Source organism: Rhamphochromis longiceps, linkage group LG14 (assembly GCF_057381845.1).
Source record: "Rhamphochromis longiceps isolate RC_006_pf linkage group LG14, R_longiceps_female_GT1.1, whole genome shotgun sequence".
NCBI lineage: Eukaryota > Metazoa > Chordata > Actinopteri > Cichliformes > Cichlidae > Rhamphochromis > Rhamphochromis longiceps.
This window is the reverse complement of record NC_140570.1, coordinates 26,476,490-26,620,668: the sequence shown is the minus strand read 5'-3', so window position 1 is coordinate 26,620,668 and position 144,179 is coordinate 26,476,490. Positions and strand designations below refer to the sequence as shown.

Here is a 144,179-nt window from a genome sequence, read left to right as displayed (position 1 = left end):
TTTAAAAATAGGCAAGATGTGAAGACAACGCGACAACTCAGGTATTCAGAACGTGACGACAACAGCAACAAAGTGAAACTGGATATCTGAACGGCTGAAGCCAATTCAACCCTGAATGCGGAGATAGCACCAGTGCTGAGTTTTGAACAAAATGAAGGAAGTGAAACTTTCATCTTCTTGCTCCCTAGAAAAAGACAGATAAAAAGAAGCTGGAACTCGACGGGCCCTTTTCTCTACAAAGGGCAAATTCTTCTACTATCAGATGTTTATACCACAGCAAGAGATTGAAACTGTGCAGCAATAGCAGCAACAGAGGAGAGTGGTGTACATTTACAGTAACTGGGGCACTGCTGTACAAACTCCTGCCATCTCATCCACTACCGATTCAACAATATCATTTCAAGGCAGAGTTCAGTTTCAGCTCTGTTCTTACCTAATTGCACAATCTGTATCAGGGCCTCAGAGGAAACATGCTATTATCCTTGACTTCACATAGATAACACAGCTGGAAAGTAGCCACGGCTTGTGGTCGATCGGAGGGGAGAGTCAAGAACTGCTATCAAGAGCTGCGCAAAAACAAAGCTCTTCTGCACACGCTCAAACCGAACATTAACGTGTGAAGATGTCGTTTCAGCTTCAGGGGTAAAAATTTAGAGTACGTGTGTGTACACGCTCAAGCTGCTTTCACTCACACGGGCAAACTTGAAAAGGAATACGAAGAATATTTATACATACATACATATATATATACATACATACATATATATACATATATATATATATATATATATATATATATATATATATATATATATATATATATATATGTATATATGTAAAAGATAGCCAATAACTTACTATTACTTATTCAATACAAGTTAAAAAGCAACAAAACTGAGGATAGATTTTTGTGTGACATATTTACCTAATATAATGGAAAGCAGAAGAGCAGACTAAGCAACCTGATTACTCGTCTGTTTTCTCATACACCAACTACAATGTCATATCAATATAAAATTTTCAGAGCGAGGTAAAAAAACAAAAACATTTTAATACCACAGTATTGATCTCAGCCTCATCTGCTGTGCAGCAGTGTTCAATTGTAGGTGTTAGAAGTAATATTTGCACTCCACTGCACCCCTGGCTCGCCATGCCCCACAGTCACATGGTATTGGCAAAGCCAAAGAATGCATATGATACCAGCGCTTACAGTGGCTACCAGGCATAAACACACGAGCAACGGTGATGAGCAGGAGCGTGCGCTCAGATTGACAAGACACATATAAGAAATGCTGCAACACTACAAACATACTGTGCAGGCTGAAAAATCAGAGCTCATCCACTCTCAAAGACCGGACTTTATGCGAAGCTCGTCTTGTGTGTGTTTACCCTCTCCCCCACCTCAAGTCATGCTGTGGTCTACCAGCCAGCCGGGGCTAGGTAATCCCCGTAGGTAAACAGAGGCAGAACGGTGGCCTGCTCACTCATACCCGCCTCTCCACATCACACCACAGCACCCACACACACTGCAGCCAGGCTGAACCTCCGGACTGGAACATTGCTACACCCACACAGTTAAAAAGAGATAATTCCCGGGTGTAGCATTGCCCGGCCTCTTCTATTAACGTCTGTGAAGATGCTGAGTGGATAGAGAATCCGAGTCCATTTTGTTGGTGAATCCAACCAAATTCACCTACGATGATTGTGCAGCTACTTTACTAGTTTAAAAACAAAACAAAACCCCTAAATCCCAAAGCTTACTTTGTAAGCTTCATGTAAACACAAAGGAGCTACTCATCTCTTTCAAACTAGTCATGTATGTACGTTCTATTATCTTTCAGTTTTTTTCATTTTACGTAACAGTGGTCCCTGTCTTAACCACATGACAAGTTTTGTTTTTAATGATGAGAATCAACAGCGGTAGAAAGCCAAAGCTTGATTTCTGAAGCAATGAAAAGCAGCTTTCATGTTTCCACAAACGCTGCAAGTAGCTGAGCTTGTATAGCTGCCCATCGAGTTTGTGACACAAAGAGCAATAAACACCAGCAATTTTGCGGCGTTTTCATATTGTAGTTCTATTTCCTGTTAGGAGTAGGTCCACCACACATGCTGAACTGTGAAGCAGCTCGTGTAAATTTGGGTTGTTTTTAGGGGGGGGGGGGGGGGGTCATGTTACTGTAACATAAGCACACTGAACATTTACTTTGTCAGCAACAGCTTAATGCAGGGTTTTCTAGTAGCCAAATTATTTGTGTGCTTTTAAGCAAACCTCAGCTGCTGTTTAAGCTAAATTCTTCACCGAACTTCTCGTGACATGTGGTGAAATGAGTAGATGTCCCCAAAGAAAAAGAAAAGAAAAAAGAAAACACAGCCTGGGTTCTTTTTTAAAAAAGCCATTTGTATTAAGTCTTTTTTTTTTTTTTCAAAACAGCCAACTGTTAAATGGCTGGTCTGAAATTAAACTTACAATCAGGTTAGATTTGTCAATGGTACATTATCACATTTCCTGTTAAAAACAACAAAAGGAACAGAACAAAACAGAACTCCTTTGAATTGATTGGCCTGGAAATTAAGTGTCGGGTGTTGTGATCATGTCTAAGGGGTTCCAGTACCTGTGCATTTCAAGACATGGGTTCATCCAGACCAAGCAGACATTGCAAAAATTAACACCTTAGACTTCAAAAAGGCCAAAGTAAAACAAACAGAAAACTGCCATTCCATTCAAGAGAAGCCTGCTGTAGTTTTTTTATCGTCAGCTTCCATCCTTACGACACTATCCAGTAGAAGAGTTCACTAGTTTGTGGATTGTGATGTTGAAGGGTTGTTTTGGTTGTGGGTTGGCACTAAATCTGAACAGCTGATTTGTTTCGGAAAGGCACTTGACACAAGGGCGATCGGGTCAGTGTCCTTGTGTCACTTCAGTTAGGGTCCTCTCACACACTTAAAGAGAAAGTGAAGTAAAAAAAAAAAAAAAAAAAAAAAAAAAAAAAAAACATGAAGTGGCACTCGTCACATTTTCTCCACCACCAGAGACGTGGCGTCAATTTCTTCTGACTTTGGAAAAGAAAGCAGGATTTGGAGTGTTGTGGAGCGTTGCTCCAAATTTGATCAGGCGGCCCAACTCTTTATCTGTCCCAGACTGTGCAGTTACTTAACAAAATATATACTCTATCTCCCTGTGTTCTTCTCATACAGAAATATCCATTTATGAGTTTTCTTTAAGTGTTTCTTTCCATCTTTTCCATTGGGATGTAGTTCCAGTTGGAAGTACAGTTGGAACTGGTGAGGAGGGGGGGGATGAGGCTGAAACTCTGGATCTGACACTGTGTTGACATCAATGGCGGACACCGATCGTGCAGTACAGATACTCCAACCCAGCAGAATTCCTGAAGAGTGGACCCCTCCCTGTCTCAGTTGCTCCCCCTCCTCCTCGTCCCCCTGCAGCATTCCTCCCTTCATTTTCCTCCAAGGCCAGTGTGAGACACGAAGAAGAGCTCAACAGTACAGACTTGCTGCAACACACTGCCACAAACAAGAAAGGTGGAGAAAAAGAAAGTGTCATGAATGAACTAGAACAACTTCTAGGGAAAACAGATTTCCTCCAAAGCTAAATCTAATCTCGAACTTGCTGACTCTTGAAATGTAGGCCACACAAAAACACTGGAATCTCCCTGTAAACCCCATTCTGGAATATGGCATTTGGCAGTTCTTTTAATAGCTCCGAACTGTAGCTGCACCGATTGAGCCACAAAAGTTTGTAAACCTAATTAAGTGTGCCACTGGCATGCCCCATCCAGTTCTGCAAATGAATCAGAGACTTCCCCTATCTGCTTAGCAAAACAATGGACTGCAAGTGTCCCACTGTACGTTACCGGTAAAAAGTACTGCTGAGTTTTTATAGCTAAGTACTGACAAAAAACAAACTTCAGGCTACGCATTAAAATGAAGACACGTTTAGCTTACATCCGGTGCTTTGCTGCTCGCTAAACAGTACTTAATGTGGACAAGTTGGTAATAAGTACGCTGTTTATATATAGTTCTTGTCACTGCATTGAACAATCAACCGTGTCAGGTTTACACTTTCGGTGTATGGTGTTCCAACTTACCATTGCAAACTTAAAACCGAGCAAAGAAAACTTTGTGATTGTCCATTTTCCTTAAAGAATAACACAAGACGAGCAGCACTGGTCGTCGCCATTTGGTGTTGAGGCATAGTTCATCTGTCGGACTATTTCTGCAAACAGTTCGTCCACAGAGCTTTTATTTTTGGCTGAAGTTTCCATGAACGGGCAGTTCCATTCGTCCGCCAGAGCCTTCCCTTCACCGGACGAAACCTCCCTTTCCCCCTCCAGGTCCACTTTGTTTCCAACCAGAATCATCGGCACTCTTTCGTACCGTTTCACCCGAATAATCTGATCCCTCATCGGTTTGATGTCCTGGAAGCTCTGCTGGTTCACCAGGCTGTAGACCAGAATAAAACCCTGGCCGTTTTTGATGTACAGGTCTCGCATGGAGGCGAACTGCTCGGTCCCAGCCGTGTCCAAGATCTCCAAGACGGACGGAGAGGAGTCCACCTCGATCTCCTTCCTGTAAAAATCCTCTATCGTGGGGTCGTATTTTTCTATGAAAGATCCCGTCACGAACTGGACGGTTAGTGCCGATTTACCGACGCCCCCGGACCCGAGAACCACTACTTTGTACTCTCTCATGGTGCCTAAAACAGCCGCCGCCGCTGCTGCTGCTGGTTCCTCTCCGCTGTGAGCCCGCTAGCCGCCCTGCTGGGTTTCAAACCGCTCACCGTTGCACCTCCGCCAGCACTTTTGTACGGGCTCCGGTCGCTGAAAACCGGGCGTGGCTGTCAACTATCGCCGTTCAGGAGGTGAATACAGTTGTTTTGCGCCCACGCTCACCATTTGTATTGTGGCATGCTGAGGTCCCGAATACAGCCCTACCGGTTCTTGAGCAAGCTTCCCCCGTTTTCGTTCAAGTAGCCACCGTGCGTCCGTAGCTTTCTTTTTCACAATCAAGTCGAATGTAGCGGAAAACAACTGCTTCCTGTTTGCACCTTCAAAATAAAAGCGCTATATCGATCCATGCAGTAAATCTCACCGTATTATGTTTTTACCACTCATCGAATACATTATCTTTTTTTATTTAAATCATATTCAATTTAATTCTAGATGTTTTTATTGCTAATTAATCGTTTTAAGGAATTTATCACAGACTCCCAATCTTAATGCTTTGATTTCCGGTGTGAGCATACTAACTTCTGGATACCTGACAAAGAGCCTGCCCTGCCTGCCCACACTCGTCACGCAGTCTGCGTCTTACGTCACTCAGTAAATACTCTGGCCAGTGTTTAGTTAAAGGTGCAGTACGGCTGTTATCGCATAGTCAGCGTGGTTGATAGCCTCAATACTCATACAGACTTGCCACACCTTAGTTTCGACATCACTGATCTTTGGGCTTACTACCGCTTGACTCATTCTAAATAACTTACGGGAAAAGCCAGCCTTTTGTGATTTCTACACACAGCTTGTTGCGTATCCATTAGCAATGATGTTTTTCCCCCTTCCTCTCATCACAAACATTTCACTAGTTTCAATATTTCCAACTAGGATTTAACAAGTCAAGCTGAATTACAATATAAGATGTTAATTATGATAATGATTAGGAAATATGTGGCCGACGTGCTGGTTGTGCTTAACGAGGGAAGGGCATAGAGAACAATGAAATGCCTCATGTGAGACGTGAACCCCCCACCCCCCTATATGTGACACATTGGAGGGCTTTCGTCTCCAATGTGTTTATTTTTTATTTGTTTGTATAGAAACCTCGAATCAGATAAATCTTAATTTCCTTGTTCAGCAACTTGGTTCTTTGGGCCACTTTTGTGAGTCAGCCAAAACATTACCAGAAACACATGCAAACCCAACAGGAAGGGAAGTTGTTTTTCTGTCATGCACAACTAATGGCTTGTGTTGCAAACTTTAATCCCAGTGAAACGCCATGTGATAAGCTTTTAATAAAAGTAGTTATTTAAGTCATCCCATGTCTTTGTACGTGCATGTGAGTGTGTTCACAGTCATCATTATGTCTGCTTGTAAGCTTGTAAAGTAACCGCTGATTTCAATCAGCGCCTGGAAGCAGTGACGATTAAACCACAGCTGTGACATAATCACCTCCAAGGATGCCTTGGAAAATTCTTCTGGATCAATAGAAGTTTAATCTTTCCACAACTCCCCATCAGTGATACACCACACACTCGTGAAGTTTGATTATAATGCAATAATGAACTAAACCCATGAGTCAGTCTTAAGCCAAAAGAATACACTATATTTTAAAACATTTACACACAGATGGAAACAGACTTTTCCTTAGAAAGTCTGAGGATTTTCCCATAGGTTTAGTTTGAGGCGACGGTATGGGAAATGTGTGGATTTCACCATCGTGTGGGCTTCCCAAAGGCCCTGCAGGCAGCCCCTACCCAAATCCCATTAAGAAACAACAAGCCAAAGCCTATATGAAGACAAATAGCACTCAAGCCTCGGGGGAGTGAAGGGTAATGTGACTTAAAGCCTTGTGATGTGGATTGTCACATCTGTGAGAGTGGTCACTGTGAATGTAAGGAGCAGACCGTCCTGTTGGAGTTTATTTTCACACACTGCTGATAATTAGATAGACATGGCCACATTAACACTAAATGGTATGCAAAACCCCAAGGTGAATTGTTAGCAAGAAGCTATCAAAGAGCTGAATAATGGTGATCTTTGGCCTTTGTCTGGCTCCGTGAACAAAGAACAAGAGTTGCTGGGGGGAAATCTGAAAAACATGGAACATGGAAATGTTCTAATCTTTTAAGTTGTGTTCATTTCACCAATACAGCTCAAGGGAGAATATAAACAGTAGTAAAGAGTAATATTTTGATGTCCAGAGTTCATATTTCTTTTAACGCTGTTTTTTAAATACACCAACACTTGAGGGAAGTAGCTGGCTTATCAGCAGTGGAATGCTGCCCCACAAATATTCAGCATCGTCTGACTGGTATTCGGTGCTGGGCAGGTGAGTTTCTAAAGAGTTAAAAAAAAGAAAGAAGCATGTTTATCTAGAGGCTGATCAGAACAGTGACACCGAAATCCAGGTTACAAACCAGAAAATCAAAATCTGATAGTTAAAAACAGACACACATATTACTGAAGTAATATTTATTACGATACAGAAGACTTACGTAAAGTGGACGTTTAAAGCAAAAAAAGTTCTTGACTTCGAATCTAAAGAATATTGTCACACTGAAACTAACAGGTTGCTGACGCCACCTTTTTGAGATTGAAAAAAACATGACGTCAAAGCAGGCTGAAGGGAAACTGAAACTTCTATTCCAATAGTGCGAAAACATGTTGGAAAATCCCTGATAGTCAAAATAACTGAGGGACAGAAGTGTTCGAACAGCGTGACGTAAATGTGGTTTCATTCATTTACATAACTGTGGAGTTGTTTTAAGAGAAACATTAAATATTATTTGGTCAGTATTTAGGTAACTAGTGAGCCCTGAAGAGTGGCTCTGGGCCATAGTTCATGCATGACTGTAATAACAGCTGGCCAGACACAAGCTGTCAGAAGAGATCACTGGTGAGTTAAGGATATGGATGATAGCCAGATCATGATCATTTAAGTATCTGCACTGTAACACTTGTAGGTGTTTCTTGTGTGGGCTGATTATATTTTTTAAGCACAATGTATTCTTATTAAGTGCTTTATGGCTGCCAGTTTGTCTTAGATTATGTAAAAATATTCCGTTTTGTGAAGTAAATGACAAAATTACATCTGAGAGGAGTGTCGAAAGCAATTTGTAAAAGCTTGATTCACTAAAAACTAGAGGCACAGAATTCAATTTGCTTGTTATGTCATGACTTCAGCTCTATATAGGTTTTCTATGCAAGCAGCTTATTCCAGTACCTATGTTCTAATTTAGCTTAGCAGTCTCCAGCAGATGTTCCAGGTGTGTCATATGAAAGAGCGACATAACCCAGTGGCCCACAACGAATTTCCATTGAGAAAACCCTCTAGTAGCTGTAGTAATTATTTAGCACTTATTATACATTGCATTGATTGTACTTTTAATCCAGAGATCTTACATTTTACCGTCATTTTTAAAAAGGACCCAGGATCATATTGCTGATTATCTTGTGCTTTGCAATACTCCAAACTGATATAGTATTGATCTGTTACCAAGATCAATACTTGGTAACAGTATTGATCTTGGTAATACTTTAAAGGTACCTTATTTAGGTACCTTTAAAAGTACCTACATAAGGTACTTTTAAAGGTACCTTATGTAGGGGAAGAGCAGTATCATTTATGAGATCATCATCAATTTGCCAATGTATGTATATATGTATATATATATATACTGTATATATATATATGTGTGCATATATATATACTGTATATATATATATATATACTGTATATATATATATATATACAGTATATATATATATATACAGTATATATATATATATATACAGTATATATATATGCACACATATATATATATACAGTATATATATATATACATATATACATACATTGGCAAATTGATGATGATCTCATAAATGATACTGCTCTTCCCCTACATAAGGTACCTTTAAAAGTACCTACATAAGGTACTTTTAAAGGTACCTTATGTAGGGGAAGAGCAGTATCATTTATGAGATCATCATCAATTTGCCAATGTATGTATATATGTATATATATATATACTGTATATATATATATATGTGTATATATATATATATATATATATACTGTATATATATATATATATATATATATATATATATATATATATATATATATATATATATATATATATATATATATATATACTGTATATATATATATATATATATATATATATATATATATATAGAGAGAGAGAGAGAGAGAGAGAGAGAGAGAGAGAGAGAGAGAGAGAGAGATGGATAGATATATAACACAATTCAGTAGGCAATATACTTAATTGAGATGACAGAAACAAGGTATCGCTCCTATTGCGCTAGTATCAATCTGATATCATTACCAGCATTGATATACTACTATATATTATCGATATTTGGATCAATCCACCCACCTCTTCTAGTTACACCTTTATAATATCCATAATATCTGGAGGACTGTTCTCTCAGCTGAACATCAACAACAATACAATAAGATGTACAGTGACGGGTCTTTAATCTTCACTCCTGCTCCTGTGAGAGTTACAGTAGACTAATTAATATGTATGTAATCATCAAGCTAATTAATGACAGTGAAGTCTCCTCTAACATTTTCACCCAACAGAGACATTTCACAAAACAAGTTTTAGGCTCTAATTTCAAAAGATGGAAAGTGTTACAGCAAAATGTTATTACTTGGTTCTGATGTGGTGTCTATAGCCTCATGACCTTAGTTTAATCATAATTTACTCTTAGTCTCTGTGGCAATGAGTGTGTTTTAATTTAAAAATCCAAATGGTGAAAGATGCCCGTTCACCAACGTCACAGCACTGTGTAATGATTTTCAAAGACTTTATGTGAATAGACTTCAAAGTTAGTCATGTAGCCACAATTGTGACATAAAAACCATCATCCACTGTATTTATATCTTCTTATTATCCACAAAAGAAAAAAAATGGCAGCAACTCGTAAGGACTACACAGACACTGATTAGAGATTAAATTTCTCACACCTTTGCTGCCACTATTTCTTGCATCTGCTAGTATGCAGGGCTCTCAAGTGAAGTCTAAGACATAATAACATCACCAGTGTTGGGGCTGTTACTCAAAAAAAAAGCAAAAAAAAAAAAGCAGAACCTCAATGTAGCTTTTCATCTGGCCACAATTCACAGGTTAGTGTAATGTGTGAAGTGCAGGAAGAAAGTGATAACGTTTCTTGTCACTTGTTGGCTATATTAGTCAAATGAATGGGATTTAAAATCCAATGAGACTCGCAAACTAATTTGCCAGACAAGTTAATCTCATTCAACACCAAATGAAGGTGTCTGACGTCAAGGGTTGTCAAGGATGACTACAGTTCAGTAGTAACTAAACTAAAAAGCATATATCAGCGAGTCATAGCAGTGTCCGTATTACTGATGTTAGTATAACAGTGATAGGAAGGCACCAACCATACCTTCTGTCATCATGACCACGGTCATCATGATTAACATCACGTCACAGGATACAGGTGGTATGTAACATGTGCGGCAAATGACTATTTCCCGCTGTCACATCATATGGTGTTCCAAGAAGTTCTTCATCATTTTCTAAATGCAAAATGTAACAACAGCAAGAATCTTATGTTACCGATGCAACAGCCGTAGTTCTTGACTGCTCTAATGTAGTTCAGAACGTATGGCAGAGGGGCACATACAGACTCTCGTTTAATAAACATTACAATACTCTTGGGTGTAGTAGTTCTTATAAAAAAGGACAATTGCCAGTGAAATGACAAATATGACCTCAACCATGAGCGTAAATTGTGTGAAGCACAAAAGCAGTTTCCTCTTTTACATCACATTCCTGTAAAGAGGCAGGAACACTCCTAACATGAATCGTTCCTAAAAGACTGTTAATGGCTCTACCACTTTTGTCCTATTCCTGAAATGAGGTCAGTGCAATTGTTGAACAAAAATGCATAAAAGGCAAATGGGATCTGTTTTTTTTCCTATTCTCCCCGCATGAGATAATTGAAGAACGTATGCAGTTCAAGTAGTGACTTAATGGTTTGATTAGTAAGTGCAATATGATCACTGAATATCATACGACAATGCATTATAGTACTGCCTTACACATGAGAGATGTGATTATAGTAATGGGTTACTTTAGAACATGTTGAAGCCAATGCTGGTTACCACAATACATATTTTTATGCGTGGGTTGTTAACTAATGACATCATGGCCCCAGCCCTTACCCCAACACTAACAATCTTTTTTCATGATTTTGCAGCAACAAAACAGCTAAAAATGTTTGTCCCTGGACACAAACCTTGAACAATGCTTGAGTAAATGAATAATTCCACAAAGTTAAAAAATAAAAGTCAGATTTATTCATTCATTCAGTATGACTTGAAGCAACTGAGCCTATAAACTCATACTGAAACATTTTTACAGAGAACATAGTGGAGCCAATGGCTGTTTTTTTTACAAACAAAGCTTTTCTGCAACCACAGAAGTCACCTCCTGCTGGTAATTGCAGAGAATAGCAGTATAAAGCACTTGGGCTTGGTTTAGGTTCTTAGGATAAATTTTCACACCCAGAGGCTATGTACATCTTTACATTCAGTCTGGATGTGGATGTGTGCTTATCCTCCACATCCTCCTCCTGTTTCTGACCTGGAAACCGAACTACAAAGGCAACGGCTCTACATACATCCACCACGTGATTCCAAGCAGAAAAAAAAACAAGTATTTCTGACAGCTGCAGAAATTATGGGTTCACATTTATGTTTATTTTGCAACAGCCTTGTTTATCTGAATCTACTGATGATGACATTTACATCATATGCACACCAGTGCATGACTTGCAGATGCAGAAAGTATGACACTGATGCAAGATAGGCCGCTTACTGCACAAAGTCATTAATAGATTCCTATTTCAGTTTTAACTGAAACTAACACTGAAACTCAGTAATTGAGGTTTCAGCTGATGCACTATGGAGGTTATAAATCTCTACTTTTCAAAGATTCATCAATATCTGAGTTGTTCAATTGTGATTACAGGTCCAGATCAATCTGTCTCCTGCTTCATAAAACAGAAGAGTGAAAGTGTGTTCTTGATCTAATAGTTTGACAAAAAATAATAAAACATTAACCTCGGCTTTTCTCTAAATATATCAAACATGTACTTAGCAAAGTTTAGCAGCTTGACACTGACTTTTCCCAAAGTTTATAAACAGGTGTTCACACTGATTGCATGTTCCTACAGAATACTGGGTCCAGGCTTTTGGAGACAGCTTTTGCATTTTTTTTGACAACATGTCTTTTCATCTGATCAATATCACTGATTGATGCTAGAAGTGCTGTGGTCAGTGTAGAACCTGTATTTTACAGTATTTTAACAGAATTTTTTGAAGTTGTCTTGGTTTTTGATTTATTTTTGTTGAAATTATAAATGTCTGTTCTGCACTTTCCATCAACAGTTTTGTTTTAATATAAATCTGGGAAAACAGCGTAAACGACACTTGAAGCTACTCAGTTGAAACAAGACTGGGCTGTAATTCTTAACCCTTACAATTTTGCAAATTTGTTCCATATCTATTCAGATGGATTTTAGACCCACAAATGTGGGAAAATGATAGTTTTAGAGAATCTTGAAACTGTAAAAGTGTGTGCAAAGTTCAAAGGGGACCTTGACACTGTCACAATAATTGTCTGTGTTCCCACCACCTTTCCCAGGTTCTCACATACAGGCTGTTGCTGGACTTTGACGGATCAGTGTAACAGGGTAAGAGTCGTATATGGTGCACAGAGGTCAGAGGAAGCCGTGGCACAGACACAAGATGTGTAATAGAGCAGCATGGTGCTTAGCACTGTCACCTAACAGACACAAGGTTTCTGCTTCAAATCTGGGTGCTCCAGCTTCCTCATTCAGTACAAAGACATTCCTGTTGGGTTCATTTTTTACCCTTAACCAGTGAGAGAGATAAAATAATTGAAGTGTACAGAATAAAATGTTGTATGAATGTGTATAGGACTTGTGTGTATGACTTGTAATTAAACACATGTTGAGTAGTCAGTAAGACTTGAAAAACACTATATAAATGTGAATACATTATGTTTGTATCCACAGCGTTAGAAAATAATCTTGTGTTATAAGTTTTAATTAAAGGTGAATTAATATTGGTAATCAAAGATGATTTTAGATTGTAGTTTACATAATAAATACCAGCAATTCCAGAAAGTTGTTTCCATTTTAATTTTCATTTAAATTATTACATTATTAAATCAATAAAAAATCTTTAAATAAAAACATTGAAATTATCATGGTTGTTATGTTTTTGTTACTTAACTAATATGCACTTATTATGGGTGTATTATGGTATTATTATGGGTCAAAACTGACCTGCACCACACTGTGAAGGCATTAAAAGTGAGTAGTACGTAAAGGTTAAATGAAAACCAAAAATACTTTTCCTTAAAGAGTCGTTAGCTCAAAAGCTATGAATAGATGGACCAGAGGATCAGTCTGTCTTACTATTCTGCATTGGCATGCATTATCCAGTGGAGGGCAGCAGACCTACATCCATCCATGTTGATGTGGTGACATTTTGTACATTGAATTAAATGCAGACAAGGAGGAAACCCTCAGATGAGTTATTTGTGAAATTTTAAGTTATTTTACACAAAAAGGAAAAAAAATGCCCAGGAAAATGTGTGGGAGTTGACATGTTACTGTTATATGATTTGTTGTGATCTGCTATATGATTTTTCTTTTCTTTTTTTTTCTTTTTAATGCAAAGATTCTGAAACAGGGGCATATAAAATTCACAAATATACCACAAAAGAAGATTTAAATTTAATATTACTGGATAAGAATTCAGTATTGTCCAGAGGAAATGGAGACAAACGGCTGTTGTGTTCTGTGAAATGCCACTATTGTCACCAGCAATGCCAGAATAGTCTGGAGAAACTGATGGGGCCATTCAATCTGTGACATACAACTTTATAGCTGATCAAAAAAATTAATCAGAAGAGCGCATGAGGATATGTAATCCAGGACAAGGCAGAGGGCAAAAAACAGAGAGGACTGGTAAGCAGAAAGAAGCAGGGTGACAAAGAGAGGGGAGACACAGGGTCTTTCATGCAGACCACAAAGCCGCCCTTTCATGTGTGGAATTTGGCCATCATTAATAATACATACAACTCTATCCAGTTCAGTACAGCTGAGTGCTGGGGGTTAAAGTTTAGGGATGAGAGTCACAGAAGCCATCATCATCACAGTGAAGAGTCTGACATTCCCACTTCCTCAGTGAAGCTGATGGGGGAAGTTCGTTAATAATGAGAAATGCTGTAAGCGAGTGTGTTCGCTTCATGGTTTGGAGTTTGAAGGTTGCCTCGAGAGACTGCAGCAGCATTGCAAGTATTCTTGTCATAAACAGATGTCATTCGGGAGAATGTGAAGTCTAAGGTTCAGTGTTGTGGTCAAAAGGAAGCTACTGAATCGCAACAGCGATGCCATTACTGCTGCTGCAAACACAAAGGGAGTAATTCATCTGTTAAAATAAGAGGCACTGTTCCTCTAACCTACTCCAAGCACACAGACACACACACACACACACACAGTGGAAACGGCTTCGAATAAGCACCAATAAAGTACTTCATATATCTTTGCCTTCCGCCAGTGCAGGATGTGCTCGAACAACATTCAAGTTCATACTATGAGAAAATATTTGTGTGTCAAAGGATGCCTGCACTTCAGGATCTTCTTTTTCCTTTTTTTTTTTTTTTTTTAACAATTTCATCTCTAATAGCCAAATAATAGCCTATTTTGGAGCATGGCACAATTTTTGGAATTACATCTTCGAGCAGTACGTTTGCTTTCTTGAGAATCAAAGAAAAGTCAGGACCCCCACCGAACAATGGATATGAAACATACAGTATTTATAAAAACATCACAGCTGAGTGAGCATGGGACATGTTTAACTGTATTTGTCTAGAGATGGACTGAACAATAATAAAAAACCAATGTGGTGTCTAAAAAAAGCAGCTGGTTAAACTTTGGAAATTTAGTTAACCAAGTGATTTCTCACAGATGTTAATCTGGAAATGTTGTTGGACCTTAAATCTGTGGTTCACATTTAGGGTCTGTGGTTCAAGGTGGTTTAAAGGAAAAAAAAAACATCTGTTATGATGACAAATGAGAATGCTCGTTTGTTTGCTAATGGTAGCTCTATTTCCACACAGATGGTAACTGATTTCAGAGAAGTGAAAGCAGAGCCAGCAGCAGCTTGTCTAGTACATTATTCTCCAATCAGTCTCCTGTCAAAGACCAGAGGTTTATCCACAGTGTGCATTAGCAAACAACCTGCTGCAAGCTGCTGGCCTCTCAGCTTGACAAGCTCTAGCCAACAAGGGCATAGACCTACCCCATACAGATTTTAGCATCTCTGTTTGTCAAGCTGCATTAATTCAGGTTCCAGAGGCAAGAGCCAACTGCAGCCACAGGATGGGAGATATATAACGGATGGATGCAAACAGATAAGAGACTTTATGACAGAACGCTGTCTGAAATGAAAGAAGAGAGACGATTTTACTTTGATATGTTACAATGGATATTCATTTTTAGATTTCACTTCACAAGCCCTGCCTGATTCCTTGCCCTCAAGGAACACCACTGCTTTGGATGGACTGTTTCTTGACCTGACATTATGACTCCATGCAGTCTTTTCTAATCTTTACTCAAGCCAGAGTTTAAACTTTTCCACTAGACAGACTGTGTGAAATGAATATATTAGAACTGTGATCTTTTTTTTTTTTTTTTTTTTTGCCTGTCCCGTTTGGCTCTTTTGCCATCAGAATTATTGTCTAAAGGCAAAGAAAGATGCCCAACGGATTTACTTTACCAAACTGACCATCCCAGCCTTGCCGTAATGGTCCATTTGATTCACCTCTTATTGTTTATTTTATTTTCACTTACTGAATACGGGACAGACTTGACTGGGGGAAAGAAGGAGAGAAAGAAAGAGGGAAAGAGAAACAGCTGAGAAGAGGGACGGGGAGAAGGGCAAAAAACAAAAACCAACAGAATGGGCAGAAGAAAAAAAAAGAAAAAGAAAAAGCATATATCGATCACCTGGATCACCTGCTGAGAAAGAAAAAAGAAAACAAGCAGAAGAGAACAAGAGTAATAGAATAAACAACATCACAATGATATATGGGAATATGACAGTAAATACTAAATGTTAAACATTATTGTGCAGCACATAAGATCAACAGAACACAGTGTGCTTTGAGGTAGGAGCCAAAAAGGGTGTAGTTTGTGGGTGTGATCACCCGTGTGTACACCTGTGAGCATGGACGCGCTTGTTTTTTTAAAAGGTTCCTTCATGTAATGATCTGCTAGAGGGTGTGGGGGGGCCACAGCCCCGTCCTCCAGGGCATGAAGCAGGTATGGAGGAGATCAAAACTCCAGACATCCAGAGGCCCCCAGAACACAAGAGACCAAGGAAGACCAACAGAGGGGCAGCTGCGCCACTATCCCAGAGAGAGCTGAGGAGAGTCCCAGATGAGGGCTCACTCAGCAGCCGCGGAGCAGAAGCCAGGGGGAGTTGCAGTGACGCGCCCGTGAGCTCCGCTGGCAGCCAGCTGTGCCTGAGTGACCGAGCCCCAGGCCGAGAGGCCGGGGGCACCCCACCTCCGAAGTGGCCCGAGCGAGCCCCAGGCTCCAGGCCCCGATAAGCGGCCGCCAAGGAGTGAGCCGGTGTGTACCTGGACGCCCATCCCCAAACACAAAGAACCACCAACGCACTGATGTCTGAGGGAGTCCGCCACTGGCAGGGGAAGTGGTGGTGGGGGGGAGATAGGCCTCCAAACCTCTGCACCCTGGTGACATACCCCTACTCCAAGGCCCTGCATGTGTGGGTGGTTGTGGTGAAGCGGGAAGAGGGAGGCAGCTGGAGATGGGGAGGGAAGGAAGGGAGGGGCAAGTGACCCCTCCCTGGGGCCAGCTCCCCCGCTGACCCCAGTAGGCACCCCCATACTCCGCGACCCGCCAGGGAAAGGGGGCCCAGGCCCATCCAGACCGGGGCCCAGTGCAGCAGTGCCCCCCGGGCCCACAGAGCCCGGGACAGTCCACCCAACCCCACCACAGAGAAAACTGCACCCACCCCACCATCCACTCATCTTCCAGACTACATGAGACAATAGACGCCCAGGCTGAGATCTTCCTCCACCTCTCCTGTATCTCCCCCTCCTGCAGAGAGAGTTCCTGAAGAGCGGAAAGCTCCTGCAAGATGTGATAATCTCGCCCACCAGTTGAAGAGCCCCCCAGGTGGCTCGACGCACCGGCGGCACCCTGCGCCAGGGCTGGGCCCCCATGCACCCACCCGCCCACAACCCCGGCAACACACCAACCAGGACCCAAGCCCCCGAGGCCCGGCCAGGGCCCCAGCCCAGAGACGGAGCGCCCCCAGAACCTCACGCCCATCCCGGACCCACCCAGGGGCAGCCAGGCTACCAGGTCAGTAACCCACGTCCGTCAGCACAACCCTGACGGACGTAGCCCCGCTGCACGCAGACATGAGGAAACCGTCACCTGAGAGCCAACAGAGCCCCTAACCGGACATGACCGCTACCCCGGAATGAGCCCCCCAAGGAAGATGCCTCCGGGGAACCCCCCGACGCCCTAAGCCTGTCCCTACCCCCACACCAATCACAACAGTGAAGGCGGGACCAACTATGACCCCCCACCCCCACTAGGTGATGGAGCTGATCAAAGGAGCCCAGAGCAATTGATCTAATGTGGTGGCAGAGGCTGTATCAAGACTGATGTAATCTAATAGATAATTTATATATTTGTTAGAATTAAGATTATTTTTATTTTTCCAGTTCATGAGGACTGTTTTCTTGGCTATGCATAGGGCAGTGAAAACCATATGGGCGATATTCTTTTCTGAAGCGACATTATCTAAGCTGCCCAACAAACACACTAAGGGGGAAGTTGGAATGTTACATTTCAGACACTTTGATAAGTCTTCACATATCTCGCGCCAAAACTTCTGAACTGGTGGACAGAACCAAAGAGCGTGGATATAATTGTCCGGTGAATTGGTTTGGCAATGTGAGCAGTTGTTGGTAGACGTAAAGCCCATCTTGAACATCCGATGACCTGTATAGTGCACTCTATGTAATATTTTGTATTGAATTAATTGAAGACTGGGATTTCTAATTAGATGAAAGGTTTTTAAGCAAATCTGAGACCAGAAGTTTAGGTCTAAGTTAACTGATAAATCCGCTTCCCATTTTGCAATAGGAAGTGATATTGATTCATCTGTTTTAGAAAGCATTCTGTATATTTTGGATAGTAATTTGGGGGTTTTAAGAGTAAGAAATTGAACCACACTTGGTGGTGTTTGTAGTTCAACTTGACCCGGTTTAAATTTCTTTTTTACAATGGATTTAATTTGTTGATATTCTAAAAATCTTTTCTTGTTGATCCCATATTGTGTAACTAGTCCGTCAAATGAAATAAATTCTGTTCCTTCTAGTATATGTTCTAAATATTTGATTCCTTTACCACTCCAATCTGAAAAGTTTATCATATTATTGTTTTGTAATATGTCAGGGTTGTTCCAGATAGGTGTACGTTTGCATGGGATTAATGAAGACGCCGTCAATTTTAGAAACTCCCACCATGCTGTCAGAGAAGAGCTGATGATGATGCTTTTAAAGCATTCATGTCGTTGGATGTTTGAGCTGATAAATGGTAGGTCTGAGATCTCTAGATTATTGCAGAGTGCTTGTTCTACATCTAGCCAAGGTTCATCTAAGAGGGTGTGTTTTAGCCATCCTGAGATAAACTGAAGCCTGTTGGCTAAGAAGTAGTGCTGAAAGTTAGGCAGTTCTAATCCTCCTTTATCCTTGGTCTTTTGTAGTGTTTTTAAGCTGATACGTGGGGGTTTATTTTTCCAAAGGAATTTGGACATACATGAATCTAGAGATCTGAACCAATCTTGTGGCGGTTTAGTTGGGATCATTGAGAATAAATAATTTATTTTTGGTAAGACCATCATTTTTATAGCGGCAACCCTTCCCATGAGTGATATGGGTAGACATTTCCACCTAGCCAGATCATCTTCTACCTTCTTTAAAAGTGGGATATGGTTTAATTTAGTTAGATCTGCAAGTTTGGGAGAAACATTAATACCTAAATATTTTATATTTCCCGATTGCAGTGGTGTAGAAGAGGAATTATGGAGGGAGCAATTAATCGGTAGGACTGTAGATTTTGACCAGTTAATTGAGTAATCTGATATTCTTGCAAAAGAGTTTATCAATTCAATCACCCCAGAGATATTGGTTTGTGAATTTTGGAGAAAGAGTAACACATCATCCGCATAAAGGCTGATTTTATGTTCCACGTTCTTGCATTTTATGCCCTTAATTACTGAATTCTGTCTAATTGCTGCTCCTAGTGGTTCAATAAAAATTGCAAACAGTGAAGGGGAGAGTGGGCATCCCTGCCTGGTGCCCCTCAAGAGACAGAAGCTGGAGGATGTCTGGTCATTTGTTCTGACACAAGCTGTTGGGGAATTATATAATATTTTTAACCAGTTGATGAAAGAGGATCCAAAACCAAATTTGTGTAAAGTTGCAAATAGAAATTTCCAGTTAACTCTTTCAAATGCTTTTTCTGCATCTAAAGAGAATATTGTAGTTTCTAGGTTTTTACTGTATGAGTAGTCTATCAAATTAAGTAATCTGCATGTATTTGTTGATGAGTGCCTACATTTTATGAAACCAGTTTGGTCAGGATGAATTAAGAGGGGGGTTATTTTCTCCAGCCTCTTTGAGAGAGCTTTGCAGATTATTTTAAGGTCTACATTTATAAGGGATATTGGACGATAGCTTGAGGGATATACAGGGTCTTTGCCTGGTTTTAGCAGGAGATTAATGTTTGCAGAATTCATATTTGATGGAAGTCTGCCCTTTTCTTTGATTTCCAACAACGTTCTGTAGAAAACTGGTGCTAGAATCGACCAGAATTCTTTGTAGAATTCTGCAGGAAAGCCGTCTGGACCTGGAGCCTTATCATTGTGCATACTTATCAGGGCTTCCTGGAGTTCACCTGGTGTCAGTGGTGAATCCAGTGCCATTGCTTGAGCATCCAATAATTTTGGAAGAGTTATGTTGTCCAAAAACTGATCAATTTCTTTTTTAGATGGGTTTATTTGTGGTGAACACAATGTTTTATAGAAATCCCTGAAAATGTTGTTTATTTGTATCGGTTCATATACTGTGTTCCCAGATGGATCTTGAACAGCACATATAGTTGTTTTTTCTTTATTTATTTTTAGCTGGTTTGCTAGAAATTGACCGGATTTATTACCATGTTCATAATTTTGTAAGTGTAGTCTTTGTACTAAGAATTTTGTTTTTTTATCAATTATCTCATTTAATTCTAGTTTTGTTTTGCGTATTTTGTTCAATGTTTCCTGATCTTTTCAATGTTTCCTGATCTTTCCTGATCTAGAACTGTGATCTAAATGAAAGACTAAAATCAGTGGTCCCCAGCAATGACTTGATTATCTTACCCCACTCATTTATTTTATAAACCATTCATTTTATAAGCCATCAACCTGCCAGGGACTGCTGATAAAGAAAATAGCCCATGAGGCTAAATCTGGCACATTTCCATAATGGATCCAAGTTCTCATGATAATTAATGGGTATTTACCCCTTAACCAATCAACGTAAAGACTTCATCTATGGGCTTATGGAGTTAAAACCAGTGCTTTTCATTAGCAATCATAACTGTGTAATCACCAAGCCTAACTGCAAAAATCATGGATATCGTGGATTCAGTAGCAACATAGAAGATTAAATTACTTTGTTAAAGGCTTGGACTCATTCAGCCTTTGAGTAAAACTAAAACCTATTTTAGTCTTTTCAGTAAAAAGATAAGTGACCATGAGCCATCATTCACAATGCCAGTACTCTGAAAGTGAAGGCACTAACTGAAAGTCAGCCTTCACTGATTTTATTATCTTCTTCTGTGTTCTTCCTGCTTTCTCATGTTGAAATTTCCTTCTGTAGAAAGGGCAACAGAAATACAAATATCCACAATAAAGCCAGAAAAAAAAAGGATATATACAATCAGAAACATAGATATCATGCTGTAATCAATGTTCTAATAAGACCAGTGTCTCAAAAAGGAATAAACCAATTTTGAAGAGACAATCCCAGCTTTATTCGTTTATTCGTCTGCCTACATATGGATATGAGGGAAAATGTCTATATTTAATATGTATCAGTACGTATATGACCTTAAACCCACTGCCTGCCTGCAAACCTCAGAGTCCAGCAGAAGTGACTCACACAGCAGCCACCCACTGCTATCCTCAGCTAGATCAATATTCATTTGATCAGCTAGTTTGTGTGTCCCGAGGCTAAAACTACATGCAGGTGCACGGCAATTTTTAGTGAGACAAAGGTTTCTGTTCAAACTAGCCTCTGAATAAATCATATCGATGATCATTCAGTCATTGCTGCAGTACCTTAGCTAAGTTTAGCAGGGAATCCAGGACAAGTAGATCACCTTACACACACACACACACATTAGTACAGAGAGAATCACAGACATAGGAAACAAAAGTTTGTACAGGAAACTGTGGTATGGTGCACTTTTGTCTTGACGGTCATTTTAAGCAATCGTAGTTTCACTGAAAAATGCACAACTCCTTTTTTTAATGCTTATCACTTCCACTTCATTTTCACTACATCCCCCTTTCACTTCCCTCTGTGAACCAGTGCACTGAGACACTATTTTGTTTTTGAATCTGTTTTTGTCCAGAGAGGCAACTACCCCAGACAAGACATTAACAGGACACCTGTAAAGTGTGTGTGTGTGTGTGTGTGTGTGTGTGTGTGTGTGTGTGTGTGTGTGTGTGTGTGTGTGTGAAGTATGTGCATGTCCGTGTACGTGCATGTGTGTGTGTGTGTGTTAGTTGCCATTCTTCACCTCGCCTAAACCCAGACCATTAATCATTTGAAGACATTCGATGGCCACTACACTCTCATACTGGCACCACATGAAGCCTACACAGACATCTGTGAACACAAACAAACACACACACTGAACTGCTAGGATTAATAGGGTGAGGCAGCCAAGCAGCACAGGATAATAGAATCTCAACAACAAGGCTGGAGGGAAAGAAAAAAGAGGAAAGGAGAAATAGGGGGAGGCATCTGGAGACAGAGTGACTAATCACTGTACGACATTGAGAATGGAAAGGGGAGAATATAGGCAAGTTAGAGAGTTCATGGGTGAAACGGGGAATATGAAAGCAGGTGTTGTATATAAAAACTGTACGTTTTATTGCAATTTTGTGCCTTTCTTCGATTAACGTTTGCCCCTTTAAGATGTGGGCAGGTGCTGATGCTTCAGTTTTAGAGGGCAGAATGTTTCATCAGCTGTTTTCTTGAGAGGAGAATGCACTTGAAGCTGATTGTTTCTTTCAGCTAATGGAGAATGGGTACAGAGTGCAGATGCAGAGAGTGGATGCATCTGTGCATGGGCTTGTTCATATTTGAGTGTGTGTGTGTGTGTGTGTGTGTGTGTGTGTGTGTGTGTGTGTACCTAGAGCTGAAAGAAAGTATGTTACAAATCAAAAGTAAAATAGGTGGTGCGAGAAGACCAAAAAAAACCATTACACACTATTTTCTGGCTGACTTATTTTCTTAATTTCTAGCTAGCTGCTGAAGCCTTATCTTCATGTGGGTTTAATGGGGAATGACAGGACCTTCCCTTAGTACATTTTACACTATAAACACACCTAAACCAATAGTGCTGTAGTAATAAAAGCACAACGCACCCAAGAGTCACCTGCTAAGCACGCAAGGAAAGACACTCCTCCCTTGGGAGACTTCATATCTGTGGTTGATCAGTAATAGGCCAAGATATGCTACACATGGTGACTGGGTACAAAAGTACTGTCAGTGTGCACGTTTCTGAGAAACAGCTACACATACCATAAGTATGTGTTAAATGAATGAGGCGCTAAATTAAAAGAACTCTGAACTCATTAAGTTGGAAGAAGCTAAATCAAAAATACAAAGGCAAAGTAAAATACCAATTAACACTATGTGTCAGGCTCAGAAGGGATCTGCAGTCGCTGCTTTTTCATGAGTGTTTTCAAAGCTGCCGTTGCTAATTAGATTCTAAAGAACTTTGCAATGTTTAAAACTATATTTATTCAAAATTTGATGAATTGTCATTGGACTTTTTTTTTGTTTTGCTTTGCTGAAGCTGAAATTTGCAGGATATAGTATTGTCCCACCTACCCTTTTGCATTTGCATCACATGGGAAATGAGAAATAATTCGTTTGGCGTAGGTGTGGAAGCTGCCTGGATTAAGGGTGCTGTTTACTCTGAATTCACCCGACTTTTTCCTTTTTCAATTCCCATCCTGTACAGCAGGAATGGAAGAAATCAAATGGACTATAACATGGAGCTGGCAGGCAAAAGACATCTGTATTTTCAGTTGAACCATCCATACATTTTTGCCGTAAGGCAACTGTGCTAACCACTGTGCTGCCCACTTGAACCTTGGTCAGGTAAAAGAAAAGTTAAGGGCTCCAGCACAAGTGGGACAAGACTTCTGTTCATTGCTCACCGCGGCAAGATGAGGGCCTGCTATTAAATCATTCAGAGTTAGGAGCAAGCACAAACAGAAAAAGTGTGTTAAAGATGTAGTTCCTCGGGCACCTGGAGAGAACATATATTAATTACACATATTAATTATTAATTAAAGGAAAAGACTGAATATAAGGATTTATTAATCCTATTATTCTCATTTCAACACACGCTCCAACTGTATACAGCTTGCAAAAAGAACAGTGTAATGGTTAACAGATTTTCTTGTCAATTTGTTTGATTCAGGCCAGAGACACAAATCCTCTTTGGGTTTGTGTCAGGAAGGGCATCTGTTGTGAAATGAAACATGCGCACAAGCCACTTGCTGTGGTGACCCTTTGTGACAAGGGAGCTGCTGAAAGTAGCCTTTTTAGGTGATGTAAGGCTTTATTTATTTATTTATTTATTTATTTATTTTAGGTAAAATACTGTACAGAAAAAAATAAATTAAAGTCATGACCTTAGGATATGAACTCGTGGCAAAAGCCCTGAACGTCAATGCCCTGACCCAAGCTTTAGGGTGAAATTTTAAGAGACTCCTAAGTCTTCCGCCAACTTAACAAACAAATAACCATTTGTGGTCATCTTGCAAGAGTCACCATAATATGATGGATGCTCTTAGAAGCCATGTGATGGCCAAGACATGACTCGTCAGCTTCTGAATATTTTCTACTTCTAAATAAAAACAATTCTGAATAAATTCAGGAAGCTCCTAATTTCCATTATTCACCTGCTCTGTATAGTACTGTGAATTGAGTTCACAGGAGTGTACATATGCAAAACACATGAAGCAGATAAACAGGTTGTAAAACCAAAAGCCAGAGTTATTTTTAGGCTAATTTAGACTCAGAGAATTCCACATCAAGCATTTTCGACACTGTCCAAAGAAAGAAAATCCAATAAACAGGTACAACTAACAAAACTGTGGTGACAAATACAAAGGAAGTAAGACACATGGACAACTAAAAAAGGAAAAGACTGAGTATAATTACAAAGATAACTAAGTGTGGGAAAGACTCGGGTAAAATTAAGGTCAGAGAAAGGAAGGGAGGAAAGGGATATAAAATAAAACAGGAAGTACAGTGCTGGCATGTACACGAATTCAAACACACAGTCTTCATGTGATTCACACATCAGGAAACACAGAAGATAAAGAGATAGGGAAACATCAGAAAAGAACCAGAAACAAATTATGGAGCACAGCAAAGTAAAGGGTGTAAATTAGAGCATATCAATGACTTGCTCTAAAATCCAGTTTTTCCATACACAGAAGCTTTTTTCCATTTCTGCTAATACACACACTAGCCCACTGTAAATATGGAAGTGTAAATGTAATCTGCTGGAACATAAACTTTGATTTTGAGAGATTTATCATCCATCCTTCAGCAGGGCAATGAGCAGACTGATAGGCTGCCAGCTAATAAAAGCATTAGACTCTCAGTAGAGTGCATAGCTCAACATCCTTTAGAGGAGTTTCACAACTTACGGACAAGCTGCAGGCAAAAGGAAGCCAGTTTTATATTCTTCCTTTATTACAGCAGGCCGTAGCTGTAGCTAAGTTAGCTGTAACTCTTAATTTTATTCCTTTTTTTTTCTTTTACATGTGAATGTTCAGTGATTCCATTAAAAGTAGCTATTGCTGAAGGCTTTGCTATCTTTTTCACGTTATAAAAAGCTCTTGGCTTTCTATAATTCATAGTAATTTCAGGGTGTATTTGGGAAAACACATCCTATCTTTCAAGAAAAGGGCACCAGACATTAAACAACAGACAAATGCTGTGAATGGAAGACCAGAGCAGCAGAACATGCACGAGCCTCTTCGGTTATTAATCTAATATGTTATTAAGCAAGCCTTTGTTTCTTCTGTTTGTAGCCCTCCCCTGCCTCATCCTTAAGTAATATCCTGTATGTATACTGTTATATGGAGTTAATAAAGTGCCTTCAGGTACCCTTTTCTATCTTGTGTTTCTTGCCTGTTTTTCTCCTTATGTTTTTATGTCTCCACAACACATTTTGTATCTCCTCAGTTCTCACCTTCTTGTTCTAACACCTTACCTTATCTTTTCTCGTCCCTATATTCCCAAGCAGTAGAAGCCCTTTAATTTAACCTCAGTTCATTTTGCAAGGATACTTCCTATCTCATAACTCTTATCAGACAGTCCAGCCTTTCTCTGCACTGTCTGACAGCGCTATCATCACCCAGCGCTACTAGGCCCTCAGCAAAACTGCATCTTTTGATATCGGTTAAAAGGGAGCTGACTTTCCTTCTTAGGGTTTCTCTTATTTGGGGATAAACTGCTTGATGGGCAAATTTTTACCCCACTGTACAGAATCAAAGGCGCGGGTTTGTGGATGTTAGCCAGTGAGACAATCGTTCAAGCTGAATGATGACGATGCCAAGAAGCGGCAGAAAATCAACAAGAAGCGAGACAAGAGTGGCTGCAGAGATATTGATCATAAACCTTATGACAGCAAAAATATGACAGCCCTTCCTCTGCCTCACACACCCCCTCACACACTTGCTGCTCCAGCCTGATCTAATTTTTCCACATCTTATATGCAATAACACACTTCTATGAATGGTACTGGCTGCAGTCCAAGCCATACGCATTTGTGGTAAGTGTTTAGAAAAACACTGAGCTACCACAGAGTATAAAATTCTGAAAGTCCCCATTCATTGCTGTGCATATTCCATATGCTTATTCCAATATGCTCACTTCAGCTGCATTTCTCCACCTATTCCAGGAGGAGATAGGCTGAGATCTGACAGGGAGAGAGAAAGAGAGAAGGACAGCACCCAGCAGCTGGAAACACAACACTATGTCACGTAACAATCATATTATGCGATAATTACTGGTGCATTCTTATCTAAGCGGCAGTTTAATCTTTCAGCCATGTATGGAGGAGCAAATTTTTCCAATATTTTATGCACTGTTGGCTGGTTTAATTTGCTGGATAATTTTACATACTCCATATCAGTCTGTAATTTTAGCATCCAAAAGATAGCTGTGGACTTTTGGTACTTAATGTAGTTGGTTTATTTCACTGTTTACAAATGCTTATAATATGTGGACTGTAACACAGCTTATTTCTCTAGCTGACTTTCCCAGGTAAAAAAAACAACAAAAAACAACAACAAAAAAACATGGATCCATGATGCAAACCTCCTGTTCTGCCGCATCCCAAACGCGCTCTATTGGACCAAGAATTTTCAGATGATTTGAGCTTCGTGACATAGTGTGTTATCATTCTGGAAGCAGCCATTAGAAGATGGGTACATTGTGATGAGAAAGGAATAGTCATAGTCAGCCACAACACTCAAGTAAGCTTTGGGGCGAGGTGAATGATGATAAACTCGTACTGAGGGGTCCAAAGAGAGCTAACAAAATATCCCTCACACTATTACACCCACTCCAGCAGCTGAACCACTGATACAAAGCAGGATGGATCCATGCTTTCATATTGTTTGTGCCACATTGTCACTTTACCATTTAACGGTGCAGTACCAGGCAATGTTTTTCCCAACCTTCTGTTGACTAATTTTAGTGATCTTGTGTAAATTGTAGCTTCAATTTCATGTTGTTTCGAGGGACTCTTCTTCATTGTACCAAGTGCTTACTTGCCTTCCTTATCAGCACAAAACAGTCAGGCCATTGTCTTCTGACCTCTGACATCAACAAGGCCTTTTCACCCAGAGAACGGGATATTTTCGGATCATTCTGTGGAAATCATGGCACTATCACTCTGCCTGACGTACAAGTAAACACTTATACCTGTAATACTTCTAATCTTTTTTCAACAGTAGCAAAGCAAGTTCAGGTTGATACCCGACCTCCAAAGTGTCATCTTAGTTGGGATATCATAAATACACACACGCATTGGCAAAAGGCATGCTGGTTTGCATTTGGGCATGCAACAACAGCTTCAGTCCTTTCACAGGTATGCTGATTGCCAATGAGGTGTGAACTTTCCCTACCTGTCCAGCAGTGTTTTGTCTGGTGTTAGAGTGAGGGTTCTTCTTTCTCAAGCACGCTGCTGGCTCATATGGGTGTGGTTAATGGGAAATTTTCCATGAATTGTTTTCTTTTCTTTTTGTTTGTTTGAAGTCTAGGATAATATCCAAAATGTGTCAACGCAGTCTGACTTTACCAAATAAGTGCAATAAATTTTACCACTGTTCTGCTGTGTGGTAGGTCGATGACTGATAGGAGCAAGTAAACACATGTTAATATCAAAGCACATCAGTATCAGCACTGCAGCGCTGTAACCAAGAGTCACATAACGAAATGTTTTTATAACATATTTACTTGGCTGCAGGAGCAGGAAAACGCATAACTGGTTGCATGACTTTTCTTGCAACTGCTCCATGTTCTGCACAAACAAACAGTTTCATGCTTGTAAAAAGCACTTGAAGCTTTCCAGAGCACTTAAATCGTCCCAGAAGTGCAGTGTTTTCTATAAGGTTTTGTGCACGTGTCTTGTAATATGTTACTATTCAATATCATGAGGCTTTTTTAGAGTTCACTGATAACACAGAAAAAATTGGAAACTTATGTAAACAGAAGTTCATATTGCCTTGTGGTTATTACAGCACTGTCACATGACGTGAATGCAGCCACTACAATTTGTAACCTAACCACAGCCTTCTCCTGATTGTTTGTATCACAGGACCACACACTGACATTTTGATTGCATTTGTTGTTTTGCGGTTAGGGATAGTTTTTGGCTAAAGCGGACAGTGCCCCCTGTGATGGATATGGATCCTGTGCCAGGTCCCACTGTAAATCTGTGGAACAAAGTTGTGTGTTTTTGTTTGGCTGTCTTGACTGTGATTACTCTGTGGGCCCTGTACCACCAACAGGGTTCTCTAGAAAAACAAACACAAATTTTCTTTCTCCGCAACTCCCATTACTCTTTACACTTGATTCTTCCTTCTGTTGTCCTCCGTCTTCCCAACAATTATTCAACTAACATTCTGCCTCAGGGTAGTAAAGTAAAGAAAAGGTTATTTTTTTTCTGATTCTAAATTCAGAAACAAGAGAGGAAGATGTTGGAGAAAAAAGGTGAAAGGTGGCTAAGATGGGAGGGAAGAAGCACTGGCAAGCATCCCAACTGTTTGCAAGTCAAGATTTGACGCCCATGCGCAAAAGCACTGATGTTGGCAAGATATCCTGCTTTGGCTGAATTTAACCTTCTTTCCATGTGCATGCAAACAGTAGCTGCTTTTGAAAATTAAAACACCACTACCTAACAAACCAAAATAAAGGCAACAACAGCCACTCACTGGAATAAGGTCTTCATTGCCTTCAGGCTGTCTCATACAGACACACGCACAAACAGCGAATACATACACACACACATTTGCAAAGGCCAGATATGCAGTTTGCACCTCAAAGCCAGGAAATCAAAAGCCGTTTGTATTCACGGGCGCTGTGTGGAGGAAGAGGGTTGGTTGCTTTCCTGTGCCCGCAACACTGCACCGCCGCCGGGTCCTGGCGACAGCTTCACACCCCTGTCTGCTTCAATGGGTCTGTGGCATTGTGACGGACACAAAGGAAGTCTTAGGATAAGCCAGGAGGAAAAGGTGCCACTCTTTATTCCTGACTCGTCCCCTCATTTCCTCCTAGCTGTGCTAAAAGAGAAAGTCAAGAGCAGTGATGAAAACAAGGGGGAGCAGCGAGAACAGAGCTCTGCACGAATGTCTCCAAAACAAGTGGCGTTTGTTCTCTCACACCTCTGCGAACATTTAAGCGAGGGTGCATGCAGCTGGTACAAACATGGTGAAATTATACAAGTGCTTATAAATTGTCGACTGTAAATACAAAGATGTACTGACACAGATATGTGTGGCCCCGTATCTCCTGTATAACTAATTTACTTCCTTCCTTGACACTTATAAATGACCACATTACAGATTTACAAAGGAAGTACAGACAGCAAACATTTACACAGAACAGGGTAAAATATATACCGATAATTTCTCCAGAATGTTTACAACAGGTACACAACAGAAGTGATTATCTGCCAAAACTCGGACACAGTGCACCAGTTACTTTGAGGTATCTCATACAAAAAAATCTTCAATATGCGGATTGAGTCACGAAGCAGGTTATAAAGTATGTGCGTTTATGCGTTTAGATCATTTAAAAGCTGATAGTCTTTATTTTGTAATATACACTCGAGTACTCAGAACCTGTTCTGGTGATTCAGTCTGATGATACTGATAATGGATTTTGATAGTAGGCTCATGTATGAAGATCTGCACTAAAGATAGCGACAGTTAAAAACACAAAACTAATCTGGAACATCACAATATTCTGCATAGTCCACCTAAGAGAAACAAAGATATTATTTTTAGTATCATATACACAAAATACTGTCATTATTTTAGTAGGTAAAAGGAGTGAAAGCTTGCGGTAACAGAGCCGTTGGAGACCTTCACCTCAGAGCTGTCAGAATGAAAAAGTAGTTGACCACATTTCACACCCCTTCAGTAATGGATGTAGAAAGAAAGGAGGAGGGATAGATAGCCCTCTAAAGGGAGAGGTCTCAATTGTAGTGCATTACAATGTCTGTATGGCACATCCATGCAGCAATCTCAGGTTCAGTGCATTTAGTTTTTTCCTCTAAAGGAAAAAAAACATCATCCCATGTCCACTTCCGTAGGCACAAGCTCTTAGGTGTTCAATAGCTATTGATTATTAAACATCAGCTTGTGAATAGAAAATGTGCTTCTAAGTCCTATTTTTACTGAACAAATAAATGAACAGGTTTTTAGTGCCTGTAGGAAAACCTATTTCCCAGAGCCTGGTTCATCACAATGATTACTAATGATAAGAAAGAAGAGTGATTGCTCTACCATTTAAAGTACAATACAAGTACAGGACGATACAGTACAGTAGCTTATCAATATCAACAGGCTGCAAGCAAGCGATATTTATCACAGGGTTAAAATGACTATTTATCCTAGTTTTATAAACTGTTGTCCAATGAATTCTACATACAGTGTTCAGGCCACACACACTGCATTTATTTCTGCCAAGTCCAAAATGTTTTCTAAAGCTAAAAGAGATCCACAACCTGGTACACACAGGTATCTCGTTACAGCCTCCGGCCCCCATTCTCCACATACTCAGTTAGGCTGTTAAGCGCTGCTTCATCACTCTTTGATTGAAGGACATTCTCTCCTTTCCTCGAAGTCTTTTTAGTGGCCCGTGACAGCTTCCTCCTGAAGGTGTCTCCAGCCAGGAAGTACAGAATAGGATCCACACAGCTATTGAGGCTGGCCAGACCCCGCGTCACCTGATAGGTGGCATAGACGCGGTTATTAAACTCACACATGTCAGGGGTTTGGAAGTACAGCCTGGCCCTCATGTTGAGGTTCTTCATCACATGGAAAGGCAGGTAGGAGACGGCAAAGACTGCAAGCACTATGATAACTAGGTGAATGGATTTCTGCCGCAGAGGCGCATTGTTCATCTCATTGCAGATTAATGCTTTGACAATCATGCCATAGCAGCAAAAAATGACAATAAATGGGATGCAGAACCCAAACACCGTCAAAGTCATACTGTAGATGAAATACCCCGGCAACTCGTCCACTGTGGTGGTGTCGTAACAAGTGGTTGCGTTACGCTTTAAGCCAGTCCGGGAATAGTAAAGGATGGGGGACATGCTGATAACAACCAAAACCCACACCAGTGCACTGGTAATAACTGCATTTTTCTTCTTCAGTCGACCCAGAGACTTGAGCGGGTGCACCACCCCAGTGTACCTGTGAACACTGATGCAGGTCAGAAACAGAATACTCCCATAAAGATTCACATGGAATATAAAGCGCTGCAGTCGGCACAGAACGTCCCCGAATATCCAGTCTGTTTTGTTGAAGTAGTAGAAGATGAGGAAAGGCAGTGAGAGGACGTAGCAAAAGTCAGCTAATGCCAGGTTGAACATGTAGACAGAGATGCTGCTCCAGGGTCTCATATGGCAAACAAACATCCAAATGGCCAAGCTGTTGCCCACCAGTCCAGTAATGAAAACTAGGATGTAAACAGTGGGCAGGTAATAGAACTGGAAACCTGTCTTGGTGAGGGAACATCCTCTTGTGTGGTTATGAAGCTCTGTCACATTCATTAGAGAGGTCAAGTTCAAGTCTGTGGTCATGGTGTCAGGGGCAGTGGAACGTCCTTTCACTGCATGAAAGCAAAAGACACATGAGTAAATATTTAGTATCAGTTGAACTAATCTGTTTTTCACACGCTATAGGCTGGCTGCTTTGTTTAAAGATGACCTACGCCTGAATTCAAAAAGCAGTTGTGCGCACACTTGGCATTCAATCGCTTAATTTAGCAGAATTCCTACAGTCCGACAACCACTTGTGACTGAACACACACGGAGCGAGCGGGGGAGTGACAGGCACATTACGGCACTCACCGTTGAGGCTGAGTTGTATTCCACATTCCTGAAGCCTTCACAGTTGGACAGATTTCAGTCAACACGCTGACGGGGCGTCACGAGCTGTCAGGTATTCCTTCCGTCTCCTTCCAGTAATGGAAATTGATTAAAAGTTGCGATTTCCTTCGGGCTGGCGCTGATACACTTTAAGGGAGTGGAAAATCTGCTGTCTGTTCGTCACGCGGGACGACGATTTCCCACAACAGCGGCAGTGGGACGCAACTGAGACAGCTGCAGGCTCTGGCATGAAGAGCAGAAAACAGGATCCGTAAAGAGAAAGGAGGCTCTTTACGCGCGAGAGGGGAGGTGCGCACACACAAAACCACCGCACGGTTCCCAAACGCATTTTCTGCTGCTCCCGCCTCCTCCTTAATCCGAAAGGCGTGCGACAATTCATTCTAAAGAAACATGCCTATAAATAATCGCCTTTGTTCACCTTTGTTAACAATTGATTGTTATGCTAGTTAAACTCACTTGCTTACAGTTGGAGTCCGTTTCAGTTGACGTCCCTGCTGTTAAAATATAACCTACGCAGATCTTAGATTTTATTTAGCTGTAGATTCGTCTAAGTCTAGACTCACAAAGCAAAAAGTTCCCTAAATAACAACACTGTTTTTCAATTTGACATCTAGTGGGAAATGTTAACTATAAGAAGATAAATCAAGGTGATTATCTATTCAAAATATTCCGAAAGTTATTATTGCTCGGCGGTAATAGAAGAAAAACAAATACTATTTAAGTGGGAAGTGGGCAGATTCCTCATTTACTATAGTGATTTGTCATATTTATGGGTTTGTCTTTGCAGCTCTTATTTTGCACGTTCCTGCACCATTACTGTCAAAGCTTAGACAAAATAAAGGCACAAAAAAATCTAATGTGTTTCGTATACATGGAGATCGATGATCAGTTCGTGTCTCCTGAAAAGCTGAGACAGACAGCTGGATGTGTGCAACATTGCCAAGGACAAACCAGACACTGGCAGAGACATGGAGAGGCTGGTGGAGAATAGTGAAGGCTGTGCAATGACGGAGCCAAAGGTTAAGTTAATTTAGCTGCGATGCCAAACATCTTAAAAATGGTGGAAAATGCAGCGAGCCAAGATTCAAACAATAATCTAATGGATGGTATTAATAAGACAGACAATAAATGGCCACCATTAACTTGGACGAAGATCTATCAGTGGATAAAAGATAAGGTAAAGTTCACCCCCCCCCCCCAAAAAAAAACCCCAAATAAATAAAGAAATAAATTAATAAAATAAATAATAATAATAATACATTAATACACAATTACATATATTGAACTTAACAAAAATGCAAAAATGGACAAAAACAAATGGCAAAACTCCATCAAGGCAGCTCACTCCATGGGCAGTATTTACTTTCAGTATTGCATTTTGTATATATTCATTTTGTTTACTTTGTTGTTTTTAAAAATACTTTAATAAGTTTGTAGTTCTGTGAAATTACAGATTACCTTAACAGGAATAGGTAATGGAGGCTTGACAAGACTTTCTTTAAAGATATTTTGGGGTCAGGTTTAAAAAAGGCAAATGTGAATTGTAAAAGTGAGATCAGAGGTCAAAAGGAACATTACATTTTAATAAAATCTATAATATGGATAAATATATAGAGAGAGGGAGGGGCTCAGAGTAGAGCCGCCGCTGCTCCACATCGAAAGGAGCCAGCTGAGGTGGTTCGGGCATCTGACAAGGATGCCTCCTGGACGCCTCCTGGGTGAGGTGTTCCGGGCATCTCCCACTGGGAGGAGGCCCCGGGGCAGACCCAGGACACGCTGGAGAGATTATATCTCTCGGCTGGCCTGGGAACGCCTTGGTGTTCCCCCGGATAAGCTGGAGGAGGTGGCTGGGGAGAGGGAGGTCTGGGCTTCTCTGCTTAGGCTGCTGCCCCCGCGACCCGGCCCCGGATAAAGTGGATGAAGATGGATGGATGTACAGGGAGTGCAGAATTATTAGGCAAATGAGTATTTTGTCCACATCATCCTCTTCATGCATGTTGTCTTACTCCAAGCTGTATAGTCTTGAAAGCCTACTACCAATTAACTCATTCACTGCAATTGACGTCTATAGCCGTCAATTGCAGTGAATGAGTCAATGGGTTTAACTCATTCACTGCCAATGGCTGGCAGTGAATGAGTTAAGCATATTAGGTGATGTGCATCTCTGTAATGAGAAGGGGTGTGGTCTAATGACATCAACACCCTATATCAGGTGTGCATAATTATTAGGCAACGTCCTTTCCTTTGGCAAAATGGGTCAAAAGAAGGACTTGACAGGCTCAGAAAAGTCAAAAATAGTGAGATATCTTGCAGAGGGATGCAGCAGTCTCAAAATTGCAAAGCTTCTGAAGCGTGATCATCGAACAATCAAGCGTTTCATTTAAAATAGTCAACAGGGTCGCAAGAAGCGTGTGGAAAAACCAAGGCGCAAAATAACTGCCCATGAACTGAGAAAAGTCAAGCGTGCAGCTGCCAAGATGCCACTTGCCACCAGTTTGGCCATATTTCAGAGCTGCAACATCACTGGAGTGCCCAAAAGCACAAGGTGTGCAATACTCAGAGACATGGCCAAGGTAAGAAAGGCTGAAAGACGACCACCACTGAACAAGACACACAAGCTGAAACGTCAAGACTGGGCCAAGAAATATCTCAAGACTGGTTTTTCTAAGGTTTTATGAAGAACATAAAACAATATGAAACATACACTCCCACCTCATAATTATAGGAGTATCAGTGGGTGTACAAAAAGAAAAAAGAAAGGGTCCAATCTAATAATACGAGTAGCAAACCCTGGAGTACAAGATAACAGTTCCTGAGTGTACAAGAGATATGTGGAGAGTTTCAAAGCCCACACCCCCACACAGACACAGAAAAAACAAAACACACAAACCAAGAAAAACCAAAACAAAAAAAAAACACAAATAAAACACAAACATAATGAGTGGTCAGCTTAGTTGTAGAGATAAGTCAATTCTGTAAGAGAAAAGAAATATGTATAAAGTAGGTAAGTAAGCCATCATAAGGCGCAGGCACAATAGAGTCCATATACTTAAACTTAAACATCTTACTTAAACATAAGATAAAATAAAATCTAATAAAGTCTAAGCTGGCTAATTGGGAGCGTTGCGAGACCGCAAAGTCTGAACATGGTCAAAAAAGGGTTGCCAGGTCTTAAAAAATTTGGCCATAGACCCACGCAGGGTGAATTTAATCTTTTCGAGTTTGCTAAAATGCAAAGCGTCTCTGATCCAGATTTCCCAGGATGGGGGAGAAGGGGACTTCCAACATAACAATATTCTGCGTCTTGCCAATAAGGTGAGAAATGCTACCAGATCCGCTTGGGGCGTCGGCAAGGCAACTGTATCAGGAAGAACCCCAAACAAAACAGTTAAGGGCACAGGTTGGAGAGTTAGCTGGATGATCTTTGATAAAGTCAGAAAAATATTAATCCAGTATTGTTTGAGGGATGGACATGACCAAAACATATGTAATAGAGAGGCAGGTGTTTGATGACAACGGTCGCAATCAGGGCTAAGGTTGGGGTATATTTGAGCTAGTCTGGCTTTAGTCCATTGTACACGGTGCAAAATCTTACATTGAATCAGCCCGTGTTTGGCACATAATGAGGAACCATGGACCCGGTAAAGAATTTTATCCCAAGAGTCATCCTGAATCACACACCCCAAATCCTTTGACAATAGAGTTATTATAAGAACCTGCACTCGGAGGCTGCTTTTGGGCATAAATCAGGGCTGGTAAAGAGGATGAGGCACAAGAAGAAGTCTCCAAACTCAGCCAGGCCGGGGCATTATTCATGCCTTCCCCCTGTAGCCAGTACCTGAGAATACGAATATTACATGCCCAATAATAGAACATAAGGTTTAGTAAAGCCATCCCCCCCATCTTTTTCGGTCTTTGAAGATATATCTTGCGTATTCTAGGGTTTTTTTTGTTCCAAATGAACCCAGACAGAATCTTGTCTAATTTAACAAAAAAGGAAATTGGGATAAATACAGGGACACACTGAAAAAGAAAAGAAAATCTGGGGAGGATATTCATTTTAATTGTATTTATGCGCCTGCTACAGACAGATGGAGTAGAGACCATCTGTCCAAATCCTGCCTAACTTTCTCCACAAGTGGGTCGAAATTAAGCTTGATAAGAGCATGAAATTGACTTGTAATTTTAACCCCTAAATATGTGAAGTTGTCCGATACAACTCGAAAAGGCAGTGCTGTGCACTGATATTTCTGTGCAGCAGCATTCAGGGGGAACAGTTCACTCTTAGCGAGATTCAGCTTATAGCCAGAAATAAGGCTAAACTGTTCAAGTATTGAGAGCACCAAAGGAAATGAGGATGCTGGTTCTGAGATATAAAGAAGCAAATCATCTGCGTATAAGGAGACCCTTTGTTCTATACCATTTCTAGTAACCCCGGTGATACCTGGGTTTGATCTCAGCGATATGGCCAGGGGCTCAATTGCAATTGCAAAGAGCAACGGCAACAGCCCTGCCTAGTCCCCCTAAACAGAGGAAAAAAGTCAGAACATGTGCCATTTGTTTTGACAGCAGCAAGCGGGGAAGTATAAAGAAGTTTCAACCAGGAGATGATTATTTTACCAAAGCCGAATTTATCCAAAACATAAAAAAGGTATCCCCACTCAACCCTGTCAAAAGTCTTCTCAGCATCTAAACTGATCCCAAACTCAGGGCTGTTGGAGTCTGAGGGATTGTAAAGAACATTAAACAAACGTCTAAGGTTAGAGAAGGCATATCTCCCTTTAATAAAGCCTGTTTGATCCGGGTTAATTACAGATGGCAAGACTGCTTCCACACGCATCGCTAAAAGTTTAGCAAGGATTTTATAGTCCACATTTAACAAAGAAATGGGACGGTATGAGCCACATTGTAATGGATCCTTATCCTTTTTTAAGATCAAGGATATAGATGCCTGCAGTAGAGAGGGTGGGAGGGATCCAACTTCCAGTGAATGCTTATACATATTTATCATGAGCGGGGCCAGTTTAGGCATAAATTTACGATAGAACTCAACAGGAAACCCGTCCTGTCCGGGACACTTAGAACACTGCAATTTGCTGGTAGCTTGCAGGATCTCTTCTACAGTTACTGGTCCCTCCAGCTGAAGGCTGTGTGTCTGATCAATTGATGGGAGCTTAAGATGATTGAAAAATGAGTCCAAAGCCTCAGTGCTAAATGCACACTCAGACGCATAGAGAGATGAATAAAAGTCTCGAAATTGGTCATTAATTATTTTAGGATCCGTAGAAACACCGCTTGATGTCTGAATCCGAGGAATGGAATGTGCAGCTGCTGCACTACGAAGCTGATGGGAGAGCAGTTTACTGGCCTTATCCCCATACTCATACTGGGAGTACTGACACTTCAACAACATCTCTTCAGCCCGAGCAGAGGACAGGTGATCAAACTCAGTCTGCAAAGACAGCCTGTCATTATAGACCTCTGGTGCCGGGCAGACAGCATACAACTCATCTAATTGCGATATGCGTATTATGAGCTCGGACAACTTTGCTTTCCTTTGATTTGCCTCAAAACCAGCATAAGATATAATATGTCCCCTGATAAAAGCCTTAAACGTTTCCCACAAAATGGAGGGTGATATTCCGGGTGTAATGTTTGTCTCTATAAATAAGTCTATCTTGGAATTCACAAATGTGGTGAACTTATCGTCTGACAGCAAGCGTGTATTCAAACGCCATGGAGCTGGTGGAGAACTTTGGCCCACTGCCAAATCTAGAGTCAACGGAGCATGATCTGAAATGACAATAGCACTATGAGAGCAAGAGCGAATCTGTGAAGTAAGTCGACTGTCCAGTAGAAAGTAATCAATACGAGTGTATGTATGATGAACAGGGGAGAAAAAGGTGTACTCTCTACGTGTGGGGTTGAGAAAACGCCAGGTATCAATAACAGAAAATTCTTTAAGGAACATATTAATAATTTTGGAAGAGTTGGATTGCCTACCAGGCTTATTTGAGGATCGATCCAGCGGCCCGAGCCAACAATTAAAATCGCCACCAAGAACCAAATAGTGGGAAGACAAGTCAGGAATTTTAGTGAAAAAAGTACTAAAAAAATTTGGATCGTTCCAATTGGGAGCATAGACATTGGCAAAAATGAATTTAGTGTTCAAAATACTACCACTCACAATAATGAATCTACCATTCTGGTCCGCTATAACATTAGAAGAAACAAATGGCACTGATTTCTGTATTAAAATAGCAACACCACGAACTTTGGATTTAAATGTAGAGAGTTGGCCCACCCACCCCTTACGAAGTCTAAAATGATCTGAAATTTTTAGGTATGTTTCTTGTAAAAATACAACCTGGGCGCCCAAAAATTGCAAATGATGGAGGACCTTGCTCCTTTTAATAGGTTGGTTCAGACCTTTACAATTCCAGCTACAGAACTTAAATGAGTGACCTGCTTGTTGATTATTAATATTTAATTGCGATACCATGTTAGAACATAGGTTGAAAAAACCAAAGCTGACCGATGAAAAACACAGAAAAAACAAAGTCAGTGTACAGAACAGTACAACATAAAAAACAAAGAGCACCCAAACTTCCCCCTAAATGCTGAAGCATCTTCCCTCACAAGCTGCGCGCACCCCCACCAAACACACCCCTGAGCACTTCCTCCCAACCATTCGAAGTCCCAGTTGAGTTTGAGCTCCTTGCATTACAAGGCAGAGACAAATCAAGGATTGTATGAAAATGTATTAGAACAAGACACATCCTATAAATCAAGCTCACCTCTAATAAACATAGATATGTTATTTTAAAAAAATTTTCACAGAAATTAACCAAGATGGACATATTAGCCCATGGGCTAAGACACTTATGTGCCCTGAGAGGCAGGGCCCCCCAGGATCTTATTGGCAAAGTCCGTGGCAGATGCAGGATCAGTAAACTTACGTACAACTCCATCTGGAAGTGTCACCCTCAGATAGAACAGGCCGAACTTGATCCCAGGACAAGAGTGCAGAAGGCGCTTGACACCAGTAAACTGTGAACGTTTTTTAGCCACTGCAGGTGTGAAGTCTGGAAAGATGGAGATCCTTCTGCCCTGGTAAAGTAGAGGAGAGTTTGCCCCTGCAAGACGTAGCAGCTGTTCCTTGACATGGAAGTAGTGGACTCTAATGAGGAGTGGGCGAGGAGGCGCTCCCTCTCTGGGCTTTGGTCCAAGGGACCTGTGAACCCGATCTAACAAAGGTGCTTCATTCAGTTTCAGAAGATCTTGCAGGAGATGGGAAATAAACTCCCTAGGGTTAGAAGTCTCCAAACCCTCGGGGATGCCAATAAGGCAAATATTATTACGCCTTGATCTTCCTTCTAGATCCTCACATTTATCTTGCAGTTGTCTGACCTCCTCCGTTAGGACACTTACAGCAGATTGAAGAGAAGTCAGGTCGTCACTGCAGGTTGTAGCTGAAAGCTCCAAATCTTTAATGGTAGTCCCTTGTGCATTAACGGTGGCCTGTAGGGTGGTTATAGCAGCTTTAAACTCAGCCTTCACAGATGATATTTCTGACCGCAGTGTATGGGTAACCGTATCAATCTTGCATTCAAGCTTGTCGCAGATGTCCCGTTTCAGAACCTCCAATGCTCTGGTAAATGTGACTTCGCCGAGCGGTGCGCCCGCACCCTGCTCGTAGCTGCTCTCTGTGATAGCCGCGTCACGTTGAGATTCGCGACCCAGCTCCGGGCTCTGTGAACCACCTGCGCCGGCCTGACCCCGTTTTCGACGTTGCTCCCTCTTATCTGCCATTGTGCAGAAAAAGAATAAAGAGCAAATGGTGAGACTTTTAGTGAGAGAACTTGATTGTCCGGACGCAGCCGCTACGGTCACCACAGCCAACCAGGAAAGAAACTCCTGCGGCCTTTCCCAGAAGTTGTCAAAAGTAGGTTTCCCGACCTCAGAGAGTGAAAAAGTGAAAATAAATAAACAAGCGGGTGCTCAACGGCAAAAAGGGTTATTTAGAGCCCACAGGGCTGATATAGAAAGTGCGGATGCGTCTTAAAACAATATTTTTGTCACTGCTTTGCAGAGCCCCGGGAGACACGTCTTCACACCGTAGTGTCTAACAGCGCCCCCAATATGTTTCATATTGTTTTATGTTCTTCAAAAAGAAAACGGCATATAGTTCAATTTGTCTTTTGTAAAAATGGATGCAGAAACTTTAATAAAAATATCTGAGGAAAGGTTTTATGGACTGATGAAATGAGAGTGAGTCTTGATGGGCCAGATGGATGGGCCTGTGGCTGGATTGGTAAAGGGCAGAGAGCTCCAGTCCGACTCAGATGCCAGCAAGGTGGAGGTGGAGTACTGGTTTGGGCTGGTATCATCAAAGATGAGCTTGTGGGGCCTTTTCGGGTTGAGGATGGAGTCAAGCTCAACTCCCAGTCCTACTGCCAGTTTCTGGAAGACACCTTCTTCAAGCAGTGGTACAGGAAGAAGTCTGCATCCTTCAAGAAAAACATGATTTTCATGCAGGACAATGCTCCATCACACGCGTCCAAGTACTCCACAGCGTGGCTGGCAAGAAAGGGTATAAAAGAAGAACAACTAATGACATGGCCTCCTTGTTCACCTGATCTGAACCCCATTGAGAACCTGTGGTCCATCATCAAATGTGAGATTTACAAGGAGGGAAAACAGTACACCTCTCTGAACAGTGTCTGGGAGGCTGTGGTTGCTGCTGCACGCAATGTTGATGGTGAACAGATCAAAACACTGACAGAATCCATGGATGGCAGGCTTTTGAGTGTCCTTGCAAAGAAAGGTGGCTATATTGGTCGCTGATTTGTTTTTGTTTTGTTTTTGAATGTCAGAAATGTATATTTGTGAATGTGGAGATGTTATATTGGTTTCACTGGTAAAAATAAATAATTGAAATGGGTATATATTTGTTTTTTGTTAAGTTACCTAATAATTATGCACAGTAATAGTCACCTGCACACACAGATATCCCCCTAAAATAGCTAAAACTAAAAACAAACTAAAAACTACTTCCAAAAACATTCGGCTTTGATATTAATGAGTTTTTTGGGTTCATTGAGAACATGGTTGTTATTCAATAATAAAATTATTCCTCAAAAATACAACTTGCCTAATAATTCTGCACTCCCTATATATATATAGAGAGAATAGATGTTTAGAATCCACATTTACCAGCATAATTTCCTAAATGCTGCCAATACAAACAAAAGCAGTAGAATTTAAAGCATAGTTTCAAAGATAAGACTTTTTGTGAAAGTTTGACCTTATTTGACCTTGAAGAGGTGATATCAGTATAATTCCATATATGCCTATATGTTGTCAATATAAATAATTACAGTAAGAAACCATTTTAAATGGTTCTATATAGCATAATTGTCACTTTGACCTTGAATTCAATCTGTTGGCTTTGGAGGAGAGGTCAGAGGTCAACTGTGACATGATATTTTAAATCTTTACATGGTACTTTTTATCCTGACAATACACACAACACTTCAGATCAGGATCATAGCTTCTACGTTGTGCGGCTTTTTGTCAATTTTGACCAATAAATCATTTAGTTGACATTGAAGATTTTGGTGGATGTAAGACACATTTTAATGGATCGTTAACGTGACCCTGCTCTACACTCTACAAAGTTTTATCAGAAATGACACCAGTCTTTTTGAGCTATCGTGTTCACAGGCAGAGAGAAACACACGCACGCAAACACTAAAAAAAAGATAACTACTTCATTGGAGGTAATAACATTGTGCAAAGGTTACTGACAAGAAAAACTGGTATGACCCCCTAGTCTTGTAATTAATGATTACAACTAATTAGCATACTTTTTCCAAGCAACTGCTTCAAGGTTAAACTAGAAAAGTGCTTTCCTGGTTCGTTCTTCAAAGCACCAAAGATATATGCTTAACAAGCACAGTAGGTTTAGTTTCTTCCAGTTAAAACCAGCCTGAGGTTTTGTGTAATGCTGTGAGTATGCTATAGTTAGGAAAAAGTGCATGATTATGATGTGTAATAAAATAATTAAACTGAAACTACTGAACTCAAGTCACAGCTTGGCAGTCAACATGAAGATCAGCTATTAGCTACTGTACAGAGATGCTTAACAGTCACATATCAAAGTAACTCTCCCGTGAAACTGTATCATTCACATGAATGAAGCCATCACATGAATAGACGGGAGAATGCGATAGAAAACCATTAATGGAAAAAACGGTCAAAAGGTTTAACTGTGTGTAAACATTAAGATTAGGAAATGACAAAATGAAGTACTAAGCAGAGAACATATAGGGCAAATTTGGTCACAACTATGCTTCTTCCACACTATTTGAACATTTGTGGCCCCATACACAGTAATAAAGAGTCGTTTAAGCATCTGTTTTGGAAACCTGCAGCATGGTAACTCTCTTTAGGTATATAATCAGTTTAAGATATGAGATATGAGATATGATAGGTTTTGCATCGGCCAAAAGTGAAGCATGCTGGTTGTAGTTTATCCTGTCGGTGCACTACAAACACAGCAAGTATGCGCTGTTGGGAAAGAGTCAGTCAAAACAGATTTCTTCAGGCTTTCAGCAGAGCAAAGATTGGCATGTGACATTTAGACTTAGAGTGTATCTGGTTCTTCTGTTCTGTCTAACGTATGTCCACGCCAAGCACTTGTCTTATAAGACCGAAGTTAATGAAAATATGTAAATCCAAGGTTTTAGGGAGGATTAGCAAAGTCAAAAAAATGCTGTCTGCACTTGCCATTACGTTTCCTGCCAAGGACTCTATACTATTTGGCTCTGGCCTCCATTTTCTTCCCCAGAGGCTGACAGGGACAGAGACATAATGGGCATGGCTGGATGCTCACAGTAAGAGGAATTTAAATCTAGAAACCACCGACACCGGCAAGGTCAGTGGACCACAGCCTGTCACAAGAGCGACTATGCTTGGTTAAGATTTTCACCACCTTTGTAAAGTTTGTAAAAAAAAAATAAATTGTTGCGATTCACCCATTTAGCAAAGACCACAAATAATAAAGAGTATGTCTAAGGGGCTTGGACTTCTTTTTTTTTTTTTTTTTGATTTTATTGATTAGCATTCAAATTCAAATCTCAGTGAAAACAGTGAAAAAACAAACAAACAGTGAAAACAGAACAAAAATCTACCATAAAGAAAGAAAGCATGAGACAAGGCTAATCAAAAGGTATTGGCTGAAGCATTTGCTTATTACGCCAACCCTTTTCACAAAATATCTTTTTGTATGCAGCTCCTGTACACAGGGCTTGAAGAAAATAATAAAACAAAGCAAAAACCAAACAAACAAACAAAAAAAAAAAAAAAACAAAGAAAAAAAAACTTTCCACCTTAGATAAGTAACTACATCAAAGCAAAAGAATCAAGAGGTTGTTTTTTTTTCTCCTTTTTGCTCTTTTCATTCTTGATTTATATATTTTTCTAATACTCTATTTTTAAACATGTTTTTAAACAAGGAAAATGAACTACACCTTTTTAAATCACTGTCATAACTATTCCACGGGTTAACTCCTCTAACAGAAACACATCTCTGCTTTATATTTGTCCTTTTCTTGTTTTTTTTTTAAAGAAATCTGTTCCCCTTAAGTCATATTGACTCTCTCTGACTTTGAACAGCTTCTGAGTACTGGGGCAAAGCAAGTTATTTTGTGCTTTATACATTATCTGTGCCATTTTATATTCAACTAAATCATAAAATTTCAGGGTATTCAGATTAATAAACAAAATGTTAGTTGGTTCTATATAGTTTGATTGGTTTATAATTCTTATAGCTCTTTTTTGTAACTTGAAAATAGGAAGAGTGTTCGTTTTATATGCATTACCCCATATCTCCAGACAGTAAGTCATATATGGAAGCAACAGAGTACAATAAAGTGTGTATAATGATTTTTTGTTCAGGACATGCTTTGTTTTATAGAGAATAGCAATGGTTTTTGACATTTTTGTTTTCACGTGGTTTATATGAGACTTCCAACTCAGCTTATCATCAATTATCACTCCAAGAAATTTATTTTCGTACACTCTTTCAATTTCAATTCCATTAACCCTTATTTTAGATACATTTTTCATTTGTCTAGTGCCAAAAATAATCAATTTTGTTTTCTTTATATTTAATGATAACTTATTTACATCAAACCAGTTTTTTAATATATTTAACTCCTTTTCCGCTGTAGTCAGAAGCTGTTCTAAGTTTTTACCTGAGCAGTACAGAGTGGTATCATCAGTAAACAATACACATTTTAACAGTTTGGAAACACTACATATGTCATCTTTAAGTTACCTGAAGACGTTTCACCTCTCATTCGAGAAGCTTTTTCAGCTCTAAGTGCAATTGGTGGAGAGTCCCATTTTAAGCCCCATGGGAGTGTCCCCAAGAGGCTCATGGACCGCCTGTTGATCCTCTACCTAATCACATGAGCCAAGGAGTGAAAACGCGTGTAGGTCACAATCAGCCAAGGTTTCAGGTGAACCTGCTGTGAAACCTAGCCCAACACTATCATGTGATGTCCTGAGGTCAAAAGACCCAGGATGTGAGTGGGTGTTAAAGCGTCTAGGAAGGGATCTCAAAACTGGATTATACATGGCAGACAGTTAATGTTGTAAATAGAGATGGCACGATACCACTTTTTTATGTCCGATACCGATACCGATATCATAAATTTGGATATCTGCCGATACCGATATGAATCCGATATAGTGTGTTTTAATCAACAAAACTGTTTTTTAAATATCTTGCTGCATTTTGTATAAGTTCATACTCAAGTTTAAAACAACAACTACACTAAAGCTATTCTGTTATACCTGTATGCAAAAAAATATATTTCATAGTTCAGCAATACTGATCAATCTAATAAACTTAAACCTACACCATCCTCCCTATTCTGGTATTTTAAAGAGTACTTAGCGTAAATATTAAGCAACCTAACTAATAGGGTTCCAACTCCCAGCAACAACAAAAATAAATAAATAAAAAATAGGGAACCACCCCTCACGCTCCACCTCATGATGCTTAATCGACGTAATCAACCTTAATTTGATGCAGTGTGAAAAAAAATGAACAGAAATCAATTATTTTTCAAGAAATATTAAATAGATTCAACATCTTTCTTCAACAAAATTGCAGACTGCACAGATGGTACCTTCCCAAAGGAAAAAGTACTATAGCTTACTAGGGTATATACAGTGGGGCAAAAAAGTATTTAGTCAGCCACCGATTGTGCAAGTTCCCCCACCTAAAATGATGACAGAGGTCAGTAATTTGCACCAGAGGTACACTTCAACTGTGAGAGACAGAATGTGAAAAAAAAAATCCATGAATCCACATGGTAGGATTTGTAAAGAATTTGTTCGTAAATCAGGGTGGAAAATAAGTATTTGGTCAATAACAAAAATACAACTCAATACTTTGTAACATAACCTTTGTTGGCAATAACAGAGGTCAAACGTTTACTACAGGTCTTTACCAGGTTTGCACACACAGTAGCTGGTATTTTGGCCCATTCCTCCATGCAGATCTTCTCGAGAGCAGTGATGTTTTGGGGCTGTCGCCGAGCAACACGGACTTTCAACTCCCGCCACAGATTTTCTATGGGGTTGAGGTCTGGAGACTGGCTAGGCCACTCCAGGACTTCCAAATGCTTCTTACGGAGCCACTCCTTTGTTGCCCGGGCGGTGTGTTTTGGATCATTGTCATGTTGGAAGACCCAGCCTCGTTTCATCTTCAAAGTTCTCACTGATGGAAGGAGGTTTTGGCTCAAAATCTCACGATACATGGCCCCATTCATTCTGTCCTTAACACGGATCAGTCGTCCTGTCCCCTTGGCAGAAAAACAGCCCCATAGCATGATGTTTCCACCCCCATGCTTCACAGTAGGTATGGTGTTCTTGGGATGCTACTCAGTATTCTTCTTCCTCCAAACACGACGAGTTGAGTTTATATCAAAAAGTTCTACTTTGGTTTCATCTGACCACATGACATTCTCCCAATCCTCTGCTGTATCATCCATGTGCTCTCTGGCAAACTTCAGACGGGCCTGGACATGCACTGGCTTCAGCAGCGGAACACGTCTGGCACTGCGGGATTTGATTCCCTGCCGTTGTAGTGTGTTACTGATGGTGACCTTTGTTACTTTGGTCCCAGCTCTCTGCAGGTCATTCACCAGGTCCCCCCGTGTGGTTCTGGGATCTTTGCTCACCGTTCTCATGATCATTTTGACCCCACGGGATGAGATCTTGCGTGGAGCCCCAGATCGAGGGAGCTTATCAGTGGTCTTGTATGTCTTCCATTTTCTGATGATTGCTCCCACAGTTGATTTTTTCACACCAAGCTGCTTGCCTATTGTAGATTCACTCTTCCCAGTCTGGTGCAGGTCTACAATACTTTTCCTGGCCATGGCAGAGTTTGGAGTCTGACTGTTTGAGGCTGTGGACAGGTGTCTTTTATACAGATGATGAGTTCAAACAGGTGCCATTCATACAGGTAACGAGTGGGGGACAGAAAAGCTTCTTACAGAAGACGTTACAGGTCTGTGAGAGCCAGAGATTTTCCTTGTTTGAGGTGACCAAATACTTATTTTCCACCCTGATTTACGAATAAATTCTTTACAAATCCTACCATGTGAATTCATGGATTTTTTTTTCACATTCTGTCTCTCACAGTTGAAGTGTACCTCTGGTGCAAATTACTGACCTCTGTCATCATTTTAAGTGGGGGAACTTGCACAATCGGTGGCTGACTAAATACTTTTTTGCCCCACTGTATATATTAGACTTAATAGTCACTATATACAGTAATGGACTTCTATTCATTTTGCATCAAATTAAAACTTTGGGTGTCAGATAATTATTTATTAAAAGCTAGACATTTTAAATGAGAATAGGAAAGAAAAGTATGTCTTTGTGCCCCCTTTTCCCTGTTAATGCCCTGTCGGCCCCCCTGGCTAAACTTTGCTAGATCCGCCCCTGCACAGTTACCAGCGTCAGCTACGTAGAAAAAGATCCTCGAGTAGAAAGTAATATTAAATAAATTCTAACAACAGCTTATCAAGCTTAAACGTGCTGCTGTTGTTCAGCCACTGGTTTCCTCTTTCTGGTGCAAAGTGGGCCAAAAGCAAACTAGAGACACAGACTCGCACAGAAAAGCCGATCAGCTGATCGTTAAGCAGTTTCATGATTGAAGTAGCAGCAAGAAGACGCAGTCGTTTGTTAAGCTTAACGCAGGAATGCTTTACAAACATTCAGAGATGGACTTACACACTTGCTTTACTTCTCTCGGGATAACTTTGTCGGAGATGAAATGCCGGGTTGCTAGCGAAGCTCCAAATGCTATCCAGACCACCGACAGGTCCCGCATGCCACAGCCGCTCTATCACGTGATGCATACTGCTCCGACGTGCTAACGTTCTGAGGTGAGTTACGGCGTGTTGCAAGTTTTGTGAGGTGCTTTCGTGATATTTAATGGATCGGATTACATTTTTTATTTTTCTCCGATATCCGATCCAGTAATTTAGGTCAGTATCGGACCGATACCGATACGTAATATCGGATCGGTCCATCTCTAGTTGTAAACCACAGTTTACGACATCAACTGTCTGCCTCCTTAGACTACAATGACCTGGATGACTTTGCACACAGACAAAGAGTGGGAGTTTCTACAAGTCATTAATACACACACGTACACACACACACACACACACACATATATATATATATATATATATATATATATATATATATATATATATATATATATATATATATATATATATAACACCCAGCACGCCCCTGCGGGCGGTTTATCCTTCAAGCTCGGGTCCTCTACCAGAGGCCTGGGAGCTTGAGGGTCCTGCGCAGTATCTTAGCTGTTCCCAGGACTGCGCTCTTCTGGACAGAGATCTCCGATGTTGTTCCCGGGATCTGCTGGAGCCTCGCCTAGCTTGGGAGTCACCGCACCTAGTGCTCCGATTACCACGGGGACCATCGTTACCTTCACCCTCCACATCCTCTCGAGCTCTTCTCTGAGCCCTTGGTATTTCTCCAGCTTCTCGTGTTCCTTCTTCCTGATATTGCTGTCATTCGGAACCGCTGCATCGATCACTACGGCCGTCTTCTTCTGTTTGTCTACCACCACTATGTCCGGTTGGTTAGCCACCACCATTTTGTCCGTCTGTATCTGGAAGTCCCACAGGATCTTAGCTCGGTCATTCTCCACCACCCTTGGGGGCATCTCCCATTTTGACCTCGGGACTTCCAGATTATACTCGGCACAGATGTTCCTGTACACTATGCCGGCCACTTGGTTATGGCGTTCCATGTATGCCTTGCCTGCTAGCATCTTGCACCCTGCTGTTATGTGCTGGATTGTCTCTGGGGCATCTTTACACAGCCTGCACCTGGGGTCTTGCCTGGTGTGATAGACCCCAGCCTCTATGGATCTTGTGCTCAGTGATAGGTTCGTAGCATAAACCTATTCGCTGGAACGTTAAGACAATATAATTACACTGCAAGCAAGACGCAAGTAGGCAAACTTCTTCATGTTACTCGTGCACGGGAGAGAACCAGACAGAGCGCCGTTCCTTCGCTCGACCCCAATAGCTCTCGTCCGTCCTCCCGTAACACTGTCCTTTTATTGAGGTTACATGAATATGCATAGGTTCATTAACATACGACGTCTACATACAAACAAAGAGTACCTTGCCTGTGTGTGTGTGTGTGTGTGTGTGTGTGTGTGTGTGTGTGTGTGTGTGTGTGTGTGTGTGTGTGTGTGTGTGTGTGTGTTGCTGATCAAAGGGTCAAACATCCTTGGTCAGGAAGAGGGTAGCCTCCCCCTCACCCTAGATGGTTCATCCTAGATAACACGGTGAGGAAGTCCTGCAGTTCATCTAAACAAAGAGCACTTAGACTAGAACAGACGTAGCTACGTTAATCCTACCATAAAACAATAAGACACGGTATGACCTCTCATGCTCCCAAAGTGCTGTCTAATACACACAAAGTTTGCAGACTATCAAGGATCAAAACCTCTACCAATCTACAACTAATTACAAAACTCTAAGCATATATAAGTAAATATTTCTAAGCATAAATGACAATCAACAATACAAATCTAACACTCAGAGCTTGTTCTTGTGCTGCCATGATTAGTGCCTCTGTGCTGTCTTTCAGTCCAGCTTTGTCCAGCCACTGGTAGGATTTCTGGATATCAGCCACCTCCTCTATCTGCCGGTGGTACATACCGTGCAGGGGCCTGTCCTTCCATGATGGTTCCTCGTCTCCCTCCTCTTTCTTGGGTTTCTGCTGCCTGAGGTATTCACTGAGCACTCGGTCAGTTGGGGCCATCTTCCCAATGTATTCTTGGATGTTCGTTGTCTCATCCTGGACTGTGGTGCTGACACTCACCAGTCCCCGGCCCCCTTCCTTGCGCTTAGCGTACAGCCTCAGGGTGCTGGACTTGGGGTGAAACCCTCCATGCACGGTAAGGAGCTTTCTTGTCTTTATGTCAGTGGCTTCTATCTCCTCCTTTGGCCAGCCTATTACCCCAGCAGGGTACCTGTTGATGGCCCGGATCTTGTTCTTACCATTCAGCTGACTCCTCAGGACTTGCCTGACCCTCTGCAGGTACTTGGTGGTTGCAGCTTTTCTAGCGGCCTCTTCATGGTTCCCATTCGCCTGCGGAATCCCCAGGTACTTGTACCTGTCCTCTATGTCTGCAATGTTGCCTTCTGGTAGTTCAATCCCCTCAGTTCTGACTAACTTCCCTCTCTTTGTTACCATCCGACTACACTTCTCCAGTCCGAATGACATGTTATGTCATGACATGACATATATATATATATAAATATATATATATATATATACATATATATATATATATATATATATATATATATATATATATATATATATTTTTTTTTTTTTTTTTTTTTTTTTTTTTTTTTTGAAGGCATGCCGGCTCGGACGTCGCCCGGATCAACAAGGTCCACGTCAGGTGTTGAGGAACCAGGGCACCCTGACGAAAAGTGGGCTACTGGAACAAGAAGGCATCGGTGGGCAAGAGACGAAAACAGGGTGTTGTTGGAATGCTACTACGCAAGTAACCCCGGCAGAAGGGGCTACATGAATAGGATGAGGGACCTATGGATTCTTCGATACCCAACATCCACAATGACGGCGAAACAACTAGTAGCTCAGTGTTCCAACATTCGAAGGAAGGGACTGCTCACACAGCTAGAGATTGACGAGGTACAACACAAATGCTACGGCAAGGAGGAGTCAGGATGGCAGGTCAGGGGGGAGATATCATCACCCCCACCCGAGATTGGGTACATAGCCCCAAGTGCGATAGGAGAAGGATCGTTGAGTGCGAGAGGAACTGACCTGAAAAATAGGATCATGGCCAAGCTTGAAACCTGGATCCCTCCTAGCCGGTTACCAAGATTATGTGAAGTACCCTCAGAAGGTCTGCTAGATGATGTTAATGCAGCACTACGGACAATACCTACAACCACGATTACCGACACTAACAAGCTGATCTACAATACGGCAGCAGTGATCAGTGAGATGCTTGGCTATAAGTTGAACAGCCACAAGGGGCAGTACCCTGGAGAAGGAGGCTAGAGGGCAAGATCAAAGTAGCACGGAGGGAGGTTAGCCAACTAACGGAGTTGCAGAAAGGTGCGACAAATAAGGTGCATAAGAAATACAGCAAGCTGTCCATACCTGAGGCCTTGGAAAATGCCAAGCAAAGACTCACAGCCTTGGCCAGCCGCTTGAGGAGGTACACCAGAGAGATAGAAGGCAGGAGAATAAACCAGCTGTTCTCCACAGAACCAGCAAAGGTGTATTCTCAGTGGCAAGGGAACAATAAGAGAACAGCACCACCAAGGCTAGAGACGGAGCAATACTGGAAGAGCATATGGGAGAAGGACGCAACCCATAACGGCAATGCTCAGTGGCTAGTGGATCTGAGGGCAGACCACAGCGACCTCCCTGAACAGGGTCCAGTAACCATCACAGTGGCAGATATCCAAGAAAGGGTCTCCAGTATGAAGAGTTGGACAGCACCAGGGCCCGACATGGTTCACGCCTACTGGCTAAAGAAGCTGACTGCACTCCACGAGCGTCTGGCAGCACAAATGAACCAGTTGCTAGTTAACGAGAGACACCCGGAATGGCTAACCGAAGGTCGGACAGTCCTGATCCCCAAGGACCCCAAGAAGGGACCAGTCCCCTCCAACTACCGACCAATAACCTGCCTCAGTACTACATGGAAGCTCCTGTCAGGCATCATATCGGCTAAGATGAACAGGCACATGGGTCAATACATGAGCGGGACACAGAAAGGAATTGGCAAGAATACCAGAGGCGCAAAACACCAGCTACTGGTAGACAGAACAGTCAGCCGAGACTGCAAGACCAGACTGACCAACCTGTGCACTGCCTGGATTGATTACAAGAAGGCCTATGACTCAATGCCCCACAGCTGGATACTGGAATGCCTAGAATTGTACAAGATCAATGGGACCCTAAGAGCCTTCATCAGGAACTCAATGGGGATGTGGCGTACAACACTAGAGGCCAACTCCAAGCCCATAGCACAAGTCACCATCAAGTGCGGGAACTACCAAGGAGATGCTCTGTCCCCACTGCTGTTCTGCATAGGCTTGAACCCCCTCAGTGAGATCATTAACAAGACTGGCTACGGATACCGACTACGGAACGGAGCAGTTGTCAGCCACCTCCTGTACATGGATGACATCAAGCTGTATGCCAAGAGTGAACGAGACATCGATTCACTGATCCACACTACCAGGCTATACAGCAATGACATTGGAATGTCATTCGGACTGGAGAAGTGTAGTCGGATGGTAACAAAGAGAGGGAAGGTAGTCAGAACTGAGGGGATTGAACTACCAGAAGGCAACATTGCAGACATAGAGGACAGGTACAAGTACCTGGGGATCCCGCAGGTGAATGGGAACCATGAAGAGGCCGCTAGAAAGGCTGCAACCACCAAGTACCTGCAGAGGGTCAGGCAAGTCCTGAGGAGTCAGCTGAATGGTAAGAACAAGATCCGGGCCATCAACACGTACGCCCTGCCCGTGATCAGGTACCCTGCTGGGGTAATAGGCTGGCCAAAGGAGGAGATAGAAGCCACTGACATAAAGACAAGAAAGCTCCTTACCATGCATGGAGGGTTTCACCCCAAGTCCAGCACCCTGAGGCTGTACGCTAAGCGGAAGGAAGGGGGCCGGGGACTGGTGAGTGTCAGCACCACAGTCCAGGATGAGACAACGAACATCCAAGAATACATTGGGAAGATGGCCCCAACTGACCGAGTGCTCAGTGAATACCTCAGGCAGCAGAAACCCAAGAAAGAGGAGGGAGACGTGGAACCATCATGGAAGGACAGGCCTCTGCACGGTATGTACCACCGGCAGATAGAGGAGGTGGCTGATATCCAGAAATCCTACCAGTGGCTGGACAAAGCCGGACTGAAAGACAGCACAGAGGCACTAATCATGGCAGCACAAGAACAAGCTCTGAGTACAAGATCCATAGAGGCTGGGGTCTATCACACCAGGCAAGACCCCAGGTGCAGGCTGTGTAAAGATGCCCCAGAGACAATCCAGCACATAACAGCAGGGTGCAAGATGCTAGCAGGCAAGGCATACATGGAACGCCATAACCAAGTGGCCGGCATAGTGTACAGGAACATCTGTGCCGAGTATAACCTGGAAGTCCCGAGGTCAAAGTGGGAGATGCCCCCAAGGGTGGTGGAGAATGACCGAGCTAAGATCCTGTGGGACTTCCAGATACAGACGGACAAAATGGTGGTGGCTAACCAACCGGACATAGTGGTGGTAGACAAACAGAAGAAGACGGCCGTAGTGATCGATGTAGCGGTTCCGAATGACAGCAATATCAGGAAGAAGAAACACGAGAAGCTGGAGAAATACCAAGGGCTCAGAGAAGAGCTCGAGAGGATGTGGAGGGTGAAGGTAACGGTGGCTCCCGTGGTAATCGGAGCACTAGGTGCGGTGACTCCCAAGCTAGGCGAGTGGCTCCAGCAGATCCCGGGAATAACATTGGAGATCTCTGTCCAGAAGAGCGCAGTCCTGGGAACAGCTAAGATACTGCGCAGGACCCTCAAGCTCCCAGGCCTCTGGTAGAGGACCCGAGCTTGAAGGATAAACCGCCCGCAGGGGCGTGCTGGGTGTTTTTATATATATATATATATATATATATATATATATATATATATATATATATATATATATATATATATATATATAGGTCCCTCATCCTATTCATGTAGCCCCTTCCGCCAGGGTTACTTGCAAGACCGAGACTGCAAGACCAGACTGACCAACCTGTGCACTGCCTGGATTGATTACAAGAAGGCCTATGACTCAATGCCCCACAGCTGGATACTGGAATGCCTAGAATTGTACAAGATCAATGGGACCCTAAGAGCCTTCATCAGGAACTCAATGGGGATGTGGCGTACAACACTAGAGGCCAACTCCAAGCCCATAGCACAAGTCACCATCAAGTGCGGGATCTACCAAGGAGATGCTCTGTCCCCACTGCTGTTCTGCATAGGCCTGAACCCCCTCAGTGAGATCATTAACAAGACTGGCTACGGATACCGACTACAGAACGGAGCAGTTGTCAGCCACCTCCTGTACATGGATGACATCAAGCTGTATGCCAAGAGTGAACGAGACATCGATTCACTGATCCACACTACCAGGCTATACAGCAATGACATTGGAATGTCGTTCGGACTGGAGAAGTGTAGTCGGATGGTAACAAAGAGAGGGAAGGTAGTCAGAACTGAGGGGATTGAACTACCAGAAGGCAACATTGCAGACATAGAGGACAGTTACAAGTACTTGGGGATCCCACAGGCGAATGGGAACCATGAAGAGGCCGCTAGAAAAGCTGCAACCACCAAGTACCTGCAGAGGGTCAGGCAAGTCCTGAGGAGTCAGCTGAATGGTAAGAACAAGATCCGGGCCATCAACACGTACGCCCTGCCCGTGATCAGGTACCCTGCTGGGGTAATAGGCTGGCCAAAGGAGGAGATAGAAGCCACTGACATAAAGACAAGAAAGCTCCTTACCATGCATGGAGGGTTTCACCCCAAATCCAGCACCCTGAGGCTGTACGCTAAGCGGAAGGAAGGGGGCCGGGGACTGGTGAGTGTCAGCACCACAGTCCAGGATGAGACAACGAACATCCAAGAATACATTAGGAAGATGGCCCCAACTGACCGAGTGCTCAGTGAATACCTCAGGCAGCAGAAACCCAAGAAAGAGGAGGGAGACGAGGAACCATCATGGAAGGACAGGGCCCTGCACGGTATGTACCACCGGCAGATAGAGGAGGTGGCTGATATCCAGAAATCCTACCAGTGGCTGGACAAAGCTGGACTGAAAGACAGCACAGAGGCACTAATCATGGCAGCACAAGAACAAGCTCTGAGCACAAGATCCATAGAGGCTGGGGTCTATCACACCAGGCAAGACCCCAGGTGCAGGCTGTGTAAAGATGCCCCAGAGACAATCCAGCACATAACAGCAGGGTGCAAGATGCTAGCAGGCAAGGCATACATGGAACGCCATAACCAAGTGGCCGGCATAGTGTACAGGAACATCTGTGCCGAGTATAACCTGGAAGTCCCAAGGTCAAAATGGGAGATGCCCCCAAGGGTGGTGGAGAATGACCGAGCTAAGATCCTGTGGGACTTCCAGATACAGACGGACAAAATGGTGGTGGCTAACCAACCGGACATAGTGGTGGTAGACAAACAGAAGAAGATGGCCGTAGTGATCGATGTAGCGGTTCCGAATGACAGCAATATCAGGAAGAAGGAACACGAGAAGCTGGAGAAATACCAAGGGCTCAGAGAAGAGCTCGAGAGGATGTGGAGGGTGAAGGTAACGGTGGTCCCCGTGGTAATTGGAGCACTAGGTGCGGTGACTCCCAAGCTAGGCGAGTGGCTCCAGCAGATCCCGGGAACAACATCGGAGATCTCTGTCCAGAAGAGCGCAGTCCTGGGAACAGCTAAGATACTGCGCAGGACCCTCAAGCTCCCAGGCCTCTGGTAGAGGACCCGAGCTTGAAGGATAAACCGCCCGCAGGGGCGTGCTGGGTGTTTTTTTTTATATCATAGTTACTTTTATATATTATATACATATATATATTTTACTTCCAACAACTGCTGACATTTTGATTAAACATACCTGAATTCAAGAATGAGGTCATCCAAAAGATAAGTTTGCCTCAATTCCAGGCTGTAACCTCCAATGAAAAAAGATGTCAAACACTTAGAACGATAAAACATATAATATACAAGATTTGGTAGTAACCTAGAACACTGCACAAAGGGATGGACCGTCAACAAAAATAAGTGATTTCTGGCTGCTCTGAAGCTTTCACTGATATCACATTGGTTGTCCTTAGCAGACAGAGTTGGCAGTGTTTAGTATTGAGGTTTATATTGCCCTAAGTACAATGTTAAGGCTCCAGTCACACAGGTCTAGAGACCACTCCACCACCATCTAGCAACCACTGGAAAAAGACATACATATTGTGTGATTGGTTGGCAAGAGGCTGCTGATAATCACTGGGAAATTGATTGTTAAAACCCCAGATACACTGATATTGAGACCAGTAGGTGACGCCCTGGCAACCACTGGTTGCTAAGATAAAATATTGGCAAAAACCAGTTGGCGAAAACCTTGTGATTGTTGCTTGTGTTGTACTTTTCATGGAAAACTCCCACTTGTTTACAAGCAGTTGGCAGCTACTCTCTGAGGTGTTTTACTACCGTTCAGCTCATAATTAGATATTATTTACAGGCAGTTTGATGTCTTTTAGGCAAACTACAGGTGACCGCAGATATGTGCTAGCAACTAAACCAATCACAAGGAGGTTTTTGGTGCACCACATACTTCACAGCCAATTTCACCTAGTAACAGCCAGCAACCTCCAGTGACCGCTCGCCAACTGCTCGGGGGATACATATTTTTTTCCTTAAAGCTGGTGGTTGTATCACACCAAATATGACAGACAGCTCTCAAGCAATGTCTGCATGATGTGATGTGAGGAGGTCCTGAAGGTGATGACATTTTTCTCACCAAAGAATTTTCCCACAGTTGACATGGATTAAAAATTAAATAAAACGTATACACATCAATTTAAATATTTAAAGTTTATCCAAAAAAGCACGTTATGATTTGTTTGTTTTTGATGAAACATTATAATGTAAACTATAACTGCAAAGTTGAAGCCAAAAGCAATGAAACATGGCCTTGAACATCTCAGTGCGCTCGGGGGGTTTGTAGCTTTAATGGTTAGAAGCTAAAGGTGGCAATCACATAACAGACATTCTTGTCTTTTGAAAGGATCATTCATTTTTATATAGATTTCAATTATGAATGTATTTGTATAGTTAAATGATATTGATAAATCAAATATGAAAAAAAAACTGTAAGCCCAGTGGCAGAAATTCTGCACTCATTACAATGAAAAAACACTGAGCAGCATGATGAACATAATTTATGGATAAACCTGGCCTGACTTTCCCTTACTCTGCGCACACAGTCATGGATTTTGGTGAGTCAGCTGTTCCCAGTCAGAACCAATCCGTGTCTGAGGGAGCAGTGTTCCCTGCACATGCTTCCAGGTGTGAAGCTAGATAAGGACAATGCTTCCACTTCAAAATATCTCAGCTGTCAGTTTGATTTGTGTAAAGGCAAAAAGAGAGCAGCAAGAAGCACAACTTTAATTCAGGCTCTTTAAAACAGGTCACTGTTTGAGAGCTATAATTGAAGCCCATCCTTAACTTTGAAAAGCCCTTTGGATCCTATTGTTTCTCAGTGGTTTCATTCCCAGTGTGAAAATTCTCTAAACTATTCCGCATATCGCTGATATAATCAAGCACAGAAGGGGAATTCTATGTGTCTCCATCTCTGAGCTGTGTTCATTTACATCCTATTTCACTGGCGCCTCTCACAACCCATTTATTGCAAGTTGCGATGGCTATCAGTGTTTCCTGCTTATTTTAATTTCATTAGCTGTGGAGGAACTGTGCCCCTGAAAAAGAAGTAACAAAGATTAAACCCTAAGTTGCATTAGTATAGTTAGACCAACATGTATCTTCCTCAGAAGCAAAATCTAATTTGGCAAATTGACATATGTGTGAGACAATTATTTCCCACTGTATCTCCTAAGCTCCAACGACTGTACCCCAATTAGCTCTTTTGTTCTTCTTCTGTCCTGTCTGTCACCTTTTTTTCTTTGACAGTCTTTTCCCCTATTTTTTTTCTGATAAATTAAAAATTTTCCAATTCCAGCCTCATCACATCCCCGCAAGAAAACCAAAACACGCATGACTGTGATGAGCATCTCAGCTGGTTCTGATCTTTCTTATCTATGTCCAACAGACTGGGGTGGAAAATAATGAATTTTTCTTTTGCAATTATTCTGCATCACTCATCCGTTCTGCTTTCTTTTGGGGGGCTCTTTTGTGTCCCGTGCTCTTTCTTTCATTCATCTTTACTTGTTTAAGATGAACGTGGCATTTTTTTCTTTTTCCTTGAGTGAAAAAAGCCTGCAGACGAGAAATGGCTGGAGTTTAAATGAGATTAAACACTGAAACTAATGGTAGCCTGTGTTTTCTCAAGCCAGTGAGTGGCTGTGTTCCCAGGCTAAACACCTACCAGCCTTCTTTGAGGGGTCTGCGAGAGCAAAACCTTTTGCCACATTTCCAGTAAGAGCACGTCTGATTGCCTGCTTTACTTTTCCCCGCGAGACTCTTGTTGTAATTATGCTACCAAACACAGTGTGACACAATCTCTGGCTCAGTTTTCAAAAATGCTAGTGCTGCGTTTAAAATAGCTATTAGCAGGGCAGCAGGGCTCAGATTTTGTTTTTAATCTTTTATATTTGGGATGATTTATTTTAAATTAAATTTTTTTAAGTTGGTGTTGAGAATGTGTTGTTTGAAAGAAGGTTCAAGTTGGCAGGATGAATAAACTGATTGCACAGCTCTAACTATGATGATTTGTGTAATCCCTGTGAATATATAAATCCATGCTGGGTCTCCAATTGCACACTTCTATACTTACACTCCTCATTTCAAGTGCCTTAAGTGTGTGTTCTCTAACAAATATAGCTACACCCATTTTGTGTTAAGGTCACAACAGCTAAAAAGTTGAGTTTGGAACCCTGCACAGTAAAAACAATGTATCCTCCAGTTCAAGGACAGTACGTGTGTTGTTGATTTGGCATTCATGCATTTTAATCTGTCCAGGAAGACCACGCCTAACAAGAACATGTGTGGCCTGATGCTCGATAAGTTGTGTTACTATCGCCATTGTGTATTATCTGGTTATAAGTAACAGCTTTATAGAAGCGCACAGCAACAATGAAGCCTATAACAGCTAAAGAGCAAGATTATTTCTAAGTCATGGTTGGAAAGGCCACACCAAATCAATGCTAATTTTGCTTGCTTCTTAATATATGAATTCTGTGTTCACTGCACATATTGTTACTTGTAAACATATTATTTTAGTAACCGTGAAAAGTTGTTATTCATCTAAAGTGCCATGCTGATCTGCTCGTCTGCTATGATTGGCCAAGAGCAGGCGTTCTCACTGAATGGGCCTTGAAAGAAAGGTCAGTTAAGTCAGGAGCGCTCTTTAGTTTTTAGTAAACAGCTTGGTTGTGTTCGCACACACGAGCACACACATGCTCACACAAAGGTCAGCTGCACCCTAGGGCTCCTCTGCCTGCAACTGTGATCAACAGGCTAAACCTTTTGACCAAACCTACGTACAGCCTTCTCTCTCCATCTTTAATCTCTCATCTCTCTCCATTTTCATATCACTCTAAATGCATCCTCTTATCCACTGTGTGTCCAACTTAACCAATTGGCAATGCATCCATTTACATTTGTTGGCCCACATTTAGCAACTGACTTTTTAGAACCTGATCAATTCAGTTGAATGTCACAGAGGCTTCCTATCAAGTAGAGTGAAGGTCAGTGTGTCTGTTCTGTCTAAATACCACAGTAACATAGTGCCAGACTGTTTACAGTGGAGAGATTCAAAGGGTGGCTGATATTTGAGCTTTTGTAAGCTGCAATGTGAATAGAATTTTTTCATGTTCTTCTTCTTCATTGAGCTGCTCACTTTAGGGGTCGCAACAGCGGATCCTCTTCCTCCAACTCACACTATCCCTAGCATCCTCTTTTGCCCCACCAACCCTCTGCATGTCCTCCTTTGCTACATCCATGAATCTTCTCTGAGGTCTTCCTCTTTTCTACCTCCTGGCAGCTCCATCCCCAACAACCTTTGCCCACTATACCCACTATCCCTCCTCTGCACATGTGCAAACCAGCTCAGCTTTGTCTCTCTAACTTTGTCTCTGAACCGCTCAACCTGAGCTGTCCCTTTGGTGTGGTCATTTCAAATCCTGTCCCTCCTGCTCACTCCCACTGCAAATCTGAGCATCTTCAACTCCGATGTAAACTTTCACTTTCACTCTTGCTGCTAAACACCACCTCTGACACTCTCCATCTACTCCACCCTGCCTGCACTCTCTTCACACCTCTCGCGTCCACTTTCACCAGCTTTATATTGTTGACCCTATTTAAACTAATCTACTTTCACAGCTTGTACTTGCATCTAAGCAGTCTCCTACCTGTTGCCTACTCTACATATAGCTCACAATCTCATATGTGAAGATGAGCCCATGGTGACTTCTGGCTGACCTCACCTGTCCATCTTCAGAGCCACATGTATGGTCAGCACCATCTTCACATACTTGTCTGCCACTCCCAACTTCTCATTTGAACCTCTCCCCCCCCCCTAAAATCTGAGCTGATTAACAAGTGAGGCAAAAGATTTTGAGTGAAAAGGCACACGTTAATAAAAGATGTTTTTTCTGCCTAAATACCTTCTTAAGTTGAATCTAAGGTGAGATGCAGTCAGAGACTGTTAACATAGAAGCTTCAGTGTCATGAACAAGTATGTACTTGTATGGACACCCACAACAGGCAGCAGTTGGGTATAAAGCAAAATACTTCCATGCTGGATAATTTAGTTCAACAAACTTGGTGAAAACATTTTAAAAAACACTTCAGGTAATCACAGTTTGGGGATTTGTCATCTCATCCAGTCATCAAGACATATACTATGTAAAAGGTGACTAATGCATTTTGAAAAGTTTTGTCAGGTGATATTTTGCTGACAGTGGGGTCAATCTGCTGATCCTCTTCTTATTCTCCGTTTTCAAAAAGTACAGAGACCTTTCAGCTGGTGGTATTCGTGGTTTCCAGTGAATGGGAGTAAGTCATCTGGCAATTAAGGATGTAAATGCTTTAATGGAGTGGACTGCTGCAGTACACTGAATAAAGCAAAAGGAAATTTTGAAACATCTTTGTGGATGCATTAATGTGCTAGGTAGTGTGATGACTGGCCTCCACAGTCTGACATTAGAAGTCTTTAAAAGGATATATTCTGACATGCATGGCACCATTTAAATAGACACTTAAAAAATCTGCCAAGTCAGACCATGAAATTCAATATTACCTTCTTTTTTTTCTTTTAAAGTAATATTAACTATAGCACCCTAAACAAGAAACAGAGCTTTCTAACGTCACAAGCCAAAGTGCACAGTATTCATTGTTTTTGCAAAATGTTCACCACACACACCAGGAACAAAGATACAGGAAATCTTTCTCACAATTTATTGTGCATATTATGAACTATTATTAAATTTACAGGGGATATTTGTACACATATGTTCGTTACATTTACATATTTTGTGGTTGATCATGGGTCTGTGTGCATGTACTTTGATGTCTTACAGTCTAAACAAGACCAGTTAAAGTCTATGACATGGCAGCTGGATCAGGAAATAGCTGACTAGACATTTCAGTTTTATACACTTTCATTTAATCCTTAACCAGTAAAATAAAATCTGTGACAAATAGTTAAACTAAGTGTGACCCTTAGGCCATGAAAGATGCTTTTATCCAATCCCAGTTTTATTTGTTTACCTCATGGAAAACCATTTACAGGCCAAAATACATTTTTCAACAGCGAGCCTGTAAAAACAGACAGAGACAAAGGCACATAACCTGATATATGAGAGGAGCAGGGTCAAATGATCAACCATGCCCAAAGTGAGTTCAAAGTATCAAATGTAGAGTGGTGGGTAGGAAAGCTAGCAGTAAGGGTGAATAATGGAGAGAGCTTTCTGTTAATTTTGTTGTCCCAGTGACTGGAAACAAAAGGAAACTGAGATGTTTCAAGCAAAGTGGGAGTGAAAGAGGGTAATGCTGCATTAGCGTAAAGCTTCTTGTGTGGCAATATAGTGGAGCTAATGCTGACTCACAAAGACTAAGGAGCTTAATTAAATATACAGGATGTACATTACTATGTTTTCAGGAGAGCCTCTATTGATCTGGGGATAGAACTAAGTGACATTATACTCAAATAGTTAAGGATCACTTTTATTTTTACAAATCTTATCAATGAATTTTGCATTAAAGAGTAAAAAATGTGTTGCTATTTCTGTGCATATTCACGTGACTTTATATTGTTTGATTAAATATCCTCTCTGGTATGACAGAAGAAAGGAACAGCCATCTGAATTCACAGACCTGTTGCAGCTTCACGTGTTTATTCTTAGATCATTTTAACTTCCTTCACTTTAAAGCCAGCCTTCCTTTAAGCCAACTTTCTTCCAATTTGCTCAAGTGGGAATTATCTAATGTCAGGAAAAAAGAAAAACAAAGTTAAGTAACACAATTTAAGGAATGCAAGTAAAAATGCATATATGTATCACTGAAGATGCAGTGTCGAGTATTTAGGAACAATTATCAATGCAGGACAATGCATTAGCATAGCAGAAAATCCAGCTTCATATTGTGCTCTGATGAAGTGCTTTGTCCCTGAAGAAGGTCAAACTATTGTAATATTCCCACAAATACAAAAGCATTGTTTAAAAATGAAATACTCCTATGAAGAGCTATGCCTTTTGCTTGCACGTGCACAGAGCTCTTTATTTGAAACTTTCGCTGTGTTTGTCATCATGTTACAAATGTGATCACCCACCAGAGAAGCTCTGATTCACACAACTGGAATAAAGCAAGACCATTAAAGATGGCAGTGACAAACGGAGGGTAAAAGGGAGTAAAAAGAGAAGAGAAAACAAAGTGTCAAACTTTTCCCATTAATGATGCAAACTGGTGTAAAACTGCTTCCGAGTGTTTGATAAATGAGGTGTCAGATTTTTAAAAGCAATATGCACCGGTGAAAAATACCAAATTTATTATGTTTGAGACAAAGCATCAAATGTAAGAAGTAATTCATTTCTCTAGAGTCGGTACTGTACGGTGTGTAAACGAGCATGTCTAAACGTGCTTCATGGCTTTACAGCATAATCAGCAATAACAATGAAAGAGAGGGAAAGGAAGACTGAGTGAGCAGAGGAAAAATGAGAGGGTAAAAATGGAACGGGCATGATGCAACAAGTTTATGTCCTTATTCACTCGCACGCCGTGTCTCGTTCTCACACACACTTGCCTTTAGCTGTGCAAGAAAATTAATGCAATTAAGTACTTTTTATCATGTTTCAAAATGGGATTAACCAAATTCCAATTCCCTCTTGATTCGATCATCATATCCATGGTTTACCACGAATCAGCTTGCCAATGTCTCACAAATAATGAGGTACATTATGTGTTATATGAAAAGGTTTTAGAAGGAGTTGCAGTTACGGGCCATCCCTGTTAGACTGTGAGTTATCTGTATTCAGCACCAGGAGAGGTAGGGAGATGGATGAATCCCAGGAGGGAAGAGGGCTTAAAAGGCAGGTGAAGGGACGACACATAGAGAGGAGAGAGATGTGACAACGGGAAACATTAGTACAGAGAAAGGGACCAAAGGGTGAATGAATAAAAGCGAAGAGGAGGACGACAAGAGGGAGACAGTCCGAATACAAAGCACCAAACAGAGAGGGAAACTGGTAGTTATGAAAGGAGAAAGGAAGCAACAGTGTGTTACATCTGGAGAGGAGGGAGCGCCAAGAAGTGAAACAATTCATCCTTTCTTATTATTGAAGGCAATGAAAGAACAGGAAGGCAGCAATGCACCACGGGAGTTCTGAGGCATATAATTGGAGATGAAGAGAAGCGGGCCAAGAGGCAGGTTCAAATTGAGTAGCCCCCCAAAAAATAATTACAGACTGAGAATGAATAACTTTTCTAAAAGTATCTAGCTTTTGGAGTGTGAAACGGTAACTGTGAAGTTTGGCTTCAAAGGTTAGAAAAACTATTTTAATATGCCAATAAAAGCACAAACAGCTGAAGGTCTAACCTTTTAAACCAGTGTTTCCCAACCTTCTGGAGCCACGGCACATATTTCACATTAGAAAAATCAAACGGCACACATCCAAAAAAAAAGTCACAAAAAGCATATTGATAATTTTTCCCCGTGCACCAGGTATAGAGGAATTGTCCCTTGCCCCACAAGGGACATTGGAGGAAAAAAAACATGAAGATGAACTTTTGCGAAATCCCAAATTACCTTTGCGAGATCTCGCAAAATAGGCAGCATCATTTGGAGGCCGACAGCTCAAAGCTGACCAGGAGGTCGTGGTAGGATGTGCCGGGAATGCCAGCTCTAGTGTGCCTCAACCTCCCAGTCACCTGGTGGGTAACAGAAGTCTCCAAAAACCTCGGAGCACTTTTGCAAATATGTGATGTCTTCATAAACCAAGCAAATATTTGGACTTTACACAGCTACATTCTCGCCTGAAAATATCTGAAAAGTTTATTTTGTGACTCAGAAAGAGTAATATTAACACTAAGTAGCTGCCGCCATTGTTGGAAAGTGGAATTGGCTGGGCCGCGCTATGAATTCTGGGATAGAATGGGCCACGACTCCCGACTCATCCATCAAATTCGGGGAAATGAAGGACGCATTAGAAGCAGCCTTCGTCGCCTGGCTGTGACGTAATCGGCCTTCAAATGCGGCCTCCAAAGGATGCGGCCTAACTGTGAGATCTCGCAAAAGTTAATTTTCATTTATTTTTCTCGAATGTCCCGTGCGGGGATCTGTAGAATTGGCTGGGTTTGTCCCCAGTATATCGTTTTTGCTTTCTTCTGACTACTAATCATGCTAGGGCCTTCATCTGGGTCCTCTCGCAGCACGATTGTTATGTAATTTCTTCTTCATCTTCTTCTGTTTTCCTGGCAGTTGGCAACACATTTAATTAGAGCAGGTAGTTGTACTGCCCTCTAGTGGAAGATAATTTAATTGTTCTGCCGTTACTCACGCCGATCTCTTCAGTACTAATCATGTGGAACCAGATAAACTTCCACGGCACACCTGATCATGTCTCACGGCACACCACTGCGGCAGGTGTTTGGGAAACACTGCTTTAAACATGCAGTGCTGTGAAGTATTTAGAATAGAATAGAATAGAATAGAATAGAATTCAACTTTATTGTCATTGCACATGCACAGGTACAGGGCAACGAAATGCAGTTTGCATCCATCCAGAAGTGCTTTAGTGATATAGATATATTACAATATATATTAGCAATAGTATAGATATGTAAGTATATTACAGAAATGGGTCTATTATGGTATGTTATAATGTACACGGTATGAAGTATGTTGTGAATATTCTATAACTAAGTATGTACAGGCTGTAGTGAGTACAAGCTATGTGCAGGCTATGAACAGGATATAAATATGAAAAACTATACAGAATATGAAATAAATAACTTTACAGAAATCTGAGATATACAGCTATACAGAAATGGGAACTATGCAAGTTGTAAACAGTTGTAGGATTAAAGATTATTGAATGTACAGAATGATTATTTACACAGAGCTATACAGTAGTGCAGTTAAGATAAGTGAGGGTGTAGATAGTTTCTACAGAGGCTATATAAAGTGCCCCTTGACAACTTTTACATATGTGACCCATTTAAATGTTTCAAATTGTCAAACAAATTTTAATTTTATATAAAAAAAATTAATTGCTTAAACACAAAGTGCAGTTTTTCAATAAACATTTCACTTATTTAGGGGAAAAAGTCTCCAAACTACCGGCCCAGTGGGGAAAATAAAACTGCCATATACGTGATTAGTAGCAGTGCCACCCTTGGCAGCAAGAACTGAACTAACAACTGAGTGTTTGCAATAACTGGCACTGAATCTTGCATATCACTGCGGAGGAATTTTGTCCAACTCTTCTTTGCAGAATTGCTTTAATTAGCTAGATCTGAGGGGTTTTTTAGTATGTTTGCAATCATGGCTAAGCATCTCAATAAGATTTACTTTCACTTTGCTTGGTTTTTTTCTTTGTTTTGTTTTGTTTTTTAGCCATTCAGAGGTAGACTTGCATAACCAAAGTATGCTTGGGCTTTGGGGCATGAAGTGATGACCAGACATTCTCCTTTTTCTGGTAGAGAGCAGAATAAATTTCCCACGTGTGGGACTAATAAAGGTTATCTTATCTTATCTTATCTTATCTTATCTTAATTCATTCATTTGGCAAATGTGGGATGATCCTTTGTCTTCTTTTTGGTCTGCAGTGGTTTTCTGGGCTGTAAGGACAGCAGTGGAGCTCTCCTAGATGCCATTTTTCTCATTGTTAATTCATGAATCTTAACTGAAGCAAGTGAGATCTACAGTTCTTTAGATGATGTTCTGGATTCTTTAGTGACATTAATGAGTTAATAAGCTCTTAAAGTACTTATGATGGCCCAGCCACTCCCAAGAAGGTTCAGTATTGTTGCAAGTTTTCTTAATTTGCTGTCTCAGACACTTAGAAACAGCTTTGTAATCCTTTCCAGACAGACAGATGTCAGTGACTTTTTTTTCTCAGCTGTTTGTTTAGATTGTGGCATGATGTGTTGCTTCTTGAGCTCTTTTAGCCTACTTCTTTTTGTCAGACAGGTTTTATTTATATGGTTTTGTTTCTATTCAGCAGGTCTGTCTGTAATCAGGTGTGGGTGTGGCTACTGACATTGAACTCAGCTTCCCAAACAATGGAAGCTGAGTTCCATTGTTTCACAGTAATTCATGATTTAATAAGAATTCCTTTCTTACATAGGGACAGATAAGTTTAGATAACTTTTTTAAATAAATAAAATCATTATTTAAGAACTGCAGTTTGATTTACTTGGGTTATCTTTGTCTAATATTTAAATTTATTTGATGATCTCTTTAAAGTGCAAAAAGAAGAAGAAGAAATTAGGAAGGGCAAATATTTTTTCACAGCTTTGCAGCTGTATGAGATGATGATGTCGGAGACTTCAAGGCATTAGAGTTGGTGGACATTAGGGATGTTAAAGAAAGCAATTTTTAAAATCATGTACAAGGACATGAGTGGTCCTGAAAACTGTGATTTAATGGCTTTAAGTAGCAGATACTATAGATGTTAATTTGTCTCAATATGGAAAGCAAATCTGTGCTCCAGTGGTACTGAAGTTTCCTGAACAGCAGCTTACTTACAGATGAAGTTATGATTTTAAACTTGCTCTCCAGTCAGTCATTCTGTGATGCCCTTATTCATTTACTGCAACTATTGCTTTCCCCTTCCCTCACATTCTCCAGTCTTTTTTCCTTCCAGCGTATCTCACAAATTAAACCAAAGGAAAGTTATGCTACATTTTTCACTTCACATTAGATAGCCGTATGGTCTGGTGAGCACCATTTTTCCGTGCCTAATAAGGTAACAGAAAGGATTATGAGAGCGTGTCGGTCCAACTTCAAAATACGCCTTCATTTCATCCACTGGAACCTGGTGATTTTTTTGCTAATTATTAATAATAGATCTGCAGATATACAGATTATTTGATTTCACAATCATACAATCCAACAGTGACCCAGATAAAAACTGTGGCCTGAGCAGCTGTGGGTTTGGGGGAGGGTTCAGGGGATGCTTGTTTTTTTGGTGTCTCTGACTGTCATTCTGGTTTTAAAAATTATTCACAACCAGGTTCATAAGAAGCTGCGTGCCTTATGTTTGGCTGTCTACGTGAATACAGTCAGGCCAAGGTCACATCAAGGAACACAGTGGTGGGATGGGCTGGGGAACAGGAAATAGCAGAGAGATTATACACACAGCAAAGCACTATTTTTCTCCTCCCTGGTGGGTTTTTAAAAATACTAACATAATGTACAAAGATTGTGTTTAATGTGCCTTTTGATGTACTCTACTGTGTGAGTTCAAGGGACGAAAAAAAATAGAAACAAATGTAGGAAACCAGAGGAAATGAAACATGTTCTGTGATAGCTGTCTTTTATATACATGGCAATAAATGCTTCCTGTTTCCTGTTGGTGCCAAATAATTAAAGCTAAAACAGGAACAAAAACAAACGAGGAGGAGGTGCATGAGTCCCAAAATCTGATGTGGCATGACACGCTAGAAAAGAGTTAACTGATAAAATTCACTTTTTTCTTTCTTCATTTTCAAAGTGTTACATGAGAAAGTAAAGACCGCTCTCCCATCTGGCCGTTAATCATATGATTATGCAGACTGATCTCATTTATGTTTTTTCATTGACGATGAAAAAACTAGTCACTACTAATGACTTGTTTACAGTAGACGCAATGGAATGTGCAGTAACAGAAGGCTGCTAGGTTGTTTGTTCACTTGTTTGCGAGTAAGAAATGAGCTTAGATTTCAGTTATTGGAGATAAAGTATCGGAATTTCAGGAGCGGGACCACACATCCAAACACGCTCCTTCCGGTTCTCATCTATATATGTCCCCCCAGCTCTACAAGCTGTTCATTCTTGTTGATGTGCCCCACCCACCTTTCCCTTTCAATTCTTTAACTCCTTCACTTCTGTTTAGTACATGAGCGGTTTGGGGACCCTTCAAGGCTTTCCCCAAACCGCAGCTCAACTCATGTCCAAGCCATTCACCTTTACCTACTAAAACGCTGTCAAACCTAAAATGAGGGTGGATGGGTCCAGCCAGTGAATATAGACCTAGACCTCCTTGGCAACCACGGGTCACAAGGGGAAAATGGACACTTTAAGACCAGCTTGTGAGTAGTTGCTGGAAGTTGCTGTGAAATTGGAGTTTCTTTGTGATTCTGTGAATTGACTGCAAATACGGTGCTGTACCGCAACCCCCCCTTTGTGATTGACTTGAATGCTACCAGACTGCTACGATTGTCCCTAGTATACTTGCAGGACACCAAAACATGTGCCAACTACTGACTGAGCAATAGTGAAACTGTGAAAAGTATAACACAAATTGAAAATGCCTTCAAAATCTAAGTTGCACATTTTGAAACATGTGGATTGCAGCATGTTTCCTTTTTGAATCTCACTTTTTCCAATTTCACTTCTGCTTATAGTGAGCGTTTGCAGACAAGTCAACTATAGGCAAGTGCAGCAATACGCTAGCAACCAAAGTAATCACAAAGAGGTTTTTTGCCAAGGCACCCTTTTTGCGACTGATTTCACCTAGCGACAGCCAGCAACCAGTCAGGGAATACAGATTTTTCCCAAGTGACCTGTGGTTGCCAGGGGTCTCTATGCCTTTTTGACCAAGGCTTTAGGGAAACAGCTTGTCTTGCTCTGCTCAAAGGTAGGTAATGCACTGCCTAGAATTCAGAGTAGTAGTGCACTCAATTCCTAAAATGTAAAAAGACGGGGGGGGGGGGGGGGGGGGGGGGGGGAGATAGTCACATTTCTGCACTAAGCCATGCTCAGCATATGATGGCTTATGTCACCATTAGAGCACTGGACCACTCTAGTTTCATTTGTACATTCCCAGAATCAGAGTCAATCAATCTTTTCTTTCCACTCACAGCAAGAAAGTATATACTTGTACAACGTCAAACTCTGGTTTTTAGAAGACCTGTATGTAGCCCAGTGAGTAATGAAAAAGCATTTTATTGGATATTTTTGGGATTCAGAAAAGTGTCAGCTGCAGAACCAGAAGTAGATAAATGAAGCTGAACCTGATGAAACACAGTGAGCATTCTAATGCATGCATATATCTGCCATATCATGTGCCTTACAATAAACTGCCTTTGTGACTCTTCCTAAATCAGAGTGAATTAATTAAACCACCTGTGATTTAGCTGCCAAGTGTCGCTGTGCTGATAGCCTCAGTGAACAGGCTGCTTTATGAGCTCAACAAGAACCACACAGATGGACTACAGAAGAAAGAGTGAGGGGTAAAAGAAAAGAATAAGCTGTTGAGGAAACCCATTAATCAGAGTAATGGTTTAAGGGTAATACACACACACACACACACACAAAACATGAGCAGCATACTGATTTCTGCTCTGTCTTTACATTCAAGGCCTGTGAAAGGGCGATCCCGACCATCCTTTTCCCATTTCTGCCCTCGCAGACTGCATGCAGGGTGACACTGTGAAAGAGTTGACTTGAATCCATTCTGGCCTCTCACTCATGACTCCTCATTTCATCCTCTAGCAGTCCACAGTCCTGTCATAAAGCTGAAGTTTGGCCGACATAGCAGCTGTTGTAACAGATTTTTGTTTTCGCTCATTCTTCCTGTGGGCTCTGGTATCACTGTGAGATTTTTCTTTTGGGGTTAGGATTAGGGTTTGTCTGTCTCAGTGCAGCTCTTACTCTCCATCAGGTCCTCCCAAGTGCAGTTTCACATTTCCCCAAATAGCAGTGCAGCTCTACAAGGAGAAACGTCCGGCTAATTAACTCACAATAAGGGATATCATACAGTGTGCCAATACTACAGCATGCCTCTTGTGACCTTCAGTCTCTCTCATTTATTCCCGTCTTTGTGCGCTACACGTAATGCCGAGGGACATCCTGTCACCAAGTGAATAGTGGCTGTTCATCTCTGGGTACAGCTGTGCCCTCACTACCCTCTTTGTGTGACCCATATTCTGTCAACAAAAAGCTCTGCCTGTTGTTATGTACCCCCTTCTTCTTACATTATCTAACAGCTAAAATATTCAGTCAACTACATTCTATTCGGTATCGGCTAAAGGACACACTATATACGTAAAAGTTGATTTGATTGTTTTTTGTCTCATTGTATTGCCATATAAATTATGAAATGGGACAGATGTGCCCACTTTCTTGCTTTGATTTTAGAAATTAAGATAAAAAAAAAATGAAATGAGAAGGTGTCCAAACTTTTGACTCCTGACCTGGGAAATGCAGGGGTTGGATGCAAAATGTGTTGCACATCGTCTCTTTATAACTAGCTCCAGCCAGCTGTCATCTGTCTGTTACTGTCCCCGGCATAGATGGCTGTTGAGAAGTCCAGGGGACTTCCATCCATCGGTGGTACGCTCAACACACTGGTGCAAGATACAGTAGGTTACAGGCTTACCAACAACTTGTGATTTGTGGCTAAGCTGGTAAAGCATAATCCCAATAGAAGTTTGTCTTGCTTGGAGAGTTGAGTTCCAGTTGGTGGTGTTGTATGGCAGACTGGTGTCCAGCAGGGGTGGGGAAGTCCATGTGTGTGCTGCACCTTGAGGGGCCCATATGTAGCCATGTGAATCCTCTGCAGGACAAGTACTTATGAAGAGACTAGTATGTTGGCAGGGAAGGCTTTCTTAAAAGTTGCTAACCTTTTCACTGCACAAATGTAGCAAGCAAGCAAGACTCAAACCTTGTTAGTACCAACACCAGGATAGTGTTACCGAGGGAACAACATCCCATCATACTCCCTAAAAGGTTCCTATAATATTTGATTTGAGATATTTGAAGGTAATTTTTGGTCAATTTATGGGACAGAATAGATTATTTACTTAAAAGGTTACAAGACCTATGGTCCCCTCTTATAGCCTGAGTGCTACTGGCCAATCACATTTAAACTGGCTTTGATTTGTTGCTGTTAAACAGTCCACATGGAGACGAAAGAACAGATTGCGTCTGGTGAAATTCAATCTGAGAAAGATTTTGTTTTTTATGACGTCTATTTGCAAAAAGTAACTCGCACTCCAAACATTAAGTCTTGGCCTGGAAATGGTTTATTGTATTTACTAGGACATGATCCATAAACATTTTTTGGAAACAACATTTAATAGTTTATAATATCAAAAGACACCATAGCTTTACTGCAGATTAAACTAATGCAAAATCATGTAGTTGTCAAGACGTTGCTTTGAAATCAACACATAAGTGAGAAGTTTGATCTCACTCTAATTTACAGCTTAAAATGTTCAAGGTTTTTAGCCAGGCCTAAATTGCAGCTATGCTTTCAGCATCTTTGGACAGGCTTCGGTTACACGATATCAAAACACAACCAAACACATGCGTGTTACTGGCAGAGCAACAGAGAGCTGCAGAGATTCTGCAATGGACTTGAGCTGGTCGGATCGATACCTCCCTTCTTGCTGGAGGAGATGCGATTAGCTTAACATGCGGCAACTCTTCCACACTCTCTCTGTTCCACCAACACAAGAAAATATTCACAGACACTTACTGTAAGCAGACACAGCACATTTCTGTAAACAAACACCTGGTTGCTGACAGACACACACACACAACATCCCACTTACACCCTAGAGAAGATCAGGCATTTGAGCTGTGCTCCACGTAGCAGTCAGTGAAAGTCGTAGTGACTCAGCAGTCAGACAGCAGTGAGGGAGAGACAGCGACATCACTCAAGTGACGGTGGGGACATCGGACAACAGAGCAAAGTAATAAAACCATTCCGTTAAAGTAAAGGTGACAGTGATAATCTATGCTGTCTGTCTTTGTGATCATTGTCTATCAGCCTTGGAATTACCTGCCACAAATCCCTTTATGATGCCTGTTTTCTAAGATTTATTATTTACCTCTGGACCTAAATGAAAAACACGTGCGCTCCCTTTAATGTCATTGTGTATTTTGTTTTTCCTCTCTTCCTTTATTTAGCTCTCTTCCCCTTTCTCTATCTCCTATTCCTTTCACGATTGCCTTCATAATGAGGTCAGAGCATTAGTCCATTACTGGGTCACTTTTAACTGCTTTTCTAACCCCTTACTAGAGCAAACACACTGCTCTTTACACTGTATCTATAATTTAAAAATAGAAGGACTCTTTTTTTTTTCATTACACTTCTCAACATTTTTCTCCCCTGAGAGGAAAGTCATTAAATGACATTTATTGTGTTTTAATGCACACTTATGGCTGAGTGCTCAGAGTGCAACTCATCTGCTTTTTGTCCACATGGCAACTTGTCTGGAGGTTTCAGTCTTGTATTCACACACACACACACACACACACACACACACACACACACACACACACACACACACACACACACACACACACACACACACACACACACACACATTCAGCTTTATATATTGTTTTAAATGGAACCTAATTGAAAAAAACGACGACATGTTGAGGGGGTAGTAGTAAGTGAGATTCATGATGTGTTGAGGACATGAGGTCATATATCATACTTTGTGCAGCAGGCGACAGAAGTTGCCATTATTGGATCAGCACTGCTTCATTAAACCTTCACACGCCGTTGGACAGAGAGATGAAGGGAGGGGGAAGGAGAGCGAGAGAGACTTGAGAAGGAAAAGTGAGGACAAGGCAATAGAAGGCGGCTTATCACTGAGTGAAGGAAGGGAGAGAGGTAAAATAGTTTTATTAAAAGACAGAAGGGGGGCTAACGTGGAAAAGAAACAATGTAAAGAAACCTCAACCATCCAAAATGCTCTCTAATGATTTTCTTGTTTGTTTCAAGCAGATAATCTGCCTTTGCCTGACAGTTTCCTTTCAGTGCTGTCAACATTTCCCCAGAAATTGATGCGTTAGGTCAGCAGCCCACCAGATCTTACAAGTTCCACAGGTTGATTTCCCAACATTTTTCTATCAGTCTAATCACAATGTAATTTCCCTGACATCTCTCATTGTCATTCTGTTTGATTTAGTCAAGATTCAGAGCAAATGGCATCAACAGAAAGTTATGGAACCTAAAAACTGTCACAACTTTCAAAAGTGCACATTGAACTGAGCAGCACTTTTTTGGGGATGAATGGAGATCCGTTTGGATGCCATAAAAATAATTATCTAAAAGATAAGATTGAAAATTAGTATGACCACCTTGCGGTCTGACCAAGAGTTGCAAGTAACTGAAAAGAAACTAGCAAGGAACAACCATTCAACTAAGAGAACCATCCTTTATGATGTCTACATTACCTTATCTTTTAGTTGTGGGCATATCAAATATTTATATAGGTTATTAATAATAGCTCAGGCTTTGTTGAATAGAAAAAAGATTTGACATCTAAAATAGATTAGGCACTCCTTTACTTGATATAGGTATGGCCAAAGGAAGGGACAGCGTCAGAAGCAATCATTGCAGTCTATATATAGACTTGTTACTAATTTTAAAAAAAGAACTGTTCAGAAGCCTTAATTCACAAAGACAGGGTGCCATCTGGTGGGTGTTATTTGAATCGTACTTTTGAATCAACATAATGGTCCAGCATACCTGTTGGGTCTCTGAAAGAAAAAAACTCGACACCAAAAAGCTGAAAACTGAAGTTATACATTTTTATGAGTGTGTAATTAAAAAAAAAAAAAAAGAGGAAGAAGACGGCTGAGTGTGAACATGCACGTGGTCTGTCCTGTGGCTCCTGAGCACTGGAAATACAACTTGCTGACAGCAAAGATGGTGTAATCCCGCGGCAACTTGAGCTTTACTGTCTCATCAACATCTTCTGTTTTGGCTGATTAAAGATCCTTTCGGATTATATGGGATAAGGAAACATTACCAGTGTTAGAGAACTCTGGGGTCATTTTAAGGACTAAAATGCCGACATAAAACTTTACAAAATCTTCCTTTAATTAAAGTATTGTGCCAACAAATCACACAATTCCTCATTCTAATTAGATAGCTTGCTTTTTAAAAGACTGCAGCCAAGTCACGTTTAGATTCTATCAGTTATTGCATCTCTATCTCAATTAAAATCTTTCCTCGTAATTGGAAATTTCGGCAGGCAGGACAAACTGATCCATCATATATAGAGAGAGATAAAACAAGATTTTAATCAATGCTACAGTATAAATGTAGCGAATTGCTGGCTGGATGGGGGGGGTACATAAAAATTACACATATTTTATTTGAAGACAAAAATCTTTAACTGTACACGATAAAGACCTATCATGTTTGTAATGTGAGTTTAGAATACTGCATTAAATTCCTACTGTTTTTGTGTGGTGGCTGCCATGTATCTTTACATCATCCTTTGTGTGGTTGTAGTCAGCTATGACTGCTGAAACAGAAGCGCTTAAATTAACTAAAAGGTGAAGCCTGCAGCTCATTAGCGTTAGCTTGGCAGAGAGAGTGGAAACAGCTAGGCTTTGTCTTTTAAAGAAAAACAGGTCGCAGGCAGAAATTTTATTTGTCTGCAATGAAAGAGAATTTCAAGGCATTTTATTTTCAATTACAATGTAAATGAAAATAAAATGCTACAGCCTCATAAAGGGAGAATAAGAGGGTAACAAGTTAGGTTTCCACGGGAAACAACGACATAATTATATTGTAAGTAAATTTAAGTACTGTGTAAGCAATTTTAAGTAGTGTGCAATTTTATGGTAATTTTGCAGTAAAACAATATTTACACATTTCAGATACCAAATTTACTGTATTGTACTTGTTTACCTTTTAATACTGCTCTTTTATTATCTGGATATGAACAGAATGTGTTGGCCTACCTGTCAGGCAGGTTGGCAGATTACAGATGCCTCAAACACAACACACTCACGCTCCTCTCTCGAATCAGGCAAGGTTTTAATGCTGCCACTTTTAACCACGACTTCTAAGAGAGGGCGCCATTGAGCCAAAATATGTCGCAAATACATCGCTGTTATTATGGGAATCACAGTGGAATTAGATGCAACAGTAACACTGTTGCAAAGGTAACTTACAAGAGAAAAAATGTGGAGCCAATTGAGTTTTTCTTTCACAATCACTGTTGAAAAATACAGTTCAAAAGCAGAGTACAGGAAAGCAGTGTCCCCTTTCCTGAAAAAAACCCTGTTAGGCAAGGTTATGTAAAATGGGTAAAAATATCTTTTGTTTTGCTGCAAAATCACCCCAAAACTATTCAATGCTTCAGATTATAACAAACTACTTAAATTTACTTAGAGTATTATTATTTGCTTCCCATGGAAAAAAAGACTTGTCGTGCTCTAATTCTAGTGTAACAACATTTATGCATTTGTGGGTAAATATAAATAATTTCAAATAAAATTAAGTATTATGAAGTGTTACTGTGAAACATGTAAAGGTCACTTGTTTAACACTGAATATTCTGCTTAATACAGCATGTCAAACATCTGGCTTGGGGGCCACAATCACCCCACCAAAAACTCAAATCGGGCCCACTGGAAGGCTTTGGAAAATATGAACAAAGACAAACATTTTAGACTTTTAGCTGTATTTTTGTAAGTTTTGTAGTTTTTTAAATGATAAAAACTCCTGGGATCAATCATAATACGCCAGACTATTGAAGTCATTTGATGTCAATAGATCAACATTTAAATAACATGTTTTTTTATAGTTAGTTTCAACAAAAAAGAAAGAAAAAAATTAAAGTGAAAATTATTACTACTCACAATTCAGTCCCAAAGAGTCATTCTGACAGATTTCTTTATCGTTTACTGTAGAAAAACAGAGACATGTTGTTGAAATAGTGCTTATTTTTTCTTGAAGATATAACTGAGGGTTTCAGTGTGCGGTTAAACTTCTTAACAATGACAGAAAGGGAGGTTTCACTGGTGTGGCTCACAAAGGTCAAAGTGGCCTGTACGTGGCCAACAATGTAAAATAAGTTCGACATCCCTGGTTTAATACAAAAACAAAGATGAATATGTTGCGTTAAGCTTCATTTAACGCTTGTGCTACACACAGCCAGGACAGCCGCTCGCTGCTTGTTGTGCACAGAAACGAGCTCTAGCATTGTAATTTGTGTTCCCTTAAATTACCCAGAACATCCCAACCTTGAGCTCAAATGAAACGAGACATTTTAAACAAATTCTCCTTTACTTGAGTTCATTTGTAAATTTTTATTACATTTTTTTTATTCATAACAGCAAGAATCAAATATAGCAATGCAGGCCCCGTGAATAAAATGGGTCACGTACTTTTCTCTTAACTCCACACATCCATCAGTGTTGGCACAGCACACCACAAGCTATACTAACTACCTCCATGACTGGAATTATTGCATGATGCTATAGTTAATCAAAACCAAGGCAAACACAATCCTGTGAGATCCAGAACATACCACACCCCAACTCTTTATAATTTTTCTCATATTTCATTCAGATGATTGGATTTTATGGCTTTAGACTGTTGCAATCAGTAGTTTTCTCTACACACGCTTTCCAGACGAGGTGGCTGGTATGCAAACATGACGCATCCTTTCAGGGGGCCCGGAACAGTAAAACAAGCAGAAACAAACTGCAGCAGAAGACAGAATACATCATCTTAGCACTACAAGCAGAGAAAACAAACGACAAACCAAAAAAAGTTCAGTTTACATTATATCATAAATGTAAGCATGCGTGCTTGTAGAAGATGAGAGGTGACTAAGATGATCAGGACAAAATTTCAAACTAACTGGTTAATAACCAAACTACGAAGCAGTATATCATTCTGCAGTTATTCTTAAATTCTGACCTGATGTTGAACTACGATCGGGTTCGGTCAGTTTCATCTACTAGAAGCACAGCTTACATAAACATAAAGAACATACTTATAGCTATGGTGTTTGTGTTGCATGTATTTTAACTCTCCAAGTGGTGAAACTTTAGTGAGTATATTCTCAGGAATCTTTTTTTTTTAAATAAACCACTATTCTATTTTTATATTTTTTAATATATATTTTATTCCATTACATTGATAGAATATTGTATACTGTAAATACATCTTTCTGTGTAAATGTTTTCTTAATCAATAGTACTGTGTTGTGATTTCTTTTTTTAAACTGTATATGTATTTCCTTTAACATGCATTCCTCTCTGAGTACAGTAAAGAGACAGGACGTGTTGTGATTGGTTGGGCCTGGGCGGGCGTGGCCATGACACACACCTGTGCAGTACAGGCGGGTTGGGGGACCAGACAAACCCAGTCAGGCCCTTACCCTGGAGGGTAGTGGACGCCTCCTCCGGAAGGTTACCTGGCAAACTACAAGCTGCTGACAAAAAAGAAGAGCAACACTTGGCCTTTTCTGAAAGGGGTAGGAGAGTGAGAACTCGGTGCCCTTTTGATGCAAGCAATTTTGTTCAGCCTTTCATAAGATTTTTTTTTGTTATCCTAGCAAAATTCCTTGTCTTGATAGACATTATTTTTTTTATTCAAAATAAGATCTCAATATACATGATTCTTTCTTTTTTGACTATGTACAGAAGTGCAAAAAAGTCAACCATTATCACCTCAAGATTCCCCACCCCACCCTTGTTGTTTGCAGATGGCTGGGTAAGAAACGAGAGTTCAGACTCGGTTTCCTACTCGCCACATTCACCTGACCCCGCCAGCAACGCCCCCAAAAGTGATCAAATATGCAGCTTGTTTTCCAACATGGCCCAATTTCCAGGGAGAGTAAAAACATTAAAACAATAGTTACTATTTGAAATGGATACAGTAGAAAATAACATCTTTACTCTAAACATCTAAGAACTAGATTTTTATAATAGTCTTTTTTTTTCTTATATGACTAGTTACAAACCTTACAATCATTAAAATATTACTCGTTTATTGGCGACGGTTGCCACAGCGACAACCTGGGCCTCTCTGTTCTATTATTTCATTACTGTTAGATACTCATATAAAACATCTTTGTTCAAAGAAGACAAAACAAAAAGACTAGCGAAATGAACAATATGCATACAGTTCAACAATATGCATAACATAGAAAATATTGAGTTTACAATTGTAATCATACGAAAATTAACATTACATGGAATTTTAGGGAACTGTGCATGAGGAACACGCAAACACACACACTGAACCTTATATTCATTATAAGAAAGATAAATATAATAAGCCAAACTGAAAATCTGAACTAATATCAAAAAAATCATCCAAACAAAACAATAAAACAATTGTTGTTGTCTAACAAAGAAAACCGCAAGAGAGTTAAGAAAACACAGACAAAAAAAAGTGACAGTTACATAGTGCTCTCTCTGTGTGTTAATATGGCGTGGATTAGGCAACTGGATGGTTCAAAATGGCATGTTGCATTGTGCTGACCCGATAATACATTCTAAGGCTTTGGATGAGTTATACAATCGTTTATATTCTTGCCACTTTCCCTGTACTATCCACCAATTGACTATGCCTGAAAAAACACCCAGAATATTAAAAAATAAAATAACATAAAGAGTTCTAGAGATCTACTCCAAACACTCGATCCTTCTTTGGGCTACATATTTTTAAGAATTTAGCCCCACTAGTCTATCCACAACACCTAACAACAGTGACACGAAAAGACTTTGGCTGACTATCTGAAAAACAGTTCTCAGGTAGACATAAGAACAAATACTCTTAAATATGTCTGACTTTATATACACTACACTGAATTTACTTTAACCTGTCTTAAAATATGAATAACGATACCAATGAAAAACAAAATCGGGTCGTACAGGTCGCGTATTTGCCAGTCGCACTGTCGATTTTGACTTCTGTCTCACAGCAGCGTGGACATCATCTGATCCTGACCCTGTGGTGTCATGATAACAGTTTCATCGCTGAGAGAGCTTCTTTGGTCTCTCACCCAGGCTGAGATCTCACAGTCTACTCGTCTGACGTTTAGAGTCAACAGACTTAATGGCCGCACAGAGCTCGGATTACGAGTCAAGTCATTTCACGTCTAAACAACTGACATCAACAACAAAGTTGAAGAAAATAAAATTAAAAGCTAATCAGTAGAAGATTTATGTAAAGCACACGATCCGGGGACGGTCATCTAATCAATGGGGCGATGGTGCTCTTAGGGAATCACGGACAATGACGGGCTATGACATTGGACACTTCATGCTGTCCAAAAGAGAAAAGAGACGTATTAAAGGGAGTCGTTGAATTGCAACACTTTGTAACACTGTTTCTATACCATTCATGTAGTTTGAGATGTATGGCACTTTACAGGGATGCCTGCAACATTAAAGACATGTGCTTAAGAGATAGAAAGGTAGGCTACAAAGGTTTGAAAGACACCTCACAGACATTCAGTTGCTATTTTGCCTCTGAGTGCACTCATGTAATTTCCCTTATATCAGGTTTAACAAAATCAAATCATTAACAAAATCATCGTGCATGCATATGTGATTCAGTCAGATTATTTCGTTTTTCCTCAAATGAAATACAAGGTGCACCTTTGTGTAAACAAAAGACCAACAACCGATGAATAAACACACACAACGTAAGTCATGATTCTTGGTCAACAGACGTACCGATTCAGTCGACCTGTTCAGCGACTGCTCCACACATTTACCTTATGTTAACATTCAAAGTGTGTCTGGTGAATAAAGGTCAGTTGCCTCTACAGAACGCAAGGCAGTCTTTGATGCGATGTTGTTCTTTTCTCTTGTTGTGTAATAGTGTGCATGAAGTACACATGAAAACGCTTCTAACAAACTGTGCCTCCTATGTTAACATGCAGATTTATTCCAAACCAGTTCGGTCCTCCGTTTCGCTCCTGATGTTACGAGCATGGAGGGTGACCACTAATCTTGGACTTGACACCAGCACGCTCCAGCTCCATCTGAAAAGAAGTGCGTGAAGTACAGGAGGTCAGTTGTGAGCAACGGCAAAATGGCGAAGCAAAGCTAGTGAGTTTACTGCTGACTTAGAGTTCAATCAGACAAGAATGCTGATAATAAGCCTCAAAGTTTCTTTCTAAAATTTCTGTCTAAAACAAATGAATGTATGGTTTCCATAGTAACTGTGAATTACAAACTGTACTTGAACCACTCATTTGTTTTATTTATTTGTTTATATATACATATAAAGCACTGATTTTTTTTAATGTGCAATCATATATAGAAATACAGCATGTAAGGCAAAAACTGATAATTTATCATTTTAACAACCTTGAAAGTCAATACTTGGTATGACCACCTTTATTCTTCAACGCTCTAAGGGAAGCTTACTTGCAGTTTCTTCAAGTAATAATAATAATAATAATAATAAATTTTATTTATAAAGCGCCTTTCAAGACACCCAAGGACACTGTACAATAGATAAAAACACATAATAAAGTAGTGTTCAGGAGTAGTTGTACAAGATTCCTGAAGGACAATAATGTGATCCAGGCTTTGGAAAACCACTGAATAACTGGAAAATGTTCCACTTGTTTTTCTATCTGTTGTTACTGCAGTGTGTTTGCGATCACTGCCCTGCTGAAAAGTGAGGCGGATGGTGTTGCACGGTGGATCAAAACGATGATAATTTCATCAGTTATGTTCTCCAACACCACAGGCTGAAATACACCTCTAAACTTTGACAGAGCCTCAACACTGTTTTACAGGTCCGTAGATGCTCACTGCTGTACTTGTCTTCTGACCTCCTCTTTGCATATTGATGATGATTTGAATCAAAAATTCAAATTTACTTTATAACAGCTTCTTGAAAACAATTCAGCAGATCCATTTATGATGGATCAGCTGAAGTGTCAAACTCCTTGAAAACAAAATCTAATGAATGAGGGGTGGCTCGAAACTTTTGTACAATAATGTACGAAGTTATAGTTAGCGAAAATCAAGGCAAAAAAAAAGGTTAAATGAAGATCTCTGAGGGGAGGCAGACTATTTCATGCACTGTTACTGAATATTAGAACCCATTCGCTGCACAATTGTCCAATATGAACATATTTCTTAGAAGCACAAGCTACTTTAGAACAAGATGTGATATTTGACATTTTTGATGTTACTTATCTGTCATCAACATTATTAGTATTTTATTATTTCATATATTTTATTAACTATTTTTAGAGCTTTATATCGACACAGGTTATATCAATCAATTCTATAATACATTGTTTATGTTCTACTTTACTAAAACGCTTAAAGAGCTGAGATATTCACAGCTGTATTAAAAACAAAAGATTTTTTTTTACGATTTTCATACTGATCTTAAAAAAATATGTAAAAGTATGCAAACACTGAGCGGCTGAAATTAATTTGATCTAGTTCAGCTGTATGATGACTATCATATCGTAAATCTCATCAGCGGGGAATCAGGAGCGCAAGAAAATCTGATGGATCACTGTGAAAACTTCCACAGTGGCCAAGTCATACAAGACAAACAGGATATTAATTCATCTCTGTTGGCTTGTGCTGTTTGATAGTGTGGAAGCTTATTTGCTATTCCTGGCATGTTGTAGCTGCTGGCAGCTTACAAGCTAGTTAATGTTTCCAGCAACCATATAGAATCACAACTTTAAATATTGGCAAACATTACTGTATAAATTTCAACATGCAGGGAGGGAATGTAAACAGATAAGCACTAGACGCTCTACTTGGCAGCTTTTAATATATTTATTTATTTATATTTCATTTAGTTTTTTTTAATTCTACCTGTTTTGCTGTGTTTCTGTTGATTATTCTAAGCTAAGTTAAGCAGCTCCTGACTCCAGCTTCATCTCTAACGTTCAAATATGAGCGGAGACGTAATCTTCTCTTCTAACTGCTACCAAGTAAGTGAACAATTTTATTTTGTAAAAAAACATTTCTCCCACAACTCCCCCAAAAAACAAACAAAAAAAAGCTTTTGTAACTCTGTCACATCGGAGGTTTGGAGGTCTTTTTCAGAGAAAAAAGATTTATTGTTCGAATGCATTGTGTGAGGTGCTGGAGGTGCAGTACATACTGTTCTGAGACTTCTACATCTGGGTCACATACTTGTGACTAGTCAGATGGTCTGCAGATATTATTGGAATCTGATTGGGAGGAGAAAAGACAAATAGGGGAGGAGGGGGGAATGGGAAGACAGAGGGAAATAAACAGAAGGGTCTACTGCAATGAGGACAAAACACACTGGAACCACAACCGCTAACAAGCATAAGCATAGCGATCATGTCTATAATCACAAATTGAGATATTTAGAAATAACTAGCAAAGACCAGAGGTGATCCTTGTGCACCACTCATGCACTTTTCATTTCATTCACATTGAAATCGTACGATTAGAGGAGAAAAAGTCAGAGGTGATAGCAGAGGTGAAAGACTGTGAAAGAAGGCAGGAGAGGAGCAAACCTGATTGGCTGTTGCTGTTGCAAAGGGAACACTTGTGGCAGATGTGGTGGCTGCAGACACAGTGGCTGGGGTAGCACCGTGCATCATGGGTACTTGGAGGGGGAAAGATCACACAGGCAGTTGAACCAGAGCAGATTTAAAGCTTTTAATGCTTGACACTTCATTTGTATGTCTGTGTATAGAATGCTGATAAACATGAGATCTAAACAGCTTCAGATTTATTGTCTGCTTTCTAGCAATCTTTAACGTTTTATCTACAAACATCCCAGCAATTTGCGTAAACTCATAGCAACTCACCTGCTGTGGAAAAAGAAAAGAAACGTCAGGGAAATTATTTAAATAGCGGCTAATTGAAAATTGGACGAGCATATCATATCAGGAGGCAGCGTGTTATTTTCTTGGCGGGGAGCATTCAAAACTGAATAAGAGACTTCACTGGGTTTTGCAAAAATTACAGTACAATCAGGATTGCATAAACTTCACACAACATCTCTATCCTTTCTTCTGCTACCACTGATAAATCCTCATGTTTATATGGCATTTATAACCAGACAGTATAATGAGGCGCTCAAGAGGTTAAAGAGCTTGAAATGTAAGTTAAACAAAGCAGGGGTCAGGGGATTTTGAACTGCAACAAGCATTAGGTGACAGACAGATCTGTGGTGAAGCAAAAAGGTCTACAGTACAGAATAGTAAAGCACATCATTTCCAATTGAAATTACACAAGTATGCTCACAATCAAAATTTGCAGTTTACATTTGAATAGCCTGTGTTGAAAAGACACTGAATATCATTTTGAGTACATTTCAAAGTCTAAATTAAAAAAAACAACTGTGCTCACTTTATGTGGTGAGTTAAATGACAGTGACTACAATGGGTTCAAAGATCATCAATAAGGAAAGCTGGCACCTACCAACACTTGTTGCAGGTGTCATGCACAATATCGAGCCTGCCCATCATGCATTGCAACAGGGAGTGGAGTGAATAGGGGGGAGAAGAAATCAGCAAAATGCATTACAAGTGTTACAAAGTCAGACAATATTGGATTCATTCTGGATGTAAACATGTGAACTCTTTCATAGAGTGGCCACAGCTTATTATATGACAGCATTGGTTATTATTACTTTCATGGCTTGCAGTTGCTGTAAGTGCACATACTGCATATTTAAGAAAACATATGCATGAAAGGTCTGAGTGGGAAGAGGTGGGAAAAACTGAAAAGAAAACAAAACTTGCTGGCCAACCCCAGTTTACTGTTCAACTTATCCATTAAACTGAAGGGCAAATTAAACGCTACCACTACCCCAATTTTCCTGTCAGGGCCATGGCAGCTGTTTGTACGGTGACAGGTTTGAATGGCTTGCTTTTTAAGCCCTCAAACAGTGTAGCTGTAGTGATCTGACAGTCTAATAGAGTGGGACATATGAGGATCTGAGGCTCTGAATGTCTCACAGATGAGAATTGATGGCAGGCTATTCTTAGGCTGTCACAGGAGAATATGGGGCACAGTTAACGATGACTATGCAGTGCCCAAAGAAGAACATTTAAAAAAGCTGTCTGTGTGTGTGTGCATTTTGTGCATGCACATGTAGTGTACACCTTGGGTATAATTTAAACTGGCAGAGAGTGAAGAAGTGCCCCTCATGTTCCAGCAGTCGTGGATTGTCTTGCCCCATTTTTCAGAATTTCAGTTCAATTAAAGTCATATCTGTTTATGTTTATGTTTTTATACCACACAAAACATTTTGAGCCCAAAATGTTGATTTGTAACTAATTTAATTAAATGTATATTTCCCATGTAAATGTAACATCAAATGTTCAACTTAATGAACATTTTAATAAATACTTAAATAAATAAAAACTTTGATTTATTTATCTCAGTTGCATCTTATTCAAAATTACTGCTTCCTGTTTATTAGAATGATCTTTTGAGCATGGTTTATATGTAATACTAAGGGTGTTTTCACACCTGCAGTGCTTAGTTCATTTAAACTCTGGTTTGTTTTTTCCCTCAGTGCGATCATTTGGGCAGATGGGAAAACAGTAATTGGACTCGGGTGTAAAACAATCGCACCAAGACCCTTTGGTTCCAAATGGACTCCAGAGCAGTTCGTTTTTCATGTGAACATGATCCGACCCAACTGCGTTCCAAGTTTGAGCTCAAAAAGTTCCCGTTACCATGTATGCTTTGTATTCTGAATGCAGCAAGGTACTATAAATGTGCCAAAGTCTGTGCAGGCAAACAACTAACCGTGAAATGAATATAAACTCTCCACTAGTCTAGAATGCAGCACCTTCTTCCTGTATTTACTGTTGTTTGTCCAGCCCCAGACTCATCTGGCCAATAAGCAGCCAGAATATTTTCACGTGGTTTATAGTGAAACATTTTGGTTCACTTGGATTTCTCCGTGTGTGAAAACAAACCAAACCACCGGGAAAAGCTACAAGTTTACAAACTCATGAACTGACTCGGGCCAGAGAAAACAAATATAGGTGTGAAGACATCCTAGCACTGCCTGCCTGCCTATAAATGAAAAAAAATAAACCTTTTGACTATTTCTCTTCCCACTTGTGACACCAAAGTTATGACCATGCAGTACATATATGTGCAAATAACACTGTGCAAGTTTTTCCCCCATCATTTCACACATTCAGCCAGACAGTGCAGATACCAAACCATAATCAAAGGAGTGTGGAATGTGAATAGGATAACTGCCACAAACACCAGTTAAAGAAGACTCGGACCTTACCTGATGGTATGAAGGCAGCCTGCTGCTGAAACTGCATGTTGGCCAGGGCCTGTTGGTACGGGAATACACCAGCATTGAACATAGTGGTGGCACCGTTGGCTTTTTCAAGTGCAGGTCTCTTTGGTAAAGGAGGCAAGACGGGAGGGAGCCCCTGAAGAGGGGACAACATCAAAACAAAAGGATGGGAGTGAGGGAAATCAAAGTATGGTAGCAGTGACATTCAGGACAGAGAGAAGAAAGAAATTCATTAGAAGATTAAATTGCCCATCAAAACAGCAATCAAATATATTGGCAAGCAAGCAGTGGACTACATTACTTCTGTCAGAGCAGGCGGACAGAGGTGCTAGCTGACAAAAAAATGTGTGACGTATATCTTACGACAAGCATAAAAGTACTCAAGATATTGTCATGAACCTTTTTACATGATTTTAGAATATTACAGTAGATACAGTCAATATTTTGCTGGCTGAGAACTCGAATTTTCCGTAAAGAGAACTTAGCAGCTGCTTAATATAAGCTGAAGCACAGATTGCTGGACCACCAATGGAAATGATGTAGTTAGGGAAAGTTGCGCTGTCAGCTCCATGATAATAGTAAACTATACGCCATGTTAAGACTGTCATGACACCTCTTTACCAGTTATGCATGCAGTATGGGAAATGACCAAGACATGCAAAGACTACCATAGCTTATACCACAATAAACTTTTGCATTTTCATGCTTTGAGATTCACTTAAGGTGATGAACTGACATTGGAAAATGTAGTGCATTTCCAGTTTTGAGCCACTGTCCTTATTCTTCACTAATGTGATTGGAATCTGTTTTTAATCTTAAAACGTCAAACCAAAGGTTACAATCAGTTCATCACCCTTAAGTGCTTTCTCATTTAGTTAGTTAAACACAGCTTCAAACTATATCTATCACACCACAGCTGCATGCCAAGCTAAAAGGTGAAAGGTCATAGTACCAGATCAAAAGTTGCGTCGAGGGGTCGCTTCATTGATTTGACAGCCGACTGAGTCTTAATTAGCAGGCAGCGAGCACATGATGGCAATGGGCCAATGGGGTTCAAGCGCATTAACAAAAACCAGCAAGCGAAGGTGCGTCATGGGGGCAGCAGTGCAGTGTGGGTTGGTGAGGAAAAAACAAAAACAAAAAAAACAAAAAAACAAACAAAAACAAATCATTGGAATGCAATATACAACAATTACAAGACTTGTGCATGCACATTAATGGCTTTAGGGTTACTGAAAAGAATTACAGCCCATAGCAAACTTTGCTGTCAGAAAAAAGTTTTTATTTTCATGAATGCGAAAATTCTATGCCAGAAAAGATTATTAGCCAATGAATGAGCTTTGATCAAATACATTCATTTGAAACAGATTATAAATATTATCTAATGTGATTCTGCCCTCTGCTCCAGATGCACTGCTTTCTTAAAGCCTGTGGTGGCTGGACCATGGCAACTGTACTGAAACTAATTTTCCTAAAGTGGCACTTGACTTTTGGTCCTAGGCCCGTTTTAAGGGTCTTAAACGACTGCAGTTTCCAGTACTTGTGTGATTCTCCTCTTCCTGTGTTTTCTGTTTCATTCACATGATTTGAATATACCATAAAAAATCATTGACATCTTCAGATGTGTTTGTTCCTAAATTGATCCTAGGGTACATGTATGTATCCTATGTCCTCTTTAACAGGTGGGCCAATCTGAACAAAACTTTTGTATCAAATACACTGATTATGAAATTGTAGATACATTTTAAAATGTTTTATTACTAAATCCTTTGTCCTGTCTCTGTCCCATCACCCCCAGCCGATCATAGCAGATGGCTGCCCCAGATGCTGCTTCTGCTGGAGGTTTCTTCCTCTTCAAAAGGATTTTTTCCTTCCCACTGTCGCCAAGTGCTTGCTCATACAGGGTTATCTTATTGTTGGAGTTTTCTTTCTAATATTATAGGGTCTTTACCTTACAATATAAAGCTAGAAAACACCTTGAGGTGCTTGTTGTGTTCTCTGTTTGAGTTTGTTTCATGTGTCACAACTAAATACTCAATGAAGACTTTGAAAAAGCGTCACAGGTCTGGCTATTTGTAATAAAAGAAAAAAGAGGACAATCATTTAGTCTAATTCTATAGATACACTCTAGTAATAATTATCATTGTGCCATTATATTCATATTAATTGCCATTTTATATCCCAGGAAGTTACTACATTTTATTTGGAAAAGATGAGATTGGACATGATAAATGGCAGGCCTGCTCAAATTGTGCTGAATCAATTGAAATAAACAGAAATGAAAGGTTAACTGATATAAAGCTGACCCATATTTTTGAATTCAGTGAAGCACAATATTATCTACTGTACAGCACTTGGCGGAGCACGACCTTTTTACTGTCTCTTTAGAGAAACCGATCGCTGTATTGCGGAAACAAGATCCAAAATATGCCGCAGTCTACACAATTGTCTTCTCAGCAAAAAATGTTACACATCTATCGACTGTGAAAAAGCAAAATGTAAAACTAACAAAGCAGCAAAACAAGGAGGAGCAGGCGAGGGGAGGCTCAGTCACATACTAGCATGATTACTGCTGCTGCTAACAAAGCACACATTGACACAAGCTACATCTGTATCATTTTAGAGCGTACTGAGTCAGAGCTGCAGAGGCACAATGGAGACTAAAGGTTGAGGTTAAAAGCAGGGTAAAATGTACTGGCTCAAGCAACGCTGTCGATACATAGAAAATTATCTCCAGATTAGAGTATTTGTGGTGCAATGCTTCTGCTCCAAACGAAAAAAGAAATTATTTTTGGAAAAACTATACATTTTAAACTTTAATGTACATTAAATGACATTTAGCTTTAATTGCTAACAGCAGGTTGTGAGATTGTAATACTTGAATGTTTCTTAGTTTGATTTGCTTTTGGAGGTGTAATGTAAACAGATACCTACCATGGCTGCAGCAGCTGCAGCTTGGTTGACTTGGTGTTGGGCGGCTTTGATTTTGGCCTGCAGGTGAGCCGGAGGGTGAAAGTACTTGCACTTCTCCCTCGAGCAGCGGCCCTTTATGTAGTCCATACACACGGTGACTGTGTTGTCGTTGGTGTCGATCATGGTGCTATCTGCAGGATGGGCAAAGCGACAGTCGTTCTCCCCACGCGTGCAGTTACCCCTCTGATATTCCCGGCATACCTGGGGCAATGGTAAGGATTTGATCATAAACCTAACACACATACACAGTTACACACATAAGTTACAAAGTTACTGGTGAGTCCACGTGATAAAGCAATCCATCTGCTCTGTCATTTCAGATGGTATCAGACAAGGTAACCGATCTTAATGATGGGTTCGGCCATTAATGTTGATTGATAAGCAGAACAGATCCTAACCAACGTTTACAGACTCATTAATCACACCGCATTCATCCATTATTTAAATGAGAACTGTTTTTGTTCTTCCTGAGTCTGACAGGAGGGGGCAGCACTTGCATGAACAATTGGGAAAATGCCTTCTTCATTCTGAACGTACAGACTCAATGAGGCTCATGGGAAATATGAAGCTGGTTACCCTCGAGGGAGGCTGTAGCTGACGTAATTGTCAGCCGCTGGCACACAGTAGCAAACACATGCGCGCACACACACACACACAAAAGGTGGGTGTATATATATTATAAGGCAGCACTGTTTTTTTTTTAAATTTAGGCACTCAAAGAGCCTTGCAATAACTTCAGATCTCTGCTCTCGGCGCTCCATCAGACCGTTGAGTCTGAACTGGATTCGAGATGCAATCCTCCACCAAAAGAAATGCAATTTCATGGTGCGTTGTATTGATCTATCAGTTACTGTGATGGAACAAGCCATTTACTAAGTCTGTTTACCAGTCTCCCTGTCTGCGTGCATAAAGGATTTGATTTGTGGTGGACCGGCTGCCAGACAAAAGGCCACCAGCACAGTTATCTGCAAACTGCTCTGTCTCCAGTCCTGACAGCTCATCATCTACGTTCACTGACTGCTGTGAGTGATAGCGTTTCTCTCTTTGCCTGTCCCTTGTTTCTCGTGGGTACCTCTCCCTTTCTCAGATATGTATGCCTACACGTGCACACCACCCCACCACTGCTAACCAGTAACTACTGCTACTTGTCTTATTTTTTTTTAAACGAGAGACTGCCTTGTTGTCAGGCAGATATTGTAGAGGCGGGTGAGGGAGGGAGGAAACTTGGAGAGAAGGGAAATGTAAGCGTGGTTGACGAATATAGAGTAAAAAGACAAGGATGGAGATGGAGGAGAAAGTGAGAGCCTTTGGTGATGAGGTGTATGTAGGCTGTCATAGGAAAAAAAAAACAGGGGAGGACTGAATGATAGGATTTGATGTTCTCGGGACCAGATGTCTAACTATCCCCCTGAGCTACTTGCATCACCATGGTTGCAGGTGACCAACATATGACTTTATGCATGCTGACATGTTGCAGCATACCGTATGTAAGGAAAAGACAGCAAGACTTCTGGAGCATATTTTCTCAGGAAAACTGTCTGGGGCATTGTCTTCTAAAATTGGAATTTCTCACAGCCTAAAGGAAACAGTCCGTAACACATCAACTGAGCGGTATGTGTGTCGCTCCACAGAATTCCAGCTATGTTTACTTTGAACGACACACACTGGAAACTGAAATATGACTGGCCCCTTTCTCTAAGATATTTTTAGCAAACCTAGTTCCTTTCAAATTAAGAAACTAGGATATGAAATCTCCTCATCAAAAAGTTTCACCCACACATGCAGCCTCACTACGTCTCCTGCAGCCTGACCACCACAGATGCCGTTGACCAACAGGCCTCTCTATCTAAAAGGAAAACAGTGGAATGAGGAGAGTATTTCTGATTTGGTTGATAAATATTTCATATCCCTTTGCTATCGATCTTTTGCAGGACAAATCTTTTTAATCCTTAGTCTGAATCGAGAGGTGCATGCTCTCCTGCTCGCAGCGTCTTGCCTCCACTTATCCTTAACCTCTACAGCATGACTTGTACTAACGCCTCCATAAAATTCAGTCAGCGGCCTTTGCTTTGTTTCTGGTATCTCTGTCTCTGCCTGCTCCAACCCCTCCCCTGATGACCACAACAGGTCTACAAATTGATTTCCTATCTTCCGCCTCCATCTCTCTTTCCTGTCAGTAACCTGTTCTGTCGCTCTGCATGTTGTCCATTCATTCACTTGGTCCAAAGACTTACTCAGCCTCACCCCCATTAATTACCCAGCTACCCAACATTACATCTTAAATGTAACCTTCCTGCATTCTTGCACGCCTCCTGCCTGCCTCCAACGATTTCCCCATTATTCCGCTGCCACTGTTTCTCGGGTGGGGCTACATAATGGATGAGATTGACTTACTGTCCAATTAATGATTATCTGAACGCAGCTGGAGGAGGGGCGCTCATCAGGTTTCAAAGAACTAATTGCTTTCCGAGAAGAAGTAAAGATTTTTCTGAAAATGACATATGTACATTATAACCCGAGCTTGTGCCAGACAAAGTTATCCCCTTCGTATCGATAGTGTCAGCAATGGTAATGTTTGTGGATGCTTTCATTAACATCTCATTCTCTTGCTTAAGTCTGAGAAATAACTCTGTCTTGGTAATGGCATGTAGTTAGTGTAACAGAAATGGTGTAGATACACAGACGTACAAACAAGACTGTTAATATTGAATAGACAGATCCTACATCTGAAAAGCTTCTGTTAGAAAGGAGTGAAAAAGGTATTTCTCCCAATCGTTTTTTATAATCTGCGAGCGGCAAAGGAATCACAAAAAATTATGCAAATCCTCCCGATGTGCTTTCATATATTTTTTCCCCACTTTTTCTTGCGAATGTGTGTAAATGTTTGTGTTCCTCCTCACCTCCAGTCTGTCTGTCCTCATGAGTTTCTGTGCAGCAGCGGCGGCAGCAGCAGCAGCGGGTATGGGAACGCTGGGGTTGCTGGTGACCAGTACGGGGGCACTGGGCAAGATGTCAGCGGGCATCAGGCCGGGCGACACAGGGCCAAGGTAGGGGTTAAATGCAGCAGCCGCTGCTGCAGCAGCATTGGCATTGGTTGCAAGGCTGGGTGTGACTGAAAACATGGGCTGAGAGCACATGCAAAATAAGAGAGTTGGTCAAAATTGATCCACAATGATTTCTCACAGTCTATGTATAAAGATGCTACATATATAATCACATTGTTTCTTCCTCATATAATTATTACCTCTGGTGGATATACAGCATATGATGCAGAAGATTATCAGTAGCAAAGCAAAAAATAGGAACTCTGATTGTGGATGTGGAAGGAAAGATGCAAAAACAGATAATTAACAGGCTTACATCTGAGGAAAAAGAACATGGCTGCTCATCTTTCATTTGCACTAACGCGCAGAGCAAGTGTCAGTATGTGGTGTCACCTTCTTCCATTGATCAGATTGAATCACATGCTTCATACCCCAGATATCACACAGTTAGCAGTACTGATGAAGGACGTCAAGCTGTGTGAGCATGTGAGTGGGGAGAGACGCTTCACTGTAAGATAAAGTACTGCCTGTATGCGTTGTACTGGAGTTTGACAGAGAGAGGAGTATGCACTGCAAAGTTTTCCCTGCCTGATCCTGACCTCAGCCCCAGTCTAAGGATTGTCTTTTGAGCCCCTGCCAACAGGACACAGTGAGTAATAGAGGAGCGGCAGCCAGGGCTGTACTGATACATTCTTCCTAAAACCTCCTCACTGCTCAGCGATGACTCAGAAAATCAGAAATAATTCTTTCGGCACTGCCCTCTGGAATGTCTGAAGAGTTGTTTGCAATCATAAGGTGCTCTGGAAAAGCAGATGTGTCTCACTCCAGGTGCTCAGATATCAGTTTGAGATATTTGCAGCTTGGGGTTTGGATGGAATAAGCATGATGTCATCTAAAACATTTGCGGTCATGGGGTTTTAACTATGCAGTGATATCATCTTGCGAAGAGTTTGAAAGCTTACTAATAGGCCTTTTTTGGAACACGTCAAAGTTTCAGTATCGATATGAAATTGAATATTCGCATTAATTAACAAAAATGTTACAACAGAAACATCTATAATTGCATGCAGGGCTTAATTACAGTTCAGCAGTATTTGTTTTCACTATTCCCAGTAAAATGTGTTATCCTCTCTTTTTCAGGGCATGTTTGCTGTTGTTGTTTTTTGCATAACGGTGGAAAACCTAAAGTTAAGTTTTGCTGAAAAGTCCCCACTACAATTATAATGATCATGATGGTAAAATGTGACGTAACAGTCATTGCACAACTTTATTTATCTAAATTGCGGTTTTACCAATTAGCCACTGAACTGGTTATAATGGACTAAGAAACATACTATATAAAGACATTCAATACATATTGAAACTCTTTGTAAACAAGCTTAAATTCAGATTTGAATATTCTAAGATTTGTACGTCAGACGCACTGACCTAGTTTGACCTTTCTTTGTTGTAGTGCAAACACTTTGCCACATGAGCCATAACTTCAGCTCCTAAATATTTAAACACAGAGATGTGGCCAATTACACCCAGCCACTGGAATGTCATTGGATTGTGGCTTCATGCTTTGACTTATTTTATTTTCAAAGAGGATCTGTACTAAACAGGTCCTTTCCTACTGTGAGTGAGTGACAACCAGCTGTGACAGACCCTAACCACTTCACTGTGTTCATGGTCCAATGCATGAAATTAAAGTAGGTTACCTACATACACTGAGGAAGGATGGATAGCTGCAGATAAAAGAAAAAAAGGGAAATAAAATGTGGTAGAGATACTAAGGGTGGAAGAAGGAGACTGAGCTACAAACACAAGGTGAGGTTAGGAAGAATAAAGTCTGATTCTTAGAAAGGTAAGTACCCGGTTTTACCCTTTGATCCCTGTGCACAGAACATGCTCTATTTTCTTGACTTTTCTTTGTAGTGGAGGTCTAAAGCCATCTCTCCTCACTGCTGTCATCCTATCTCCTTCACTTTACCTACCTGTCTTACCCTGCCCATTTATCTATTTCGGCTGCATTCCCTTCTCCGTTTCTTCTTCTGCTGTGTCCTTCTTTGTCAGCTTGTCTTCCTGCTTCTTCTCTCGTCTTGCTTTCTCTCACCCCATGACATAAACAGAAAGGAAGGCTTTGCTGTTCCAGGGAGATCTATGCTTCTTTAAACCCCCATCCCTCCCAATGGGGCTCTCAACTCAGCCTCTCTTTTCTAGATAGGGTTGATAAGCCATCAGCTAAGTGTGCACTTGCAGATGTGCGTCAAAGCACACTGCATCTTTTGAACTCCTTTGAATAGTGTTAGACAAATTCACTCCAGTGCTCTCACTTAAACATAAAGGGACAGTGGAGATGACAGAGGAATTACTTCAAGCCTGACTGGCAGTTCTCATTGTTTCTGTAAGGTTTCTGGATCGGTCATGGAAGGATTCATTTGGCTGAACGGGGCTGTGGCTATCACCTTGAACATCCTTGGAGCATGCTGCGCATACATAGAGCAACATCTTAACTCAATTTTGTGTGTGTATGTTACATGGCTTTATGGATGTGCTGTTAATCATTTAAAATAATTCCCTTCATTGCCTTATACCAGGACTGGCTATCCATCCATCCATCCACCCATCCATAGTTAGAACCTAACCCAACTGCCTATTTAATCCATTCATCCATCCATTAGTTTTCTATATTATGCAATGTACAAACGAAAGGAAAAGTAAGAATAAACTTTCATCAAATTAACTAATTCTGTCAATTTTCTTTAAGCTAAACATTTTTTTCAAACTCAGTCACAGAACTGTTTTTCATGGCTTTCATGTTTTTCAAGTTCATTTAAAGAACACTGAACAGACAAACAACCCTACCCACCGGCAGTCCTATGATTGGCCCGAGTGCTGATCATATGATTGCCCTTATGATCGGTTTACATTGGACAAATGCTACAAATATTTTTAGGGGGGTTTAAAATCGGGAAAAAAACAATGTTTTCAATAACCCTTACACACTGTTTATACTTCATACCTTTGTAATATGGTCCTATTTGGAATGTATTTGTTTTATTGAATGTGAAACTGGCAAGAACATTCTGGAACTTCTGGGATTTATTATATAACCACTAAACCTATAAACACTGTCTTTATTATTGTCATTAAGCAAATCCTAGGAAATTACCAAGTATAATTATGAATGTTAATTTAGCAATAATAAACCGTTAGATGACAAAGCACACAAAATTGCTTATTGCAAATTGGTCTGTGCATTCACAGCAGTGGTAGGAAACTTTGTGTATGTGTCACACATGTATTCTACAGTCACACATGTATTCTACATGTGTGACTGTTTTTCCTATACTCACTGAAATGGCATGGATTCTGGTCCTTATGAGCGTCATGTCTGATCAATCTTGTGCTATTTCACATACAGTGCTTAACAAATTATCAGAACACCCAGTATAAAGTCTGTGTCACAGATGATCTTAATTACACAGCATAATTACCAAAATCACTGCTATCATGGTTTCTGTAGTGATTATTCCACCAGTAAACATCAGCTAATCAAAACTATGCTCCTAATGTTAAAATATAATTGCTGCTGTTATCCATAAATTTTCAAATGTAATGTTTTACAAAAGAGTTGAAAAAATAACTAGAATGTCATTAATTAAGATTAAGACGCAACATTTCAATTATTTACTTGCTGGACAAACAAAAATGTATGTTATGCTTGATTCATTTCTGACTTCTCAGAGAGAAGTCCAGTGTGCCGACTATTTGGGTCTAAAATGTGAATTCAGTTTGTTAGCTGTTCAATAAATACCAATAAAACAAGACAGCTTTCTGAAATATTTGTGTCTTTTTGTTGTTTTAATGACAAGTCGTCAAATAAATTTGTTAAGATCTGTAAAGTGGTAAGCAGTATGTGCTGCACTGACACTCGATCGAGCCAAAGTTTATATTGTGCTGGCTACTGTGCCAAATCTGTACTGTGTAATTTTTTTGTGCCTGCTCACTGTCTTCATATAGAGTATGTGTGTCTGCTTCCCATCATTCATTGTTTCTACTGGTCATGTCAATGCAGAAGCTTCCGAGACAGCATGTTTGCATTGCACCTTGCCAAACCATTCACGCACAGTACAAACCACAGGAAATAATGGTTTTCAGAGGGCAGCGGTGCTGATGCTGATGTTACATTTCGGGCCCTCTACAGGAACCTGGGCAAATATGGTGGGAACGCAGCTCTCGTGACAGTGTCAGGTCTCATTTGAGCTGTCACTACTGTCCCATAAAAAATTCACACTGACATCATGTGTGCAGTTACACAGTTTCAAAATTCACTAAAACCACCATATTGACTCAGACTAGTGGACATAAAATCCATCTAAATGGATATGGGCCAAACAGAGCCCTCAACTCATTACCACCAAAGGACTGACAAACACAAAACACCTTACAATACTCATCAAAAGACTCAAAAACAAAAAAACTTACACAAATCCACTACAAACTGTATCTGGGAACAATATGCTTATTTGCACACTCAGTCACATAGTTACTGAACACACATCTAAATTATACTATATTTGCAGATTTTGCATCTTGCACATCTTCGTCTTGTCTCGTCTACAATATCTTGACAATAACTTGAACCAAAGGAAAAAATGGAGTCAAGCTAAGTTCAATGGATATAACTTTTTAGGAAAATTTAAACAAGAGTTTGTGCTGGCCTTTAATTCACTAAAATCTAACTTCTATCCTTTTTTAAACCCTCATATAATTGTGAGTATTTTTCCGATATCAAGCAACATTTTAGACCCACTGCTATAAATGACTAAATTCAATTAACATTTCGCAGTTAAATATTTTTTACCTGTTGAAAACAGAACATTTTAGACATATGGTCATTGGTATGGGTATTTATTGTAATAATTATCCATAATTAAGCCCGGAATGTTCAAACCGTTATATTAATAGGTAAGTAACCGTAAGTACTCTGTCCACTGACAAGGTCCAGCAAATCAAGCCAACTTGCATATTAAAAATGGATGGCTATAGAGTGGTTATTCGTTTTTTAGACGTGTATTTCAATAGAATGTTTTATATGCAATGTGCAGTTAATTGCCACTTTATTAGGTACATAATTATTAATAGCTTTAGGCCCCATTTTGCCTTTAAAACATCTTTAATTCAACAAGGTCTTGCTCAGAGACTGTTTTGAAAAGTGCTTTGTTGGATTAAGATCTTGTGACTGAAGCCCATTGGAGTACTGTGGCACTTTAGTCTGTTTAAAGCGGGCATCAGCAGGTGGGTACACTGTGCTCATAAAAAGATATATTCAGGTAGGCTGTGGTATTTAAATGATGCTCAGTTAGTATGATGGGGCGCCAAGAAATTATTCGCTACATCATTAAATCACCACCACTGGCAGCTTGAAAGGTTGATAGAAGGCATAACGGATCTATGCTTTCTTGTTGTTTTCGCCAAATTCTGACCTTACTACCTGAAGGTCACACTAGATATTGAGATTCATCACACTGGGCAAAGTTTTTCCAATCTTCTGTTGCCCACAAGATTGGAAAAACTTGAACTTTGAAGCAGTATCCCATCTACTTCAAGGTTCAAAAGGTTGTGCATTCAGAGAAGCTCTTCTGCGTACTTTGGCTGTAGCAAGTGGTTAGTGGAGTTACTGCTGGATTCCTATCGGCTCAAAGAAGTCTGTCCATTCTCCTCCGACCTCAGGCATCAACAAGGCATTTTGCTGCTCAGTGGACATTTTTCACCCGGCACACAATGCACCCGACCCCTATGGCGCCTCCTGCGGGTGGTGGGCCTGCGGGAGGATGGGCCCATGTCTCCTCTTCGGGCTGTGCCCGGCCGGGCCCCATGGACTAAGGCCCGGCCACCAGACGCTCGCCCTCGGGCACCCTCCCTGGCTCCAGGGCGGGGCCCCGGTAACCCAGGGTAAACTGTTCCCTCAATATTCTTTTCATAAGGGTCTTCTGAATCGCTCTTTGTCTGGTCCCTCACCCAGGACCAATTTGCCATGGGAGACCCTACCAGGGGGCAAAAGTCCCCAGACAACATAGCCCTTGGGATCCCTGGGACACACAAACCCCTCCACCACGATAAGGTAGCGATTCAAGGAGGAGCCTCCTGGGTGAGGTGTTCCAGGCATGTCCCACCGGGAGGAGGCCCCGGAGCAGACCCAGGACATGCTGGAGAGATTATATCTCTCGGCTGGCCTGGGAACGCCTTGGTATTCCCCGGGATAAGCTGGAGGAGGTGGCTGGGGAGAGGGAGGTCTGGGCCTCTTTGCTTAGGCTGCTGCCCCCGCGACCCGGCCTCGGATAAAGCGGATGAAGATGGATGGATGGATGGATGGATGGATGGACATTTTTCAGAGAATTCTCTACAAACCTCCAGGGTTTGTAGAGAGGTGTAGAAAGGTGGACAAGAATATACCTGCTGCTCGGTCTGTGGCTTTTTGTCTGACTCAGGGACCACGGCGTTGTTCTTTGTAGACATATTTTCCTCATTGCCTTGTTTAAACCGCCAAAAATGGTGGTTTAAATTTCGTGACTCACTGACGAACCATTTTGTGGCATGCAGTCTAACGACATCGTATTTTGGTGCCTGCTCGGATCACTTGGAACCTCAGGCGAGCAGGTACTAAAAAAGGTACCTGGTACCAGGCACTATGACCTAATGGAAAACCCTGAAAATGTGGCGAACCGTGCCAAGTCGATCTGAGTAGGTACTAATGGAAAACTGACTTTTGACCATGTCTACATGCCAAAATGCACTCAGTTGATGCTATGTGATTGGCTGATTAGACATTTTTGTTAATGGGCAGTTGAACAGGTGTACCTAATAAAGTGTCTGGTGAGTGACTACTCACCACTGGTTGTAGCTGTGTGCCGGGCATCATGGCGTTAGCGAGCTGCATCTGCTGGGCCAGCATGGCCATGTTTTTCTGTTGGATGAGGTTGTTTCTTCCATTGATCTCTAGCTGGGTCTTTAGGTGAGGAGGAGGATGCAGGTACTTACAGTTCTCTCTGGAACAGCGGCCCTGATGGGATGAGAGACGAAGAGAAAGGAGGAGACAAGGAGGGCAAAATCAAGGGAGGGGGGTGGGGAAGAAAGACACATGGGAAGTGGTGGATTAGAATCCTGTTCCCTTTAACCACAGCCTAATGTATAGAAGTAATGAGCCTTGAATTAAGTCGCTTCCCTCCTATTTAACCGGTGCCGACCTCACATCCTTGACATCTGGGCCTGCCACTCTTTTTGCCATAAAGCAGACCAATCAGTTCTGCAGAAGATGTAGGCTTACTACCTTCTCTATTTTCTCAAGGTCCCATTGGGAGACAAATTAGCTCCAAGAGCAGAGATAAAGAGGATTAACTGTCTATCTGCTCCTTCTAAGAGATTGCTTTACACAAAGCAAACATTAAACAAACACAATGTTGCCGTGTGTCTGTGATAAAAGGAACACTTCATTGTCTGGAAATTATTTTTTTGGTTTCATTTGTTTATTATTTGATCAAAATCATGAACTTTGTGATCATAATTTCTTCAATGCTGAAATAACATCTTTAAATTAAGTCTAATTTTAAAAGTAAAAACAATTGCGTTGAATTGATTCGGCATTGTTGGTCTAACCACAAAGAAAATTTGTTTTGGGAATCTAAATTAGCAAAAGCTCCCCAGTCTCCTCCATCCTACCACCTAAGAAGCTGTTCAACTTGATGCTCGATGTTTTAAAAAGCCCTGTGAATCACCATTGATCTCCACTCAATTCAAACAAATGAGCCATGTGTCAATATGGGACATAATTTCAGTAAAGATGAGGCGGGAGAACTGATGTAGGATCGATACGTGATTGGAGACTCCTGTGACACGAAACATAAACACATTATGGCAATCTAATGCTGTATTATGCTACTATGCTAGAGACTGTGGTCTGTGTCTGTGCGGACTCACTGCTGTGGGTGCTTATATTCATTCTGCAGCCAGCAGCCCAAAGGGAGGAGAGAATGTAATTTACACTCTCATAATGCCTGCTCCACTGAACACTCCCCTGGCTAGGTGTAATATCTTAGATATCTCCACCTCTCTTTCACTCCCCCTTTCTTCCTCATTCTCTGCCTTTCACATCAATCCCCATACATCCTGAGCCCCGTGCTGATATTTGCTCTCCTCATCATGAATACAGAGCAGCGCAAGTACCGACGTACTGCTGTGATCTGTGTATATATTCATGTATGTGTGCAGCATTTGTACTACTCCTTGCCTTTGTCAGCTTCTCTCTCTGTCTTCTTCTTGTGCCTCAACCACCTCATCAAAATGCATCCTCAATCCATCTATTCCCATTACTGCTTTATGTAAAAAAAATTTCAGGGGGATTGGGAAACCAGCCCTGCGACAACTCCACAGTGTCCCCTCCCATGGGGAATTAAAGGTTGGCTGTCATGCGACTGCTTATCTCAGTGAGATTACCTGCTGCTCACTGTGGCCTACTATGACACCTTCCTTCACAGCCTAACACATACACTCTCCCACTCTGGCTTTATGCTTAACACCTCTCTTCTTTCTCCTCCTTTCACTTCCTGGTCTTGCTCTGTCTCTGCCTCTTTCCCATTTATTCTGCCTAGCTACAGCATGAAAGGTACTTTGCATTGGAGAGCAGCAGAATGTCAAGACTTCATCCAGCATTTTGATTGGCTAAAAGCTGTGAGGACTAGCATTCCTAGCCTGACCATTGGCCCAAAGGCCCACATTGACAATGCTCCAAGTCATCCCTCCCGGTTCATCCCTATGTGGCTGTAAACTATTGATCAGTGTTAATTGGTTAATGTCTTTTGATTTTCAGGGTACATTCCCTCTGGACTCAAGCATGTCAAATCCAGCCGTGTGTGTGTGTGTGTGTGTGTGTGTGTGTGTGTGTGTGTGTGTGTGTGTGTGTGTGCAATCAACTGTGACAATGCAGCCCCTCAATTACATAAATTACAGCTCTATCTGAGGGCTGTAATTTATTTAAGCTCTTTTTCAGCGGGGTTCCCTGCATCAGTTTTCAGTGGTCAAAGCTCAAAAGGTTTTAAACACTTACACATTTTAACAAGCCATACTGGGAATAAGCTGCAAAATAATTACTTCAAGAATAAGAAACTTTTGTAAAGGTTTTTAAAGAAGAAAAGGTTTAAGCTTCTGGTAAACAGGTGGTGGAAGTGCTTTTCTATGACGAGCAAGAATGTAGATGATCTCATGTTGCCAGTTTTTTATCGAAATATTTATATAAAAAACAACTACCTGACATTCTGGTGCTTTTAACTGGCACCACTCAATCGTTCACTGCAGTCAAACAGTGTTATTTTCAAAATAACATGGACAAAATTCTTAGGTTATGTTTTCGAAAAAGGTATTTTCTTTCTCGAAGATGAACAATATCAGCAAATTACGTGGATCCTGATAAAGACAGAATCTGAATTATCGTTTATTGGCTACATTCAGAAAGGTCAGCGCCCTAATATATTCATCCCCCTCTATTTTCACCAGCAGGGCCATTATCTATAGCAGCGTTGTTGTTCTCCAAACAATGCCATGCATGAGCCCGTGGTCCTTGCCAATCATTGTCTGTGATGTTAATGTTTTGGCTTCTCTCTTGTGCCTTTTCACCTGTCTGCCTGTCCTCCATGGAGACGTTAATATGCTAACAGACTACCAGCATCTGTCTCTCAAGCACTCTCCCTACTGTTCCATCTTCTTCTCCTCTCATCTTATTTTTGTCTCTTCTGTCTTTTTCCAATTCTTCAGGTCCAGTTCTCTGCAACTCCCTGCCCCATTCTTTCTTCTTAAGAATTAAGCAAGTTTCACACGTTTGGTTCACTCTCCAAATAATGGAGGTAGCTATTCCTCAAATCCAGATTCTAACACTTGAACCAATTTACCTTCCCAATATTTTAGTTGAAGCAAAGAATAGTTAAATGGTTAGCACTTTAAAGACAGGAAATCACTTTTCACTATTAAGGTGTATGGAGAATAGAGCAATCTGTTGTTAAAAATCACCTTAGCCTCATTAAACCAGATTTCTCCCATGTTTATTATAGTTCCACACATGCAGGTTATTCTGGTTCGGCACCCAGTACCAACTTTCCAGCTGGTCTCCAGCTTGACTATATAAAGGGGAGAAATCTCATTAGCTTTATCATGCACACCTGTCCGTTGAACCTCCCTGACACTGCCCCTTGAGCTCACAGTACCAAACCTCCCCTGCAGCTGAGCCAGCGACCGAACCTCCGCCACAGTAAGTAACAAGGAAGTCTTGGCCAAGATGTTCGACAGCTACACTGAGAGTTTCTGAAACCCACAGAGGCAATAAGTCATAAGTAATAATAAGTTATAAGTCAGTAGATAAACTGATTGATTTCCAGATTGTGAGTTTAACCCAGAAAATTGGAGTTTTGGTCGAGAGTGCAACATCCTCGACGTCTGGGCAACCACCTTCGGTTGCAAGGTGCAATCGGAATCCTTGTAGAAACTGCAGTTCCTCTCACACAGATTGGAAAATGTTTACAAATAATTGCTTACTAAAATGCTTGCTGACTTAATAAATACAACAAATTGTTACCAGATTCCAATCAATCTGCCCAAATGAGCAAAACTCGCCTGTGATGAGTCTCTTTCGAACAGTGGACTTAATTCATTTAAATGCAAGGTTCTGGTTATATTCCTATATAATAGCATGGCTGCCAAGTACCTATGTAGTTTCAGAGCAACAGAGACAGTCAGCAGACTGACTGTCTCTGTTGTTTTATCACCATCTTGACGTACCAAATTCTCTCTGAAAACGGCACGTGACTGTGAGTCGTCATACACCAGGTCCCTAACTTTAACATGGCCATTTCAAGATCGCAAGTTTATTGCACACCGTTGTAATAATTCTGTGACTGAAGCCGGTACAAAGATTAACATATCAATTTGTGTCAGCATACAGTGATAGATAAGTGAGTGGATATAAAAAGATTTTATTCTGAAATCTTTAATCTTAAGGAGACCCTTGGTTGTGACTTGTGGGGCACAGAATTGGTAATTATCTGCTTTTTGTTTTTTCCTAATAAGTGTGTCATGTATTTATAAGAAGGAATAAAACAATTTAATTTCAGGAATTATACAAACTATTACTGCTGTAGTAGTAGTAGTAGTAGTTGTTGTTGTTGTTGTTGTTGTATTATTAATACCACTATTCCATAGCAGTAATTACTGTCAATATGTTTTTTTAACTGCTGCTTTATTTTGTCATCAAATGTAAGTGTATTTTTTGTCATGTCTCGCTCCCATCATCCCCTGGTTCTGAGGTTTCTTCCTGTTAAAGGGAAGATTTTTCTCCCCTTTGTTGCCAAGTGTTTGCTCAAAGTGAATCATTTGATCATTTTATTGTAGAGGATTTACCTTCAAATATAAAGTGTCTTGAGGCGACAGCTGTTGTGATTTGGCACTATATAAATAAAATTTAATTGAACTTAAAATGTATTATATACATAAAGGGATCAAGGGTCAAGACGCTGACCCACATGTTTACGAAGTCATCGAATCACTATTTTTGCGTACATGTAAATGTTTCGGGGCGCTGTGATCTGAAACTCGCAATGTCGGTCTTACTTGTTGCCTGCGGTGCTTTGACAGCTCTCTGAAAGATGTGCCTGAGGAATTCCAGTGAATAAAACCTGTGGCAGAACTCCTCTCAGAGATTGGCAACAGAGGCAAAGACAAGAACAGAAGAAGTAGAAGGCAGACAGTCAGAGAGAGCTACAGAAAAGCAAAAGGGAGTGAGACAGACAGAGACACAGATGCAGAGTGTGCTTTTCATATTAATATTAATCAAAGTGGTCTGTGCAAGTGATTTCGGCTGTGCCTTTGTTGGCATGTATCTACAGTATATCCTCCAAAGGGCTGAATGGCACATTGCTTTCCACAAAGTCCTTCTGCGCGTTCACTCCCGTAATCACACACTGATTCTGAATGATCTTTTAATCTACCCATCCAGAATGACTCATTCCAACTTAACCACACATAATCCAACAGCATCTGATCTTTTCCGCATTTTCACTCTGTCTCTCCTCTCGGTGTGCCTGAGCTCCCCTCAAACCACGGCTGCACAGTGAACACCGTGACCAGTGTGACAACTGTAGAGCTTAAGTCTGGACGGCCACCGTTCCAAGTCCCTTTGCATTATTAATTCTCTCTCAGTGGAACTGCCTTTCCCTCCTGCTCCCAAAGACATGCATCAATCAAGAAAGTGCCGTCTGGTTGAGGGCTGTGGTGAGAATACACAAGCTCACATGCACACGCAGACACGCACTCTGGGGCATGTGCTTTCCTGACCAAAGGGTCCTGTTGGCAAGCATACGTCAGACAAAATATGACATCAGATACGGTACAAAGAACAGCCTGTCTGAGGACTCAGAGTGCTGCCAGACAAGCCAATGTTGTTAGTACGCACACACATACACCCCGCGCACACAGACACACGTACACACTCTAAAACAGAATTTTTATTAAGCAATACAGCTCAGCTGCAAACCACTGGCAAATCAGGCAGTATGTTAGTAGGTAAACCCGATGAGAAACATGTTTTTCGGAGACAAAAAACATCCTGTTTTCATTGCCTTCCCTTTTTCCACCTCTCCCTGTTCCATAGCTAATACCAGCCGGCTATATAAGTCTCATTATCTCGATCCAATCATTTATTAAATCTGGAACACCCCAGGTGCATTAGTATATTAGCCTGGATCAGTTAATGACCTTAAAATCTCATTTAACTGGGCAGAGGGATAAGCCGTTGAGACAACGACAAAGATAGACGTGTGGACAAAAGAATCACAGACAATGATAGACGAGGTGACGCAACACACCTGGTAGAAACTAGTAATGGAACATTACAGCGGACGAATACCGCCGAACGTCACGGCTGACGTAGAATCCGAGGAAAGCTTTTAGCTGCAGTGCTCAATTAGCCAAAACACCAATTACATTGCCCAATAGCACACAGAGTGTTAGCATGTTTTGGGTGGACGTTGGTACAAAATCATTAGCACAGGAAGTTAATGACGGGGCAAAATCATTAGCCCCCGTGGCTAATGACAACACTCTGCTGCTGCTGAGCTGAACTGCTCTTGTGATCTATTACCATACACGACGGACACATCTAACTCAAGCAGCTCATGTCAAAGGAGCATTTGACATTTTGATTCTTTTATTACTGGCTATCATTCTCCTTTTTTAAAAAAAAATTAATATTATGCTCTGCATTAATCAGTCCTTTTTCAAGGTAAGATACAGAGAGAGCTCACAAATCCCAGTGCTTCTTTTATTTGCTCTGAATACACTGGCTAAATCACATCAATCAAAATATCAAAAAATAATGATAAAAGCCTAGAATTTGAATTTGGTAGGATTTTTTTGTTAAGATTGTCTGGATTTAATCGTGAAAAAAAACCCAGATCCCATGCAGGACAGATTTTGAAATTCTTTCCATTTTGCTGTGAGGAAATGAATGAAAGCCTCCAAACAGATGATCAAGAAACAGGTACTTGCTGAAATCACATGAAGTGGACAGAAATGTCTGAGGAATTACAGTGGCATTGCTATTTTACCACCAGTACTGACTTATTTCACAGTGGGCCACCCGACAACTAAAGGAGTGCACTGGAATTGGTTCAGAGAGTGTATACCATGTAATCATTAGACTCCCTTGAGGCCGGGTAAATGAGGATAAGGCATACCTTCTGTATCTGCTGCTGACCGGTCTGAAAGTGAACACCAGCATGGTTAAAAAAAGTCAGCATTAGCACCCAAGAAATAAAAAAAAGGATTAAATGAAACGTCAAAGTGACCAAGTCAGCAGCAGAGCCTTTTTTCATCTTTGCTCACTATGCTCCTTTACTAAAGTCACACAGCTCAGACTTCTTCATTTTATTTTTCACTTGCTTATAGGGCTGTTCGATATAACCATATATATCAGATGACGATATGAAAACGTCTATCGTTTCATTTTACGCTATCGTTTGTTTCGTGGTATCGCAAAATAAACTGTTTACGGCTATATTTTTTCATTATTTTGATGGTCACTGTAGTGGCTATATTAATTTCTTAAAGTTCTCTCTTTCTCTTATATTTAATATAACCACACTACAGACAAGCGCTTGTTTTTATGCGTTGTTGTTATTTCCACATAAACCTTTCACAATAAAGCTCAAGATCCTCAAGACTTTTCAAAATACACAGAATCATGTGAAAGATCTAGAGCAGGGGTCCCCAATCTCAGTCCACGAGGGCCGGTGTGCATGCAGGTTTTAGATCTCACCCTGGGTCAACACACCTGAATCACATGATTAGTTCATTACCGGGCCTCTGGAGAACTTCAAGACACGTTGAAAAGGTAATTTATCCATTTAAATCAGCTGTGATGCATCAAGGACACATCTAAAACCTGCAGGGACACCAGCCCTCGTGGACTGAGATTGGGGACCCCTGATCTAGAGTATTTGCGGATAAGAAGCAAAAAAGAGCCGTCAGGTGCTAAAAAGTAAACCTTAGACTCAAACAGAATAGGCTTTCCCCCGCAGCACGCTGTGTAATAAATACTCACAAAGAAAATGGCGGCCGTTACAATCTATGTCTAAAAATGTATAATTTCATGCATCGGTTAAAACACTCGACGCCCAGCTGGAAACACTTCCCGCAAGACGAGCTGCCCGAGATTCACAGAATTTACAGAAAATGTTACATTTTTGTGATTTATATCGTTATCGGACGATATATGTCTTAATATCGGGATATGAGATTTTGGTCATATCGCACAGCCCTACTTGCTTATAGAATCTGCTTTAAAATGCGGGATGAAAACGTTCAAATAAAAAAAAGTCTCTGTGGCGTCTGACCCTCTCGGCTGCATTATAGGTGGGAAGTGTTATCTTGGCTCCAGCGGGAACGTCATTGTAGAGTTGGGTAAGGCAAAGTCCCTAATTAGCTTTGTTCTCATTTAGTCTACAACGCTATCTCCCCTCAGACAGACAAATACACACATTTTCAAACACATATACACACATATAGACAGCAATGCAGAGAGAGGCGAGAGAGACCACCCCACAGCCCCTGAGATCTGGCCCTTCTTCTCTATTCCTCTTTCAATTAACCCTCTTCCTCCATCCTCTATCCGTTCATCTTTTTCTCTCGGCCTTTATCTCTCCTTCACTCTCTGTCTGAGCGTTCCCTATTCACAATCTTTAAAGTTTAGTCTAATTCAGTTTCATCTCCCATTCACTCTGTCAAAAAGGCAGGCAAAGAGCAGACCCATTAAAACAGGCTTAATGGAAGACTGTTGAACAGGCAGACAGGATTCAACAGCTTTTAGACCTAATTATTTCCTGCCCATCGTTGTAACGCTCGTTCTGCAGTTATACTGTATGGGCGTCACTGGCTGCTGGGGACAGACCTCTGTTCTTTTTTTGGATTTTCTTCATCTAAACCTTCCCCCTCTTTTCATATCTTGCTCTCCATCAATTTTCACTCTGCTTAAATTGCTTTACACTTATTGTCATTAAGTGTTCATTAAGAGGTGGGCTAAAGAGTTTTTGTTTTGTTTTTAATTGTTTGCTTATGACTCTATTTCAAGGCGGGGCGAAAAAGATGGAGTTGTCCTTGTAAATGAACAAAAGATGCTTGCTGACAAAGAATGGCAGCTGCCTTTGGTTTGTGCTGTGATCTTTAGCAGCTACATAAAGTGGCTCCGAAGTGAAAACAAAAGATGCTGTTGGCAACAGGAGACGGGCAACAGAGAGCGCTGCTCTCAGCCAGTGAAAACTGCATTTGACCTGGTCGCTGGAGAGCAAGAAAAACAGTTCGATGCCTTCTCTGCATAATGACCTGAAGAAGGCCTTAATATCAAATGACTGTTCTTTTTTTATGAGTCAAGATCAGATGCAGTAAAGTCAGCTGGCTGGAATGTTTTATTCAGCTCTTCTGATGAGTCATGGGGGACATGGCAGATAATCACAAGACCACAACCTAAAGCTTCAGAGTGTGAAAAACTGAGGGCAAGTTGTCAAATGCTAGTAGAGACATCTCTTCTTACATCCATGTGTGGCACATCTTCATTCACGCTCACACATACTCCTTCAACAAAGGGTGTCACTGTACTGGCATCAGCAGCTAGTGTCATTGCCTTGAGGTTAAAGCAGATAAGAGAGGATTAGCATTCATTACTCCACGGAGTGATGATACACCCACTGCAAGCACACACAAAATGATGCACAGGCATTCTTAAAGCACACACACTCGAGGAGCGTAGCCAAATGCTTTTCTCCAAAGATTATATTAATAATAGAAGGGAAGTACAAAGGAAACAACAGTAATACAGCATGTAATCCTTTGTATCATCAACAACTGCAGAGCTGGAAATCCTTAAACTGAAGCCTTTGGGATACATGACGAGTTTTGGCATTGTTGGGGGAAAAGAAAAAGAAAATAAGCACAACAGTAAAAAGGAATTAGCTATTCAGTGCAAGATTCTTCTATTTCCATGATGGTTTCATGATGAAGTTACCCGTTTCCCATGTGCACTACCCAAGAGCACTCAGAACAAAAGTAAGAATTGTTTAAAAAAACAGATAGATAGGCGTCTTTCCCCCCCTCAGAATCTTGTCTTCTCTACAGGAAAGGAGCATTCAGCACAGAGTGTCTTTTTCCTGTAAAGAGCCAAAAGGGAGCAAAAGTAAAAGACGGACAGAAAGAATAGAAACAAAGACTGAGATGGAGTCACGGGTTAAGGATGTATTCTGTTGGGGTGATATATCATGTAGAAAAGCATGACACAATGTGTCTTAATTCTCTCCCTCACACACTGTGCACAGCAGAGCAAAGGGCCATCACCCCCCTCCGTCTTCACATAGTGCCTTCCGGCTGCACACTCATCCACATCGATCCACATTGATCAAAGTCGGCTTGTACCACTTCAGCAAAGAGCGGGGAAACGCTGGACAGGGTGATCACCTTCTCTAAGCCTCTCTCACAATGGACTCATCTTGTCAGAGCTGCCACTGCCACGTATTGTATCCCGCTGTAGTCGCAACACGTAATGTTGTCCATCCACAAAGCCAATTAGAAAGAAAAAAGTATGAACAAATTCTAAAACTGAACAGAATTTATAGAGGAGCTTACATGAAAAAGCTTGCTTGAGAAAATAAGGATCTGACTGCACTCTAGATGTCATTCAGATCAAATATTTGTGAGGACATGTAGTCCAGTCTAGACTTAAAATACCAGCAGGGAAGCTGCGGTGGTAGACACTGCGGTGACAGACAGCAAGCTGTCGGCAGACCCAACACAACACAGCTGCTGTAGCCCTTCTGATGGCTGAGCCTGATACCGATGTAATCCAGTTAAAGCCTCCTGAAGAATCACAATGTCTAACAGCAAGCCCTGCAACATGCACTATAACAATAAAGGGATATTACAGACATTCTTCAATATTGCACATGCCGAAGAGCTGGCTGGCACCACTCCCGTTCACTTCCGCACTCCCTTTCTCTGTTATTACTTTCCTTCCATCTACACACCATCTTCCTGCACTTCCCTTTTCTCGACCTGTCCATCATTGTCCATGTGACATAATTTGATTTCTGTCCATCACTCTTTCATTGTCTTTCACTTTATTTCGTTGCTACACAGTCTCTTTTCCTTTCTGACGCCACCCTCGTGCCTCATCTGTGTCTCTGCAGGGATTACACTCTCGGTGTCTTTTATGTCACGATGATGCAACTGGTGATGCAGACATTTTCTGCAAATGACACCATCTCATTGCGTCATCTCACCTTGTTCTATTTGTCACTGTTTACTTGTTTTATTTCATTTCATGTGTTCATTTGCTCAGGTTTGCATGAGTTGCATGTTTCCGGGTGGGTTTTACAGGTAGTCTTTGTAGGAAGAAAAGGAGAGAAGAGCCGTGCTGAAAGCAGCCAAACATCCGCTCCATAATGGTCATGAAGGATCAATACTGCATGGCGACAAAGTGCTGATAAACAGTGTGGTTTCTGTTAATTAGCACTTCTCTAACGATCTCTCTCTCTCTCACACATTTTCTCCTCCTCTTTTCCCTACTCTTTCACTTTCTGTACTTCCCTCCCACCCTCTTCATTCCCTTCCATTAAAACCCTTTGTTTCTCTGACTTGATCGCTTGGTCACTCCTCTAAGTCTGCTGACGCTGTCCTCCCAACCAACACTCTATCTCCGAGCAAAGAAAACAAAGTGAGGGGAGGAATCCGAGTTCTTTTCACAAGCGTGATGAATATCCCACTCCTGTGTTTGTGGCTGACAGCTCTCAAGGATGAGATTTAATGAAGCTCTCATCCAACTCTGATTATTTTCTAATTAAAGGAAGGAGTGATGAGGGCAATGAGTAAATTCATGAATGCATGTTTATAAATGCGAGGCAAAAAAACCCCAAAAAACAAAACGACAAATACGCCAATGACAGATGCCAAAGACAGTAATCACACTCAGCTGAATCTTGTTTACTGCGCTCCATTGGGAATGGAGGTCATTTGGCAGGAATACATGATCGTAGCACAGAAGTATGTTTAACATGTTCAGCAAAATGCGCATGCAGCTGCTGTAAGTATTTTTTCTTACTTGCATTAATCCGGCTGGACTTCATGGCTAAGAAACTGGATATCTGCAAACATTTTTTTTAGGATGCTCGGGAGTTAGGAAACTTTAGAGGCAGTTTTCATACCTCTTGTATTTTGCCATTCAGTTCTTATAGTTATTTGTCAAATGTGTTGCTTAGTTGGCCTTTTCAGAAGGTGAAAAAATAAAACCCTAATTAATATCTATGCTGTTTAATGTAAATGTGTTTAAAAGTCGTTGTTGTATTTCAGAACTGAAGGTTGTACAGAGAGCGCAGCTAAGGTTTGGTTCTGCTAAGAGTAGTCAGTGTGGACTCGAGTCACATGACTTGGACTTGAGTCAGACTCGAGTCATTAATTTTATGACTTTAGACTTGACTTGAAAAAATGTTCTAAGACTTGTGACTTGACTTGGACTTTTACACCAATGACTTGGGACTTGAATTGGACTTGAACCGGTTTACTTGAAAAGACTTGATATTTTACCCCAAATATAAAATTTAACACGCATATTATATAGAGATTGAAAATGTAACGTCATTCACGGGTAGAACCGCAAAGGATTCTGGGAACTCGTGGCAAGCGGTACTAGCGCACGCAGGCTTTCAATTAAAATCAGTTATACAGCGATAAAAAAGAAACACAAAAATGTCAAGAAGCTGTTGTATTATTAACTGCAATAGCCGGTCGCATGACAGCCACGGGAAGCCGACGGGTAAAGAGATCGGTTGTTATCGGATTACGTCGTTGAAGAGAAATTGTTCGAGCCATGTTTCCGAAGTAATAAAGAGGCGACTGGATTGCAGCCATTCAAAGACCAATTATAACGTCCCAGAACACTCCAGCTCACAGGTTAGTCTGCTCCAAGCATTTACACGAAGGTCAGTCTGCTGTTGTAGTTAATGCGTCATTTTTCTTAACATAATTGGTGATATAGGTTACAAGCAAGTCTGGCGCTGAACAGAAATTGTCGCGCTATGCTCCTTTATTTATGGTGTTTATTGTGCATAAATAGTGAATTGTCCTGACACAATATTGCGTTTCGCTTCTGTTATTATGGTACATTGACAAAAACATATACTTTTATTCACAGGATAAAACTGTTGTTTTGTATCACTAATTGTCCAGTACGATTACAGCATACAGTATTATTGTCACTGCTACATTTCTGTGATGCTACCAGAAATTATTTCCACTACTAATTAATTACCGTTGAGCTCAAAGGTCCTATTAATAAACGGTTAACGAATGTGTATTTATGACGACGATTTGTGAGACTGGTAAACTTATGATACATACGATGGTCTTTACTTTCTACACGGTGCATTTCAAGGTCCTGCACCCATCCGTCGGTAAACTGTACCTGGGCTTGTTGCAGTGACCGGAAGTTACTAAACTTCATGAGTGTATGCACTCACTCCAAGAAGCGTATAATTATAAATATGCATATAAATATGCTACGATGAGATAGCTGACTTCATCTAACTAGCAAATGTTTTCCAGGCTACGTTGGTGATGCAGTTTTTTTTTTAAATGATATTTTTAAAAAAATATCATTTATTTATGTATGATATTTTTGTCATGCGATTTTAAAGCCGGTCCTACAAGCGCATCCAAGAATAACATGCAGCTTATCTCAGAACTGTCGGTGAAAATTATTCTTGGAGCTAGGTTTAATTGAGCTGCATTTTAAAGAGGTGCAATTTCACAATTTGTGTATATTTTCTAAGTTCACTATTTTGTCATGTGTTGAGAAAAACACAGATTTAAAAATTACATGGTCTAATATTTACATTTAGCATATAACTGCAACATGCTTTTTTTGGGGGTTTTTTTTTTAAGACTCGAAAGGACTTGAAATTCAAAATTTCAGACTTGTGACTTTACTTGGACTTTTACACCAGTGACTTGAGACTCGACTCTGACTTGCCTGACATTACTTGAGACTTACTTGAGACTTGCAAAACAATGACTTGGTCCCACCTCTGAGAGTAGTCACCAAGCGTAGCTGGTCAGTAAATCCCTTCAAAATATCAGGCTTAACCATTTCTAATTTAATATGTCTTCACATTAAGGATGTTAACCATTAGGGTTTTTTTGTCAAATGTTTGTGAAGATAATAATAATATGAATAACAATCAAAAAATACCTTTTTAATGAGTAATGCATATGTTGTTTTTATAAGTTATTTTTTTGATATCAACACTGATTGTTAGGATCTGAGGTTTGCTTACACAAATACATTTCTTGTCTTTCAGCGAGGCTTTGAAGTTTTTAGCAATTAGCCTAATTAGCCAAGACACTGTTTTGTTTTCATCCTGTAATCAAATGAGTCTATACTCCCTAAGCGTAACAATAAGAGAGCAACAGTATGCAGTATGGGCTCGATGTTAACACCAGCTGTTTAGAAGTAAAATGTTAATAATGACAATGATCCCAAACATAATGCCATGCATGCATGTTTGCAAACCTTGATAGAAAAACATATAACGGAACACTATGAGTTACGGATTGGCCTCCCCAGAACCTCAACATTATTGAAGCACTGTGGGATCATCTTGACCCTAGAATGAAATAAGAGGCAGCCAACATCCAAAGAGGAGTTTTGAATGTCCTTCAAGAAGCCTGGAAAATGAGAAAGCTTTGCTAAAAGAGTTCAGGATGTGTTAACTACTACACAACTGGAGAATAAAACTGTTCACACCAAATATTGACTTGTTAAAATTGTATAACCTCTGTTTTTGCCTTATATACTATGTCTTAATCTGTGTTTTTACATGTTTCATGTGACCCGGGAGCAGCTAAAAGCAGTTTGTTTCAATCACTGCACCTATTTCTCATTGTCCTGGAAAATGCACAGTACTGTAGATGAAAAACAATTTTCAAAGACACAACAGTTTGTCGTGTGGAGACATTCATTTCAATCCAGTTTGGTTTCACACAACACCACAACTATCAGCCTCTTATTGGAAGCAGTGCTGCAGACTGCCCGCACAACACGTCTGCCTTTGTTTCCACTTTGATCATCCATGATTCTAATTTCTCTGTTCCAATGCGTTGTGATTTGCGAGCTATCCTGCCGTGGCTTCCATGACGACACATAATCGCTTCAAAATGTCCAATGACACAACAGCGTGCGACTTGCCCAGCCTCCAGTTTCCTGCCTGCTCTAGCCTGCAATATCATTAACCAGGCACCAAAGCCACTCTATCGTGATCACCTACCTGAGGTGAATACTTATTATTTTTCAGGACCCTTTGTGCTTTACTGAGATCAGCGAGTGTGCTTGTGTCATTGTGTGAGTGGGTGTCTGCAGGCGAGAGTAAGTCTTTGTTGCTCATGTCAGTTTGTGTGTTTATGTGTTGGAACCTGAAAGTGAATGATTACACTTCAGAAGAGCTACTGCACGATGCCCGCACTGGTGCGATCGGATGAAGAGTGCGGGGTCAGTGACGGATAGAGAGAAGCGGAGATGGAGCAAAGACGGGGGTAGGCAGAATTACGGTGCAGCCAATCGACAGAAGCAGGAAAATAAGTTGGCAGATGACTCTCTGTCCTGGGGTGAATTAATGTTCTGTTGCTTCCACTCTCCATTTACTTCACCCTCCACCCCCGTACACCTTACTTGTCTGCAGTCTAATTTAAATGTTTGTTTTATTACATTAACCTGAAAGAATTACAAATGGAGAGCTTTGAAAGGAGCCCGAAGATAGCGAGAGGTGAGGTCAAAAAAGGGGAGGAGGTGGAGGCGGAGGAGGGACAGCGATCAGCACACGCGGAGAAAGGCGATGAGTTAGTTTGGTGAGACGGGGGACGGGGATGGGGGGAGTCGAGACAGGCTAACAGGAATGGATCGCGCCATAACTGATTAGATATTCTATCCACAACAGCACTAGCAGCAGGAGCAGCAATAGCAATGGGACATCACGACTCAGCACGCAGATATCCTGATATTACCTTCAGACTCTCTAAATGTCCAGGGCCCTCCAGTTTGTTAAGAAAACACATGCAGAAGTAAGCATACGCAAGAATGACACACATATTTGTAGAGAAATACGCACAGAAAGCTCACAAGTTGAAAAATGAAGGGTACCAAAAGGTGAAAGAGGGAAGTTTCCATGAGCTGGGAGGCTATCCCTGAATGCCCTTGTATATATTTTGGCTCTGGTGTTGTTGTGTCATGTCTCCATGCTGATGCAGCATGTTTCTGTCGGAGTACGTTTCCTTTTCAAAGAGTTCTTATTCAATATACTGCATCCCTCTGTGGACTACACACTAACACACACTCACAGCTCTACTTCTGTTTTCTGCCAGGCTCTGATCTCAATATATATTGCCTAGCCTATTCTGCTGTTATCTGTTCTCGGTGCTTTCCTCTCGCCCGCTCTTGCTCACCCCTTACATTTTTGAAAACGTTTTCAAGGACTTTGAGGTATACAGTATAGCTATGTAGGTCACTATACCTTCCCAATGCTGCTGGCTTGTGTGTCTCCGCAATGTGGCGATGTATGTGTGACTGTTGAGTGTAGCTTTTAAACACTGATCACTGCGACAGGGACACCAGGTGATCATTGCGTAAATATATTTGTATATCGCAAACTAAGCATACAGTATTGATTCAAACACTTTACAACACAAATACATCAGCGTTGTTGGTTCAGAGGATAATGAGTTTACCAAAGCTGAAAAGTGGGGGTTTTTTTTCCCTCTGACTATCTTGCATGAATTATTAAGGTCCTTTGGGCAACTTTAAACAAACATAATAATACTCCATCTTATTTGATTAGAATGTGCCTCTTAGTCCCCACCAGTTGGTACATCAAAGTCTGTTTTTTTAAGTAAGGATTCAGCAGAAATAAGACCTTGTTGTAGACTACAGCCACATCCCAGCGACTCTGATAACAGCTGACCTTTTTTTAATTTTAACATGAGCTTCTGTGGGGGTTTTTCAGTGCCTACGAAGCTTTTGCTTTTTACAAGAAAATATTGTAATAACCTCACTTGTTGCTTGCGCCACTCTATCACTTCCTTAATGCACTTGAACAGGCACTCTGGTGTTTATGGCGGTAATAACACACATCACCATTGGTGTGATGATTGCAAGGGATTCTCTGTGTTATTGCAATAATACAGTCACCATATCTCAAGTACACGTGGAATCACTGGTATAATCTTGAATGCAAAATGTGTGCGTGGAACATTTAATTTGCTTAAACAGTGGCAGGACTTTATTAAGCTCAGACAATAACAGCACATTTACAGGCCAAACTTTCAGTTAAGAACTTGGCTGCGTTGGGTCTGACAAACAGCATCTTGGAAAATATACTTCATGCTCTGCTGAATGAAAAGATCCAGGAAGGAACGGCACTTGTATGCTCAGCTGTAGGCCGTCCGGTTCTCCGGTGCTTTATGTGACACATCACTGGGGTTTGGCTCGAGTGTGAAATGAACATCCCCTGGATTGCCAAATATAAATATGTCCTTACCTAATAAAAGTCAGACCCCACACTGGCCATAAAACTTGGGACAAAGGGATTGCAGGACTTCAAACAGTGTTTGATCTTTCATTGCTGAACTTTCTCTTCGTCTATGTTAGTTTTCTTTTGCCTTTTTCTTTCTGGCAACTATAGTTTTGAACACAATGAGCAAGTCAAATTAAATCAAACCAGCGCCCCTCTATAAACACATTCTTTATAAGATGTTTTTTCTGGCTTTGTACAAAGAGGCAGAATTGAAACCCCTGCTGCCTGATTGGTTAATTACCATAAATCCTCTAACAGCCCATTATTCAACATTACATCAGAACAAAATTGCTGACAGACTGTTAAAATTGTGATATACTATATTTACACCATACGTTTGACCAACTTGAATGTAGGCCACCAAAATACTTGTAGCTCAGTGTAACATGCAAGTATTTTTACTTAACCAAAACTATTAATAATAAAAAGAAAAATATTAAATTGTGCAAGAAAAAGAGAACAACTTGACAGCACGCACTGCTGTTTTTCACATTTATTCACCACATTCAGGACACAATGCCCTTGAAGTTTACTCAGTGAAAAGGTGAGGAACAATTACAAATACACTCAATATAAATATAACTTTTTCTCTTCATAATCTTTCATGTAACATTTTTTTTCTGCCAAACCTCAAGTTCCACCAGCATAAATAAGAGAAGGGCAGAGAAAATGCATTACTTATACAACATTTAATGCTCCCTTCTTATCACAGAATTTCCTTTAAAAACTACTAATATATGTCTGTGAGGACTTTGAAGTTTGTGTGTGTGTTTGTGTAATGTTGTTTTCTTTGAAACAAATAATTTGATCATCCTCAGCGGGCTTGTTAGAATTCATGTTAATACGGAATAACAATATATTCCGTACAAGATGAAAAAAATCTTCGTAGTGAAATTGTGATTATAAAAACTCCCGCTCCCCAAAGAGCAAAACTAAACTTCCTCATGTTTCCTGTTAAAATAATGTATTTTTAAGAATAGAACACATTTTCAACAATGTATCATTTTGTAACTTTGAAAGTAGCTATTCAACACACACAAGCTTTAAAGGGTTCTAAACTTCTTATAGAAAAAAGAAGTTTTAATGAGAAAAAATTGCTGAGGAAGTCAACTCGCTGTCAGATAATTTTAGCACAGTCATCAGTAGCCAGTCGGAACCCCTTTGGCTTTTTTGGCTCACTCTCACCTGTTTCCCATCACAGTCCAATGGTAAGTTTATTGTATTTCGTCAGCTTAAATGCCCCCAGATTTGCTTTTTATTCACTTGCAGTGAAACCAGCTTTCTGTCCAGCTGCTAATAGCAACAAGCTGTTGAATTCCTTCAGCAGGAGACAAAAGGAAGAGCATATCCCACTGTTTTCCATTCTCTCAAACAGTTACAAAAATACATTGTTTGTTCAAATCTTCTGAAACGGACTCTTTAGCACACGTGAGTACATCCTGATCTGGCATCTCTTTCTGTTTAAATGTAAATAATTTTAAGAGTAGAGATTATACAAGGTCACTCCAATGCCATGACATCTAAAGGGGAATTTCTGCACCAGGACATGGCATCAAGCTACTTCTGTGCTTGGCAGGCTGAACGGAGAAATTTTTCAATACGACACAACTGCACGCAAAGTCAAAAGTGAACACCAACTCACAGAAACTCACTGTTAAAAATGAGAACTCGGGTTGTAGACACGTCTGGTTCATTTGGAAAAACTTGAAAAAATGACCTACGTATTAGAGAAGAGTTTTGAGTATTTGAACAAAGTGGTAGATGCTGTTTGATTTATTATCGTAGACAACCTCTAAACAGAATGACGGCTGAAAACATTTGAAGACTGGTAAAGAAGCAATGCATTACATTATCAGTACTTCTTCCAATGGCAAATTAAAACTAAATAAAATCATTTTGAAGTTGTGCTGTGTACCTAGACAGATTCCTCATGTCTTTGTAAACATCGTATTCTTCGTTACTTGAGTCCAGGCCATGAGGGTCAGTCTCACTGTAATATTGGCCAATCATAAAGAGCCTCTGCCTCATTTCCTGTCTGCTTTTATCAGTCCATCCTCTGTTATACGCCCCGTAAATGGAACTTTCCACCATATTCACCACTGACAAAAACCTATTTTTGTGACATTGCTGAATGGCTGAACGAAGTTTGGGTATAAATAGGTATAAATAAAGGTATTATCATAAGAGACCAACTGGTAAGAATTCACAAGGCTCTGATGTGAAAATAAAATGTGCATTTACGGAATCTGAGAAAGACTTGATTCAATACATAAAGAAGATAAAATTAAGGAAGCTATCCATGCGTCTTTCTATTTCTCCTGCTACAAGTCCTCCTTTCCTTTGCTAGCCTGCATTGTAAAAGCACCGAAGGGCAGGTGGTGTGAAAAATTATCCAGGGGTGGGAAGCCACGTTTAGCACCATCCATCCCTTTACTCCTATTTTTCTATCCACATTCTCCTGCCTGTCCTTCCCTTATCCCCTTGCCCCTTCTCCATGCCTGGCTATGTATTATGAATTCATCTGCAGATAAAGCAGATCTATCATTCTGTCATGAAGGCAGGGAAGGGAGGTAGACTGTGGAATGCCCTGGCACTGAGAGCAGGGAAGGGCTGTGTGCATAGTGCTATGCTTCCTTGCGCATTCCCTGCTGCGCCTGCTCTTGCCCTCTCCAGCTCTGTCTGTCTGTCTGTTCTCATGATCCATACAAGGCCCCAGCTGCCCCCCTTATCCATTCTTGCCTTACCTGCACCAACTAAACCCACACAAGCCACCTTAGCTTCAGCCAAACAGCCCATAACTGTAATAACACAGTGCCTGGCTTAACAAGAAATCCATCCCCAGGTATAAACCAAGGCCTGCACTGCTTGACTAACTCTCAGCTCAAGTCTCCAGTTACACAGAATAACACCCTGCTTGCCAATCAGATAGGGGACAAATTACAAGACGTGCACAAGAGAGTACACAGAGCTCTAGGATCCAGAACGATTGTGCCCACTGGAGCCAAAATATAGAGATGTATCTCACCGATAGCTCTGCATTCAGCACATATAAAACATATGAAGTAATGAGAAAGCAGTTAGAGGCATGTGTGTGCATGTTGTACATTTGTCTTGTGTTTATCCCGTGTACGTTCACTTTTATGATCTTTCGATGCAAAACCTCTCAGCCATCATGTTTGGCTCTCAGCCATTGGACAGCCTTTACACCCAATCTCGTTAATGTTGATCAAATAAAAAATGAACTGCATATTCGATGTGTATGAGTGTTTATAACATTTTGCAGCATCAAATTTAAGAATACATCCATCCAATTTTCTTAACCGATTGAATTCCTATCCCAGCTGTCATTGGGGTAGAGCGTGGATAGAAACAATCATTCGCTCTCACAGTCACACTTAGAATCATATTTAACCTAACATGTTTTTTGACTGCAAGAGGAAGAACCCAGCAAACCGGCAGAACCAAACCCAGGACGTTCTTGCTTTGAGACGGTGCTAATCACTGCACTGCTGTTCCACCTACATATGTGTGTTATCAAAATTTACCTCCTTGACTGTCTTATTTTCTCTTCTTTTTCTTTAACTAAGTTCACACCTGACTTTGTCTCCTTTATATCAAAAGAAAAATGCCTGAATTAAATTACGTCAGCATCTCCTTATCAAATTAATAACATCTGAGATATCAAAATGTTTATGTTGGCATTTGTTCCCCTAGAGTATCTGCATTTCAATATACAGAGTATAATGTCAGGATGAGGTGTTTATTCTTTAACTATGCTAACACTATGGTGGTAGGGTAAGTTTTGTGTCTTCTTAGTGATTTCCTCCAGAATCACCAAGAAGCAGATGTTTCTAGTTTGGACTGAACATTGTTTAGACTGATTTTGTTCTATTTGTAAAAGTATTAACATTCCCATCAGTCTCAGCTAAACTTTGTGTTTAGCTGGCAAACATTTGTATGCTAACATGCCAAACAATGATGGGGGCAGCTGTAAAGCAGACACATTAAACATTATCACTAATCTTAGCATGGCTCTAGATTCAGTTCTGCTCAAAACTGGCTCAAAATCAGAAAACTCTCCAACCACAGTGGTTAGCTGCCGTGAGCTAACACTCATGAGTCAAGATGCAAAACCTCTCCAATGTCTCCAGTCGCCAGAATCAAACCTTTGTCCTCTGTCCACCTTTCGTACCACTTACACTGACAACAAAAGCAGTTAAGCTTATTGCAAAATGTATTAAATAAAATTGGTTGAAAGCCTATAAACAGATTTGGTGACAAGCTACACTGCGACATAAATATCTGTGTCATTTCTTCTGGAAGTTTTAATCAAAACTTTACTCGCGCCTAGGGCGTTTTAATCTCTTTTAAGCATTGGATAAATAATTCTCGCCCCATTTATTATACCTTAATATATGTATTTGTGTTTTCTTCACAACATCTCAGCTCAGTCCATTTTCCTCCCTCTTTCCATCCACTCTGCCGTTTGATTTTTCTTCCCCTGTCTCGGAGAGAGGAGTTGCATAGTGGGAGTGTGTTGTCTCAGTGCCAGGGCAAAAATAGACAGTAAATTACAGAGCCTTCTGAGAACACCCCACTGTGCTGCATGACCTCAAAATAACACACACAGACATATACCCACAGACTTACATACAAACGTGAATTACACAGTATGCTGTCCTACTTCTCTATTTCCCATGCAGCCCGTTGATGTGACGATCACACAAAATCCTTTGCAACTTTGTGCCAACCAACAGTCCTGCACCAGAGTTATGTGCCTGCAAAGGAAACTCTGAGTCTGATTCACAGATGTTAATGCGATTATGGCCTCATCTCAGCTTACCCTGACACACAAACATACTTTTAAAAGTATTTATGCAGATCTATATACATTCTATTGCCAAAGTATAACCAAATGTAGTCATAAGAAGTACAGCAATAAAATAATATTTTGTGTCGATTTTGTAGACGAGTTAAACAAACTGATAAATTCTCAGACCACCCTTGTCAGCAGCATAAGCTCAAAAATAAAAATAAAAACTCCACAAAAACAAAAAAACAGGGCAGTGCTGATTGAACATCACAGGTGTTTGTCATACTCACCTTGAGAGAGTCAAAACAGGCAATGACTCTGCCATTTTCCACTTGACAGCTCTTGGCAGGGTGGGCGAACTTGCACTCACTGTCTGGTCGTGAACAAGTTCCTCTCTGGAATTCCCGACAAACCTCCAGTGTCAGCCACTTTGTGTCCCGGATCGGTGTCACATTCACCGCCATTTTAAACCAGGAAGGAGGGGTCGATTAAGAGTAATAGATATCCAGCAAATGCAGTTATGTCTATTTCTGTATGTTTCTAATAACACTGAGGCAAATGATGAGAAAGTACAAATAAAGGACATGGGAAAAAGGCAGACTTTACAGGTTTTCTCCCCAGGGTCTGACTCTGAATTTAAGCCTAAGAGGCCTTGCTGTCGTCTACCACCTGTGGCCCATCCTAAGAGTTTGTTTGGGGCTCCTTCAGCACCTGTCACCCAGGGCTTAGGCTGCTGACAGCCAGAGAGACCTGCTTTGTAATCGCTCTCTTTCAAACACCCACACCATGCACACCAGTTCTCCCTGTGCCTTGCTTGCTCCTCAGCTGAACTGTCAGGTGAGATGAATGGCAAAACACATTATCGATCGAGTTGGCCCATGATGAAAAGATGCATGGCTGGAGGAGAGAAGAAAGCAGGAGAGGAGGAGGAGGGGGAGAGGGGCCGGTGGAGGGGAGAGCAAAGAGACAATCTTCTTCTGCTAAAACGAGCTGATAAAAACGCTGTGTCTTCAGTATCGGCCTCTGTCTGCGGAGAAAGGTGGCGTGTTTGACTTCCACAGAGGAGGGCTGAGTGGCATGGGTGGAGAGAGGTCTGGCTGGCAGACAGAGGAAGGGATGGAGGGGAGGAGGGAGGTGTCAGTGATGTGGAGACAGCCTCAGCGGACGAGGCTGGCAATCATGGCAGTCCTGGTGCTCGTGGTGTGGCTGGCAGCTCCAGCAGACATGGACAGGCGCAGAGGCACAGGCGGCTTCAGCGGAGCCAAACAGCCACAGGGGTCAGCGAATGAAGGCACTTCTCTCTGTGGAGAAGGAGGGAAGAGTATCAGGGTAACAGCGCTTATTGCACATACATGCTCACAAACACAAGGCTAATACTCTTCCTCTCAAACACACACAATTGGATTCAGACACAAAGCCTCATTTGAACTTGCCTCCCATTCATTTTGTCGCGCACGCTCTCCCACAGTAGCTCTCGCAGACACTACCAGGCTCTCAGCTGGAAAATCAAACACCACATTGCTAACAGGAAAGCTCAGCAAAGCTCAAGCATTCAGGCACAGACAATTTATTTCAAAAGTCGACCATGAAGAAGAGAGAGGGGGGAGACAGAAAGTGGAAGAGGGACAATTATGTTATGCATCTTTGTCTGCATCAGTATTAATTAACATTTAGAATTAGCGCCATAAACAAACAGAAAATAATGAATGACAAGTGAACAATAACAAGACAATACAAAGAAAAAAAAGAAACACAATAAACAAAAATCAAGTAACTATACTCTAAAATACTGCAGCCAGTATTTACACGCAGCTAATGGCGAGCACTCAAGTATCAAAGTATTGATTTGTGATTTAACAATCGGCCCATCCCCAGTAAGATTAAAAGTAGCCTATCAGCAAGCTAGACGGTCCCAGCGTCACTGCTGGAAGGTTGCCGGGTAGGACAAACGAGGCAATGACTTGATAAAGGTCGCTACAGAAGAGGGAAATATTTGGGACGTGCTTCTTTGTTTTACTTTTGTTAGACTCTTTTCTGCGATAGTTAAAGCATTTCATCTGAGAAAAAGTGGTTGCTGAAAGAACATGACTGTCCCTCAAATCTCCAACAGCTTACAGGAAGTGCCCAAAAACCGACATCCCACCAGTGATTACATCACTTCTAAGTCTCCCACACTTTAAGAGATGAAATATTTCTGTGACAGTGCTATCATGAAACAGTGGTATGATGTTTATATAAAGCATCCAACTCGATAGGAGTCCTCTGGTAACTTCAAAATGACCTTATTTAGAGTGACCTCTCAGTCAATCTCACCGTGGCCTGTGATTCACACAGAGGCTCTATTCCTAAATATGTATTCCTGGTATTAGGTAACGCCTCTTTAACTCCAAAACATGGTATAGTTTCAGTGGGGTTAAATTAGCATTTAAAGTGTGTAGAGGAAGAAAACTAAGTCAGAAAAAAACCAAGCAAATCAACTCACCAAAGTCTGTGTGGATAGATATCAAGTCTTAAGCATGACTTTAAAACTTACTGTCAGGTGGTTGTATTAAATCAAAGCATTTATCTCACTGGGCTGTCACAAAAAAACCCTTAATGATGCCAGATATTTAACAGTAGAGGAGCATCAAGGACCAACTTTTTTCAGATTTTTAATCAGTAGTCTAGCAATGTGGCCAAGAGTTAAAAATGACAGTTTGAAGAAAAATGAAGAGGTACATGACTTAGGAAGGGAAAAAGCATAATAAAATGAAAGTACTTGGTCAAGCATTGATTGCTCCTATTTGGGCCAGTCACTTCGTGAACTACTTTTTCAGCCCAAAGCTGATATTTTGGGCAGCGCGGATATGTGCAAGTGGCAGCAGAGTGAATAGAGAGATGACTACTGCTTGCCAAAATTAGTCTTCTACATCACCCACTCTTTCTTCCTGACCTTTCTGGTATCAACATATATTCAAACATTGTTTTTATTTATGCTGAAATCTCTAAGACACACATGTCAAGATGTGAGTCAACACTTCCTGTATGCAGACAGAAGTACAGGAAGTACAAATTAAGCATCAACAACTAACAAGTCAGGAAAACCACCGGTTACATTCAGGAACAGGAAGCCGTGCACCGAAAAAAGAAAAACAACTCTTTGGACAGATGAAATCAAGATTAACTGTTAACAAAGCGATGGGAGAAGAAAAGCTCAGAGATGGAGAGAAACGGTTTATGACCTGAAGCATACTGTAACATCTGTCAAACACAGTGGAGGCACTGTTATGGATGCTACTGGAATCGAGTCACTAGTGTTTATAGATCATGTGATTGCTGATAAAAGCAGCAGGATGAGCAGTGAAGTGTACAGGGATATACTCTCTGCTCAGATTCAGCCAAATGCTGCAAAACTAGTCAGATAGTGCTTCACAGTGCAAATGGATAACCCTTAACAAGAGTTTTCCAAGAGTTTTCCCAAGAAACCCAAGAGTTTCTTAAGGCAAAGACATGATATATTCCTTGGTGTCCTAATCAGTCACCTGATTTCAGTACATCAGAGCATGTTTTTCAATTATTAAAAGTAAAACTAAATGCAGAAACCCACAAGCAAGCAGCATCTGAAGGTGGGTGCAGTAAAGGCCTGCAAAGCATCTCCAGAGAGGAAACACAGCAATTACTGATGTCCATGGGTTCAAGACTGGACATTCATTGACAGCAAAGGATTTTCTTTGAAATGATATAAAATGATGTCCGCCCAGTTACTTTTGATCATCTAAATATGTGATATAAATGTATAAAATGGCTCTAATTCCTAAGCATTTATTGCAAAACTTTTGTTAAACCCCTTAAATTAAAACAGAAAGTCTGCACTTCCATCACATCTTGACTGCTTGATTTAAAATTCAAAGCATCACGAGGTCAAGCAAAGGCTTGAAAGAGAATTCGTAACGACTTTGGAAAAAAGAACCAGAAAATCGAAGGACCCAACTAAATGGTACTTACTGACTTGGCAGCAAATGTCGTGGGTACGTTGTAGCTGCTGGAGCTGAAACGAAAATATTGTGAAGATGAACTAGAAAAAGCACATCCATGATACTTTAACTTGTTGTTTGTCTTTGTTTGTTTGTTGTTTTGCAGGCTATATAAATGTGGACATCTGAAAAAGATTACCTCATTACCACCGTTGTAATTTTAAAACGCTGAATCTAAAACATTTAAAATAGAAGAAAATGCTTGTCACACTGAGATTAGTTGCTCATCCTGTAGATTTATATTTCCCCTTCCCGCTGTGGAGATGATCCAGTGTACCTCAAGTCTTTATTAAGGCATTCGGCATCTGTGACTGAATTAAAATTAATTAATGATAATCCTGAAGTCTGGCAATACAGCAATGCTGAAACTGATGGTAAACCTTAAATTTATTGTACTGATGTATGTATTCACGCTATTTATTTATAGCACTCTCTAAACCGGTCATGGTCCCTGTGCCTCACCATGTGTTTTTGTTGTTTTTGCTCTGTCTCTCTCTCTCTCTCTCCTGCCGGGGCGGTGCTCATTATGGGCTCCCGCCCCTGGCCAACGCACCTGCTATCTCCACACCTGCTGCCTATCGTCGCAATCCCGAGCCCTACTTAAGATGGCAGCACGGTGCTACTCGTCGCTGTATCGTTGAGCAATCAGTCTGTTTCTAACCGGAGTTTCTGTGTACAGATCTTTCCCGGACCCGGGAAAGTAAATAAATTCACTGTCTTCCTTGCAAGGATCCCTGGTCTGCGCGTGAGTCCGTTTACACCCCGTGACAAAACCTATTAAACCTTGGTATTAACTAATGCAGATTCTAATAAAACAGCATGATATCCATAGCTCACCCACGAGAATAACAAACTGTTGTATGTCTAAAACATATCATCAAATCTACAAGTTATAGTAGGAAATGCACCGGTAATTAACATTTACACGATTTGTGTAATCATTTTTTTCCTCGAACAGCTTCGAATTCTCCGAACTAAAGCCATTATCTTCTTTCCTCTTATTTAAGATGCACTAGTGCATCCGATGGTAAGCAGTGTGACAAAGTAGGCACCAAAGTACCTTTCCTTAGTATTTACAGAAGTCATCTGTCTCGTGTTATGGCTGCCATACAGACGCTTTCAGTTTGAACCTTTGCAGAGCAAAACCTTCACTTTCATACAAAGCAGCATACGTTTCTCCGAAAACATGTATTATATAACATGTATGTGCCTGTGCCAGCTATCCCATGTGCTCTGATTATATTTGAACTGTGAGCCAAGTGGCTATGATGTCATATTTAAACTTGATTTGCCAGACTACAGGACAGTGTTCTTCATAGGACAGTTCCTAAGCCTTGCAAACATTTCCATTGCAGAATCATACCCTATGAGTTAACCACCATAGCTGTGCAGCATTCCTACCACCATTTTTAAAGGACACATAACATTTTTGTTTTTCAAAATCCACATTAAAAATTCAAAGTTTCAACATTTTTTATTGTTTTCATTTATTAAAAGTAGTTTCAAAAGTGTAAATGTCTCACATGCACTATATTATGTTTATAATTTTTCAAAGTGTTGATCAGCATGACCAGAAAATGGACAACAGTTGTACTTTTCTGTAACCTAAGTAAACAATGTAACACAAAACAATGGAATCATAACTGAAGTGCATCAAAAACTATATTCCCACGTGGGGGATGATCCTGGGTCTCCTGGTTAAAAGTCTTGTTTTATTTGGTCTAAGCACAAAGGACATGAGATATCAGAGCATAACCCCACAGTTCAGTTGCACTGAACTCTCGCATATGCTCATATAAAAGGGAATATGCCTCATTTGCAAGGCTGCATGGTTAAAAAGAAAACAAACAGAGAATGTACATGGATTTGATTAGACAAACTTACCCTTGAGTCCTAAGGCAATGGCATGCTAGTTTTCTGTTAAGAGTTATGCTTTCTGCGGGTTCTGGAATATCCTAAATGAAACAGCTATGACAAAATAATATAGATGTAATGGGGCTCCACGTTTACATGCATTATTAGTGCCAGTTCCACATGGGGGAGGGAGTGAGGCACCTTAGTCGACTCTCACCTCAAAGCAGGATTAAAACTAAGAGGTAACAAATGTGAGAAATGACTCTGGCACAGAGGAAATATATAAATAAAGAAGTCATCAATAAACATCTTACCACGTGTGAATAATGCATGTGGCCATTTCCCATAGCCTGAGGCAGAAGATATTATTACACCATCAGATCAACTAGCCAAAGTAATAAGTTGGAGTGCAGAAACCTGGGGATGTTACACTCCCACAAAACACCCCGATTTCTTCAAACCCCAAACAGACACATGCACCCCTACACACACACACACACACACACACACACACACACACACACACACACACATAGAGTTCATTAAAAAGAATAAAATATTGGCTGAATATTCTGTCTCATTCCAGGCCAACCCCAGCTGTTGACATGTGGTCAGCACAAAGCAGACTGTAATGCCGAGTGTCACCAGGGTTCACGTATCTCCTCGTTTAAAGAGAGCCATCTGATCTTGTGTTAATCTGTCTGGTAAAACGGTGCCATTCATTTGGCCCAACTCTACATTATTTCATGCATATGACAACTGACCAGGAAAAACACACTGATTTAGCTCAGAGTGACACCCCTGTTGTGGAAGTACTGACTACTAAGACCCTCTTACTAACATATCTGCAACACCTTTATAATATTGCAAAGGTAACACTGATTTGGCAACTTCTTTGAACAAAAATAAGACTCAACAAAAATAATATCATGTTATGTCTGTGAGAAGCTGCATGTAATGCTCAAAATTGAGAAATCTGTGACCCCATGAGCGACTCAGCCTAATTTGCCTCTGGGGACAACAGCCAATGTTTTTGTGGCTTTCTGTTATCCAAATATTTGAGTCAAGATTTCCATTTTTGTCCTCTGGTCATTGTTTCCACATCCAGATAAAGAACAAGAAGGTAATAAAAAGTTACAGCTCATGGTTTCTGGACGCTATATCCAATTTGCTTGCCACACGCAGCTTTTATCTGCATGCAACCACAGCCTGCTCACACATGAAAAACTCAAGGTAGGCTACAAAAACCTGAAAATATTCATGTAGCAAAAAGATTAATTTGTTAAGTAGCTATTGGTAGTAGTAGAGACTTATCCACTATTAGCTAGAATTGAATGAAAAGATCACCAAATTTTTTGTAAGTCATTCTGAGCTGCACACCAATATCAACTAGCAGTTGTGGCATTTCACATAAAAATGCAAATGTCACACTGCAGGTGGCACCACTGAAAAAGTCAGCAGGGTTCATCCTCTGGGCACCATGAATGTCCACGTAAAATGTCATGAGACTTAAATCAGGAGTTGGTCAGGATGTCTGAGCCAAAATGGCAAGCCAGCCAATAAAACAGAAAGACAGGCCAAACAGAAAAACAACACTGCCATTTGTAGCATAGATATAATTAATTATACATTAGTTGCTCAGAATGATGTCAGTGTTATTTTTTATATAGTTGCATACCATAATATTAATTTGGACTGTTGAGCATAACACACATGAAACTGAGCTGTTAACTAAAGCAACATGCAGCCCTGCATCTGAGAGTAAAGAACAGACAAAAAGAGGAAGAATGAGGAAGATTTTTGTGAACGCAGGCCAGAGATCTGAGTCATTTATTCACTTTGAATGACTTCCAGAAAAGGGGAAAAAAAATAAAACCAAAGGTGAAGAAAAGAAAGCTAGAAAGCAGGTTCCTTCATGTTTGATTTCCTACGGATGATCTACCAAACACAGTTCACTGAGAAACAGAAGCTTGCTGGAAACTAAGAGAAAATAATATGCTTGAAAACATAACTCCCCAAGAGAGTCACAGGATAAACTCTGATCTATTAAAGTGCCTTCGGAGTTGCTGTCTAGCATTTGAAAAGTCTTGTGTGTTCATGCAGTATAAGTTAATGGTTCAGCCACTCTCTAAGTGTTACAAATTCAGCCAAGAGTTCAGAATCTGTTTTTTATGCTCTTTCTCTCTGGATTTTGGGAATACAGCAGGTTAGAAACAGGGATTTTTATCTTCTGGCTCCAATTTAATTGTTCAGTAAGTTTACACTGCAGGTATTAAGGAAGAAGTTGGTGGCGTAAGAGGCGAGGACTGGGAAAAAAGAGAAGGGGAAATTCAGTAATGTGAGAGGTTAAAGGGCGCTGACTGCAGCAGCAGCAAAAAGCAGATGCTGGACGCTTCATATTACACCGCATCACCGGCTGACCAGGATATCATCTATAAACGACCTGAGCTGCCCTTTATACTGATAGGCACATCAGGGAGAGCCTGTATGGGGTGGGGAGGCTGCGAGAGACAAATAGAGTAAAGGAGACCAAAGGTGGAGACAGGAAAAGGCTAGAAGCTGGAAAGGGATTGATAAGAGGCAAACAGGAGCAATTAGTACAAGTCTGTAAGAGACAGAGGTCGGTGTCTGGTAGTAAGACAGGAAAATCAAGGTGTGAACTGGCAGGTACGCAAGAGGAGGAATCAAAGGGGAAAGCTGGGAGGGCAAAAAGCAGAGTTTTAAAAAGCACGCCTGGCATTCTGCTGTGATATCATTTCAACATTTCTCATCTCTCTTCATTTCTCATACCCTAATCTCCACCTGTTCTCCTTTTCTGTTTCTTTACACATGCATGCTTCAGTGTTTCACTTATTTTTCTCTCCCCAAGTCTTTATTCTTCAAACAAATCTGCTCGCCTTCTGCTAAGTTGCACTCGCAGTATCATGTGACATAAACAACTCTGTGAACGTGGCTAGTCTTTTAATAGTAGCTGTCCTCGTTTTATTCGCCCACTGTCTCAGCCCCCTCTATCTCTCCTTCTCGCTGTCTCTATACTCATTCCTTGTTCACACAACACCTTATGCTGCAGTACCACCAGTAATGTGCTGCAAGGTCACCATCGCCACGGCAACTAGATAAACCATGCTTAAAGCAAGGACAAAGTGGTTAATGGTGTCAGGTCCAGCCTCATATCATAGCAATATAAGGGAAAGACAGAGTTTTCAAATGACACTGTGACATCGGGAACGGCCACTGGGCTGTCCATTAATGAGGCTGCAGTGGTTAGGAGCAGGGGTAGCGCAACGGCAGGAGACAACGCCTGTATATATGCATATAGCTTTGCCGCAGGAGTGTCAAGCATAAGGTCCGGGAGCCAGAATCGGCCCGGCAAAGACTCCAATAAGGACCATTGGATGTGAAGGACATCGATTTTGGACTGGTAACTGCAACTTTTTGATATAAAAGTTTTAGACAAAGTTATTAACTTACAGATTTCTGTCATTTTACTTCTTACGATACATGTTGACAGAGTTCTTTAATTTAATACAACAGCATTTCAGCATCCATACATTCTCTTCCGCTTATCCTTTTTAGGGAGCCAATCCCAGCTACCATATGGCAAGAGGCAGTGTACACCCTGGACAAGTTGCCAGTTTGTCATAAGTCTAACAACCACTCGCACTCAGATTCCCACCTCACATTCACACCTAATTTGGAATGACCACTAACTGCATGTCTGTGGACTGTGGGAGGAGGCCATAGTTTCCGGAAAGAACCCAAACAAACAAAGGGAGAACATGCAAACTCCACACAGAAAGGCCAGGTGGTGGAACCGAACTCAGGACCTTCTTGCAGTGAGGCAACACTGGTCTGGTCTTTAAACCACACATCTATTCAAGCAGTTTCAAAAGTTGGTTTGGTTATTTCCTCCCCCAGAATGGCGCATACTATTTAAATACATTTTAATAATGGAAATAACAGATACACTGTGCTGCAAAATTGAAATTTAATGTGCTATGACTTAACACACTTGATTAATGGTGTCGTTTCTGACCTGTTTTGAAATATTGCATGAGGGATTTTGTTTTCTGAATACAAGTTATATTGAAGGTTTACATGCAGTCCTAATTAGAGAGGAAACGAATTTCCTCTATATGAAAACATCAAATGTCACAGTGACAACAAAAAATGGATTGTTGCCTTCAGATGATCTGCAGTTCTGCAGTGAGAATGCTGACAGGGAATGGAAAGAGAGAGTATATTTTTCCCATATTAGCTTCTCTTCATCGCCTCTATATAAGGTCTTGAATAATCAGGTCAAATCTTATTTTAAAGACCTGATAGTACCTCGCTCTCAGACTGCTGGCTTACTTGTGGTTCGTAGGATATTTAAAAGTTAAATGGGAGGCAGAGCCTTTAGCTTTCAGGCCTCTTAAGTTTGGATTTGGGAGACAAACACCCTCTCTACTTTTAAGATTACACTTAAAAACTTTCCTTTTTGATATAGCTTAGAGTTAGGGCTGGATAAGGTAACTCTATAAGCCAAGTCTGCTGGGGACTTCCTATGATCACTGAACTTTTTTTTTTCACTTTTATTATTTGCTATTAGATTAACTATTACATTAGTTATTATTGATTGATTGATTGATTGAATCTTTATTTTGAACATGTTGAAAAAGTACAACAAAATAGAATTAAGAGACAAATGAACAAAGCAAAACAAAAGGAAAATGAGCAACCACAGCTCCAAATAACTTTCATGTTCAAAAAGGAGCAGGAAGAAGCATAAGCTTATTTAATCCCACCCCTTTTCCACTATCTAGTATCAATAGACTACAGAAATACCTCCTTGCAATTACATTATATGACATGTGTATTTTTTTTAAATATATATACATATATGTTTCTATCTATCCATACATACGTATATACACATACGCACATATACACATTTTCAATAACCCCATTAACACCTCAAGGATACACAACCTACAAATATATACATATACCCATACCAACATACCCGTGCACCCGCACACACATGAAAATATTAGACAAGAACACCCTATCAAATCTCTACCTTTTCCCTGTACCCTGTAAAAACCATATCCTTAAACCGCTTTTTAAACTGCGCCATGCTTGGACATTGCTTCATATCTTTACTTAGTCTGTTCCACAGCTTCACTCCACACACAGAGATGCAAAAACTTTTTAATGTTGTACGGATACGAGGATGTTTTAAATTTAATTCCTCCCTCAAATTGTATCCCCGTTCCCTTTTAGAAAACATTTTTAGAATATTGTCAGGAAGCAGGTTATTTATTGCTTTATATATAATTTGTGCAGTGAGAAAATGAACCAGATCTGTGAATTTTAGAATTTTTGATTTTAAGAATAGTGGATTTGTATGATCTCTGTAACCAGTTTTATGGATTATCCTTATGGCCCTTTTTTGTAATATAAAGATTGATGATAGCGAACATTTGTAAGTATTGCCCCAAACCTCTGCACAGTAATTCAAATACGGTGCAATCAGGGAACAATAGAGAATGTGGAGTGATTTGTGGTCCAGAATGTGTTTTACTTTACTCAAGATTGAGACACTTCTTGAAATTTTGTTATGTATATGATTTATATGAGACTTCCAGTTTAATTTATCATCTATAATCACACCAAGAAACTTATGTTCAAGTACTCTTTCAATTTCCACACCATCTAAATGAATCTGCACTTCTGCATTTCTAAGGGAATTCCCAAATAAGATTATTTTAGTTTTACTTAGATTTAGTGATAGTTTGTTCCTGTTAAACCATTTTTTTAATTTTGCACATTTCTGAAGTAATTGTATCCAGCAGCTCCTTTAGATTCCCCCCAGAACAAAAAATATTTGTGTCATCTGCAAATAATACTAATTTTAATATATCAGATGCCTTACAAATATCATTTATATAAATAATAAATAATTTTGGACCCAGTACAGAGCCTTGTGGAACACCACAAGCAATGTCCAAGCATGATGAGGAACGGACACCCAGCTTCACAAATTGTTTCCTGTCACTTAAATAATTTTTCACCCATTGCAGTACAACCCCCTTGATCCCGTACCGTTCCAGTTTATTAATTAATATGTCATGATTGATTGTGTCGAATGCTTTCTTGAGATCCAGAAATACTCCAGCTGCATACTGTTTCTGATCTATAGCATTCGTAATCTCCTCAATTGATTCGATTAATGCCAGAGATGTTGATCTTTTTGATCTGAATCCATATTGACTGTCAGAGAGTAATTTATATTTATCTAAGAATTTGTCTAATCGTTTATTAAACAGGTTTTCTAGGATTTTGGAGAATTGTGGTGGTAAAGAAACAGGCCTGTAATTTGTGAAGTGGCGTCTATCCCCAGTTTTATGCAGCGGCACAACTTTAGCTATTTTCCTTTTGTATGCCACTTTTCCCGTCTGAAATGATAAGTTCCAAATATATGTTAGAGGTCCTACAATTTCTTCAATGACCTTCTTGACGATTTTCATGTCAATATCATTACAATCAGTAGATGTTTTATATTTACACATGTGTACAATGTCAATTATTTCTTTTTCCTCCACTGATGTGAGGAACATTGAGTTAGGGTTCCTATCAATCAGGTTTTCACTACATTCTACTGATGGCAGTGACTCAGGAATTTGTTCTGCCAGTTTTGGTCCAATATTTACAAAATAATGATTAAAGCTGTTGACCTTATCAGCAGTGTTTTCCATAATATTGCCATTGTCGATAAAGTATTGAGGATAACTTTGTTGTCCAGAATTATTTTTAATGATACAGTTTAAAACATCCCATATTCCCTTCATATTATGTTTATTGTTGTTCAATATTTTACTATAATACTCCTTTCTACATACACGTATAATATTGGTCAACTTATTTTTGTATTTTTTATATTTATTTTCAGCATCTTTTGTTCTTTGTTTTAGGAATTCCCTATAGAGTGTATTTTTCTTTTTACATGCGTTTTGTAAACCCTTGGTGATCCATGGTCTATCTGAATATTTGTGCTTTCTGTTGTATTTTATTGTTGGACAGTTTTTATCGTACAACTCCATGAATATTCTTAAAAATATGCCATATGCAATATCAATATCAGTTTCTTTGTACACATTGTCCCAGTCCTGATTTAATAGATCGTTCTTAAATGCATTCATAGTTTCTTCTGTCCTTACGTCTGTATCTCAGTTGTTCTTCATGCTGATTTTTCTTATAATTAGTGTCATAAACTGCAAAAACTGGTAGGTGATCACTGATGTCAGTAATTAATATTCCGCTCACAATGTTGTTTTCCATATTGTTAGTGAAAACATTGTCAAGTAAGGTGGCACAATGTGGTGTAATTCTGCTAGGCCTGGTTATTTTAGGATGTAAACTCAAACTGTACATAGTGTTTAGGAATTCGTCGGTCATTTTATGCTTTTTCGGATTCAACAGGTCAATATTAAAATCACCACAGATAAACATAACTTTTTGATTTGTTTTAGAGAATATTTCCTCTATGAAGTCATTAAATACTATATTAATGTCTGGTTCTCTTCCACACTGTGTCTTCTGTCCTCTGTCCCTCCCCTCGCTGCCCCTCCCTGCGCCTGGTTCTTGAGGTTTCTTAAACCTCAAAGGAAGTTTTTTCTTCCCAACTTTTGCCAAGTGCTTGCTTTGGATCGTTTAATGGTTGGGGTTTTCTCTGTATTATTTTAGGGTCTTTACCTTACAATATGAAGTGTCTTGAGGCTACTGTTGTTTTGATTTGGTGCTATATAAATAAAACTGAAAACTGTGCATTAGTTTGATTTTAGGCAATTTTCTCTTGAATCTACAGTACCTCAGGAAAAATAAAGCCTTTGCTTGGTTTCCTCCCTCTCAAGCTGCTAGAGGAACAGTGATGGGCATCTTAGTCATGGCACAAGTTAACTCAAATACCTTGCCGGGGTTTAACTGAAATTATAGGGCTCACACATGAACCCTGTCAAACAAACGCAAGCTGGAGATTTGATCCGACAGTCTTCAGCTGAGTGTTAGTCATTGTGGAATGATACTCCATTATGATGACGGTTAGACAGATTGTACCATCAGGGTAATCTTATACCTCATTCTGATGCTGAGTTTGCGACACTCATACACACACACATATTAGCACTGCGACAGCAGGCCTGCATCAGCTAGAGGAAACACAATTGTAGTGATAAACGTAAGGTCACCAAGTGCATTTATAATCAGGATACTACCATATGAGTGATACGTATGCATATGCACATCAACGATCTCTCGTGCACTCTCTCTAATTCACACACACACATTAACCACACAGTCTGTGACTCCCTCCTTTAGCTGTAAGACAAACAGAGGGGAGGGGAGATGACAAGGGGCAGTCAAGTGGCACGTGTGCAAGCTGTCGTCTGCACTGTGGTATCAGCACAAGTGTTTAAAGAGCCTGACATGCACATAGACAGAAGGGGTGAGGCACTTGTAGCACACTCATATGACTTGGGATGTGTGAGATCATATAGATTTCATGGTTAAGATATGTGGTTTGATATGCTACACAGGGAGAGGGGATTACATGCAGTCCCCATGTACACATACATTGTGTGGATGTACACATTGTCTTCCTCCTTTACTGCAGTACGGCTACTTTGCTGTGGTGATGCCAGCCTGGTGTAATGCAGCGGCAGCAAGGGTGTCACTGAGTTCATGGACATAAACCAACCCACTGCCAGACCAGTCTGCTCCTCTCAGGAATAGCAATGGAGGTGGTGCGTGTGTGAGTATATGTGTGCAAAAAAGTGTGGGTGGGAGGGTAGATTTTGAAAGATTGGAAAACGCTGAGAATGAGAGGAAGAGTCACAGACCGAAAGACTGATAGAGACAGTGAGTGATAGAAGAAGATGTCCAGGGGATATAGATTTAATGGCTGGAAAGGTGGAAGACAGATGCTCATGAAAAAGGAAAAAACACCTAAATTGTAAATTCACTTGGCATCTCAGCATGTGTCATTTCAAGCACAGGGCCATTTTCAGCAAATGCACAAACACAATTGATGTCACTGACATGACTGTTCAGTTTAACAATGTCTGTTTCGCTTTGAGACATGTCAGCCTCGAAAGACAATACAGGCAGACAAGTGAATGCAAAAGTTATAATAAAGAAAAGCAGCACAGTTAAAGTGACAGACAGATGGAAAGACAGGGAAGGGAAAGGTGGCATGGCCTGAGAAACAGAACAGATATTTTGCAAATAATGAGAGGAGTGAGGAAAATAAGCAAAAGGTAGAAAAGGTAGAGCAAAATGAGAATTATTTATGAGCTACTTGGCTGTGGAATTCCTTTACAGAAAAAAAAAAAAAAAAGATTAGTAACTGTGAGATGATCCCCGATTAGGAATGGAGGTCTGAAAAAGCTTAATAACATAACGTAAAGTTCAGTAGATGAAGATTATTAATGCTAATGATTTGACCTTCTGGGACTTTTTTCCACATCCAAGAGTCTGGCATTTTTGATCAAATGAGGAAATACCAAAGAAGTGCCCCTCTCAGAAGAAAATATCACCACCACACCCACATGCGAAATGCAGGATCCATGGCTTGTCATCAGATCTATATAAAGATCTAGTAAAGCGCTATATAAATACAGGCCATTTACCATTTACCAGATCAGCAAATCGGCCAAACATGGGGATAATCTGTACTCTTCAGCTGTCTCTGACCAGTGATTCTGTTTGACACCTTAATCTGTAGAAACCACAGAGGGCTGCTCTATGGAGCCAACTGTATTTACTATAGATTACATCTTCCACTAGTGTGCATTAGTCCGGTGACAGCTTTGCAGACTGCAGGGAAAACAGCAATCATACACCATTGACTGACTCACTGTGACTTTGCCACTCGCCAAATGGCCTCGTAGGACTTCCCCAACCATTTGTCTGAGTGGCTGTCTATCTGCCACTTACACGCTCTGTGTCGAATTTCTGAGGCTTGGAATTCAAAGTCGTGTCCGCTCACGTTCTTTTGCTTTCACCTTGATCAAAGCATCCACACTATTTTCTTATTTTCTGGTAACTGAATAAGGGGCGATCGTGGCTCAAGAGTTAGGAGTTCGCCTTGTAATCGGAAGGTTGCCGGTTCGAGCCCCGGCTCGGACAGTCTCGGTCGTTGTGTCCTTGGGCAAGACACTTCACCCGTTGCCTACTGGTGGTGGTCAGAGGGCCCGGTGGCGCCAGTGTCCGGCAGCCTCGCCTCTGTCAGTGCTCCCCAGGGTGGCTGTGGCTACAATGTAGCTTGCCATCACCAGTGTGTGAATGGGTGGATGACTGGATATGTAAAGCGCTTTGGGGTCCTTAGGGACTAGTAAAAGCGCTATATAAATACAGACCATTTATCATAATGCAAATCAGAGTAAGGGTGAGTTCATGTTGTTATGCACATACACTTTAGCTTTTTCAAACAAACACACTGCTCATCTGCATTCAACAGACTGCCCCGTGGCTGCTGAAGACAGCAGGGAGATGACATCACTTCGAAAGGACAGAAGAGGTGGTGGATGAAACTAGAAGGTGGGGGAGGATGAGAAATGAGGACAGACCTTTTCTACATTTTTTTTTTTTAAATTGCAAAGAAATTCACAAACGCAGGTAATCAAGCATTCTCTCACTCTCCCTATTAGAGCATCTTCTTGTCTTACACACTCCTAGTTGATCAGTCAGAGTTATGCGTGCTGTGAAATTCAGTATGTATCTGAGTGCCTCCACACGCCGCTGTTCTATACCCTAATGACCTTGTAGATCTGCAGAGAAGTTCTTTCAACCGACTCAGACACTGAAAGAGAAGCAAAGCGAGAGCCACAAAAAAAGCAGGCAGACAGAATAAAACTGAAAGCTGCAGGGAGAGACAGAGACAGAGATGTGCAATATGAGAAAGTAGAACTGTGAAAGAGAGTGGCAGGTGTGGAGATAATGATTGATAACAAGCAGCAAGGAGTGTGAGTTTGGTAAATAACAAAAATGTGCATGTGAGCTCAAATATGGTACTCGTTTTACTTCTACCACTATACATAGCGGTAGGTGTGCCGCCCACAAACAATCAACATTCAGGCATCATTGCATTTTTTCTTCTTCTTCTAAATTTTAAACCTGTATTTTCAATTTTGTGAGTCACTATCAATTGCCATGACACCGGAGCAAGATACCATTAAGGGAAAATCACCTCGCAGCATCAAAATAAGTCTTTTACCGGTAAACCACCGCAATGCTTTTATTGTGTTTTTATTGCTCTGGAAAGTGAAGGTATAGTTCTAAATGTGAGCAGCTATAAGCTGTGCCTTTGATAAATTAATATTTTACCTTCTTTTTGATAAGTGGGTTGGTGTTTAAAAAAAAAATCAGAAAGTTCAAAAGATTTCACAGAGAATTTTAGGTGCGAGGCACTCATGAAGCTTAAAATGAAACCCTCCATTCTGTCATCGAAGAGACATCATGCACCACAACCCCTTTTTGTGCAGTGTGGAAAATGTATGTAGATGAGTGGCAAATGAGATGTGCATGAAGATAAACTGGGAATCACATTTTTTAACAGAAATTATGCACATGTAATAATCATAATTTCATCACATGATTGCTCCTCGTTTCCTAACCAATCCTGGTGCAAAGATAACAGCATTTAATGTACTTTTCTTAACGGATATTGTGAATATTTTACATTACACACAATATTCAACAGATTTTTTTTTTCTTTTTTGCACGTGCGTTTGTGTGTCAGTCTGAGTAACGTTCAGGTCATTTCCTGAGGGCAGCTGCACTGTAAACACCAGTAGCCTTGCTTTTGTACAGAAGTGCAGGACTGTTCTCGAGTCAGAGATTGAGTTGGTGTGCGTGTGCGCGTGTATTTATGTTTCTCATTCAGGTATCCATCAGGGTGAGAGCATATTTAGCATTAGTGTTACCAGCAGTTTTCACACAACAGGGACTTTATTGCAGTCCAAAAATAAGACAGACACAGTGTAAACGAAAAGGGAATGTGTGTCAGTGTGAGTGTGTGTGTCTTTGTGTGTGAGTGTGTGCTAACTACTCTGCGAAACATTAAACACCAACCTTACCCATTCTTTTTTGTCTGCTCAGCTCTTTTCCACATTTATGCTCTCGCAAATCAAAACTACCACACATTAGCAGTGAGGCGCAGTGTCAATCTGCACATGTACACACATAATTAGAAACACTCATAAAACTCACTCAAACACCCATCAACACATCAACACACTCAACGTCCAGATGGCGAATAAAAATTTTCAAAAGCGAGTCACGGCAGAACAAAGGAGAAAAAGTAAGAATGGACAACTCGGTCTTGTTAACGCAGAGTAGCACGCAACCCACACAAACACACACACTCACACAGACACACACACACACACATATAAACTGAGTAAACAGCAAGACTTACTGTATCTCTGCATGGACTCATCTGACTGCTGCTGAGGGGAGAATGGAAAGCGAAAACCTCATGCTTGCTTCGCGGCACTCCTCTCTTTCACTCCCTCTGCCACCGCCCCCTCCTCCTTCCTTTTTCCTTCGCTTTCTCTCTCCCTTGCCTCTTTTCCTTCCTCCTCCTCCTCCTCCTCCTCCTTTTCTTCTTTCCCTCTCTCCCTCCTTCCTTCTTGGCAGAGCCTTACAGTATTCAGATACACCAGTCTCCATATAAGGCAGCACAGCTAAACATGTCACACATAATTTATCCACAGCAGGCTGCAAGTTCACCTTTCACAGCCCGTGCTTGGATCGTATGCAATGGAGGGAGGGAAGGAGAGAGGGAGGGCAACGCAGGGGAACAGACAAACTTCTGCTGTCAACAGCCACGTTCCTACGATTTGGCAGCGCGAGGGAGAGTGCACGCATCCGTGTGCACGTGTGTATGTTAACAAATGCTGACAATCAGACCGTGAAAGTGCTACCGGAGACCGAAATGCAATTCACCTGCACTGTTCCGACACCTCCCTCTCTGTCTCTCCACCATCTGTATCTGCAGTCAGTTAATCTTATACAGATGATGTTTGCGAGACCTGTCCACCCGCACGCCCCCTCCTCCACCACCACCCTGCTCTCAGGAAAAGAGAGAGAACTGCAAAGGAGGAATACACAGAGACTTGAAAAAAAAGACAGGAAGAGTTATAGTCTGAAAGAGGGAGAGGCAGCAAGTGAGAAGGGTGAGATAAAAATAATATGTCAACAAATAAGATGCTATCCGGAATGCTGTCTGGTTGCAGCAGGGAGAATCAGCGCAATTCCCTCTGATGATGTGTCAGGTTTTGCAATCGATGGCTTCAAAAATACATAGTTCCTGACCTCTCTTCTGCCTCTCTCGGTTGAGTTTTTCTCTTTTTTTTCTTTTTTGAACCTCATAGTCTTTCTAACGGTCTTGAAGAAAAACAAAAGCACCATAAAGATAGCTGCTGTGAAAGGCAAGAAGAGGAAAAAGCAAGGAATAAGAGAATGGGAATAATAATAGCTGCACTTGAGAAGCCGTGTTGGCTGTTAGCTTTTTCCTCCCTCCTCCACAGCTTCAGTCCACTCACAGGACAGCAAGAGTCACAGCTCTGTTGCCATGGCTTCTAACTCCATCAAACACTACGTCAGGTGCATGTGTGTATGTGTGTGAGCATGTGTGAATATCTGGCTTTGTTATTGCAGAGGTGCGTGTGTGTGCGTTCATGCATGTGTGTGTGCGTGTGAGGTGGGTGTTACCGAGTGACTCAGAGCCACATCACTGACTTATAGCAGCAGTATTTCATCCTGTATATTATTTATTTGTGCATGTGTGTTGGTGTGTGCGTGTAAGACAGTAAGTTGTTGACTGAACAGCAAGCTAAAGCCCGCCTTCAAAGGCACCTATGATGGATCTCTGCACTGCTCTAAGTGTTTAGCTCCAGCTTCTATAAATATTTATCGGTTCGTTCATAGAGTCAAAGCAACACAATACAGACACCAGCAATATGGAATTCAGATTTTAGAGATGGCAAGTCATTGTTCTGTGCCCAAAAAAGGTCCTGTAGTTGGCTTAGAGGACTATGCTCAACTGTGTCTCCAAATGTGTACATGTTGCACTGTGATCTTTTATAAATCAGGTGAACTCTAAAACCCATTTTTGCACTGGAAAAAGCATCATCTGTAGTCGGACTATGCATGCTGGAATAGTGTACTTATGATAACAGTGAGGAAGTTCAGTTTGGAATGATGCGCACTTCTTGCCCTTAATTATGAAGCAGCATGGGAAGGACAACCAACCCTGATCAGCAATTACATCACTGCTAGTCAGCTAATATTAACAGCCGCTGATGTTGTGGCTGCGTTTGGTGTTAATGTGCATAAAACAGTCATTTTCATCACAGAAGAATTTAGTACTTGATGTGTTTCAGAGGCTCGGCGAGTTGTAAATGTCCAATAAATGCAACAGTTAATGTGACACATTCAAATGCAGCGGTGTTACTTCAAATGAGTGCACAACTTGCCATATTTGATTTGAAACTATCCTGTCAAAATTACGCAAGTGTACATAGTGTAACTACTCATCTACCTCATTCAGAACACTCATCAACACTTCTGCAGGCAACATGGCAAATATTACAATGTTAAAATGATCCTTTCAAATGGAAGAAGAGTATTGTAGTTAGAATTGCTGCTTCACAGCAAGAAGGTTCATGAGTTCAAATCCAGGCTGGGGCCTTTCTGTGTTCTCCCCATGTCTGCGTGAGATCTCCTCCCACAGTTTAAACACATCTATGGGGTTAGGTTAAGTGCATGTGTGCACTTGTGTGTTAATGTGTTTCTGAAGTAACCGTGGGTATGGATGTTTGTTTGTCTCTATATATTAGCCCTGCATGAGATTAGCGACCTGTCTAGGGTGTACCTAGATGGATGGATGGATGGATGGATGGACGGATGAATGAATGGATGGTTAATATTCATCTCGGTAAATTAGAGACACATAAAATAACTTAATATGTATACTTTGTCTACTCCCACATGCTCAAAAAATATTTGTCTCCTTAACAGCAAAATATTCTGTGTTCATTAGTCTTCAACTAGGATCTCACTGCCCCTTGCTGTTGGCTGGGTAGTGTAGCAATAGCTCTTGAAACAGCTTCCCAGTGCAGTGTGTTCAGTGTCAACCCAAGCAGTAACACAAGCTTCAGTGGAAGGCAGAGCTAAGTCTGTAACTGCAGGTTGAGGTGATAATGTTTTGTGGATATGTCATTAGGGGTGACATGTTTTACACTATTTTTGCAGCTTGTCTCTTTGCTAACAGAAAACTATTGATTAGTCTTATAAAAAGCTACTCAAACTTCAAATGTAAAACTGCATTTCTTACTTCAGAAAATCAACGGCTGTGCGAGTGTTACAGTGCAGCTATTTTATTTGTTCTTTAAAATGCAAGATGTCTGACTGAACCCTATTTGTAAGGAGCTGATGTACTCTGATTACCAGCTCCAAGGTATGAATCTCAACTGCATATGTTCCATCTGAGACAAAGTGTAAGTAGTATGAAATGGAAATAATCAAGTAAAACGCCGTTCTTTTAGAATTGTTTGAGTAAAAGGACTTTGCACAAGCAGCCTTCTAGTCAAAAGGGATAAATACAGTGATGAAAAAACAAGGCAGAGTGAAAGGTCTTGGACTTGCAGATAATTGCTGCAATTGCAGATAATTTATTGCACACTAAGGTTCCTGCTCACCACTCTGCTGATGTCTGTGTATGGAAGAGAGAACGACAAAAGACTTTTGAGTCACTGCTTTCGAACACAAGCCGTTACACGTTCAATCCTCTCTCATGCTGATCATATCAAAATGAGGTCATGGACTCGTGAACATGTGGAACTTGTGTTCCAGGTCAATAAAGGCAGGAATGAGGGAAAATCTTAAGCAGAACACCAGAGACAGCATCAATTGTAGTTGAACGAGCAGATCTGGACCCATATATCACTTTTGAGCCATGCTGCTGAGCAAAGCCAGGGTTGGGCCCAGACCAAAAGCCTTAAACCTTAAAGATTTTGCAGAAGCGAAAATCATACAGGGACAACCTGACATAGCAAGTCTGTTGTTAACCATTCCAGGTCCAATCGCAAATACTTAACCTTCCAGAAGTTCATCCTCAATCCGAACAGCTCTGTGTACAGGTACCAACATATTTCGGGGCCCTGCTAGTGTGACTGTACTGAAAATGAGGGAATCTGTCAACACAGAGCTTTATAACAGACCAGTAGTAGAATATTTGAATATCATTTGTTTTAAAACCTCTTAAACTCACCACTGAAATAGTTCTGGTATAACCACTGTTATTCAGAGAAATTTTGGATTTACTCTCACGATCTGAAACCACTATTCTTCAAGCCCCCCGCAAACTTTTAACGAAGCAGCTACGCAGATACATACATGAACAAACCTGGAAATAATCAAGTACATCTTTAAGCACCAACACAGCTACAGAGAAGATTAAGAGGTAAAGAGGATACAGTCAGCAACAGATAACATGGAGGGAGACAATTAATGAAAGCAACCATTATGAAAAAGAGAATCAACTCCATTTTGAATGTGACAGGTGGATTTTTTGCAGTGGCACAGCAAAGAGACTGGTTTTTGGCCAGTGCTAAATGGAGACAAGCTGAATATTCACAAGACATTTTTGTGCGATCTGCATTGTAGTTTCTTTTTTTCTGTTCTTTTTCCTTTTTTTAAATTTTATTTGCAAAATCTCTTTGCATAGCCTGTTAATGTTGAGCAAAAACAGATCCCATACCTACATAATTGTTTCCAAAAGGTGCAAGATACACAAATATAGTTCCTCGTGTCATAGCTCCTTTGAGGGCTCTTTTGTGATAAAGAGCACTATAAATAAAACTACTTTCAGCCATATTTCATTTAAACACAGAATTTGTATTTCTTCAGAAAACACATTCAAAAGTCTTTCTGAAATTATGATTTAATCCAAAATAACCAGTTTTACTGACTGATTTGGGGTTTTTTTGTCTTTCTACTTAACATTGTTGAAACATGATTTTACACTTGAGTCCCAGAGGGGAGACTTCCCAGTTGAGTCTGGAGGTAATAAAGTTTAAGAGTGTGTGCGCTAAGCTGATGCAATTGCGCTTTTCAGGTTGCCTCAGTCTCTGGCGCAAGAGATACGGTCACAAGCCTCTGTGACAGTTAAACCGCAAAATGAATACAAAAGCTACCCTTTTACCTGTCAGCTTACACCAGTGTCATTTAGGGCATGTATAGTAGACTACCTTAAAAACGTATACGTTTTACAACGTTGTATAATTGTTGTCTTTTTTATAGATAAATATATTTTTTGTCCAATAAAAAGATATGTTTTAGTAAAAAATGAACATGTTACGCTGTTTCTGATGAATTTAACTGTCCAGAATGACAGTGCTTTACAATTTGTAATTTCCTGAAAGTTTCATCATGTTAACCAGCACTATCTGAACAGAAGCGCGCACAAAAATCGCATCCAGTGTATTGAAACTGGCTACAGTTAAACAAACCTGCTAGATCAAAGGAAAAAAGCATGCAAATACCAAGCCAAGTAACAACCAAAAACTGACATGAATATATCACAGGCATATCAACTATTTTGATTCCGCTCTATTTAATATACTCTTCCTCTTGAATAATCCAAGTTTCAGGTTTTTTTGAGACAGAATTTAGCAGCAGTCACAAGCAACAGGCAAAGAAGTTGTCGGGATCATAACATGTCAAATATTAATCACACCCTGGCATCTGTATAGAGCCACTCTTCTCTTCTCACTTGGCAGGGGCGAACAGAGAAACAGACGATCTCGAAAAACTCGGCGCTATCTGTGCGGTCAGAGCAAAGCTGTCTTACCTGCCTGGACGTCCGTGTATTTTCTTGCTTCGGTCTGGGTGTATGAGTGCGTGTGCGCTCACAGACAACCCCTCGAACAGGAACTGATGAATCTGCACGACTTCAGCCCTGCAGCGTGCGGTGCATTATGGGGTTTCAGTCAGGCTCTCTCTCTGCTCTCGCTCGCTCTCTCTCTTCCTCTCTGGCACAGTGTTAGAGGGGGATGTCCTCGCCTCCTGCCTGAAGAGAGGAGGGTGAACTCACACACGCTGTGTCCATACACACACACGCAAACACACACACACACAATGCAGAAGAAGCCTCGTGATGACGATTGCCGCGGCTTTGGTTGCCATGGCAACAGCTCCCCCCCCCCTTTGCTGTTGTAGTTCGGACTGAATATTCTGATAAAATACTGATAAAGAGTCAAACAAGAAAATACTTCACATGCTGAAATCTCCCTACA

General features: G+C 40.8%; 3 protein-coding genes across 9 annotated transcripts; all 3 read right to left on the bottom strand.

Moving 5' to 3' along the window:
- Positions 1-2,377: 2,377 nt before the first annotated feature.
- On the bottom strand, positions 2,378-5,006 carry LOC146654194 (ras-related protein Rap-2b). Its single transcript, XM_085380012.1, has 2 exons — positions 4,107-5,006; positions 2,378-3,522 (listed from the first exon to the last, which is right to left on the bottom strand). Exon 1 carries the CDS (start codon positions 4,707-4,709, stop codon positions 4,158-4,160), a length of 552 nt encoding a protein of 183 aa, XP_085236138.1. The 5' UTR covers positions 4,710-5,006; the 3' UTR covers positions 2,378-3,522; positions 4,107-4,157.
- A 23,674-nt stretch (positions 5,007-28,680) lies between these two features.
- p2ry1 (purinergic receptor P2Y1) lies at positions 28,681-32,102 on the bottom strand. The gene is made up of 2 exons (XM_085380903.1): positions 31,827-32,102; positions 28,681-31,585 (listed from the first exon to the last, which is right to left on the bottom strand). Exon 2 carries the CDS (start codon positions 31,554-31,556, stop codon positions 30,495-30,497), a length of 1,062 nt encoding a protein of 353 aa, XP_085237029.1. The 5' UTR covers positions 31,557-31,585; positions 31,827-32,102; the 3' UTR covers positions 28,681-30,494.
- A 43,536-nt stretch (positions 32,103-75,638) lies between these two features.
- Positions 75,639-143,949, bottom strand: LOC146654192 (muscleblind-like protein 1). Of its 7 annotated transcripts, none has more exons than XM_085380936.1 (11): positions 143,735-143,949; positions 120,262-121,272; positions 97,851-98,021; positions 90,830-91,054; positions 87,891-88,130; positions 85,909-85,962; positions 84,942-85,092; positions 83,105-83,140; positions 82,192-82,283; positions 81,807-81,876; positions 75,639-79,701 (listed from the first exon to the last, which is right to left on the bottom strand). In XM_085380936.1, exons 2-10 carry the CDS (start codon positions 120,433-120,435, stop codon positions 81,820-81,822), a joined length of 1,200 nt encoding a protein of 399 aa, XP_085237062.1. In that variant the 5' UTR covers positions 120,436-121,272; positions 143,735-143,949; the 3' UTR covers positions 75,639-79,701; positions 81,807-81,819. The 7 variants fall into 7 exon arrangements, with proteins under 7 accessions (XP_085237062.1, XP_085237061.1, XP_085237063.1 ...); XM_085380935.1 differs by lacking the exon at positions 143,735-143,949 and adding an exon at positions 138,296-138,433; XM_085380937.1 differs by lacking the exon at positions 143,735-143,949 and adding an exon at positions 138,296-138,433 and having other exon boundaries at positions 84,942-85,059.
- Positions 143,950-144,179: the final 230 nt, after the last annotated feature.

Coding starts and splice junctions, on each gene's coding strand:
- LOC146654194 (XM_085380012.1), bottom strand. CDS start 4,709: ATGAGAGAGTACAAAGTAGTGGTTCTCGGGTCCGGGGGCGTCGGTAAA.
- p2ry1 (XM_085380903.1), bottom strand. CDS start 31,556: ATGACCACAGACTTGAACTTGACCTCTCTAATGAATGTGACAGAGCTT.
- LOC146654192 (XM_085380936.1), bottom strand. CDS start 120,435: ATGGCGGTGAATGTGACACCGATCCGGGACACAAAGTGGCTGACACTG. Junction 98,022..120,261: donor CCTGTTTTGACTCTCTCAAG/GTGAGTATGACA, acceptor TCATCCCATCAG/GGCCGCTGTTCCAGAGAGAA. Junction 83,141..84,941: donor GGCTGCCTTCATACCATCAG/GTAAGGTCCGAG, acceptor CATGATGGGCAG/GCTCGATATTGTGCATGACA.